This window comes from Vidua macroura, chromosome Z, assembly GCF_024509145.1.
Source record: "Vidua macroura isolate BioBank_ID:100142 chromosome Z, ASM2450914v1, whole genome shotgun sequence".
Taxonomy (NCBI): domain Eukaryota; kingdom Metazoa; phylum Chordata; class Aves; order Passeriformes; family Viduidae; genus Vidua; species Vidua macroura.
This window is the reverse complement of record NC_071611.1, coordinates 54,770,619-54,908,696: the sequence shown is the minus strand read 5'-3', so window position 1 is coordinate 54,908,696 and position 138,078 is coordinate 54,770,619. Positions and strand designations below refer to the sequence as shown.

The following is a 138,078-nucleotide window of genomic DNA, read 5'->3' as shown; positions in this document are numbered from 1 at the left end:
GTGTTTCTTCATATATTTCTGAGGCATAAAACTTCCGGAGGAGGGAAATTTGCAGGTAGAGTAATAAAGGAGGAAAAGACATCCTGTAATTCCGCCAATTCCATTGAATTTAAAAGCAGGGTAGAAATCTAGGATAATAAAGCTCCTAGAACTTGTGTGAAAATTGGCAGCTGGGTAGAGGACAGAAATACTCCCAGTGCCCGTGCAGAAGAAGGGGAAGAGTGGCCGTACTCAGCTACCTGACTCAGCTACCTGACTCAGCTGCCTGACAGCAGCTGCCTGCCCAGCAGCGCACGAGCTGCTCCAGAGCAGACTTGCTCCCCTTGCAATGGGGTCAGCAGAAGGGTAGAGAGGCAGCACGGACTCTGTGGATGGCACTGTGCAGGATAAAGCATGCTGGTCTGTAGAAAAATGGGTTTCATCAGCTCTCCTATTCAGCAAAACCTATTTTTTGTGAATAGTGGTAGCAAATCACCACTAAGCTCATGGAACTAGCAATAATCTGGTACTTGATTATTCTATTTGTTTAAACACCTTCTCCTTCTCTTCTTTGCCTGCCAGTTTAGACTGATGTGTTTAGGGGCAGAGCTTGTCAGGCTGCAGGATCTTCACAATTATTAAGAACATTTTCCTTGACAACTGTTCTTAATAATCATGAAAGTCCCATGTCATGACTCAAAATATATATACTGTTCAGTAGAGTTAACTGATTTGGAGCCCAAAATAACCCAGATGAGTAGGTGAACTGATCTGAAGCTGTCAAAACTGGCTCAGCACCACAGATGTGTCAAACAACAAACTGAATAAGCTATGTCAGGAGAAACCAATAAGATATTAACAACATAGGGGCTGACAGCAGGTGTTGGACCTCACAATTACCTACCTACAAATAAAATCTATGTAATGCTTGGAGCTACAATAAGCTAAAACAATTTAGAGATCCATCCAGTGGTTTACTTTTGGTTTGGGGTTTTTGTGGCAGAGAGGACATAGCTCACACCAAGCTCTGGAAAAAGCTGGAGACTGTAGTTCTTTGTTTGGTTATGCAGACCTGCACCAAATGCCAAAGCTCATTTTCCAAGTAATCTCTAGACTGTTTTCATCTGGTCCTTCTAAAATTCAAGCATAATTTCCTCCTGAGCACTTCGAGAGCATTTCTCCCTTTCCTTGCTCCCTGACCTGGCTTTGGAAAAATCTTCCCATGGCACACACAATGGAGATATCACACCATGCTTGTTTGGCTTGCTGACAACACTGAAACAGACACTCTTGTTTTACTGATCAATGGTACTCTCCTCCAAGCAAGCTGTATTGCACTGTGGGCTGGTCTCTGCCATAAAAATGCACACATGATGTGCGCACACATACATTCATTTATATTCCCAGCACAGCAGATGGAATAATTCTGCACCATGTATATTTTTGTGCTGTTAAGGTGCGCTGTTGCTTTGCAAGCAAAACAGTAGATCTTTCATTTGCCAGTGACATTGCACAAAGTGCTTATAATTCAGTGTTAGCTTATCAACCGTCCAATCTCCCACTCCAGGGAATGTGTCAACCATCAAAAGGAGTGGAGGAGGTGTGCTGAATCTTAATGGCTTCTATTTCATCAGACTCACTTTCTTAAGGGCATTTAATCAATGAGGACAAGTAGTAGGCAGATTTTTAAATAAATGTGTCACTTTAGGTTAATCCACAGTTGAATGTATTTGTTTATGTGATTCCCCAAATATGTTCCTCTGCTGCTCAGCTGAATTGATAATCTGTAAATCAAAACATGTTACAAGTAGTTTTAAACAAGCCCTTGAGCAATGACTTCATTTGACCTACTGGTATCTAAACCATTCAGAAGTTTCAGATCCAAGGGTGTTCAATGTCAGTTTTGCGTTCAGCACAGTTACAAATAAGCTTGTGGTTCAGTGAATCTAAATTGGATTTTTGTCATTGCAGGTTTATAGGAATATTTTTGTATAGGGTTTTTCTTTTTTAATGTGGCAGGTTTTTTCTCTTTCTATTTCTTTTGTTTTTTCTTTTCCTTTTGTAAAGCAGTCTTTGGGGAAAAGGAAGATCACAACATTTGCAATATTTAAGCATTGCCTCATTATTACTTATCAGTCTCGTACAGCAGTTAATGCAACTGTACAATAGGATAGAATAGATAATTTTTAGAAGCATGTTTACTTTTTTTTTAAAAGTAGTGAAAATAGAAAACCTAATAAAATTGATCAGATGGGTATGTAGATAAATTTATTTGTACTCATGCAGGTGATAAGCAGCTACCCATGAATTCTGACTTATGATGTTAACTCCCTGCTAATTAAAGCACTGAAACCATTTATCCTTCTCACTTGCATTTGAGACAAAGATTAGCAAAAAATTCATGGAGAAAAAAAAGAATCATGCATTAGCGTACATTAATAATGTTTAGTCTATTGTAAAACAGATCTAAAATACAATTATACCAATATATATCTGAGAGATGTAAACTGGCAAACTAGTGGGAAAAAAAGCTAGCCCATCTGTACTTCAGACTTTCACTGATGCGAAACATTGGCAAGGCTGCTTTGATTTACACTGATATGAACAAGATTATAATCAAGCCTAACAGCTAGACTGTATGCTATTTGTGCTACTCAGCTGTGATAACATTTAAGGCTTGAATGTGTAGTCAAAATCCCCTTGGAGACCAATGCAAACTTCACCCACACATTGACCACACGGCTGTACTGTAATAGTGTAGAAATTATTCTGTGCTTTAACAGAAAACTTTTTCCTACAGACATTTATAGAGGTCTTTTTCAGAAATACTGTGTAGATCAAAGTGCCTGACATTGCAAAAGACAACTGTGATTATGAGAGGCTGCTTGTGTTATGTAATATAAATCATTTGAGCATGGGCATCCAACCAGAAGAATATGACTTTCCAGTTCATATGAGGAGTAATTAGATCTGTGAGAACACACTGTGTGCAGAGTAGTGAAATGAAATAAAATAAAATGCATCAAGGGATCTCACAGACAAAACAGGAAATAGGGCTGAGGAGGTGTTACAGGTACTCTCAGCAATGTTCTTATGATTTTAAGGGTGATTTTTACATGACCTTAACCTTCACAAATTCTCTGTTTCAAAACTATGCAGCACTCGCTTATAAACATATATCCATAATGAGTACTTTCATATGTGTATTTATCTACCAATTTGAATCCCAATTTCCCTTTTTTCCATTCAAGCTAAATTAAATTAATTCCTGTGCATTCTACTAGCAATATACATTTAGCTTCCTGAGGCTGCAGTCTATTTTACTTTCCTACCTTGCGGAAAGGTTTGAAGACCCTGGGTAAAAAAAACTGCATCACTTAGGGGAGGATTTTTAATATGGATCTGAATGCCATATAAATCAAACCATTCTGTAAACTGTGCTTCAACCTCTTTAAACACATCTCCATATTAGCTTTAACATCATTATGTCCCATTGTGATGAAAATGGACTTTCTGTATCCTGTGATAATGAAAATAGCCACTTTATGCAGTTTCTGTCTGCAATTATCCAGGCTTTTCTCAGACTCTAGAGGAATCTAAGCTAATTGCTTTAGGACTTTTGCTACATTTCCATAAATTCTTTGTTAATTTTTCATGAGAAACTGTTATTGCAGTTGGCCTTAAAGTTCCCATTGTATTCAATAATGTAAAGAAGTCATTATGAAAACATAACCAATTCACTAGTGCCTCCATCAAAGCTACACTCTTTTATCTACATGTATTCTCAGGTGAAACTGAATGACTCATCTAAACCCTTCAATGGTGCTTTTTTTTTTTTTTAATATTTTGATACACACTTTTCTTCATTTGAGTTTACTCAAAGCAAATTTAAAAGTGGCTCTATATGGTGCATTATCTTGTTGTTATGGGACATGAATTGAGTTTGCTTTACCTCAAGGCAAGCTTCTCAGTGCAAAAAGCAGCAGATTTGCATTTATTTTGGTGGCATCATGCCAGTTTACACTCCCTAGAGCACCAGCCTGAATGAGATTTGTGCTATAACAAAAACAGCAGTGCAGGCCACTGAGATGCCATTTTAAAAGTCCCTGAATGATATGAAACCTGCTTGCCCCCCTCAGAACCCTGAAAAACACTAATAGCAATGAAAGCACCTATGCATTTTAAGAGCTTATTGGGTGTTACTGATTTTCACCTTTTAACTCTTTCTGTTGTGGTCATAAAATACTGCCATTTTTGTAATCAGGTAGATCACACTGCCAGCTCTGAAGCAGCTAAGGCAATCTGCAGTGCAAGACACACTTTCACAATGATTTTCTCTTGAATGCTGCAACAGAAGAATATGTAAGCTACTGAGAAACAAAAGAAAAGTACTAGTATGAACAAAAATCACTCTGAAAAATTATGATATGCCAGTATTTTTGTAGTTAAAGAACGCTGCTCAGAGATATGGTTTATGGAAAGCACAGGGTTTGCTGATATCAATAGATTATAGATTAGAACTGAATCATTTAATGACCTATCTTTCTCCAAGGTCCTCTAAGGTCTAATTGCTGAAAAAGGCAAGGGTTTGTAAGCAAACCTTAGAAATCTCTAAGGTTTGACTCAGAAACATGCTCAGAAATCCCATTGCTTTTCCTAAGCTTTTCTAAACCTCTTTTGTGTGATAATGAAGCAGATGATCATTACATGATTGGACCTCTTATTCTCTTTTAGGTAGGTGGTCTAAAAGGAAAGAAAACCAATACTACTTGTGATATTTATCTTAATATTAAATTAAAAATTCTTAAATAAGTAAACTGTTAGGGCACTTTTTGCTTTTTCACCAAAAAGATAAAGCTGGCTTCAATCTTGTCCACAGATTAAGTTTTTCACATTTGTTACTGATTTTCCAGTGCTGGAGACTACCAATTCAAGACCTGTGCCCTTCCCATACTTCCCAGGAGCTGTGGTGCTTTATTCTCCAAGGAAGTGACAGCTGTGAACAGAATATTGACAGCATATGGCACCACTCATGATGCCTGAAGTGGATGGTATGTTACACTGGAGGGAGATTTACTCTGTTGCAGCTCTTGTTGTTCGTGCTCCCAAGAAGGCACATTCCCAGCCTCTCTCCAATGGCAGTTTTACTACTGCTTCTTTTCAAGAATTTGCTGCCACTGATGCTAATAACGAGACAAGTAAAAGAAGCTGTACAGTAGCTACGAGGATAAGATTTTGCCTTATAAAGAGTCTCCACTACTGGGTTTTTCACCACTGTAGTAATATCAAAAATAATGAGTGGCATTAGGATGCTAAGCCTTCCATGGATATGATTTCAAAACACTTCACTACTTCACCATCTCTATTTTATCCAGAGCACTGGATATATAATTTTTTTTTTCCCCAATACGTACATCCACCCTCTCCACATTGGTTTTCTTGCATACAAAATTTGGTTTGCACTGAAAGAGATAAATGATTGAAAGGCCTGTCATCATCCAAATTCTTCACCTGTAAGAAGATTAATGGTCTCAACAGCTCATCTGCCTTTCTTTTCACCATCTTCCCCAGCATCTGCTCCATGCAGCAAATTTGCCCCCATGCATTCAGAGTGGATCAGGGAGGAAAAATGGATCCACTGGCAGGGGTGGTCTCCCAGTCCATAAGAGATGTGCAATCATGTGTTTCCCCATAGTTGCTGAGTGGACCAGAGGATACAGGATATTATTTGGGGTGGCTAAAGAAGATGTTAACTGAGAAAAGTGGAACAAAGATTATAGAAGTGAGGTGGGGCATGAAGTGCTGGAAACTGAGATACACATAAGAAAGGACATAAACACACTTGCTTGAATGAATATGTTTGCACATCTGTCTGCTCACAAGATTGAGTAGACAGATGTGCACACAGGTTGAAAGAAGCAAAGGGGAGTGGAAATGTGCAAATGCAGGAAGCACTTCCAAGATTTTTGCTCAAGAGTACAGCAATGGTCAATGTTTGTTGTACAAATAGCTGCAGCAGTGCATGTAAACAGACTTTGAACTTCTGGGGTATGTTTGGCTGAGCTTCCCTAAGCAAGTCATCCTGCTTTGTTTGCGCACAGCAATTGCAATAGGCTTTACAGACTGTAGCTTCTTTACTGGCAACAAAAATTTCACTTGAGTAAATTCAGTCCAGCAGATCAGGTTTATTGTACCCTGAATATATTCACAAGTTCATAACAGGGTAGGTTATTCCTTCTTTTGTAGCTGGGTTGTGTTGGAGGGGTTTTTACATGTCAGTTTCTTTCTAGCTTTGTTATTTTGTTGCTCTGATATTGCCTGAACCAAGAATGCAAATGAAGTGATTACATGAGCTAGTGAATGTGACTTGGATATTTTCCCTTTTCTTCACTTTGGTATCTGCTAAATTAGTGAGAGAAAGACAGGTGCCTGAAATATTTGTGGGGGGAAAAAAAAACATAAACAAGAGCAAACACATACATTTAATAGCCTTGTTTTTTTCAAAATCCTTGGTGTTTAGTTTCAATATTTCAGGCAATAAAGATTATTTATGGAAAATATACACAAGAAGAACATAACATTTTCCCTGAATTGTTAGCTAGCTGTAAGACTGATCAGCAAAAGTAACACAAAAAAAATGTAAAAGAGCCCTTTCATTCTTACAACAATCATTCTTTTTCTATTAGCTGAATGTATGGAAATAATCCCTTGAAATATATAGTTATATATAGTACCTGTTTTCATATAGGTGTGTAACTATCACATTCCAGCTAGCTACAGTTGCTCATTGAAAGCTGTTGGGAAGATAAAGTTCACATGCTTTCAAAAAAAAAGTCTCAAAACAAAACAAAAAATGCCCTGAAAACTTTCAACTGTTAGAGTCCATTATCTGTTATGTTGTTCTTTACTTCAGTGAAGGATCTCATAGAAATGCTGTTACACTAACAATGAAAAACACATTGCTTTACATGAAGCTTCATTTGCAAATTCCCTGTGGCTAGTGCATTTCTTTCCCAAACTGAAAGAAATGAAGTGTCATGTGTATCAGCTTGTTCTTCATTGCTCACATTCCTCTTTATGTTGATGAGAATTTTTCAGTACAAGCATTCAAGAATGGTACTTAAAGATATTGCCTCATGTCTAGTAGACAGTATTGTCATTGTTTAGCAGCTATGGTAGACTGTGGAGATGCAGTCCTGTTGATTTTATTAAAAAGAGGCTGTCGGAATCTATAATTCACACATCATTAACTGCTTCATTAAGACTACAGCAGCTCTGTGAGCCCTAAACTTGTAGCAGTTGCATGACAATACAGGTAAATGTTCACTGGTTGAGACATGCAAGTATCTCCAGTGACTTGTTCACTGTATAATTAAAAGCCAGTACTGTTTTTTAGGACACACTTTTTTCAAACTACAAACATAAATGCATAAAACATGTTCACTTAGAATTGATTTAAGTTAAAAGCATTACTTTGCAATGAGATGTGCAATCTCACATCGTCAATCAAAAAAAGGCAATAACATACCAAAATGTACAGTCATTTAAGTATTTTCATATGGTTAGGGTTTTCTTTACTGGACTATGAAGCAGCCTATGTGCTGAATCATTGTGAAACAGGACTGTTACAGACATGAGCAATGTGGATCATATTTATTTAAGAATTTAGAATTAATGGAGCATTAATTATACAGAGAAAAATTTTACTTTCCTATTATTTTTACTGAGTCCTGTCTTGGTTTGAGACAAGTTAGGAGGACATTTCCACTCTTGCTTTTCCCTCTTCTCTTTCAACAGATGTCTCCTTCCCTTTCTCCCTGATTATTTTGTTAAAGCTACCAACTCAGTTGTAAACACAGCATGGATTTTGAATTGGACTTTGGAGCCTGATAGACTTGAGTAGATTTGGAAACAAGCAAAAAGATTTACACTTCATGAATTTTGTGCCAGCCTTCTTGCTAGCTTGTATAAGCAGTCCTCACAGCAGCACTGAGCTTTTCCTCTCTCTTCTCCACGACCTTTTTGCCTTCTTCCATCCATGTTCACCACTATTTGTACACCCCTGGGTGGAAGAAGTAGGAGCTGGTCCAGCATCTCATGTTGCTGGTTTTGGTTCAGCCACCTCTGATGCCTTGTCCCTCAGAAGAGCTCTTTGACACTAGGACACTGCTCATGTTCTGCAAACACACGTTTGCTGGTGGGAAAGGTCTCCTTCTGTTGCTAGCCACCACAGATTTTCTTGAAAATATGCTTAATCTTATTCTTAAGAAGAGAATTTCTGACAAGGACATCTTGTTTTCCAACAGAACTTAAGAGACATAACAAGAAATGGAGCTAAGAAGCCCCTGGACTGACTCCAAGAGGCTGGCCCAAGGGTGGGTTATTGGGGCCACTGATCTCCTACTGGATGTACCTGCTAGATATACTAATTAATTAACCTTACAAAAATTGTAGAAATACTTTATCATGTGTGCACAGAGCCACATTTGTGCCCCTGAAAGCTTTCATTAAAGAGTTGTTTTTTACATTATCACTCTTAATACCATTTGGAAAATTTTTATTTCAGGCAACACTTGTTCCAAGTAATTACATAGAATGTGTTGTTGTAGTATTATTCTATGAATTTAAATATGAACTCACCTCCTAGTCTCAGCCAACAAGCTGCACTAACCTCGATTCCCATTTTCTTCACCATGCAAAGGTGGTGAAATTATTTCTGCACCATGGCACAAAAAAGAAAACCAACTAGTACAGTTTCTCATTTTGCTTTGGCAAAGAATCCCTTTTTTCACACTTTTATAGGCACAAAATAAAAATTCAGAGACTTTTTAAGCACCTTATGGCAAGCCAGAGGTTTCAAGCTAAAATTTCTATCATAGGCAGTTTACTCATCTCTGCTCTCACAGCATTTTTGGCACATAATTTCGGAACCATCATAACTTTCAAGCTCAAGGTTTGGAAAGAAAACAAAATCAGGAAGTGGTGATAAAAGAAACAGATAAAAGCTTATCAGCAACAAAATAAGAGTCCCCTGGCAGAAACACTTTCTCCCTTAAGGTCCTTGACCTTCTCACATTTCTTCTGATGTCAGGCTGAAAATTCTCACAGCTCCTCAGCAAAAAGTTAAAACACTTGATAAGTTTCAAGGTGGAATTAGACTGTGGCTTCAATTTCATAATAGCTTTAAATAGTGTTGTGATACTTCAGCAGATGCTGAAGCAAGTTAAACTATTACCAAAGCAGGTATCAAAATCTTTCATCAAAGCCATAGAACAACTCTACAGGTCATAAAATTCAATTGCTTACAGGGTCCTTTTAGCTGTATGGAAACTTGAATCCCAAAGTTTTGTTTTCATATTTATCATGCATTTCACTTTCATCATGTATTATGTGTTTATCAGGTGCTTAATATTTATGTTAGGTACATATCTTTAATCTTGGTAAAACATTACTTGAATCTAGATATAGGATAGCCTGAAGAAAAAGACAAAAGATTTGCATTAATTGCTCTGCCAGAGATGCTTTATAAAACGTCTGTCCAACATCACTGTGCTAATAGGAGTCTGAACAACTCATCAACATATCTCCAGTAATTTCTCAAAAAAAGAGCTTTCTCATTCTAACAGTATATTCACCATTAATACCTCCAAAAAACTGCTGTAGTCACACAAACATATAAAGATGGAGATCCTCAGAATGCTTCTGAAGGGTGGAATCAATGGCAATTGCTATAATGCTATTTATACATCTCCACCATCAGGTACCATGCATAGCTGGGTTTTTTTTGGGATCTGACCCAGAGATGTGACATATTTCTGGGGACCTGCAGTGTATACCAAATTTGTGTACATGGACAGAATGTATGTGATACACAGAACACACCAATCAAAGCACTTCTCATGTGGCACTGTGAAAATACAAACCCTAACACACACACATGAGCCTGATCAGTGTAATTAGCTCCTCTGGTAAGCAGATTGCCTTTATCCATCAAGTACTTGTTATTGTTTTTCAGTTTAACATTAATAGAACCAAGCAAAACTTCATTTACAGATAAGCATGTTTTAAAGAAATTCAGTGACAGTGGCTTTGGAAGTGCTTTTTCTATCATGGAAGTAATGTATTAGAAAAATTATTAGAAAAAATGTATTAGAAAATTATCATCTCACACTGATTAAGGATGCAACATTTTTATCCACCGAAATGTGCTTTATATCTGGGAGGCTGCAATGTGTCTTGGAAACGACTTCAGTATTTCATAGACAAATTATCTATTTCTCACTTCCATGTGTTCTGTCACTAAGAGAATGGAGATGCTAGAAACTTCAGCTCAAAAAAATGTTGACTGAATTTCTGTTCCAAAACAGTAGTTTCATTACAATCCAACCTTTTTTCAAGGGCTTTAATCCATTTTGAGATGTTTCTCTTCTAGTCCCATAGCAGGCTATGATACGGTTAGACATGAGGAAACTTCAATCCTGTGAACACGCTCAAGAGAGACATGTAATCCCTGGCAGTAGTGCTTAATCACATTCCTCAGTCAGGTGTCAAACAGAGCAAAAGCACAAACACACAAGCAAGTTTTGTTTAGAGGACCTAAAAAAACCAGCCAAGTGGCAAATTTGGACATCTGTGCTAGACTATGGCTGTCCTGTTTTTTCAGTCTAATCTGTCAAGATAACCATTTCCCCATTCTCTTAAACAAACACAGACTTCCTTGTTTAAACACTGCAACAGTTCTAAAAGAGAACAGGTTTTAATCATTCTCTGCTAAGTACACTAGCAAGAGGCTCAGAAAAGAAGCAAAACATCTTAAATGTAAGCTGCTGATTTTGCAGTGTTCAAAAGAACAGGGCATGTGACCCTCAGATTTCAGATGAACTGTAAACATTTGGCTTGTAAGAAAAAAAATGTGACTCAAAAGGAGACAAGCTTTTTTTTTTTGGCCCCTTAATTTAAAAAGGCCAAATTAAATTCAATTATACTCTGAAAAAACAATTATAATAATTAATCTGGGGGGAGGGTCACTTCTCCTATAGGATAACCTTTCTTACATATTCCTTTTATTACTCAGATTATATTAATGTAGCACTAGTACAAGTTATACCATGAGAATTATAATGACAAAATGTGATAAATGCAGCATATTATTCTATAGATGGTCACTGATTTTAATATCAAAATCTCAGAAGGATATGCCTCTGACAGAAAGACTGTTAGATATAGACAAGCAAATTAATACAATTAAAATCCATCACTTATTTTTTCCCAAATATTGACTCATTTTTATTCTCTTCAGTCTTTTCTCTTCCTTTTCTCTTTTATTAGTTATGATTCATTTCATTCACATCTGTATTCTTTATCTTAGATTTTTATTGTTCTGCATGTTGTTCTCTTGCCTCTCTTCAGTAACTATTTGTTCTTTTTCTCCCTGAAAGAAGTGTTTCTTTTTCATTCATTCTTTAACGCTTTTATGCCTAACACCCTTTACTGACTCACACACTTCCTCTCCTTTTACTGTGATCTTTCATTTTTTCTTTTGTCTGATTCTTTTCATTGCATTCTACTCTTCTTTTCTTGTTTTTTTTTTCCCTACCACATTAATTTTTCTTTATCCCTGAAGTCTCTTTTTTCTTGATATTGAATCCCTTCCTTTATCTCTTTCTCATCAGGGGATTTCCCTACATCCTAATCTTACATCTTTTCCTACCCAACATATGGTGTCTCCCACCCTCTCATTCCTGATGGCATCCTTTTTCCTGTAGTGCTTCAGAGGATACGTTTACATTGACAGAAATTCTATTGTCCCATCTTGCCCTTTCACCTCTTGCTTTATTTACACTACAGCACAGGCTGAGTCTTACCACATGCCTGGCAGTCAGTCTACCCAGGGTCTGGGTCTTGTGATTTCCCCACAAATGATCCCTCATATTTTCTACTTGTGAGCCACCTGCATGTAATGCTGGTGCTTGTGCTTTGTTGGGAGCCTCCTTTTCACTTGGGAATGGGGTCTTGAACAAGTCAGGGAAGAAGCCCTCCATCAGAGTTTCCTTGGTAGCTGATATAATCTTCTCATGAAACAGGTCCTCTTTCACAGCGCTCTTGTCAAAAGTGTTTCTCCTTAGAAACCATTGTTAAAGAAAAGAACAAGGAAGGAATTTTTAAAACACTTTATTCTTGGACAATAAAGGAACCACATCACAAACAAGAATACCTGTGTTTGTCTCTCACACAGAGTTTATCCCTCTCACAGTAACTCTGCAGGCTCAATATCTAATTCAGCAGCTGTACTCCTTTCTTCTTCTTTGTTACTCTCAAGTTTTCAAGATAATTTTATCAGTGAAGTAGGGAGAAAGAGCAGGTAGGCCTGGAGAAGATACACATCTCCTGCTAGACTTTTCCTCACCTGTCATGTTACTCACCACTTTGTTACTCTGGTCAAAATGTTCATACCTAATTCTCAGAGACAGACTGAGACAAATGGCTTCCATTAGGCAGTCTAACTGCTCTTGGCAAAGACAGGAAACAAAACATCTTCTTCCACTTCTTACATTCAGACTAAAAATAATTAGGCATCTGGTTTTACAGCACAAGCTGGATAAAACAGTCCAGAAGGAAAGTGTCATGGACAGTGAATCTGAAACACAGCCTGAAATGAGATACAGAGAAAACATCATGTTTTCTTGCACAATGATGTATAGACATTACTTCACAAGTGATGTACAGGCACTGCAAATAGCATGTCACATGTCTGAAAAATATTTCTCCTACCCAGAAGGTGATCTCCTCAGACTAATATTTCAGTTTGAATAAAATAGTAACTCTTAAGTGTTCGAGTGACACAGCTGCTCTTTTTGCTCATTGCTGAATAGTGCCAACTTCCAAACTACCTTTCAGAAAATAGTAGCAGCTGAGGATCATAGGCAGTTCAGATACAGAAATAAGTGGAAGGTGTGAATCAAAGTCCCAGCAGGCATAAATTCTCAAAACCCCCTGGAAACAAAAGACTGAAAATTCACCTAGAAAGTATCCCCATAGAAAGTATTAGTTATAGTCATGAGGCAAAAGTGAAAAAACAGCCCTGAACTGACCAATTGAGAGTGGGGGAAAAACCAAAACAAAACAAAAGAAGCAAAACCTGGCTAGGGCCTGTGACCCAGGCTCTGATTGTCTCCAGAGGTGAGTTCCCCTCACACCAATCTCATCAAACCCAAACTGCAGTTTGCTATAGTGGTTCTGAAAGTGCCAAATGCAGAACAGCTGGTTGTCCACACTCCCCTGAAAGCATCAATTTAAAGTTTTGCAAAGATTTCCAGCTGTACTTACACAGAAACCCTCCTGTTGCTGAAGAGTGTGAGCATACTTAGAAAATCATTGACCTTAGAATTTATTTACAACAAATTTTAAACATTTCTAAAATTGTACTGTAATCCTCTTACAAAGACATAGCCATCTTTGGATCCTCTTTAGATGCTACTATCTTGATATTGTGAAAAATTTCATGCTTCACAATTATAAGTCCTGTCTTAGATGATTTCTTTTGTCTACTGTGTTGAGTCATCCATCAAAACTACACATCACTGCTCTGTAGAGCCTCCCACTTAGTGTTGGAAAGTTCTGCTGAAGGCTTTTATGTTTAAGCAATATCATGATGCTTTCCATTAGTTGTGATAAGACGAATAAATTTGTCTCACAAACTAGAGACACAAGATTCAGATATCCTTCCATATATTACTTGCAATCCTGCCCTACAAGGGGTCAACTAAACAATTTCGTAATCCATCAAACACTCAGACATTCTGCAGTTATTAGTTACCTAGGGAAATGTACAGCTTGGGGGAAAGGGCATAGTTCCAACATGAATGCAAATATTAGTGAAGGCTGATGTTATGAAGTTAAAGGATTTACTCACAAAGGGAATATTGCCCTGGAGATTTAAATGTCAGAAGTATATGTGGGAAAATACCATCTCAGTGAAAAAAAATTGTTTTTTTTATAGAACTAGATGCAAAAAAAGCATGAAGTAAGGAATCCAGAGAAGACAGTAAAGTTGTGCAAGAGCCCAGAATTGGAATATAAACATCAGAAGCATCAGAATGGAAGAAGAAATTAAAAAGGAGAAATCTGAGAATGAAGAAATAGTGTCCTGTCAGACATGGTATAGGAGTCTGACTATGCATATTTCAAACTGATATGACAGCAAGCATAAAATTTGCCCTGATCTGTCCCAGGATTACCTTGCCTTGCTGCTGAAGCACACCCCTAGCTCATGCTCAGATTGGTTACCCACCAGGAACCAAAGGGCCCCTCCAGACAGATCTCAGCCTGTATTTTTGCTTTGGATTACTGCATCCCAGGAGCAGGAATTCACATTTCCCTATCATCTGGGCCAGTTATTAGGATGTTGAGCACTGCTGATCCCAGCATTCCCCCTGAGGAGCTCTGTTTATGAGTGGCAGACAGTTTGAGCCATTGACTACCACCAGCCAGTCAGACAGTTTTCCATACTCCTCATGTCCCTTATCATAATGGCTTGCCAGCCAAGACACAATGGCACAATTGCATCAAGCATCCTGCTAAAATCCTCAAAGTGGTAAGTGATATCCTCAGCTCTCTGCTCACCACCAAGCAAGTTGTTTCACCAGACATCAGGACAAGAGAGATAAGGCACCATTTATCATTGGTAAATCTGTATTGGTTTGCCCAGTCACATTTGTGCCCTCCACGTTACTGGATAAAACAGCTTGCAAGAAGACCTATCCCATAATTTTCTCAGGGACAGTAGCAAAGCCTGTGACATCCTCTATATGCATCTGCTTTGATCTAATTGTGATTTCATGTAATTGTTTTCAGTTTAACACACGTGTAGTGAAAGGACACAAAGGAAGGGCCTCCAAAATTTGTGTGTAGCACTTGGCAGGTCATGCAAATTAGCACAGCAAAATCAGTTGCTCCTATAACCCCTAGGAAACCCTTTAGACTAATTTGGGTCTTATAGCATTCTATAGGTGAGCTTGAGGAACAACTGGAGAGCTGTAGAAGGAAAAGGAAAAGGAAAGGGAAAGGGAAAAGGAAAAGGAAAGGGAAAAGGAAAAGGAGGAGGAGGAGGAGGAGGAGGAGGAGGAGGAGGAGAAGGAAAAAAGAAAGAAAAAGAAAAAGAAAAAGAAAGAAAAGAAAAAGAAAAAGAAAAAGAAAAAGAAAAAGAAAAAGAAAAAGAAAAAGAAAAAGAAAAAGAAAAAGAAAAAGAAAAAGAAAAAGAAAAAGAAAAAGAAAAAGAAAAAGAAAAAGAAAAAGAAAAAGAAAAAGAAAAAGAAAAAGAAAAAGAAAAAGAAAAACCCTGCCTGAGCTGTGAAAAATGTCTTCAGCCCGTGTGTCAGGACAAGGACCAGTGATTGTGCCTCTCCCCTTTTCCCAGGAATTCCATACACATGCAACACTGTGCTGCCCACTGTGAAGCCCTGCATGGCTGTGAAGTCAGCACCTTCACTACCCTGCCCTCCATGAGAACATAATACTCACATCTCTTGGGGTTTGGCTGCCTGGGAGGATTTATTTATGCAGGCAGGGGGTATTGGCTTACGTCTTAGGGTGTCTCTGTTCAGGAGCTGAATCTCTTGTCTGAGCACCTTAAAGACCCAGGGGAAATCTTGTTTGATAAATTTAATAGTACAGATACCTGGGTGCATTTTCTATAGGACAAGACAAAAGAGGTCTTACAAAATAACAAAGCCATATTTTGAATATATGCTAAAAGAAGAAATAGATTTGGTAGGATAATAGTAAAGGAATTAAGTTGTGGCTAATATATTTCTACTGTGGTAGAAATACTGCCTTTACTTTTAGGCAAGGTTATTTCACCTTTTACACTGTACAATTAGCTCATAAAGTCACAGCAAGGCTACATTCTTTTCCAGAGGAATGTAAATATTAGCTATTCAATAGTGAGATGGATTCAAGGCCTATGTTGGCACAGTTTATGAATACAGTTTATGAATACTTAGTTTATTAGTGTCATACATAATTAATTAGACTTCTTCAAAAAGCAATTTGCTAAGCTGTCCAACAATACAGCAAAAAAAAAAAAAAAAACAAAACCAAAAAACTTTGCTAAGAGGCCTAATTAAAAAAAATATTAGTTACTAGATTAAAACGATGAGAAATAATTTTCTTCTGAACCTGCAGTTCAACTGCAGCATTGTCTTCACAAAAATTCACAACTAGGTAAGGTGGAAAGACAAACAAAAAATATTATTTTAAATAATAAAGATTTTAAAAATGTAGCATAGTACAAGAGACATTTCCTATTTAATAGAGGTGGGAAATGAATACATTACTTAGTTCAGAATGATTTAAATATTGCTTAATAATTAATGTGCCACTGTGCTAACATGGCAGTATAGAGAAGAACTAATTCAAAGGCAATTAGTAGTATTAGATAAAAGTTTTGCTTTGGGGACTTTTATTATTTAGAAGCTATTTTTTACCATCAGTTGAAACTCAATAGCTTACAGTTAGGCTTAGGCAGAGATGCATGTACTCAAGCTGGTGAGTCCTTGCAGCTCAGAAAGGCAGTGCCAGAACAGCTCCCTGAATTCAAGCTGTCCCATGGCTGTGCGAACATTTTTAATCCTGCCATCCCATCGGCACTGTAGCTAAGATATAAGGGAAGAATGCAGCATCCTGGCATTGTCTTGCACTTCAATACTATGGAGAGGCAAAGGTTAAGAATGAGGAAAATTAGGCAGACAGCCCTGTGTGGCCCAGAGAAAGACAGGCTATTCTGTGGGGACCAACTCCCCTGACATAGATGGGAGAAAGCTCTATGAATGAGATCACTTTGACTTCCTTTGCTTACATGCTAATGTGGGCTTTCTTTCCTTGGAGCCGGAGCAGGTCAGCCGTGTGCGGGTCCAGCTCCCGCAGCCCCGGCGCCGCGCTGCTGCTCCGCGCCTGTGCCTCGGGCTCGGCCTGCCTGCAGCCAGTGCCAGGGCGTCCTGCACCCTGGAACCCACCACCCTGCTCCCTGCAAGATCCCTGAAGATCCCTGAACACAGGCCCACAGGATCTAGGGGAAGAGGGCTGGATTTCAGAGCACCTTTCAGGAGTTTATTAAAATCACATTTGTGTATGCATTTGCTTTGGACAAGGGGGCAGCACCCCAACATTTAGGGGTGCCAGGGATCATGTACTAGTCACTGTGACCATTCACCAGACAGACACTCTTTCTTCTGCTGCTTCTTTGGTGACTTTTTTTTACCCTTGAGTTACTTTCCAATCAAACTCTTTTATAGTTTGCTCACTGAATTATGTTCACTCCAGAGAAGTGAATCCAGTTCCTTCTGTTCCCACAGTAATCATCAATTCAAGCTGAAGTGAAAGGGTCAAATTTAAAGACAAGAAAACAGTAGTGTAAATTGCTCATTAGCAAATCAATGCAAATCTGTGAAATTCAGTGTCATTGAACCACAGTCAGCCCCGCTTTAAGCATAAACAAATTCCATTAATTTCTATGGGAATAGAAGAATATTTTTTACACTCCATTTTGTCCACTGGGCCAAGTTGCCTCTATACCTTTGACACTATTATGAATTTGAATTTATCGGGAAGGTCAGCATCTCCGGCACAGTGAATATAAATCTATACTATTTACCTGCTGAGAGTGAAGTGGAACTGAAGCAGCTAAAAGAAAAAGTCAGTATAAGAAAATAAACTCGGCCACCATAACATTTTCATCATCCCTTTGAACCTCGCTGGTGGTGGCAGCTTCTACTTCTCAAAATGTGCACTGCATTACCCTATCCAAACACTCAAGGAAATGATGAGCAGATACCTGGGAAATAGGACATAGATACCCAAAAGGAGGCTGCCCTACCCAGAAAATGCCATTTGTGCTGTCTCAAAGCCTGCCCTTGACTGGCACTGTCCCCCCAGACTGAGTGATGCTTCTGGGGGAAGAAAAGCAGCAGGACCTCTCTGGAGTATTGGCTAGCCATGTGCTGAAAGGCAGTATATACATGTATTAAAGTCCTCTAGAAAAATTAGAAATACTAATGAAGGAGGAGACCCCAACACAGCCCCCAAAACCTAAAAAATGTCCTCCAACCAAATAAAGACTCACCTCACAGCTGTCCACAAGCATGTGCTGTCTGATCCCCTTCCTAGAGGATCACTGTGTCTGGCGTGCCAGGGAGGGTGCAGGCAGAGTGCCACCCTCACTGCAGTGATGACAGTGGTGGCATCCACTGCTCCTGCAGCATGAAGGGAAACCTGCCACAGGTATCAGCCAGGGCTGGGATGTACTCTGGGCTAGTGGTCAACAGCAGCTCGCAACTTCTACATTGACATTCTTTCTCCGTTTAATTAAAAAACAACTGACATTTCAAAAACAGCCTTTAAAGCTTCTGCACTTAGGGGTAACTTAGTGAACTTTATTTCACTTATGCCTTTGAAAATATAACATGTATTTAAATGTCTGAAAATCAGTTAAAGTTTTACATATTTATGTACATGTATATATACGTAAATATCTTACACATAAAGTTTTAAAAGTAGACTTACATATAAAATGTATACATACCTAAAATATTAGAAATAAGAGAAAGAAATGCACTTGACTGTGAAATTTGGTCTAATTACAAGCTTTATAACGAGCCTTTTGTCATTTAAAGTTCGCATCAGAGTGCATTTTCTTGTCTTTTTGAAAAGATCTCACCAATGCTCTGTCATATTACAAACCCACTTGTAAGAGACTTAAATTCTTGGGTTGCATGGATGCATCATTCAGACTGGGTCACATTCAGCAGTAATATTGTCAAGGTCAGCCTTGGCTGCTCTTTTTTTTATTATTTGTTTTTCATGTTGTCCAGATTTGACTGATATTGTTTTGCATTTTTAGCACTGTTATCTCTGAAAACTAAGATGAAGAACCATTATATCAGATTCATCTTATTATCTCTGAAATAAATATGAACAAAGAAAAATGTGAAGCATAAGCAGTTTGGAAATAATGCCATATTTAACACTGGAAATCACATTCTTTTTGGCCCCTTTAGGCAGAGCTGTTTCTTCTTTGTGCACACACACACACACACACACACATACTAATACTAATATTCTAATTCTAATATTCTCTTAAAGGAGATTTTTGTGCCCAGGAGCCTCACAAAACTTCTATGAAGGCTAAAATGAATTTGAGAAGAAGCCAGAACAGGATGATAGTACCTAAAGGTGTCAAGGTCACCAAACTGTATGCCAAAAACACGGGCACTCGCCCACATTTCCTGCCATAGCAATCAATATATATTTAGGCAGATCATCTTGTCTGGAGCAAGCACCTAGCTGCTGTTGTGTATCTGACTGCCAAACAAATCTGGAACTGGAGCTTGGTTTGCAATCTGCAGCATTGTTCCTCTTTTGATACTCACTAAATGTTGCAGCGTATTTGGGGGGACCCTCCGGGGTGTCCCGGGGGGCCCCCTAAACTGCGAGTTCACTGGTAGCAGCTGGCAGGCAAGGAGACTCCACACGGGTTCTCAGGGTGCTCATTAGATGAGGGTTTATTGGGAGTCCTACCTCCGGGAGGCATCATGGCTTCTGAGGGGGGGCAGGGGGGAAGGGAAAGGGGAGGTGGAGAGAGGGGCCGAGAGAGCACCGGCCAGGAGAGCCGGCTAAGAGAGTGAGCCCCATCCCCCCGGCACACTTAACAGGGAAATTCAAAGTGGGTGCGGAATAAGATTGGGCCAATGGGATTACAGACACGTGATACTTCAGGGGAGGATTACAGGCTTGGAATAAACCGTACATTTTCGAGGCGTGAGACAGAGAATACCATTTAACTAAAATATAACACCACAACTAAATACACTTTTCTGGAAATGGTAAAGATTTGCAATAAATTTCAGAACTGCAGATGTAAGGACATACAGCTGGAATAAAATTATTGTCTTTGAATATTTTAAATTTCAGACCTAGATTCCAATCTAAGCAGACAGGTTTGGATTTGCTGTGGTCAGTGTCTTGTGAGTTGCCAATTGTATTTCCTATAAAAATAGCAGGAATTTTATGAAAACAGCTGTTCTGGAGAGATTTTTTTTGCTGTCCTCCAGATTGATTTCAGCTGATTTGCCTTTACCTACCCCATACCACACTCAGACTCTAGGAAATATACTTCTGTGTGCTCTGTGGAGCAACTGAGAGATGAATCTGTATCACCAGCAGACTGAAAAGACTCACCTTGCCATGGTAGGGTTGTAGATGTGAAATAATGTAATGGCAGACAACTGAGTGGGATAGTACCTAACACAAAAACTCCCAGCACTGTGGTGAAGGCTCTCTCTGCCACTCTGCTGTACAGTTCCATCCCTTCTGCTGGGAACCACAGGAATATCAAGAGCAACACACACAGCTGCTGGGTATTGTAAGACCCCAAGTATGCAAACTAGCAGTTAAGACCTCATCTGGTCTTTTCAGATCTGCTCTGATGGAAATCACTTTAGTCTAAGCTGGAGCATTCTGCATTGCTTTAATTTCTACTAGCTTTTGATGACCCCCTCTGGGATGATTATTCTATTAGGATTTAACTTTGTAGTGAACATGCTCTCTGCCCTCATACGTACTGTACATATTACTACATTCAGCCAATGCTTCAGGAATTAATTAATTGCTGACTTCTAGTGAAATTCTTTAGATCTAACCACCTGTTTTTGAGGAACCTAATTAAAAAACTTGTTAAGGATTTATTTCAGCTCTGTGTGGATAACATTTACATCCTGGTCCTGTCCCGTTCATTATTAGGAACAAGAACTGAAACATGCTGTTGCTGCTGGTGCTGTCAAACCAATGCATCAGGTCATAATGGCTAAAAAGATCTGAGTGTGTTCAGCCCTGAGAAAGGAAAGAGGAAAGGAGATTTGACTGCTGGCTACAACTACATGGTGAAAGGATAGGAGAAAGTGGAGCCAGACCCTTCCCAAAGCTTTCCCCCTTCCCAGGGGTGGGTGAAAAGACAAAAGATATGAGATAGAACATGGGGAATTTCAACTAAGTAATTTTCACTGTGAAGATAATGACATACTGGAACAGAAGCCTAGAGAGGAGTGGGATTTCCATCCTTTAAAATTAATTTCTTCAGCCCTGAACAACCTCTTCTAATAAAAATTTTTTGAGCTAGATGCTGGACAGCATACCTTCACAGGTGTCTTCCAAGATAAATTATTCTGTGATTCTAAGAGCAAAATAAGGAGGTAGATTTAATAAAATATGGCTGAGGGTACATGTTTCTCATTTTCCTAAGTTGTTTCCTAAAACAAATCTTAAGGACTGTGTGTCATCTGCTGTATTCCAAATGTGTCTAAAATCCCAAGATAATTCACAGCATTAGATTAAAATGTCAGAGTGCCTCTAGCTCTAAGTGACTACTTCTCTTTCATGCTGGAAACACTTTAAGCTAGGTTCCTGTATACCATTTCTGGCAAGGGAAGCCCTGCCTCACAAACCTGTTGACAGTCAGGGGACTTGTGTATATGAAAAGGGTGATTCAAGCAGACTGCTCCTATTTGGCTTTCCACAAAGCTTTTGACAGGCACCTTCACCATGCCTTTTAAAGTATAAAAACACACATAGGAAAGATTACCCAGCTAAAATTAGGAAGACAGGAATAAATAGGATGTTCTACAGCAGAAAGATAGATATGAATCCCTGCATCTACAGAGGATATATTATAAATAGAAAAGTTTCAAACAAGAATGGCAAGGATGTTCAATAAGTTCCATATAGGAAGAAGAAAAAAAAATAGGCTGGGAGTCCTTAGTGTGGAACAGAGATGATTTAAGGTAGAATATGTTGGAGATTATAAAATCATTATAGGTATAGAGGGATATCTAGGAAAGAAATTATTTTGCTTTTTCCTCCAGTACAAGAATCCTTGGTCATCAAAAAGAGGTAAGAAGAACTGTATCCAGGACACAGAGAGAGTCTTTGTGTGATTGGCAATGCATGTGAGAAAATCCTTGGCAAAAGAGGAACATCATGGATACAAAAAGCTCATACTGAGTTCAAGAGGAGATTGAAAAAGCCCTTTGCAGCAAAAAAAAAAAAAAAAAAAAGAAAAAATGTTTGTTAATTATTGCATAGAGAAACTATACTAGAAACCCCCTGACTAAAAATTGTCAGAAGATAGAGGAGCACTAGCACTGAAACATTCCCTACTCTTGCTCTTCTCCAGTCATTTAATCATGGCCAGTTCTGATGACTGGGCTACGTAGAAACTGGTTGAGTTTATATTCTCTTACCTTCCTTTGGCCAGGCAAGAGATCCATCAGAGATCCCCATGCCATCCTGAGTGCAGCTGACTCACCCACGGCTGTTGGCCTCCCTGTTTCCTGATGAGGTTCATACAGTGCTCTGGACTCCTGGGATAGCTGATGCACATGTGACCTCCTGAACAACATAGGCATGTCCAGGGGCTGCTGCAGGAGCCCCAGCCATAAGGACAAACATCAGCACAACTGAGATGATGAGACTGGGAACGTGAAACCACTGGTGGCCTCAATTACGTGTTCTGAACCTTCCTACAGCAGGAGAACCTAGATTTCCAAAAGAATTCAAGCTCTTTGCAGAAATCAAAACATGCTTTTCAAGATAGTTACCAGTTGCCTAGCTCCCCTTGACTGCAGAGTGATAGCACTTCTGAAAATACATGAGACACCTATCTACATCTTTAGGTGCTTCAATTTCTCCAGTGTGCTGACCCTGTGCCCTCCAGAACTTAAAAATAACTCTGCCTAATTGGGCTCCTACTTGACCCTGTGTGGTTTGAGGCCTGCTCCATCTGCATAGGCTGACACGTCAAATGAAAATATATTAATCTGAAGTGAAAAGCACTTATTGCAGATGGAGCAGGATCCCTTGAGGCACATACCTGATCCCAAAGTTATGGACAGGCACGGCAATTTTAATATTAATACTATGTTTTAAATAATAGAGAAGGTGCGACATTATCAATTTATGGCTTAACAAAATACAAATCATACTGTTTTACAGGAGGTTAAAGGATTGAAGTCTATAACTTTTCATGATTCTCTATTAGAAGAGTACTTGTAGTGGTAAATACTGTGAGACAGGAAATTTCCATATATGGGGCTTTTTTTCTTCAACAAAACAAAGAGAAAGAAAAGAATAATGAAATTGTTGGGGACAGGCCTCTCCCTGCAAGTGTATTTCTGCAGCACTAAGCTAAGCAGGTTGGAACCTTTGGTGGGCAGAATAAAACAATTTAAACTCCAAATAAAAGAGTTCAGAAAGACAAAAGCAGGAAGCATGCCAGAAAACAGTATTACACTAATTGTGTGTGCATGTGTGCCAAAGATGTACCTGATCACCAGATATCTCACATATATGCATACTTTTCTAAGCATCTCACTATTTTTTTTTTCCCATAGAATGCTTTTGTTATCAGACACTTGCATTCCCATGTTTAGCACACTCAGGACTAATTTCTATGCCTTTGCTAATTTTTTTCATTTCTTTTTTTCAATTTCAGTATAAGGCACTGTAAGCACAATTTTTTTGGCTGGTGAATAGGCAGAGAGATCTTGTACAACTCAAGGACACATTCCCTCACATTTTCAAAGCAGATGATTAGCTGTGCTAGGCTTTGCCAAGACAGTGGGTGTTTCATAGCTATATCCTTGTGCAGGTCTTTGAAATTATTCTCTCTTGATAACTAATTGCAGTAGCTGACCTTCCCAGTTTCACATCCATCCACAGTTTCCCAGCAACAGTGCAATGAGTCACCTACTACACCAGTTATCCACTGACCATTATTTGCAAAACTGCACAAAAAACGTTTACTTAGTACACTGCTTTAAATTCAAAAGCAGGTAAATGGGCAGTGTTGTGATCCTGGATCTGATCCCTCTCATCTGACGTCAGTGGTGACCCAGAGCTTTGGGATATTGCTACCACCAGCTACCCTCGTTACCTTTTTAAAACACAGAAGTCATGCCTGTGTGAGCAGCAGCCAGGCAGGTCGTGTGGGTGTGCCCAGCCTGCCCATGGGAGGGGCAGGTGCCACCTCTGTGCCGTGCTGCAGGATGTGCCCCCAGCACAGCAGGCAGGTTCAGCCATGAGGCAAGCAGAGTACGTGTGATGGGAAAACTCCTGTGTTCTCCCCCAGCCTCAGCAGAGGCAGGCTGCAGTGCACTTGAAAGGCTTCTCTGGAGCACAGTAATTATTAGTGGAGTGTTTACTGGGTCACTTCAAATGGAAACAGAATGTCTTCAGAAACACTACACAGGGCATTTGATTAGCAGTGGAGATGAACCTGTATCAGGAACTCGGATTCAGAGAATTCATGTTCAGCCTTTGTGGCTGTAACTGCTCATGTCAGGATGCCCTCTTTCCCTAGCTATTTATCTAGCTGAAACACATGATGTTCTTGTTAGTTCAGCTAAGGCTGGATATTTCTTTTTTCTCTGTTCCAAGAGAAGCATTGTTCTACAAAAGAACAGCTTGAGTCTAAAAGTAAATAGGTTAGAAAAATAACCCATGCCAATGGGCAACAGGAGCACTCTGGGTGGTTAAGGAAGAAAATAAGAGTTTGATTTTAGGTGCCCAGGTTTGAAAGTATTTGCCTATGCTCCTCACTTAGTTCTCTCACACCCTAATTCAATTCATATTACCCTTTCTGTACAGCAGAATGGTGAATCCTAAAACTGGATGCTTGTTGTAAACAAACTGGAAAAAAAAAAAAGAAATCACAGCTGCACCTTCAATGGTAGTTATCTGAGCTCATCACAGTAGTGGAAGTATATTCTTTGCATGTATATTCTTTGCATGGTGTTTCTTAACACTGAATGTACAAGTGCATGAAAGCGAAAAATGATCTCCAGCAGCCGCGCCAACCTCATTTGAACATTAGATTATTCACTTTCCCAACTAATCAATAATTGTTATAATTAAAATTGATAGTTGCAAATAACATGACAGAGTACTGCTGCCAGAATACTGATTGTGTATTTGGCTTGAAAAGATAGGCAGTAGCATGGAACACTTATTTTCCAATTTGCTTTTAGCTGTGTGCAAATTGCTTTAGCTGTATCCAGCTGATTTAGACCTTGCCTGGAGGTACACTAGATTAATTTGGAACCACACATTCATTGCTTACAGAATGGATTCTGTAATTGGTGAAATTTGTTAGTGCCAGTTATAAAATAACTATATAGTTCTGCTTTTAGTCATCTTTTCATTACTCTTTAGGAAAAGGAAAAAACAATTAGAATCTTTCAGACGTCCAAAATTGCTTTTAAGTCTTTATGTAAAACTACCAGTGTGACTACAGTCAATATTTTATGCAAGCCAACATTAGTGTGAATATAGTATTGATTTTTTTCAAAACTGAAAAGCTCTTCAGCATACATAAGAGGGATTTCTTTGTCCTTGTTGTGACTGAACTTTAGATAATGAAACCATTATATGCTTAATGCCCAGAGCTTTCAAAAATAACTTTGTTCTTTTTTTGTACCTTAACTAGCTTATTATTAACCTAGAAAATTCATTGTTGTTTGCTGGCACCCAAAAGCATTTAAAAGAGACTACAGCTTTTCTTAAATCCAGGCTCCTTTTTTGCCTGTGTGTATATTATAATGACACAAAAAGCCTATAGCTAAATACATAAATATAATGGACTACTTCCAAATTATATATTCTCATGATGATTGATGGATTTAAGACTCAATGCATTAACTGGGCTTTTTTCAGTTTCCCTTTTTCATAACTTTACCCTAAGACTAATTAAATTCTGAACAAGTTACTTTTGTTTACCACAGCTGTTAGGCCAGAGATGTTCTGCACTTTACTTGTGGTGCAGAGCATGGTGCAAGGCAGTGGAGTGGAGTTATTTCCAGAAAGGGTCCAGGCTTGGCCCTGAACACCTCTCATCTTTGTGAGGGGAAAAGATGCTCTCAAACACATTGCCGCCTTTCAGCTTTGTAACTGCTCAGGAGACACACACAATAGGGCCATGCAGAGAAGACCCTTGCAAAGCTCTCAGTTAAGTTCCTGTGACCACACCAAGTCTACAGCCTTTCCCTGGCACAAAACATTTGACCCCATTGACCAGTTGCAAATAAACTATATACCCCGAAGACAATCTCTACTTTGAAAAGTATTACTAAAAAGGCAAAGCAGAGATGGCCTGTTAGTGGTCTCATGTAGGAAAAATTAAGAAGATGACTATTTATTAAATATCTGAGGGTCTGAAAAGAGATCCACTGAAAAATGGTCTTTATTAGCCTCACTGGTCACAGAACTATTTGTTGTTGTCTCCTTTCCTTAGTGATTAGCTAGCAATTTGCTTTTGATGGTGTCAGAAGATATGGGTAATTCAGCTGTTGATTCAAGTAGAGCATCTGACCTTGATGTTATCACTAGAGACTAATGGATAGCAAATTTAAGCAGCGACCCAGGGGCAAAGCATAAACTAAAAGGAGTGTGGGGGTTGTGAAAGGAAGATGGTGGTCTGGTCTACATCCCTAACTGCTCTTAAACACTCTGATAAAGCTTCCTGAAAACTGTGTTTGCCTTGCAGATTCAAAATCGAGGTTTTCAATTCGCATCCTACTGACCACTGTATACTAGTCAAATGAGTTTTAGCATGAATCAGAGGGGTAATAATATTATTGATAAATGTTGTCTTCATTAAGTCAATGACTTGTTTTGAAATTTGTTTTCCCTGTCAGCTACCAAATTCTACCAAATCCTGAATGATTTGGGAATTAATTTTGTCCTTTTGAAAAAATGGGGGGGAAGGCCCCAAAATGTCAAAGCTGAATTCCTGCAAGCCTCTTTTCCTCTTTCAATTAACAAGGTTTAAAACAAACAAACAAACAAACAAACAAACAAAATCACAACAAGGAACAAAACCACAATACTGTAAAACATTACTAAATATATAGGGCACTTAATATGAAAGTATAGTACCAATTTTGAACTTAGGAACATATGACATACTGCATCCTGAATATTCAGCTGAGCTCATCTAAGCTGCACACTGAAGTGCTAATATTTAAAACTAGAGCAGTCAAAACGAAAGCAAGTACAAAAGCAAATACAACAACATATCCCATGATGGAAATATCCTTCTTACAGTGAAAAATACTCAAACTGGCTTCTTAAACACACATCAACTTATTAATGAGGAGACATGGCCCCTTTACACTGGTGACTAGTAATCCAATACTGCGATTTAACGGGGCCCAAAAGAATGCAAGAATTAATAATGGTAACAAACAATGAAAGAGAACCATACCAAAGGTTTCAGCTTACTACCATGAGAGGAAGTGTAACTGGAGACACACACCTCTGGTTTGTCACATACAGTCCCTTGACTGATAATTTTCTACTTTGCAATAAAGTTTTTTTCTCTATCATTTACTCCTCCCCTCAGATGTCAGACACAGAAGGTGTATTCTTGCTGTATAGCAGCCTGAAGCAGGAGAACTCATGTCCTTTGGGGCAAGTGAGTGGCATGTCACTAATAAGACAAGTGTAGTGCTCTTTAAAGACAACTTTTTGTCAAGGCCATGCTTGAACTTTAAGACTGACCCATGCTTTATCCCATCTTACTCTCTGTAAGTTGCTCAGATGTATTAGGGTAACTCGGGTCTCTTCAGACTGTAAACACCTTGTCCTTTAATGCTGCAGGCCTCTGCCACTGAGGAAAGCAGAGCACATGGAGAGGGCAGCTCATCAGCTCATAAGCTAGTGGCATGCAGCAAGCACTCAACAGCTTCATAACAGCCAGATCTGCCCCGAGGGCATTTGCTCCATGTTAACTCCACAGTGAAGGTCTGCCTGTCCAATGCCAAGCTTTCTTTACTAGGACTCACTGCAGTTTGTAGTGTCAGTGTCTGGGCACTCACCTGCTCCTGCTCAGTGACTTATGTGACACCACTGCTCCTTGTGCTGCTTGGGTGACCTTTCTGGACCCACAACTCTCCAAAACCCTGTTTGTCACTACAGAGCACAGCACTGAAGTCTTTAGAGCAGACTCAGAAGTTTTCTCCCAAGTCACTTTTATGTCAATTCCTCCTGTCCTCCCTACATATCAGGGCCAGATTTAATTGTTCCGTACCCTTTCTGGGTGTACATTGAATAACTTGCCAGGCCAATACACTGATGTACATATCCTGCTCTCTTTTAATACAAATGGATTTTAGTGTATGTTCACTAATCTTTTTAGAAGTAGGACAAGGTTTTAAAAGCTTGTGATCTAGTGTGAAGTGCAGATACAAAACTCCAAAGCTGAGCAGTCATTGCTATTGGAGAGCTATTTTATTGCCAGTAGGCTACAAAAGAGACCTCTAAGCAAACTGGCATCAAATTATGCATATGGCATATATATGTGACCCTGTAATAAAGGGGAGAGTGAGTACATGAGCATCTGAAAGAGCACATATGCTCAAGGAAGAAGGAAGGAGCTATACCAAATATCAATTACTTGCTATGCCTCAAGGAACCAAATCCTTATCCTTCTGAGTTGCAGAAGAGTCTGCCTAAGCCTAATGAAAGGTGTTCTAGCATAAAGAACTGGACCCTGTCTGGCTATTTTCAGTGTTTTCTTTCTCTAGCTGTTTCTTCTACAACTTCTTTGGGGAAATAAATTCAAACATGAGGACAGACTTCTGACAGATCAAAGGGAAAGTGGTCAACTGGTTTCAGGAAAGCCACAAGTCATTTAGAGTCTGAGGATTTGGTGATTTCTCTGTTCAAGTAAATCAGCTTCTTTTCAATCAGGAAGATAATTAATTAGGGCTGCAGATACTTGTGGCAAAGCTTGGTATTAAATTGTTATGTTCCAATGCAGGGCATGGAACATGTTGTCATTGACATTTTAATGACCTTTTCTGTCTGGAGCTCTACTTGAAAATCAGTGGCTTGATGAGGCTTATCACTGCAAACACTTAAGTTCACTTAGTGACAGAGTGGGGAAAGGTATGAACAAAAGGAAATTATAAAAAGCAAGCCTTGCTCTGGTTTTTACAAGCAAAGAAAGAGCAGAAATTTCTGCTCTTTTTGCAGTCCATGTAGCCCTTGATGTGGCTCCTTCCACTCTCTTCTGGGGAACAGAACCTCAAATGAAGAAGGTAGTCAGCTTGCTGAAGCAGGCAGCAGAGCTGACCACTGCTGAATAGGAAGCCCATTAATGAGAAACATGTTCTATATACAGAAGGTGCCTAGTTCGAGTACATGTATTAAGAGCCAGCTCCTTTCACAGCTAACTGTCCCTTTCAGTCACTCTCACTGGAAGGAGAGAAGGAAAAAATGCTCCTGTATCCTCATGTTACTTCTAGTGTCACATGGACTCTCAAATACAAGTTTATACTGTTGAGGAAAGATGGATTAAAAAATAAGGAAAAAAAAGACTGATTTTTCATGGTGGCTGTTAACTATGCAGGGGACTCTTCAATATGGGTTTTTTTATTCCACACCTCATTTCCACTGTTTGATTTGAAACATATAAAGAAAAAAAAATCCTCTTTAACCTTATATTTGTCCATTAAAAAAAATATTAGCAGGGGTCTTACCGAAGCCCTTTCCCTGCATAACATTCTGTAAGAAACAGCCTAAACACAAATCCCTTAAGAGCAGAAACTGCACATTCTTAGTCATTCTAAAGGTGCAGTCAGGGCTGGAGGTTCCTGGAGCCTGGCAGGTCCCACCCCACTAACCCTACCAAAAGGGAAGGACTGCTGGGCTACAGCTGTAGCCCAAGGCATCCCTGTCCCTGAGCCAGAGATGAATAGCCGGGACTGAAATGGGAGTCCTAGGCCACTGAGAAGGGGTAGGAAGAGAAAGCTCCGTGGGAGGCTGGGCAGAGAGAGCAAAGCTTGGTAATACCCTCAGGGCCTTGGGAACAATTAAAAGAACTGAAGTCATTTACTTGTCAAGATGGATGCTTTAAAATTAGTCTCCTGTATTAAGGGTTTAAACAGGCTTTCAGAGAGCCTTTGCCTACTGATCTAATTCCACTTTTTATCAGGCATTGCTGCACTCTTTCATGAGGAAGTCCTGTAGCATTATGCCCAAAGCAGTCAGCAAGCACTATTGTCTTGTCAGCTAACTGAAATGATAGATATTATATAATTAATTAGCATACATCTTTATACCATTCAAAATGGCCACGGAATACTGTGGAAACATCTGTGAGGCTACTGGAACTGAACTACAGGTACCAGCTGGATCTGCAGGAATTCACTTGTTTGTAACAAAATCTACATTTTCATAGCCCTAGAACATTTTTCTATTGTGTTAAGCTGGAGATTAAGTTTTCTTCATGACAAATATTTCTAGGCTGCAAATAATAATTACCTTTGCTAAACCTTTAAGTTTGCTAATTTATCAGTCCAGATGAGAAATTTTGGAGTTGCAACTGAATTTGAAAGTCCTATTTAGTGTATGTTGCACAGAAATTACTAACAGCTAGTGTAAGAATTTTACAGGGTGTCAATCTCCCCACCACTGGAACATGCACAGCTTCAGCTGATGTCTTCTCTCCTTAATGAAAACCTCTTGCATTTCTTGGTAACAGTGATATTTGACCCCTTCCAAAAGAAAAGAAACAAGAATGACGAAAGAAAGGAAAAAAAAAATAGACTGATAAAAAAAAAAAAAAAAAAAAAATAAAAACCCAACATTGACAAAAAGGCTGAAGCTATGAGAACTTAGGAAATACTGACCTAGAAAAAAGAAATCTTCCCGAGGGAGAACTGTAGTTCACTGTAATGCTAAAGGGTGTTTAGTGCAGAGAGCTACATAAAGTGCTAAAAGTGAAACCAGAACTCTCCTTCTAAAGCAGAACAAAGCTGGCATATTAAGTAATGACTTATGTTATTAACTGGAGACTGTTATGTCTCCAGTTCCCTCTGATGCAGGGAGATAAAGGCTCAGACCTCCTATGTGGGCTTCGTATCATTCACAATTTTGAGTCACTGAATGGTTTCAAAATAACTTTGAAAACTGTAACATTTTTTGTCAGTTACCTTAGGCTCCTTGTTAACCAGTGGTCTGTCATACCTACTCATGGCATCTTGCACTATCCTCTATGAGAGGCTGTTGCTATTATTAAGAGGTAGCTATAAATATGTACTACACTGTATGAATTTGAAGTGAAATATGTTCTCTGTCTAGGCTAAAGAGAGGCAAGCTACATTAACACAGACAAAGATAAAGGTGCAGGTCAGCAGATGAATTGTGATAAAAGGAAAGAGAGAGAACTAATCAAGGGTCAAACTCACAAATGTATGCAGAAAGCTTTTAGATGTGCAAATAGAGTTTTGATGGTATCAGATGGATGTAAGAGGGCTCCTTAAGCTGGCAAGTGGCACAGAGAGGGGAGACTACAAAAGAGGAGAGAGAGAGTAGCAAGCAAACACTAGAGTGAGATTCTGAGACAGAAACACGAGGACAGTACTTCTGTCAATTGTGACAGTGACAAGACTGATGCCAGGAATGAAATATGAATTAGACTGTCTGCCTGACTCTCACTGGTTCCCTGAGAAGAGCCAGGGTGGAGAGTTGCAGAAGGGGACTATACTGTCCTTTGTTTATGCCAATATCAACAATCCCTCGTGTGTGTTTTAGGATGGATTCAGGGATTCTCTAAATTCATGTCCTTTGGGGGTCCTTGTTCTGACAGCAGAGTGACAAGTGTAATTCAAGACCAAATGGTTAAGCCCAACCAGTGCACCTATCAGAAGCAAGGAGGGGATGTGTGCCACAAAATTAGCTTTGTGACCTCTCAGGTGTTCCTCAAGGCCACCAGGGAATTCTAAAATTACAAAACTGAAGTTATGTTTCTCTTAGCCCCCATTTTCACCAGCTCTAGGCTAGTCCTGGTAATCAGCCAGCTCAGCTGGTTAGACCTCTGTTCTATTTCAGCCCCTAGAGCTACATGATAGCTCAAAAAGCACCCCACCCTCCTCTGCTGTTCTATTTTTCTCCCCCGACAAGCATCACAAGCAGTAGCTCCCTGGCTGGGTTTTTGAGTCTGTGGGATGGGCTTGCACTGACAGACCTTTCATTTCTCTAGCTGCATTTACATGGACAGACTTAGAAACTCAAACGAGCGTACCGCATAAGCCCTGCTTCACCTTTGCAAGACATCCAGCAATGTCTGATGAAAGACAGAAGCAAGGTCACTGTTAGCTGCTGCTGGAAGGGCAGGGTGGTAGAGATCAGCTAGAGGTAGCAAAAAGTATAATCCCATCCTGTGGAAAACAGAGTGCAAATGTATCTGTATCATGATGCTTCTGCTGCCCCTTTTCAGGGACCGGCCTCTGCAGCTCTTAGTTCCCAGGTGTATAAATTGTCTTCCTTGTATTACTGCTTCAGTTTACTCTTCCTTTGGATGCTCACACAGTGGTGAAATGACCCTGCAATGAGCTGCACATCAGTGCTCAGAGGTGTGGTGAACACCCTTTGGCTTTGGGGAGTGCTGAACCAGAGAGTGACATTCACTGTGGCTCAGCCTTTAGGGAGGTCAGTATGGCCTCCCTAAGTATGAGTGTTAAAGCAAAAAGAAGGCTATGAAGCTAGATGGAAGACATAATATCTTAAGTGGAGGAAGGCAATAAATGGCAAGAGATGTTAGCTACTCCTGCAGACTTCAAGGGTACAGTAAAACTATAACATTAATTGTAATTTTAACTGTTGCTTACCTTGTATCAGAGTAATTAATTCCAGTTATGACACTCAAACCACACTAAAAATCACCAAGAGTGTGAATTTTTAAGACCTATTTTGCTGTGGTAGCATTAATGGTTTAGGCAGAAAAAAATAAACGTCAATGGTATGTTTCAACACAAAAGCCATCTGAGCCTTTACTATAGAAGTAATAAGGCATTTATTATTTCAAGAGCCCTGCATTCACAATATCCCCTTTTTCAAAGAAAACACCCCTTCCTTCCCATTTTTTATGAGGCTAACTTGTAGTATGTCACCACTGTGAGACTTCTGAATGTGTTCAGAACAAGACAATAATAGTAAGCCACAGATGAATGATGTGTAGTAAAAATCAATAAACCTTGTAACTATTCACTAAGGGAACTGATTTTATGCCTATAAAAATAAAACAATTATAGCAATATTAATGGCAGATTCATCATAGTAATATAAAAGTCCAAGTGTGCTTGTCTGTTGGGAATCTTTAATTCATCCTTCTGTATTAAGTATTCACAAGGTAGAAGAAATTGAACCAACTTCAAGAACAACCTTTAACTTGCAGTAATTCACCCTGTCAAAAAAAAAAAAGCCCAACAAACACAAAACAAAAACAACCAGTAAAACTTTAAAAACCAGTTTTGACAATCAATGTAACCAGGATATGCAGAAAAGGAAAAAAGTTAAAGCCTCAAAAACCTGACCAGTAAATTTGATTTTTTTTCACATCATGATTAGTGATTTCATGTTACTGTGTACTGTGTTAACTGCATTGTAACAAAACAGGTGGTATAGCCACATAAAATATTTATCTTGTGGTAATGCAGGTTAGACACAGCAAAGGATTTTTTTTTTAATTGACAGGTCTTCTGTTTTTAGGCATCTATTAATTTTTGGGTGGAAGGGCAATACAGATTTAATAGGAAAAAAGTTGCCTATAATTTATAGCATACAGAGCTGCTCTAAAGCAGGTATTAGAGACTTCAGTTCCACTAATACCATCCAAAGTGTTACCATGGGCCTTTTTTGAGCCTATCAGGGTCAACAGAAAAAGATCCATCCACCATCTGGCTTGGACCCTACATTGCCCACTGGGAGAGGACAATGGCAAAGGCCCAGCAGGAGCATGACTAGGAGCTGTGCCATTGCTGCACCCTCTGCTATCTACAGCTATGACACATCTTTCAAAGTGGCTCAAGAACACCCAGAAATTAAAAAAAAAAAATTTAAAAATTCAAAGTTTTTCATTATTCTGATTGCCAAATTATTTAAGGCAAGTAAAAAAATGAAAGCATTTGATATAGGTTTTACATAAAATAAACTAGGTTACAGCATAAAACAAGTAAACAGGTAATGGCATTAAAGTCTCTCCTCTAAATCTGGGTAATTGTAAACATTAAAAAAAAGACTGCAGGACTATTCAAGTAATAGAACAATCACAGATGTCTTCTCATATGCAGGCTATTAGGTTATCTGCCATTCAAGATTATAAAAAAAGACATTTCATTATTCACAGATGCTCATAATCTCCATTTAAAATCTATACATTATATACAACACAGTTTTTGTGGTACTAGAATCCCCATGCCTTCCAAAGGTATATTTTTCACAATACACAATTACAATGAAACAGTGAATACAGTAACATTTTACACTGATGCATCTTAATAGGAACCACCAAATAGACATCTACATTGTACCAAAGTGTCATCACAGTTAGCCTCTCTGAGAGCTTGTGGGAAATACCAGAAGGGTATGCAAGGTTCAGGCACACTGATACATAACATTATTTATTTACAATTGGAAAGGAAAAAAGAGAGAAGAAAAAGGAAAGGAAGAAGAAGAGAAAAGAAACAAACAGCCTTTTGCAGTTAACACCTTCTAAACATGACAAATACATATCTCCATTTAGTGTGTGGTTCGCAACTTAGCAGCAGACCCTGTGTGCGAGCCTTGGTACTGATACAAAAAAAGTAAAGAATATATATATTTTTATATATATATGTATATATATATACGCATATATATATATATATAAAAACAGAAGTCTAATTACAGCAACATTTGTTACTCTGTGATAAAATCTGCAATTTACAAAAATGAAATGACTGGTTTTTGCCTGCCATTAAGGCATTTCAAATTAACACCATGGAACTGATGTCTGTAATAAAGCGCTTCCTCATGTGATCCAGTCACATGACAATGTTCATCCCCAAATTCATCATTCTCTGAAAAGAGAAAGAAGAAGGTTTTTAGTGAGCAGCATCCTTTCCTCACACTTTTTTTTCCCTGTACCTTGAATGCATCATGAAATAAAATCTGTACACGTATTCTCAAACCCAAGAAGAAAAGACAGCAAGCCCTGTCCTCATCCCTCCCCTGCCAGGAACAACATCCTGAGAAGTCACCTGTGCCAGGATTTTTCTTCTGGGTTCTGATACCCTATCATCCATCTGCTCTTCCGGGGCTACAAACCTTTCTTACTCAAATAATTATAGCTAAAGGTTGCTTGTTACAGCATCAGCTTTCAGTCAGACACCTGAACATGGAACTTCATGGTTCTATTTGATACATTAAACTCTGAGCCTTAACATGGCAGCAGTGAACAAAACCCTAGTGTTAAAAGATGCTTTGGAATTTTCACTCGATATGGGACCATAATAATGCAGAAGTTTTCCTCTTGACAACCTAGTAAACAACTGAGAGGCTTTCAGGCATGTAATGACATGCCTGACATGGGTATGCAACTTAATGTATGACATTAAGTTGAATACCCATGTATGGCATGTATGACATGGGTGTGCAATTTAAATACAAGACCATCTCTCGTGGGCTTTCAAACAAACCTCTCTAAAAGCAAGATCAGCAAGCCAGGCAGACTTGCAGAATAGATAAAATCCTAAGTTCTTCTGGTCATGCATGGAGCCAACTGAACATTAATTTTAAACTCATTTTATTAAAAGTTTGGATCTCATAAATTATATTTAATAATCTCTTGTTTTATCTTAATACCAATCCTTAAAACACACTCTATGGAAAATCTCAGAAGAACTGTTCTTTCTTAATGATCTATGTTACAATTAAGGAACACAACTAAGGACAAAATATCATTCTAAGGAGAACAAAACTGCAAGCAACCCAGAGTACCATATTTTTCCTCAACCTTAAAAACTGTGTCATACAAGGAAATGCACACAAGCAGGCTAAAAAGAATCTGTGATTTGCTTTCTCCTCTGTATGTTACAATATATAATTTATTGGCTATTTACCTTCTTTGTGCAGGAAACATACCAGATGCAGATGCCTGTGCAGCCACCTGCTGAGTGGCAACAAGGGCAGCAGAGGTCAATCCTGTGAAAGAAGAAACAAAGGAATGTTGATGTACCTCTGGTTTTAATGCATTTTTGTGGTCAGAGAAATGGTAGGAAGGATCTCTAAGGCAAACAACCAGAAAATGCAGGGGGGTTATCACTACATAAATAACAAATATTACAGGCAAGATTGTTAAGACAGTCTGCCCAGTATGATCAATATACCTTTCTGTAATAAACTGAATTGTCTTTGATAGATATTCTACAAGAAATTACAGCATTTCTACTTACTGCATTATTTTCCAAATACTGCACTGCATGATGCTAAGTGGTTTGTATGAGAGTTCATGAATAGGAAGCTCAGTAGAAATAATAGGTATTAGGAAACAACAAGAATCAAAAGTCAAAGTGAATTACAGAAACGACATGCCAGCCGCTCAGGATACAATACTTCCATAATAACTTACAATTTTTACAGTTTTGCTGCTGAACATGCATAATGCATCCCAAAAAGCGTATGGAATCACTGAATCACACTGAGAAATGTCAAGACTTTTACACAGGAAAAATAAGTGCTGAGGCACCAAGTCAATGTAAAGAAGAAATGTCATTTAGCCACCAATTGTGGTAGCACATACTTTGCTGCATGGGAGAAAACCTCCTTTTAATTCAGCTAGAGTCCATGGTTAGAGAAAAAACATTCAAAGACCGGTATAAAACCTAGAGAGAATAAATTGTATTTCACTGTGCTGCTTTTTCCCTGACTGCAACTTTCTGCACGGCATTTGCCAAAATACAAAGAGTCCTCTTTCAAACAGTCAAATTATAACGAGCACAGACCCTTGTGACTGCAATGCCTTGTACATAAAATATGTTCAGTATAAAAAGCTTTTGTCTTTGCTACACTTTCTCCAATGCTTACACAACCCTAATTATACAAAAAGGAGGTTGTTTGGTTTGGATATTTTACTTCCTTTCAGCCAGTTAATGTCAGTTTGCACGAGGAATCAAAACATTCATGTGAATGACAGCCTACCTGGTACATCTTTAATAATGATCTGACACCCAGTTTGAGAAACAAAACTTGGTATTTCTCAGACATGAAACTATTAATTTATTGCTACTACATGCTGTGAATTTTCAAGCCTTCTTCCTAAATGTAAAGCACTTCTGTTCTAACAGCATGCTGTCTATTCAAAATGCTTCATGTAGGCACAATTTCCGGTGTCAATGCAACAGTTCCATAAGGCAAGCTAATCCCACCCATTGACAATTTTCTGCTCACCTTGAAATGGGTCATACTGTCCAGGTATAAGAGGGTAGCCCATTCCAACGTGTGTGTGGTGGTGTGTATGGAGATGCCGCTGGCTGAAAGGAGAATGGCGGTCTCGCTCCCTTTCTGCTTCCCGCTCACGCTCAGCTGGTGATTTTTCCACAGGCTAGTAACAGAAAGAAAACTGATGTGAGAACTTTAAAAGGGATGAAATCACAACAAAACCATGTGCCACTACCTGTCAAAAACTTTTTGAATACAAATTATGAAGATCACTTTTCCTGAAGAAGTGTCTCTACTGGAGTATTTGCACTTGATTCTAATTTTAAGCTAATCTTTCTGGATAATGGAAGATTTCCCAAATCACAAAGATTTTGAGGCAACACACTGCATCTTGAACACACCATGGTGACTTCTAGTTTTGGGCTTCCTGAAGCTTGTCTGGCTTGCCAATGCCTGAACAACCTAGGTGAGCTGCGGAAAATGCTCAACCATCTAAAGCTCTCTGGGAATCAAGTTTGACTGAATAGCAGAAAAACCTTTTAGAAAATAAAATGAGAGCCAGTGACTTGCTCACAGTTAAAGCCAGCAACAGCTTATCTGAAAGTGAAATAACAGTATTTGTTCCAACTTTGTAAATCTTGTTTATAAATCTTCAGAAATGGGGACTGGTAATCAGCTACTTGGAAGATGTGAATTCTTGGCAAATACAAGGAGGGGATATTATCAAATCCCATAGCCCAACTTCTCATTTCATTATGTTTCCAAACAGGAGGTTCCTGTTTAACTGCAGAAATCTGTGCACCAGGAGGTATCTCTGAATCTGTATTTCTGTATGAGTCTATTAAAGACAGGAAACCTCAGCACAGAACTGTATTAGATGTGTTACTTCCAGTTTATGCCACAGAAGAATTCTGACTATAAATTGCTTTTATTGAAAGCAGTACTATAAAGAAAAATCATGCACTCATAGCTTGATGCCAGATTGTGTGCTTCCCACAATTATGTTCCTTCTCTACCCCCTCCTGTATGTGACACTCTCCAGAAAGAACAGATGAAGCCTTACAACAGGTGACTTGCTGCGATACTGGTTGGCATGCTGCTGGAGCAAATCCAGTGCTTTGGACTCTGTGGTTGATTTTGCATTGATGCTCGGGCTGGTATTGACCTTCTCTGCCTCTTCTCTCCCTGACATCTTCCCATAGACTGGATAATGAAATCCTGGAGAGAGATAGGCCCCTGCGGATAAACAATAAATACCACATCAAGTTACTGTTTTTACATTTTGATTATATCAAGGTAGGAGAAGAGAATATCAGAACTGACAATTACGTCAAAAGTAGATCACATGACTACCAAATGGCACGACTACTCTTCAGTTTCATCACCTAATTTACCCTGATGAATGGACATTATAAAGAGGGTTGAGTTGATAACCATTTCATTTATGGGTCCTCTTAAGTAAAAGGAATAGTAACTATAATGGTTCTGACAGTGAGTACTTAGAATATTTTTATAGGCAATAAACTATTTGTCAGTCTAATAGCAACAGCAGACTGTCAAGTGTTGAGCAACTTGAGAATTCATAAAGGGAACATCTTGTATTAAACCAGTTTCATCTACAGAACGTTCCCCAGTGGAAGCACAAGCAACACAATGTCACCCATGAAGCTTCTAATTTAGCCTAGCTACTAACAGAAATATTAAAATGCAGGCTTTACTGAACCTGAGGATGCAAATCTTAACTAGCACGCAAGGCGGGTTTTGGAATACATACCAGGATAGCTGTGCATTAGGACAGGAGAGACTGCGCGATAGGCTGGATGGTTGGGATCGTACATCTGCGGATACGGATAAGCATGCAAGTACTGAATGTATGACTGATGCTGACTCATTGGTGAGGAAACTGCTACTCTAGCACCTCGAGAGTCCTTCCAATTTACAGGAGTCTTTTGATCATCGTTTTTTATCTTGCTCTCATCCACTGATTGAGAATCAGAACGTTTGACCTCTTTGGGCTCCTCTTTAATGCTTGCTAATGAGACAGGAAGGTTAGGCAGAGAACTTTCCTTGTTAGGTGTTTTTCTAGGGCTGTCTTCTTTTAACTTTTTCTCATGATCAAGTTCTTCTGATTTTTGCTGATCAAGGTATTTGGGCTGATAGACATAATGATGCCACGTTCGTGAATCTGGATCCTAATAAAGAGGAGAAAAAAATTGTTCTGAACTTAGACATAGAACTAAGTTTGTTATTGATATTTCCCACGTTTCAGTTAATGTATTTTTAATAGCTGTTTTAATACCATATCCTCATTACATAGAGGAAAGCTTTGCTTGCCACAGAGTGCCTCGAGCTCAAAGTCAAACCAATATTCCCATGAAGGAGCAAGAGTCTATTATCAAAATTTAATTCAATAGCTTCATCTTATATCCTTCTTCATGCTTTTAACTAGTTTAATCATGAAATACGTGTGCAATGTAATGAAGTTCTGAGACCATGTATTCATAAAACATTTTAATTAAAGCCCACAGAGACACTTTTCCCACTAGAGAGCAAAAAGTATCTGTGAACCACAAAATTAGAGCTGGCTAATGATATGCCAGAGTACTTACAATACCTGGAACAATGCACATGAAAGGTAATTTAGCTGGCAAGATTCTAATGTAGTATTACAAACATCCAGGAATCAGTGGAAGTAAAACATTAAAGCAAACTTTTTCAGCTGACAAACTTATTTTAAGTTTGTAAAGTTAAACGAGGGCAAGTATTTATTGGATCAGGATCTCATGGTTTAAAGAACATGTACTGGGCACTGTAAATGCTTTTTTAAATAATGTATTACACAGACCAGTTTATAAACATGTTTCAGAACTAGAGAGGGGAGTTCTTCACAACACCACAACAAATCAGGATGGAGAAGTAACAGGAAGACTTCTTTTTCTAATACAGGATATGCAAGAGCTAATTGTCAACATTTTCTTCAACTGACAGACATTTATGGCACACGCCACAGAAATATAAGCACACAACTAAACGCTTGGACAGTCTGGTTCAAATACTCACTTGAATCAGCAGAAATTTTCTCCTTCTTAGGGCTGTACCATCCCTCTTCCTTTAGAGCTCTCTACTCCCATTCCCCTGATCCCACTGTACCTTGAAAGACAGTCTGTAAGGGTGAAGTCTGGGATGTACCAAACACCAGAACATGAAAGCATCAAGCATTGAGGCTCTAGTTCAGAGCACAGAGACAGTTGTGTTGCCTCACATGAAGGCAATGTGACATCTACGAGGGTCAGCATGAAGCCACTGGATAAAATTCTGGTCTCACTGAAGTCAATAGCAGAACTATCACTGACTTCAATGGAGAGAGGATTTTATCCATTGTGTAGGTCTGTAGGGGCTTGAGGCTGGTTGAGGAGAGAAGGGGAACTTAACTGCTTCAGAAAGGTCACCTTGGGTTAAGATAAAGAGCTGTGCTTTAAGCCAACTCTTCAAAGAAGCAGCTCACCCATCTTTAGTAAATGCCAACTGTCATTTAACAAAAAAAGAAACACTTCAAACTATGTTTCAAATGTACTTTAAATCCTCTCTCAATGAAAGCTGCTTGTTTTGCTTGAAACTTTTCATTTCTGAACTAAACAAACTTCTTAGAATTTACATCTAAAAGAGAAATCTAAGTCTATTTTATTAATGCATATAATTTAAAATAGTCTGTTCAGATCTTAAGCCTGTGCTCTGTCACCACCTACTAGACTTTTTAATTTTTTTTTTTTTATCTTTTCAAACAGCTCAACTGGAAGGTTTATTGGTCTATTCACAGATTACAATACAATCCAGCATGAAAAAATGACGATGGAGCTTGTTTGGCTGCAGAGGTAGAAGAACGTAGCAGAATCAGAAAGAAAATCTCACAACCTAAAAGATAAACCAAGACACTCTTGTTCCATTTCCTGTGATCTCACCTGTTTAAATCTTGTGGTTGGATCTACTCCTGTTTGCTTCATTGAGTCCATAACAGATTTCATCTCCACAGCCTCCTTTATAAGCTGGTGGTTTTCCATTTGTTTGGCTTTCAAAGTGTCAGACTGAAGCTGCTGCTGGTGATTGGAAAGGATCTGTGATTTGCTTGTCTCCTCACCTTTGTTAGGAACTGATGACCCTATTTTAGTGTTATTTTTGCTGGACTCCAGAGTTGAAGGGGGCTTTGAAATAGTGGCAGATGGAATATTCTTCTGCTTGTTGTCATCCTTCCCAATCTCTTTTAAGGGGGGGTCATTCTTCCTTTCACAGTCCCTCCCACTTTGTGCCATTTTCTGTTCTGCTAGTCTCTGGTCCTCATAGTATTTTTCATACTGCTGCCTGTAAGCAGGGTTGGAGGCCATTAAGGACTTTTGGTCCATATAGAGCCCGTAGGCATACTGTCCATAATAAAGTGACTGAGCAAGTGCAGGGTGTCTTTGAGTTATTACTGACTGATGTTGCGGCTGCAAATTAGAGGAAGTGCTTTCGCTTTTCTTGGCATCTGAAGATTCTGCCTTCTCTTTCTTTTCAGCCTCTTCCTCAGCCTCTTTTTTAACCTTCAGACCCTGTGGGGTACTGCTGTTCCCAGCTGCTGGGGCACTGACTTGTCCAGAGTGCAAGTAACTTGGGGAATAGTAAGGATCGTAGCCATGGTAATAGGGAGAATGAGAATCTTTTGCTTGAGCTGATTGTGCTGTGGTTGAAGAATGTCCTTTTACAACACCATCTTTATTAGAAATAATATCTGATGGAGAGCTGGCCTTTGACCTCATGCCCTCTGACCTGCTGTCAGAGCCACCATCATCAGCTGCATCAGAAATATCTGAGTAAGCAGGGCTGTTGGTTTTAGTGGCCATGCTGTCTGCACCATTCTGTGTCAACACATGCAGTGGGGCCATGGCAGATTGTCCATTCACCAAAGTGCTACATTCCATCCTGGAGGCACTCCCTATGGAAGGGCTGGGAGCATTGTCTGTGAATGTGTAAACTTTATCAGCTTCAGCCTTAATACTTGCCATCCTGCTCTCTTGAGATTCTGACAGTCCATTAGCTAGCACTTCATTCTTGTTTAGATGGTCCTTTAAAAAATGTCCAGATAAGTCTTTTCCAGACCCTTTTGAATCCTCCAGCTTCCCCAGCTTAGAATCCATCTTAGGGCTGCCAGTCTCTTTGCTTTCTTTGTCCTTCAGCTTGCGCTTCTCCTTTTTCTTTTTGTCTTTGAGTGATGTGAGAGCTGGGTTTACAGTGCTTGGCTCTCCCATAATTGTGGGCTTTGGTTGAATAGGTTTCAGTGGAGGGCTCTTTGGTGTAGCCTGAACAATAGTAGTTGTTAGAGAGGGCAGTCCTGGTATTGTCCCTGTAGTGGTGGTTGTAAAGGCTGTAGTAGGTATAGCTATTAAATGGGGAGGAGTTGGTGCTGGTGCTGGGGCAATGGGTCTGGCTGTTTTCATCTTGGAAAGGTTTTTATCCACTTTGCAATTGTTCGATTTTTTGCCTTTATCACCCAAACTCTTCTTGTCAATTAACCCTTCAGCCTCCAATTTTGGCATTTCGGTTTGCAAATTGCCATCTGCTACTAAGCAATTATCCAGTGTGGCTGCCATGTTAGAAATTACTGGAAGGCTGTTCAATTCACTGTTCAGACCCTTCTTTTTGCCAGAATTCTTGCCAGTTTTGGAACTGATAACTGAACCAGGGCCATTGCTGGTCAGTTCCCTCTTTCCCTTGGGAGTCCCTGGGGTAGCAATGGAGGAAGGAGAGGTCGGTGCTTTTAGTGGATCAAAACCTGGCAAATTTGTGCTTTGCTCACTGCATTCAAGTGCCACATTACTCAGTGCTTCCTCACAGTCTGAAATTTTGTCTTCACTGTCAGGCTCAAACTCCAGTTTGTTTTCTGGGTCTAAGTGTGCATGAGCCTGATGGTAACGTAATCCATTAATGTGCTTGTACTTCTTGTTGCAGTTGGGGTGAGGACAGTCAATCAGCACTGGGGAAGAGCAGCCTTGGTCCAAAAAAGTAGTCTCGGGTTTCCCCTGTGGGGTGGTGGGAGTGCTTCTAGAGTTAGTACGAATGCGTTTTCCAGACTTATTGTCCTCTGAACTGGAGTTCAAATCCAGCTCCATAGGAGGCTTTGTTTTCCTCTTGTTTGTGGACGAGGGGCTGGCTTTGACTTCATCCATGGCACAGTTTGGGGGTGTTCTGCGCCCACTTGAGTTAAGGCTGCCCCTTCTCCCCTTCCCATTGGCACCGCCTCGATTTTTATTCTGAAGTCCTCTGGACTCTGCAAAACTCGCATCATTCCCAGGTACAGCTGCAGCTGCAGCGGATCTTGCCCGCTTTCCCCTGCCCCGTCCTCCACGCATTTCCAGGTCACTTGTTGGTGATTCACAAAACCTGTACAAACAATAGATTTCATCAGCAGGAGCCTGAATTGAAAAAATAAAAGCCACCACCGTGTCCTGTAAGAGAGCCTTCACACATGTTAAAGCAAAGATGTCCTTCTGACAAATGAGAATGTTACAATGTCAAAGGCAAAGTCCTTAAAAAAGGACAAAAATGGTAAGGATGTATCCACCTGGTTAGAACAATGGAGCGAAAAATTTTCCTAACTTAAAAGAAATTAATTTTGAAATTAACTGCTCTCTGACTGAATCCCATGTATTTCCCCTTCCCTCTCAAAAATACAGAAGTAAAATAAAGAAGAGCTTCCACCCCACATTTCACTCTGGAAGAGAGAACTACTCGTTTCACTTGTGCATGTTTTCAATTATAACCAGCTGTGCTTTATTAATCTCTGTACAGTCTCTTGCCTGAGACCAGGGGTTAAAATACAGCAGAGAAAAAACAGACTCAGAATGTTTGCCTACCTAGGAGGGGCCCAGTCATGCTTTGTGCAGTCCAACAGTGTTCCCACGTAAGTCTTGTTCCTCCACGTAACATTTACCACCAGGACACCTGTCAGTGAGCGAAAAACAAAGTATTATCACATGTTAGAACAATAATTGGGATAGGCTTTTTGTTTTGCTCTTTTATTTTTTTTCGTATTTTTCTTTTTTTTTTTCCTGTCCTTCCCTCACAAAGTAAGAGGTTTACTCTCATTTGCTTTCAAACATTCTGGTCTATATTCTTCCTCTTTTCTGGTTTCAGTGACCTCAACTTAAAACCCACAGGAAAGACTGCAAACGACAAAGAGCAAGAATGGGTGCATGCATGTGTGTGTGTGTAAGACAGCTTGCCTGTGTGACAGTGTGTGTAATCAAGATACAGCTGACAGAAGGAAATGGGTTTTGCCATGTCCTGCTGTAAAACAGCAACACTCACCTCTTAATTTTGCTATTATTGCACATAATTGCTTTCACTTGGCAGCCAGCCAGCATAAACTAAGCACCAGTTACAGTGTTTAAATCAGAAGGTGACTGAGAAGAATAATCTGCTTTGCTTTGAACAATATGATAATGATGCTTCTATTTACTTGAAATTACTCATATCCAAACACAAACATATACATGTATGTACTACAAGTTTTGTTCAGCAGATATAGCTTGAAAAAAATGTATTCTTTGCCTTGCTTTTGGCTCTGTGGAAAGTGAGGGGCTAGATATGAAACTTCAACCATACCACAGTGAAGGTAGGAGTAATTACAATATATATTTATATAGGAAGAGGAATCCTTCAAAAAATCTACTGTAATTTAATTGCTTTTCCATTTACGACCTGTATTAAATGCAAATTTGCCCGCCTAAAGCAGAATTCTAATTTTGTTTTATTTGAATTATCCTTGTAAAATTTGTGAATGATAAGGTTATTGTAAGTAACAAGGAAATAAATGTGGGGGATGTCATTCAAATTTTTTCAGGTTGCCTTTCACATAATTTATCATCATGTTTATGGACTAGCCAGCATAATGACCTCTTTAATTCATTAACTGCCGCAGATAAACAGAAGGTAGTATTATTGAACCAGACATCTCCTCTCATTAGAACACACACTGAAATAAGAAATACATTTTATCTAACAAAGGCACAATACAGAATGTTCCCAATTTATGAGAGGTGTGAAGACACCAGCTTGCAGCTGACAGCCTTGTTTTCCCTGTACACTTCCCTTGTTCTATCTGCAGTGTCTCTGTAATAGATATGATTATGGTATTGTGCCAGAATGTTTCCAGCCCATCTTTTTGCTTTGTCTTACAAATGCAATTTCTAATTTTGCACTAAAACCGTCCCTGTCTGCTGCATTGACGTGAAGTTAACACTCAAGCAGCAGCTTATTTCCTTAGGGGTCTTTTAGCAGCAGGGAAGTATTTTAAATGTTGTTAGCAGAGGTACCAGGGAAGAAGGGATTTCCTTGAAAATTCTCTGTAACAGATTTGAAATTTATCCCCCATAGGGGTTTTCACTGCAATTAGGCAACTGGAATTTTGCACACTGGAGTGAACTGGTCTGAAGCATGAAAGGCAAACTGCACTTCCAGCCAGTGTCAGTCAAGTCCTAGAGGGACCACGGTGAAGATGTTTAAGGAGAGACTTGATGTGGCACTTAGTCCCATGGTCTACTTGACAGGGTGGTGTTGGGTCATAGGTAGGACTCGATGATCTCAGATGTCCTTCCCAACCTAACTGATTCTGTGATTCTGTGATCAGGGTTAAAATGCCATGCTGTATTTTTATGACCTCTGTGAACTAGGCAGCCTGCAAAGACACCAAGGCTGTTTTATGCTGTCCCTTGCTTAGGCATGGATGCAGCCAGGAGGTGCTGGGGTCCAGGGAGGAGGAAGAGGAGAACAACCCAGTACATCCAAGAGGAAATAGCTGTTGGTGGAAATGGGGTTTCTTACAATGAGCAACTCTATGCTCCCACTTGCCATTCACAGCCTAGAGAAAAGAGATTGTAAAGGTGTTTCTCTGGCAGCCTTGATGCCTTTCTTCCACTATAACAGCTTGTCATCTGTGACTCTGTAAGGCTCTAAGTGAAAATAATGAGTATTTTCCACTGGTAAATTGTATTATGCCATGCAGCCCATCTATCTGCAAGCAGCACAGCCCACATACCAGCATTTGTCCAGTCTCCTAAAAGTACCAAGCAAAGAGAGCTCTCTGATATCCCATGGAATATTACTGAAGAACTATCTTTGTCATTTATTCTTTCCCAGCTAGTTCACTTTTATACTATTTTTAAAAAGTAATTGTTACTTTGTGTGAATTTCTTGAGTTTGGATATTTTTTTTGGGAGGGGGGTGGTTTGTTTGTTTTGGGTTTTTTGTGGGGACGTGTTAATAAAGCTTTATTCTCACTTATGTCTCCATCTTCCTTGATAATTGTAATCTTGCCTATCTATACGTGCACTTTATTCATTCATTTATGTACCAGACCTAGGTACATAGGTTTGTTAACATAAGTTACATAAGTAACATAATTTGTTACTTATTGACAGAAAAGAGGGCAAGCATAGAATAGTGAAAATAATAAAAGCCTCTGAAATCAATACGTATTTCAATAAATCCAAAAAGACATTTAAATGACCTTCCAGTGTAAGAAAGTCAGTATTTCAAAAGCAAACACAAGTAAGTTCCTCCCTTAAATCTGCTACATATAGAATCTCATTAAATTTGTTAAGCTTAGCAAAGGTCCTGTGCAAGTAGGAGAGAATATTCATCTCCATGCTGTGTTAGCTGTGTCAAGGAATACATTTCCTTTCCCTAATGGACAGCACATTGCTCAGCCACACGTAAGACTCCACAGAACTGGCAGGTAAGGTAACTCGTTTACTCTTTTAAGATTATCATAGAAATGGGTGAGGAGAATATAAGTAACATGGGAGGTAGGACTGATCTAGGGAAATGAGTGACTTGGAGAGGCTTATTAGGCCAAAGCACCAAAAAATGAAAATGGAGATGACTGAGTTGGTAATCCACACAATGTACTTGATGCTGAAGAGAATGGATTATTCTTCTAAATCAGGGTGTACTGTTTGTCCTGGCACAGCGTTCAAAGTCAAACCAAGAACCTCTGCTGAGCCTGCCAGAGGCAATGCTAGAACAGTGTCCAGCTCACTCCCAGTATCACCTCTGAGTACACTGCCATGCACTCAGGGATGCACTAGCCCTTCTCTGGGTCATTCCAGCTCCTCTCTGTGCACGTATGTGCCCACATACCGCCTCCATCTTGTGAAGGAACACATCACACACAGGATCAAACCTCTCAGAGGCTGTGTTAAATCATAAGAAGTTCCTGTAATGAGAGTTCTTATTACATCAGACTACATATAATGTAGCAATAACTTATTTAACATTGCCTGAACAAGAGAGAAAATGCAAAGACAGTCTGAGGAACCCACAGGTTTCATACTGTCTGAAACAAGAGATGCATTTTCAGCTTAAAAAAAAAAAGCCCAAGAGGCGAAACTTTTTAAAATACCCTTTACAGAAGAATGGGGAAAAAAAATCAGGTGCTTGTAATGAAATGTACCTGAGGGTATTTGGACTCTCTAAGATTCTGATTCAGGAGGAAACTTAGCCAAATATCCAATTCTGTTATTGTGAAGTTGGATCAAACAACAGTGAATATATACTAAACACAAATGCTTCTTTGAGCAACTAAGGGTGTCATCTTAAAGAGTTTGACCAATTACCAGAGCATAGTTCACAAGAATTGGATGTAGTAGAGAAAAACTTATCTCGCCAAAATGCAGATATAAATTTCTTGGTTTAATTTGGTTGATTATTCCATTTGCAAACTATATAACTATTCACAGTTACAGTATATCCTAAATTAGCAGTATTTTCTGCAGTCTTCAGTGTCATATATCCTACACTAAAGCAAAAAAAGAATATGAAAATTAAAAGTTCTGAAGTTACCACCCATGCTACTCTTTGTCACTGAAGAGTAGACACAGTAAGTAGACAATGTTTTATGTGTGGGAATTACAAAATGGTGTTATAATGTAAGAAAAATGGGTAATGTTACCCATAAGTTTTACAGTTCACCAACTGTAGGTCTTCTGCCAAAATCCATTATTAGCTAAGGCAGGATCCTATGCAAAAGCTTTAATGTATGACAGTGGTACACCCAGGATGTCATCTGGTGCCCATCTCTGTCAATAGAAGCTCCTCCTTTAACATCAAATATTGTCAGCCTTTTAGGAACAAGACAAGATTCTGTATTTTGCTGTTTTCCTTCACAGTTTGTGTACCATTATGAGCTCTTTTTTGCTACTCATCATAATAATAACCACAATGTTAAAGGCAAAAAATTTTCAGGCAGGAAAAACTTAACACATGCCAATGGGAGCACCAAATATAAGCACTACTGATAGGTAACGTACAAAAAAACTGTGACAATTTGTATTTGAACTTTATTATGGAATGAAAGGTCAAATATCACAAAAGTAGTATGTAAGAAAATAATTTCAGAAACCTACAGCAAAAAACTCACTTTTTATGAGTTCTCTGGATATGATGTATCTCTTCTTCCCCTGTCCCTTCTTCCTCCTTTTCAGTGAGTGCATATCAAAGGCCAGAACCAAAATTTGCTGTTTACTGTTAACGATTTCTCACAGAATGAAATATGTCATCACAAGCTGAAAATGAAGTAACTAAACCTGTTGCTAAGAAATGCAGATGTGCTATTTTGACATAAAAGCATCACAATCAAAGGCATTTTCAGTACCTAGTAAGGGTATTGTTCACATGGATTACTCTGGCACTGCACATTTAGCAGACACATCTACACTCTTGCAGACCTTCCTTCATTTAAAGACAAAAAATCCTTAAGTACCTAGTCTAAAACAAATACTAATTTCTTGGTTTTCTTGACTCTGTTTTCTGCAATGATCATAAGCCAAGAATGTTTATGTTTGTATTCAAAACTTTGAAAATGAGATCATGTGGTGAGGAATCAAATTATCACATCACTACCTTAAATGCAGGCCCCAACTTTTAAAAATACTGAATTTAGAAAACAAACACGTTCAAATTCCAATACAAGTAGATGCTATGAAATTAATCAGATTGGAAAGCCTGACTTAATTTTTACAGCATAGGCTGCTTTTGTGTTTAGATCACAGCAAATGCTACAAAATCCTGGTTTACTGCAAACTGATTATTTTACCAGGGAACTCAGCAGACCAGTTATCTGACAGGGTAAGCCTTCATTTTTGCAAAAGGAGCTGCTCCCTAGCTCTTAGTAGAGAATCTGGCCAAAAGTGTTTGTAAAATTCTAGAGAAACCAGATCTGCAAAAAGTCTTTCTGAACACTTCTGTAACTGATTTGTTGAAGAATATTTAAATGATCTTTCAAAACTAGGAATGATTTGTCTACTCTTCAGTCATCAGAAATCACGTATGTATGACAAGTCATGTATATTTTAAGAGTTACATAAGTCACTTAGCCTTAAACATAAGTGGAATCCTTTGTGGTCAAAATTACAAAATTAACAGTTCTGCCTATTACCATTACTATCCTGAGTATAATTTTAAAACTATTTTTCCTGATGCCAGAGGAAGATCTCTAAACTGTACTACACTTTCCAGATTTCTTTTAGTAAGATTACTTCTTTAAAAGGTTAATATGATAAATTCTTGTAGCAAAAATCTCTGTGGCATAGTAGCTCTTCAAGGCTGAGATGCAAACCTTGGTATATAGAGAAGTGTCACATCATTACTTTATTACTGTTATAAGTATTACTTGTAACACTACAGCATAATCAATTCCTTGTATCTTTATGATTAGTGAATCCACAAATATGTTTGCAAGTCAAATTTGATTTGCCTCTTGTCCTTGCCGTGCCAAGCACAAATAATACAGACATGCCTGGGACAGTCAAACCATAGCATATCTGTCATCAATGAGTATACCACCACCATCAATTAAACACGTTTTATTCCACATCTGGCACTGCAATTCTTTTTGGTCCCACATGTATCTATTTGACATCAATCTCTAACAATAGCTAAAATATATGAAATGCAAAAAGCTTCAAAATGAAAATCTATATTCTTAGGATTATCTCAAGCTCTTTTGTTGCCACTGGTTTAGTAAAACCAGTACAACTCATTTGCCTCACAACCACCATATCTGCCACATCATCATCAATCCTACATCCACATATACACCTGCAATTCATCCAGGCATAAAAAAATACAGAACAATTTTTATATTAGACTTGCAATGCAAATTGATTGATTCCATCCAGAAAGTAATCTAAAATTAACAGTAAACACTCTACCTATGAAGCCACATCTTATACACTGAATGCTGATCTGGGACACATACAGTTTATTTACTACTTTAATCACACTATCTAGCATGGCACAAGAACTTAACTACATCTACAGCAGGTGCACATGTAACAGGCATCAACATCAGCCAGCCTGAGAATGTAATGATTGTCAGGTGGCCTGAAATTGCAAGACTGGTGGTTTGCTTTTTCTGTTTTGGTTTGCTGGTGGGATTCTTGGGCTTTTTTTTTTTTTTTTTTTTTTTTTTTTTTTTTTTTTTTTCCTAACAGCCCTGTTGCAGCAGAGAATGTTTGAAAAGTCACTTTAACCACATCTGTAATCAGACCATCTGGAGCACAGATCTGCAATTAGTCATCTTGGGCACTGGACTTTATCTGAACAAATACTGTACAGCAGTGAAGATGAGAAGATTGGATAGCATCAAGGAAAAGAAGCATAATGAAATACTGCTGGTGTAGTCATAAACCACTGAGGTGCTTAGCTGTGGTGTTAATTCTGTATTCTGTACTTTATGAAAACATAGCAAGTTTAAAGGTTAGAGGCCTGAGAGGCTAAACCCTGCTATTTTAGTTAATGTTGCCCTGTTGGTGGCTAAAGCTGTGCTACAAACTACAATAGCTTCTGCAGCAGCCTAACAGAGTAAGATCACATCTATGTGATTTCCAGTAAGTTCTGAGTAGTGACAACCTACATTTCATGGATACTTTGAATGTCATACCCATTCTTTTCTTTTCATTATGAAGTCATTGGTAAAATAAAGGTAATATTGAAAATAGGAACTACCACCTTAGTTTAAAAATAGCTGTTTTATAGAACCTATTCCCTGGATTTGCATTACATACTCCCATTTTCATTCCAAAAAGAAGCAGCAATTATACAGTGAGGAGTAGCTCTTGGAAACATGGAGCTGGGCCATCAAGCAGACAACTTTTTAATCCCACCTAATAATTACTGTAATTTTCTTAATCTAGAAGTTTTTCCCAGTGCATAAAAAAGAATAAACACTGACATAACTGAAGAAATCCTGTTTCCCCATGAGCCCATGTGCTTAATACACAAAAGAACACAAGCTACTTCCATCACTGTCATGTCTCCCACATCCTTTGTTCTGAAAGCCTCATGGGCTGAATTGATTTGGGGAAATCATTGAACTTCTTGGAAAACTAGACTCTAGCTTATTCACCACCATCTATTTCTTTCTCATGAAGACAGCTGGTCAATATTCAGTTGAACGGTCAGCTAAAAGAAGCTCTGGTTTAATTTCTTTTTCCTGCCTCCCTAGCAATATTACCCTTTTCCAGCTTTAGTATAAAAAAACCCCAGCGTGTTAGGAAGACATGTAGCTGAGGTTAGCTGAAATGACAGTTTCTCCAGACAAAGCTATGACTGAAATGCAGGGGGGAGGTTGGTTCTGGAAGACAGGACAGCATCTAATCTAAGAGCTCATATCCCTGATTAGTAATAATGATGACTGTTACATTTTTTTTCAGTGCATATATTTTTTCTAAAGCTGGTCTGCCTAACAAATAACCAAGTGACCAAGATCTAAATACAAATTGCAAGCCAAAAGAAAAATGAATGGTCCTAATCAAATATAAGGCTAAATTTCACACTCATTAAAAGAACAATAAAAGTCTCAATGAAAACTGGGTAATACCCCAGAAATTACATCAGATTGGGTCCCAAATGGCTTGTTGATTTATCAACAACTAAACAGTTCTACTAAAATATGAGCTACTTAGAGTGGTGATTTTGAAAACTATGAAGCCACAGCAACCCACATAATTTTCTCCTGCCAGATTTTTATCAAAATTATTAGAATTTGGCAGGATTAGGAAAACTTTTGGACAAACTGCTGTTACACCTCTTGAATGTCAGAACCACATGACTGCAGCGCTTACAAGAAAATGTGCAATTAATGTTATTATAAACTAACCATAAGCTTCTGACCTCTGGAGTACAACTAAACAGCTAGTTTTTGTGCAGCCCTTACCTTTTCTTTGGCCAGAGTAACTGAACAACTTCACTGTTTCACTGCAGCTTGAGAATAAAACTGTAGTCTTACTTTATTTCTGCTGATACTAAAAATGCAATTTGAAAATCATTTAACATTTGTATGTTCTGAAGAAAACTGTATCTGTTTCTGAAATAAAGTATTCTGTTTCTAGCAATTTTTTTTTCTTTTTTACTTCAGTAATCATAACTGTGATTCACATAGCCTGACACTGAAAAGTGTCACAGTCTCAATTTTAGAAGAAGGAAATGCTGTTCTGTAATCCCCTGAGTTTCCCACTCACTTCTCAAGGAGTGTTATTTCAGCTCCTATGTTGCTGGGCTGTTGAACACATGGACACTCTTCTGACTTCCTGTAGAGCAAAAGAAAAAGAAGCCCCACAATCCACTGCCTTTGCTCTTACTCCAGGACCATATGTCACTTGAGATAAGCAACAGAATACAGGGCTTTTCAACTAATCTGTCACACTTGCTTCCTGCACTTTATATTAATTACAGGAATTCTTCAGCTACTTACTTCTCTCCCAAACTCTTTCTCCCTCAAGAGCAAGTAAGTAGCAAAGCAAAACAAGTTTGGAGCATGGGGGAAAAAGCTATTGTTTCAGTGCAAGAAGTAGGGCCAAAAAAAGGGAAAACCAAACCAATTTTTTCTCACCCAGACAAGCATTCAGAAGTTCCTTTTAAGAATTATCTGTCTCATTTGCATTCTTCTTCTCAGACACCAAACCACAGAAATACTGTTTTCATCAGCAGACTGTTGAGAAACAGCTGCAGAAATAGGGAAGCTGGTATAAATTTATGTGTGTATGCATGTGTGTATATCTATTAAAAAAAATCTGACAAAACCCCCAAAACCTCTTAAGGAGCTCAGACTTTTTTTTTTTTTCTTCTTCCTAAGGCAAATATTAGGGCATCTCAATAGAAGTTTGTCTTCCAGCTCTGAACTCTGCTACTGTAGGAACTTGATGAGCAAATCCCAAGCAAGTAACAGGTGCCAAAATGCACCTATAAACCTTCAGGTGTCTTTGGTGATTTGTTTCCCAAAGCTGTACATCATGATAAAGAGCTGCTAGGTGCAAACATTGGTACAATTATTTATCAAACAGTAGACTAGCCAAAGAAACATAAAGAAATGGAAGACAGAAGAGAGACAATTTATGGAAAAGAAACAGCATGAACAAAGAAACAATTCCAATCCCCAAACCATGAAAATTCTTCCACATCTGTAGGCTGCAGATACCAGAATTACAGTTAAGCCAGACAGACAATTCTACTCAACCTCAAAGAGCTGCTGCTGATCCATGTACCTCACTGGGACTGAGAAGCAGAGCTCCTTATAAATTATGATCCTTTATTTAAAGTCAACGCATTTATTTGCTTTTGTGCCAGCTTTGGATCCTTTTCATCTCTAGCTTCCAGGCCCAAGAGAGAACACACTCCTGTAGCTCTGCTGGCAGCCAGCTGTGGGCCTCAGTAAATCATAAAGCCTCCTAACAAGCCATTCTTTACAAAGGCCAACTACAGTTAGTAGACATGATACCTTCTCCATTATTCCACTCACTAGAATTTAAAACAGCAATTTAAAGCAGTAGCTGAAAACATTGAAATCTACTGAACTGCATTTTACATCTTTCTCTCTGTTTTAAGCTTCACTGATTTCATGAAGACTTCATTGCCTTCAGCCTGGGAAAAGGGTAAGTAAACACCTACAACAGACACATCCAAGACAAAGGGGAGGGAAATAAAAACATCTGGGATTTCATCTGGAGAACTCCCTCAGGTTTTCTTGCAACAGCTAACAGGAGACAAATACTTTCATTTAGTTTGTGGGACTCACAGGGACATAAACTCTGTTAAGATCTTAATATAGTAATATGCCACCAAGAAACCTCATGGCAAAATACATAAAGATGAAAGTGGTGTATAGTTAAGCATTGGGTGTACACAGGAGTTCTGTGAAAACTGCAAGTGTGAATTATGAATTCTCTTTCTTCTAACTCTTTCCCACTGATGCACCAAAAAGGTATCAGTTTGGTGTGGCCAGGCCCAGCACTCCTATTTTTCCTCTGTATAATAAAGAACAAATTAAAAAAAACCTTACAGATCTGGGGCTCTTCTTCCTACATAATTGCTACGGTTTAGGATTTGGTATAACCTAATTTTAAGGTCTTTTGTTACTATAGCTAACAGATTATAAACCAAATTATGCTTGAAACTTCACCTTCTAGATTTGAAAAGCTAAATTCTTAAAATTCTTGCAATTTTGTGGTGGAAAAGATGCCCCCAGCAGTCAGAAGTGTTTCAGTTATACACTTGAGATACCAGTTCAGTTTTGTAAACAAGCCTAATGAACTGTGACTAATAGTGTTCTCCTTGAGCAGAAGTAAGGTAAAAGGGCTTTTGTTAGCATCTACTGAAGTGAAGTAGTAATTTTGCTGGGACAGAACAAAAGTGAGCTACTTGTCAGCTAACCTACTTCAGTGGTGTCAAAATTCTGCAGAGAAGTTCACCATGATTTTCTTTCGTATGTTTTGAATTATCTTCCAAGTGGGTTAACTAGTAAAACATCTAGTTAACCAGATAGCTTACTCTAGGTGCTCGACAATACTGATGCAATGCAAAGGAAAGCTACCAGCAAAATGTGTACCCACTAGAAATGAGTATACTTTCTGTGAGACTTTCCTTCTCTTGTCAAAATGAAATGTCTCTTGTCTTGGTTCAACAATTTTTCTGTAAGTATCCTTTGTGCATGCTGTCCCAGTTTCTCCACTTATTAATAACAGCCTGGCTAGTTTACCCTGGCCTTCTGTGATGTATGCCTCTACTACAGCTTCTCTTGCCTTTTTCATGCACTGGAACTGACCAACCTTTGACTCTCATAGGTTTAGAAACAAAACTATTTAGACACTGAAGACAGACCAGTGTTGCATAAAATGTAGGCAAAAAATTAGGATGCTAGGAAACCTAATATAATCAGCTAAAAATCTCACTAAAGGGTAGGGGAGAGAGGGGGAAGGACTGGACTTTCAGACATGACTTAATTACTTCTTTGGTCAGACAGTTTCAAGATAAAGCTTGCTTTACTCCAGAACCTATACACAAATTTCTGTATAAATTATTGACTGTACTTTGGCTTCATCTGAAATGTTGGCCCCTGAGGATGATAAGCTCTGACCCCAGGTGACACATCCAGCCCTCTCACAAGAGGCAGGAACATTATTGCTTGCACTGAGGACTGCAGCCCAAGAGCCAATCAATCAAGCTCCCTGACAGCTTTTACAGCCTCCTCACATTAGGCCTAAGTCAAACTCCAGGGCTCCTATTGTTCACATTATTCTTTTCTTCCTCTGCCCTGATGAAGTTAGAGCAAGTCCAAGGCTTCAATGAGAAAGAAAAGCTATTATGAGCAGCTCAGATTTTATTGACTCTGAGCTGTACAACAATGGCCCCAAAGGCTTTTTCTTGAAAGCAACACATTCCTAATTGCTAATAATCATAGGTAACTAAGATCAGTCCTTAGACTCAAACTTATATGAAAGAAAGGTGGAACACTGAAACAGACAGAATTGTTATCTTTACATAATAAGAAAGATTTTGGAAGATAATTCTATGCACACCAATAAGAATAACCTTTCAGTCACACAGAATTGTCATACATATGTTGTCATGTACCATAATATAGTGTATTAACACTAATATTGTGTATTAACATTAATATTGTGTGTTAGAAAACCAGTGACCATAACAGATTTGATTAAAAATATCCCTAGTGGAGTTGTGCTATGCTAACTGTGGACAAATGGATATTTTCTTCTTTAGTCACCCTATAGTATTTCAAGATCAATATCACATTGTGCTCGAAATGGAAAAACACTTTCAGAACTAATTTAAATTAACTTAGCTGTAGCCTTAGATGATTCTGCCATTGTAACTTCAGCTTTTAGGAAAGGATCATCTCATTTTAAATTACAGACAAGAAATTGGTAGCCATAAGTGAAGAATTATTTACTTTCTTAAACCTGAACACCAATACTAAGGCAGTGAGACATATTTTCAATTAAACTGTTTCATCCACATATTTTTAGTGCTCCGACTTCACAAGTGCACTGAACTGGTATAAGACCCAGAGAGCTTTCTGGGAAGGTGCTAGCTGAAAGAACAGCAGTTTCCTTCTGCTAAATCCTCTGACACAGCAGCTTGCCTTTTCAGCTGTCATTCAGTCCAATGTGGCTTTTCATACAAAACCAGAGGAGATCAAGTACAGACTAAAAGATTGTTTCAAAGGAAGGATTCCACTCCCTCCCTGGCTTTCAGCTGAAAGCATATTTACGCCCTGAAGAATGAGAAGAACTCATAATTCACAGTTCATCAAGTAGCTTGTTTTCAGATTGTGGTGAAAATGAAGTTTCACAGTTATTTTGGTGGACATCTGAATACAGAACAGTAAGCACTGGTGGTGCTGGAATAGCATAATAAAAAGCAAAAATACAGCGGGCCTTTCAATTTATTTATGTAGACATGGTGGAACAGTCACAATATTAGTAACTCAAGTTTTTATCTTTACAAATGTTCTTTTATTTCCTTTCTTTTAAATAGTACTGACGTTAAATTTCTTGTCCCTACAGGGACATAAAACGTGACTAAAAAAAAACCAGCCAAGCAGTGTGAAAGGGTAAGCACTGCAGCACCTGGGACTGTACAGGTCTTGTAGTGTGCAATGATTCTTATTTACAGTGCTGTCAATTAGCTCTCACTCTAAGCACTGTGTTAGGCTTGATCATTTTTTTTTAAGGGAAATAAATGTAATGCTATTCTCGTCAACTTACAAAGCTGACAACTAATGCTGCTATATTTAAGCTAAATGCTGTTTTTCATGGGCACTCTGAATGATATCTAATTTGGAAAAATGACAGTGATTTTGCTGAGCTTTCCAAAATCAACACCCATTTTAGCTGAACAAAACAAAAGGCTGCTGAAGCACATTTATTTCCCTGATGATGTATATTCACTAAATATAGCCCATAACCCACCTACTCAGAGCAGCTTTAGACAGCTAGCCTCATCTACAGACCCTTACCATTTAATGAACAATCATAGCCAACAAATCTTTTACCAACAGCCTCATGGCCGTTCTTCATTCATACTCTGGGCCCAAAAGAGAAATTTGTCACAGCTTAAACAAATTTTACAGATGTAATAGGTAAATGCAATAAAGAAAACAGGGCTTTTATAAAACAAATCGACAGAGCAGAAAGCTGTTCCTCAAGACTGTGCGCAGGAGCATGGGGCTTCTGCTGAAGTGAAATAGACAATGAAGTTTAGGAAGCATGAAATGACAGCCGTCTTTGCTTTTCAGGGAACGTAAATTTTATTCACAGAACGTAAATCTCAAAGTCATGGTTTTCAATCTGCATGCATGAACACACAAGATTGATTTCAAGGAGATTTGGAAGTATTTAATTCATTGCTCAGAGATGCAAATCCCATCTTGTACAATCATTATTGTAAAAATAAGAGAAAAAAAATGGGTTACGTTTCAAGGGCTCTGCCTATACGTTTTCATTTTTCAGATAGTCACAGATCATTAAGCTTCCATTTCAAATATGGACATGTCTATATTGAAGGACACAAATAAAGCTGTGTAAGTTCTGCATGCATTAGGGCAGCTTAAAACTGTTAATGAATAATACAGCTTAAGTGAAAGACAATCCTGAATATGTTTGCCACAACATATGATTGAACAGTCCTCCCTAAATGAGCAGGAAAACATAGTTCAAATGCTTCAATAAACATAGCAGCAGATCTAATGAGGATGCTGAAAAATTTTTGGAAATGTGATAAATTTTTGGAAATGCTGATAAATATTTTTTGACATTGGCACATTTGTTGCCGCTCAGACTGGTTTTCTTATAATTCAGTACCTCTTTCATGATACTTCACTGCTTATCATAAAACCAACCAGGTAGAAAAAACTGTTGTTGCTAAATTAAAAATCCCAAACCACAGATTCTTAAACATGGTGCATCAAGTTAATACATTATATCGTTAAAAAGTTCTCTGAAGTGCAGCCTTTTCTAACAGAAAACAGATCTCTTCTCGAACACAGAGAACTTCATTCTGTTATGTAGATTTGTGCTGGAGAGCACACTATACACTGACCAAAAGCCCCAAGGGCCTAATTCTGATTTCCATGCCTCACCTGCTACTTCTTCATAAATTTTGGCAAAAAACAATTTCATTTCCTATCTTTGTGATGACAGTGCTTGTAAACTCGATCACCACTACTTTGTGAGTGCTTAGTAATGCAGTATAACTGATGGGGGGAGGGGAAATACCTCTATTTATGATACTGAAAATATCAACAAATTTGAATGTTTGCAACCCCTGCCTAGTAGCAAGAGGGAGGGGGAAATTAACTGAATGCCTTAAAATATAAGTCTGTAACAGCAGGAGCAGAAAAGACTGATAAAGACTTTATGTACAGCATTTAGTCAGATTAAGTACAACTCCTCACTCCATGCTTTATTGTCATTTATGTTCTTTCTGGCCACACGAAGAAAGCTGCTTCTGACAGGCCACAAAAACAAGGCTTCTGGGAATGTTTTATTCTTTCTCTTCAAATACTCTGATGCATTAGTTTTCTGATCTCTCTCCTAATATAAAACTACAGCTCACTTCTTACATGATTGTCTTTGTCAGAACAACTTCCACTCAGACAGCAGCTAATCCACTACAGCTAATGGTTTCTGTCAGGATGGAAGCAAGGGAAATGATGCCATCATTTACTACATGGAATAATCTGCATATCTCAAATGGACCTCCTCTTTCATAAAATGCCAGTGTGATGTGTCAAATCCTTATAAAATCTACCTCCCTCAGTCCTAACCTGTGAATGTGGTTTCATAAATACATTTAGTCAATGTTTTTTTTTTTTCTGTACCCCTAGAGATTGTGGGAGTTCACTGGGATAGAAATTCACCCTCCTACCGGCTGGGAGATAATTGCATGGTAAGACTGCTCTTCTGCTCTTGGCTATCCACACTATTTATATAGTTAGTATCTTTCAACTCACCTACCCACCTTATGAAGAGGATTCTTATATTTCAGGAGACAAGGTTGCCTGAAGAGATTGGTAATCACCCACCATAAAAAGTTTAACAAGGGAAAGTGCCGGATTCTGCATCTGAGACGGAACAACCCTGGATGTACAGACAGACTGGGGAATGAGAGGCTGGACAGAAGAAATAAGTGCAGGAAGGGCCCTGTGTCTGGGATTCCTGGTCAATGACAAGGTGAATATGAGTAAGCAGTGCTGTGGCAGCCAAGAGGGCCCCCATGTCCTGGGGTGCATCAGGCACAGCATCACCAGCCAGGCAAGGGACAGGATTGTCCTGCTCTGCTCTGCACTGGTGCAGCTTCACCTCGAGTGCTGGGGGCAGTTCTGGGTGCCACAACACCAAAAAGACATTGAGCTGTTAGAGAGTGTCCAGAGGAGGGCCATGAGGATGGTGAAGGGCCTTGGGGTGAAGCCGTGTGAGGAGGGGCTGAGGTCACTTGGTTTGTTCAGCCTGGAGAAGACTGAGGGGAGACCTCACTGAAGTTACAGCTTCCTCCTGAGGGGAAGAGGAGGGGCAGTCACTGATCTTTCCTCTCTGGTGAGCAGTGACAGAACATGATGGAGTGGCCTGAAGTTGTTTCAGGGGAGGTTTAAGTTCAGTACTAGAAAAAAGTTAATTCACCCACAGGGTGGTTGGGCACTGGAAGAGGCTCCCCAGGGAGGAGGTCAGAGCACCAAGCCTGACAGAGTTCAAGAAATATTTGGACAATGCTCTCCGGCATGTGGTGTTACTCTTGGGATGTCCTGCATAAGGCTAGGAGTTGGACTTGATGATCCTTGTGGGTCCCTTCCAACTCAGCATATTCTATAATTTTATGAAGATGACCATCTGAAACAACAAAAGTAATCAGCAAAAACTGATACTGTACTTGCTTTTTGTTCTCTTATGCTTCCTGTACAATATTCACCAGCAGATTAAGGCTCTTAAAAGAAAGGATAAAGTAAAATCTCTCAGATTCAGAGCATTTCATCAGGTAAAAAAAAAAAAAAAAAGCACTGACAAAGGAAGGGTGGCAATGGGGAAAAAAAAAGTCAGACCTCCATATGTCTCCACCCATGAGCTCCCTGTTGATGAACTGCATCTCTGAGCAGTAGACAACCAAATGCAGTAACAACAGATGCCACAACAAGAAGTTTGTAACACTTCAGGAAAGTGTGAAAGGAATGACAGTTGGCTGCCTTTTTCAAATCTCTAGCAGAAGCTTCTCTCCTCACCCAGAAGGCAGCCAAGGTTGTGGCACCTTTTCCTCACAGTTTCACTGTGTTCAGAGGTTCTCTCAATGATCTTTGAGTATTTTATTAAAATAATTGCTTAGAGGCTTCATTTCTTGTCACAGACTTTCACCTGTGACAGAGACAGAGAAGAGTACTAGAGATCAATGTAAGGTCACACATTTCAACTGTTCAGGGACACAAGAATATAGATGTCTTTTGCCTCTTTTGGGAGCTGAACAAAATAGGACTGGTGTCCACTGGTAAAGGGATGTTTTCTCCTGGAAGACTTTTCCAGTTCTGTTGAAAATAAATGTCATTTTGTGAAAGAAAATTACAATTATCTAAGAAAACTCTAAGGAAGGAAGAAACTTGCCTTTGAAACAAGGGACACCAGTGAAGATTTGAAGACTGCAGATTTAATAACAGAAACTGATATATTCTTGTTAACAAAGATCTGAAACTACATAAAATGGCTACCAGACTACTTTAAAAAAACCCAAACGCTAGAATTTTAATGTGTTCATGGAATACATTTGTAGAGGGTTTGTCTTTTTCCCTTCATCAATCATATTAGAAACAGCCCAAATCCACTTAGGATCTTACTTTTGAGAAGCCTTATTTCATTTTGCATAGGCCCATGCACAATCAGAAACATTTGCTTTTCAGTAGGAAACCTTTTGGGGACAGACAGATAAAAAGACTGCTTGGTGAACTGAATCAGATTCCAAGGAAGAAGGCTGGAGGACACACAAGAGCTACACCAAAAGAAATGCACATCAAGTTTTTGTGATCTTTTTCCAGCTGAGGATTAGTAGGCTGGTAGAAAGCTGTTACCTTTACCCTTCATTTTTAAATGTTTTTAAAACAGGAGAATTCCATTGAAAAACCTCTAGGGCAAAGCTTCTCTGTTGCCCAACAGATGCATTCTAACTTTCCTGTAAGATTTGCGAGGTTGTATTACTTTGAGCTTCTGTCCTCTGAAAAGGCCCTTTTTTTCCCCTTGATAAAATTGCCAAGTAACTAAGAATTATTTCTAAGAACATCAGAATCTGCATTTGTTCCATTAGAAATGTAAACTTGACCAAAGAGTTCATAAGGACTATATGTATGCTGTTTACTATGATAGGATCCTGAAGATATAACCATGCTCATGAAAAAATCTGTATTTCATAAATAACAATTTAAAAACTATTCCTTTCAAAAAGTTTCATGTACTCATTCTGAATTTTTTTACTATTTTTAATCACCTATAGATTGGTCCAAAGACTTGACTGTACTTCAGACAAAAAAAAGACAGAAGGCAAATCTGGTAAACTTGAAAAACTGGCAACTGGAAGCAAAACATCCTTAAACCAGAAGACTGTAAAATTATTATTTCAGTAGCTAGACTAAGGTAGTTCAGAAATTATTCCAAGTAAAATTATATCCACTGTGTTTATTTCAAGTACTTTTAAATTTCACAAGTCAACAGCCAGTGTTTTAGAAAAATTTAGACCTTTTTTTTTCTCTGATATGTCTTTCTTAAGGGGTTTAATATACCCATTCCCAGTATCTTTGGGAATTGCTGAAAATGAGACCATAGACCTCCAAGGATAGGAGGCTGTACTCTACAGAAGGCTGTCAGAAACACTCAGAGAGTAAAAAGATAATTTATTCTCTCCAATATTTAACCATCACATGACAGTCAAGGAAGAATACTTCTAGTAAGGTCTAAGCCAATTTCAGTCTTTGTGTTTGAAAGCAAAGGCATTTCATAAAGAATCTTCCAAATTTATCTGGATTTCAGAGGTTCACAATGATCATAAGGATCATAGACACACAAAGGATGAAACTGTGTCTCGATTCTAAACAACTTTAAACTTACTTTTCTGACTCTACATTTCACCTGTCCTGCCTAGAGAATGTAGCAGGCACAACCAAAAGGTATGTACTTATTTGTTAAAGATTTTTTTTCTTAAAGGTCTTTCCAATAGGAGATTAGTAAATTATCTGCCTACACGATTAGAAAAGTATGAAGCTTTCTCTTGATGTCTGTGAGATAACATCCTCTTTCGTTTAGAGACACTGGACAGAAAGAAACTTAAAACATTTGTAAGCTAGTTGCTTACTGCCAAGGAGATTCATGGTTAGATAATGAAATGGATAATGACTGCTCTTTGACAAAACTATATGACTGAGCAACTGAGAAATTAATATGATATATTTAGATTTCATAAAATTTCTGGAGTGTAAGGGAAGAGTTTGGAAAAAGACCAAATGAAGGATGAATCAAAGAGAACATTAGTGGTTGTCTAAGGCTGCAATGCAAGATGTGGCTGGGAGTGTGTATTCTATTACCATCAGTTAGAGATGGGGCAGGTATCCTCTGTTAATTGGGCAGTTTTCTTTATCTCTTCCACAACCAATCCTCCCTCCAGGAAATATCTTCTGTTAATGGGCCATTGAGTGTCACTGCATGACTGATAAAATTACAGCATCCCACTGTGAGATGCTCCGCCCAGAGGGAGAAGCCAAGCATTCCTACCTGGATATAATCTGAGCTCTGGAACACCACAGTCAGCCTTTTGCCACTGGATTCCCAGAGGAAGACCAGGCCCCTCTACACCACCACTGGATCTTCAAAGGAAGACTACACGCTTCTACAGGATCACTGCTCCAACAGAACCACACCTGCTACTCCAGGAGGACTGCAGCCACCATTTCAATTGGACTACTACCAACACCCTGATCCACAGGATGTCAGGTCGTTTTCTGACTTGGTCAATGTTGCTTTGCATTACTGCATTTTTATTTTTATTTTTATTTTTATTTTTATTTTTTTCTAATAACTGTTATTCCTACTCCCATATCTTTGTCTGAGAGTCCCTTAATTTCAAAATTATAATAATTTGGAGGGAGGGAGTTTACATTTTCCATTTCAAGAGAAGATCTGGCCCACTAATGCTCTTTCTCTGTCACAGGGAAATCAACTACAAGGAAAACAACACAAAACTAGGAAAACCTTAAATACTATTACCACTGAATGGCAGGAAGAAGGAGAAAAGTGGGAAGACTAAGAGTGAAACTCTGTCTCTTGAAGACTGTCTGCTAACTGTTTTATGGATGGCATAAATAAAATAGATCTGGCCATGTCTTTGAGACCTTGAAGAATTGGGTTTTTTGGTTCTCTCCAAGCAAAACTCAGCATACAACCAATACCCCTAGAAGAAACAAACAAAAATGCTAATGAAGATTTACTGCTAGAAAACATTCCATTGAAAATAGTTTGATAAACTGAAGAAGAGCAGTATATCCTCATTACTCTCCAAACTGAAACCAATAGCTGTCCTCACAGAAGGAAGATGAGTGTTATTTAGTGCCTCCCTCAGACTTGATGGCATTCTTGTATCTCAATATGCTGTACTATGTTTACAACACTGCCTTCCCTCACTCCTCCTAAGACACTTTTGAAAGATCGTGTTGCAAAACACAAAGGTTACTGGAGAAGCATTCTTCAAAATGATGAGGTATTTTCCAGCTAGATACTGGTATGAAAAATTAAAGCTGAAGACAAGCACAGGGTTAACTTCCTAGTAAAGAGTATCTGCACTCTTTCCTTATTCTTCCTCTAGCTGTATGGAGTGAACAGTTGGTCTCCATTAGACTGTCCATAAGAGACTTGTACTCTGTTTCATATTTGGTTCCCATGAGCCCTTGATTAATAGCTGTCTGCTATAATTTATATGTAGTCCTTGTTTAGGCAGAACAATTTCCTTTTATGTCCTTTTAAAAATATTCACTAATGTTCAACTAATTTTTAATCTAAGGGGAAAAAGAAAGGAGGAAGGTGACACATCATGTCCTAATTTCCTGGGAAATCTCCATGTGAGAAGCAAAAAAAACCCAAACCAAACCAATACAATAAAACAAAAACCCAAAACGAAAACTAGACCCAAAAGTATCTTGTTCTCAGAACTGGACTAAGAGCAAAGAGGAATTCAGGAGTTGACCAGTCCATGCTGCTCCTACTTCTGAAGCAGTATCAGCATATATCTTGAAAAAGGTTTTTATTTAATGGAAGACTCCACAAGCTGCCAGACAACCTAATCCACAGCCTCATTCTCTTTGGTGTTAGACATGCTTTTCTAATATTTCACTTGAATCTCCCTTGCCACAACTTAAGATCACTGTTTCCTGTCCTTTCTACTACCATAGTCACAAAGAACAGACCAACCTGTGATAAACAAGATCTCATCCAGCATTATATCCTCTCCAAACCAACTAAAAAACTCCCAAAACAACAGAAAACCCATACATGAAAAAAACCTAAAAAATCCTATGCCAATAAATACTGTGATATATTTTCCAGCCTCTGCAGTGAGATTGTTTTCGAGCCTTTTCCAGTCAAGACTTGAGTTTGAATAGAGCTGAGGGCAAAATGAAACTTATTAAATCCTGTGATTAGGAACATAATGATATTTACTAGTCTATTTCCATCAAATGATAAATGCACTGTGGCTGACCCAGGCATTCTGCCATAAACTTCATACTACAGCAGCAGTTAAGTATTACATATTTACCAAAAAGTATTTAAAGGAATATGTGTGGAGGATAGGGGTGTTTTTAAGGACCAACTAGGAAAGACTGTTTTGCATTGCTTATAATAGAAACTCTTGTGAGGTCTTCTAAAACAACAATTCAGCAAAAAGTGAATGTGAAGCCACTGAGTCAGCTCCTATAAGCTTTTTTTTTTTTTTTTTAAGGCAGCTTTCAATGAATCCATTTTAAATGTTTCTCATTCCCCTTCCCCAGTTATTCTTATATAAAAACTCTGCCTCCCAACCCTTTCTCTTTGGAAATTTGGTAACCATAGTTTCTGTGTCCTGCTGAGTCTCGCTATGTAGAGCTGTATTATACCTGCTATTTAGCTGCTGATAGCAGTGTTTCTGTTGCAATTTATGAGAAATGTCAGTTGAAGGCAGAAAGTATTGTACACACTATATTTTCCCAGCTGGATATCTCCGTGAGCAGAAAGCAAAAAACATGAATACACATGCATCATACATTTGGGGGAGGGTAGGAAAGAGACTGCAGGGCTGCAAGTTCGATGTCATGCTGGGTGGTCTAAAGAAAATGAGCTTGTCAATGGGAAGGTACATCTAATATTATTAGAGAACACCAGAGGTTTTTAACGCAGTCCTTGGTGCTATAGCACCAATACAAAGACCCCTCTGTTGACTCTGCAGATGCCTCTTTCCTTTACACATGGAAATTGTACTGTGGCATTTTGAAAGCTGTCACATTCAGCTATCTGTTTCTCTGACTCAGGTTTGTAGGTTCTTGTGTAATGTTTAGCACAAGGACATTTTAATCCTGAATACAGTTTAGTCACTTTAACAGTATTTATACCTGAGGGTATTTTGGGTTTTCCCCAGAGAAAAATGAAAACCAAATCACCAAGTACAGGAAATACAGTTGTGTCTCATCATGTTCTTCAGTAGTACTTTACTCACTATGATGACAGTGATATCATATTGCAATATGTTCCCTTGGGAAAGTGTCTTTCCTGGATAACAATGATAGCAATTTTCATGCTGCTTCATCGCACTGACAGCTGAAGGTGGTAAGACTTCACAAGAGAGGAACTGAAGTCCAGTTCAGTGAAGAGTAGGGATTAAAGCAAAATACTGGCTCTGTCTCCCAAAGACGTGATGTAAAAATAATTTTTTCTTCACCAGAAAGTACTGAAGATTACAGTAGAAGGTATACACCAAAGCTTGCTAGTCTTCAGGCACTACCCTTTTGAAGCTAAGCACTTCATGGCCATGACATTTTCTTGAAAGTGTGCTGTATTAAACCAAAGGTTTGCTTGCAAATAGTTTAAAAAATCCCATAATTTATGTATACTTCACTGTCCACTCTGTACAGAAATATGAATATGTCAGTAAGGAGCTACTCTAGATGCAAAAGTCACCAGTAAAGAAGGGAAAAATTATTAGAGCAGCAAAATCATTCATTATGGAGCACATATTGCTCAATAGTCTATGTGACTTCCTAAACTCTTGTCACTAGCAACTAGCTTCCAAATATGCAATTAATCTTTGTCATTGCCCAAATCACCTCCTCCATTAGAAGCACAGAACTGAAAATAATGAAAATCCTAAGTCTACCGTAGTTAAAATACTCACAGTTGAACTGAGTTTAGATCCAATTACCATTTAAAAAACAACGTGAAACTCTTTGAAGGAAAGGCCTTTTGATCTCAAGGATCCAAATGCCGAGTGAGCAGTAAAGAACTCAGTTAAAATTTCCAGAGGAAAAGCAACAAAAAAATAAAGACTATGACCCAGGCTGTCTGACATGTGCTTAAATTTCTAGCAGTTTTTACTGTTAAATGTAGCCCTCTTAGTGTGTAATTAGTGGATACATCATCATCAATACCACAGTTAATAAAAGCTTTAATAACTTTTGCTTGCAGATTCTTCTGGTGAGGAGGTGCCAAAAATAGCATGAAGTGGTGAGGGACAGACCAAAGGTGAAACATTTCTTCTTTCTCCCTTGCAACTTTTAAATTTAGGATATCCAAGTTTTGATCAATTCACACTTGGTTATTACTACATATTTTGAAAATATGAATGTCTTGTTAATTTCAAATACAAAACAGTGCAAGGTCAAATGGTATTAAAATTCTCATTTGGGCAGAATTACAAGCCCTGTGCCTTTTGAATGCCAAAGAAAAACAATAAAATTGTACTGAACTGCAGTTCAAATTTCTGTCATTTTTTAATTCTTTCTCTGGAGAGCTGTGAATGAACGATGCTTTGAAAAGTGCTTTAGCCTTTAACAGTCTATGGAGTTTGCTGATGTCACATTTCCTAATTGACACAACACAGGGTCTGCATGGCACACTGCTACAACATTTTACAAGTGCACATTTCACAGGAAGCCAGTGATTAATTTCTCAAAGACTTACAGGCATACATTTTCTAAAAAGGGGAAAATAAAACTGTTACATATCCATACAAATCAAAATTTACAGAACTGTGGCAGCCAGCCAGCAAAACCACTCCAGGTCTGCTTCCCCATCTGTTTGGCCTGTTAGCTGAAAGAAAATAAAATCAAACTGCTCCTTCTGTAACTAATTCTCAGAACTCCCAAAAAAACCCCAACTTCCATGACACAATTTTAATAACTCAGAACGCCTTACAACAATCAGTAAACCCTGTAAGCACTGTGTAATGTAGACACCATAGTTCAGAAAGGGGTACTGAGACAAGGAGATTTCAGTCCTCCCCAGCATTGAAAAGGTGCCATGCCAAGTCACTACTGCTGGTCACAAAAGTGACCTCTTGACCCTTCCAGCAAATGGTGCCCTCCAGCAGACCAATGTGGCCAAATCTTGGCGTAAGGAATCTTGGCTACACCCTCCTGTACATCAGTGCCTGCCCTCTTCTTGAGGCTATGGACCTTGAAACAGGGAAGATAGAAATAAATGTGTGTCAGCTCCTTGGTCACCTGCAACCACAGCATTAATGTAAATTAAACTAGCACTGGCTTACGCAGGTCTGTGAACTTGCTGGCACTGGGAGCATGCACAATCCCCACTGCTGCCTCTGCTAAACAGGAGGCAACTTACACAGATCAACTGGCTGAGCAGCTGGGGTCAAGAATGCCTTCAGCTATTTGTCTGCTGGAGCCCTGACAAGTGATTTTCATTTTATGGCAATGTACCATGTCAAAATCATTACTTTTTCCTTTTAATCTTTAATTTATAAATTAAAAACTCATAGTAAAAACTTGAACAGTTTTTTTCTGTCTACCACTGGAATGGTATACAGTAATTAATATACTACAGGTTTCTACTTCACAGATTAAAAAATAATTTGACTAGGAGCACTTTCAACAGCTGCCCATACATCAGCCCACTCTCAAGAGTTCAACTCAAGAGTTATTGTGTCTATTGTGCATCTTAAGGTTCAAAGACAGATTATTCATGCATTCATTCATAGCCAAGAATGTATCCCAGCAATGAAATTTACCCTTTAAAGCTGACCCAAGCTTAACCACTGGATTGACTAAATAATTTAATTGCTCAATGATGTGCTACATGCCTTTACTGAAGATTGTAGTTTTGGTGAATTGAGCTAGGTTTAAACCAGTGGTATATTAATGGCACATATTCCAAAAGCATAAGCAGCTGCTGCCCATCAACAATGCCAAGCTGAATAATAGGAATGCAAACAAATCTCCTGGTGCACAGTTAGCTTTTTTTGCAGTACTTAAAAATTGTAGTGTTACAAAATTACTTCTGTGAAAGAAAGAGGCAGAAAATAGACTACAAAGTCAAGAGTGCTGGAATAACTTCTCCTCACCTGTTAGGGTAAGCTATCTCGTGCAGCTAATTCAGTCAACATTCCAGCCCTCTCCTAACCACATTAAGCCAATGCATCTAGAATGAAGATTAAGGGGCAAGGAGACAATTACATTGTGTGTCACTGCCAAAGATGCAAAGACTCTAAATCTCCTTGAAGCTGAAAACAAATTAGAAGCTTTGCCTGTATCAAGCTGTCCGTTCAAATGGAGGTTTCTTTTCACAACAGCATTACTAACTGTGCTTCTCAAAGATAATGCTTTGGGGATACAAAAACATTTTCTCTAAGTTATCTCCTGTCACTTGCTTGAAGTAAAACCAGCTACAGATTTACTCCTGCCCCTCAAGAGTCCCTCTTCCCCCTGATTTATACTAATTTCATGTGCCACTTGCATGGGCAGAATCAAAGTAAAAAGAAATGGCATTAGCCTATCCACTTATATTTCATATCAAATGCTTCAGTTACTAAATCTGGACCTCTGTGCTGCCTTTAATCTTTATCCAACAGAGAAACTGATTGTCAGCTCTTGCAGAACCACCTTCAGTGAGTATCATCAAATAAATGATATACTAACGTTATACTACTTCATCCCCATTGACATCAGGAAGGTGGTTGCAGGGGAGGTGCAGTCATTCAAAACCCATCTCAAGTCAGCTGGCACCTACAGCGTCCCCGTTCAGCAAGTGGCAGCACCTTGGCACACCAGCTCCGTGGCTGAGGCTCACAGTCTAAGTGCTGGAATAAGGAAAATTCAAGGAATTTGGGATACATACGTCCTCCCCAAAAAAAACCCCAAAAAATCAAACAAAACAAAACAAACCGCAACAACAACAGAAGTATCTATATCTATCTATATCTATCTATATCTATATCTATCTCCAGCAACATTTCCACCACCAATACTGCTGCTGCCTTTTCTCCCACCCCTGAAGTATGTTTGGACATTTTCCTGGACAAATCTTTTTTTAACCAACCTTGACTATGCAGTTTAATGAAAAATAAACATCTATGTAATTATGTTTCAGACCCCAGAACTTTCACTCCTATCTTAAGTAACACACACCCTGAAAGAAAAGGGCCCATGTGGGGTTTGCAAAAAATTCATGAAGTTGAAAAGTCTCAGAAATTAGATATTGTCAAAGCACTAAATTATTTTTCCACTGAAGAGTCACATGTGCTTAAAAATGCTGAATTTTAAATTTTTATAAGAATATCAAGGAATTTTTTTTCTTTTACACAATAACAGAAAAATGAAAGACTTTTTCAAGTGTGTGCAACTATATGGGGATGCCATTCTCTCCAGCATTCAGCAAAAACGAATCTGATCTTCATTAAAAGAATGAACATTAGTAGCATCTATTGGCCTTCTGTCTGCTTATATCACTTCTAACTTTTAACGTTTTTTAATTGCTCAGTCTTATAACCAGTGATTCTTTCTAGTGTGAAGCTATATGAAGTCTACCAACAGCTAGTGATTCTTCTGGATGAAACTGGCCTGGATGCAGACAAACTTGTACTGCCTTCACTGTCAAAGGTGAGAGTGACATTTGAACAAAATCTCTCAATATTAATTTATTGCAAAACTTTCTCCACAGAACCAACAGTCAACTTTTAGGACTTTCAGAAAATTGTAGAGAATAACCTATAAAGTAAGCTTCTTTTTAAAATCTGTAACACACTATAAGTCATACTCTGCTAAAAAGTGACATCAGCTTCTCTCTTCCCTAAGGAAAACAGCTCTTTAGTGAAACCTGAGACTCTTCTTACTGTTTCTAAATCCCAGCTAGAGCGGGTCATATAGCTTTAGGGCTTTCAAAGATCCACAAAAGCCAGCTCAATATGAATGCAAGGTTAAGAAGTACAGGTTTGGTCACTGCAGGGGAAAGTAAACAGGCAGTAAAACATAATCACTTGATTCAACCGACTTAAATTAAGAAGTTTTAAGTGATAGGGAAAAAAGAAAAACCCACCTCTAGATTAATTGAAAATTAATTTGGAACTACCCCTGCTTGAAACTGATTTTCCATGACACTTATCCTCAGTGTTAGGGGCTGGTGACAGAATTGCCATCTCCTGACAACTAATGTCAGTTGCATTTTATTAACAGAGATCGTTATACTGTTAACTAAATTACTACAGTAATAGCAAATAGCCTGATCTTCCTCTAACACTCAAACAGAAATAACAATAAAACTCAAACAAAGCAAAATCATTTAAATACATGAAGTGCTGACCCAAGTGAAGGCCTAGTAAATATCCCAGATAAACTTAACTAACATCTTAAAACAGAGGGGGGAAAAAAAGTAGGGGAAAAGAGGGTGTTTAATGCTTTTCTTAAATATTCTTCTTTGCTCTGATTAAATCTTTAATTTGGATGGTAAAAAAAATCTGCCCTTAAAGATTAATTCTGCAGTCTTTTATTTCCACAGCTATATCCCCTTTAAGTTCTATTAAGATTTAAATTTACAGCTAGTATACTCAAATCAGTGCTAATTTTGATCGACGTGTGTTTTGCTTTAGTTGATACTCCTTAAAAAAAAAAAAAAAAAAAAAAAAAAAAAAAAAAACACAAAAAAAAAACAAAAAAAAAAACCCAAACCAACCAAAAAACCCAAATTAAAGCAAAATGCTCTAATACTGGTCTTTTGTTTTTCATCCCAGATGTTTCTAGGGGATTTTATTACCCTAAATTTCATAGCACTTGGGGATATAAAATTAATAAACTTCAATTGTGCTTTCTATGGCAACACTAGCTTTTGTAAATCCAGACTTACTTTTTCAGACTAAATCAAGAAAGCTATTTCCCTTAAGCTTTTCTTTTTTAAGTATACTCTTTTTCTTCTTCCTCAAGCTTTACATTTTCATTCTCTGTGTTTCCTGCCTCCCTCTTCTAGAACAAAAACATAAGCAGCAATTTTTATTAACCCTGAAGGTCAAAGGGCTCTTCACTGTTCAAAATTTTTAATTGAGTTTTTCCTCCTGCTTTTTGGATTGCTACTTCCCACCAAATATTCCAGATTAGTTGCTAGTTACTACTACATCAGTAGCAACTAGAAAGAATTACAAATATGCCTCAGGATACCAAAATATAAGTGCCTACTATTTCTTTAAAAAATGAAAAGCTGCTTGTTAGGCCAGCCACTGATCTGGTACTGCAAAATTAATCCCAATACCAAAAGCAGCTTTTCATGACGTAGCCTCAAACAGTGGAGAAAAAGGATTCTTTTTAAAATTGATATTAATCTGTATTAGTAAAAAACATGCAGTCTTATCAACCGAGAGAACCTCTCATTCACTAATGCACAAGACTGGTGCCGATTAGGAGTATAGCAAAACTGGAATACAACAGTTTGTCCCAACTATTTAAACTACGCACAAAATTAATACTGACCAAGATAACATCTTTAAATAAGTGGATTAATCCCTGAAGTACACCAACTAAAGATGCCATTACAGTTGTGATTTCATTCCCTACTCCAATGGTATTTATTTAGTAAGGAAACACTTGGATGCACACACACTTCATTAGCAGTCATCTCTCCCCCTGCTATCTATAAATCCAAACATCACGTGTTGCAAGTATTTCGTACTGGAACAGTCTCAATTCTAAGCAATCTGCTGCTACTGAGATTTTGCTTTTGAGCAAAAAATGCTCAAAACTGTTGCTTTTCTTGAAGCAGCTCCTTCAGTGTTCATAACCTCACTGCTTGATCAGGCTCAGTTTCACATTCAAATAGCTCCAAGCAAATGTTTCCAATCTCAATTATCCTCTTTCCTTTTTCCAGGCACCCTCCCTGCCCCCATATGCTTGTTTGTAAAGGGGATAATTTTCTATGTATGTACAAGCAGTGCAGGGAGCCTTCCTCTGTAGGAGTCTGGCGATATGCAGAGTTTTATGTAAGCACTGTCTGGAATTTGTTAAGTTTTTTCATTCTCTGCTTTGGGTTATACCAAGAGAATTACACCCAGATTCTCATTCAGTTGGAAAATGTGGCATTTGCCAGATCCCTTTCAATAAGCTGCCTGTTAGTACCCGGGGTAAATAAGATGCTTCTGATGTTTTTGGTCAGTTATTGGGACTGCATTGTAGGTACACTCTGCTTAGCATTACATCAGTATATTAAGAGTGGACCAACAAGAGAAGCACTAGTCAGTACAGAAATCAAACATTCCTCCATGCAACAGAGGCGTACAGCCTCTCTAAACAAATTTGTAGGACTAGCACTGGCTAGACCCTGTGGTGTGTTTATGTTCAAGGAGGAATGCTGACATTTAAATACCAAATTTAACATTTAACAGCATAAATTTCCTAAGTGCTTTTCTTCCAGTGTTGGTCTGCAGTCTTCAAAAATCTGAAGCAATGGTATTGGGAAGAAATGGAAGGGGTGATGAGCTAGCTTAATTTCTCTGCTGCACTTAGAAAACCTGGAAATTAACAAAGGTTCTGTTTTCAACTTTTTTTTTTTTCTTTTTACAGCTCTTTACTAATCTGTGGTGCTTTACATCACCTAATTGAACAGCTTCAAACTTAAATTTATGTTTATATGAATGACTAATTGAAATTTTTGGGAAAAGGAGCTCTTTGCAACAGAATCAAAATTAAAACTCAAGAAAGTCAAAATATCTCCCATCTCACTTCCTCTGCCAGCAGGGACCATCCATAACCTATTTTGAATTTCTGCTTCACTGATGTTTATACTGACATGATTTATGTCAGTGATTTGCTGAGAACAAAGAGCCTGCAAAGGTTATTGGTTATTGTGACCCAGCTGATTCAAGGCAACTTACTGAAGCTACATCACAACTATGTGCACCTGGTTCATAAAGTCAGTCCCAATGGTTTAAAACCAATTGAGGGGCTTCTGGGGATACTCTAAAATTACTAATTGCTTCATTTATTTAAGATGAAAATGGTATAAAATAGGCTACAAGTAGTAGGCATTCCTTGGCTCTAACACTGGCCAGCACACTATGTTTTAAGGAAATTCACAAGAAACAATGTAGAAGCCAGTTAGAGGACAATGCCAAAATTTATGTCCCTAAACAAATGCATACTCTGATAAGGTAAGACAAACAGCTGAGATGGTCAAAATGGCCCCTTCAGACATGACAAATCTTGGTTTAACTACAGCTAAATCCATCTTGTAGTATGAATCCTACAACTCTTAAAACTTGTTTCAGACAGTCGGTGCACATCCCAGATTCCTTCTGTAAAGTAGGTAGAGCTCCCACAAACCACAAACATTTTTTATGCAAGACTGTGGCTTTCCATTGTGAGATGCAGAGCATATCTCTTCTGCTACAAGTTTCTGTGTAACACATAATACATGTCAGACTCCAAGTGCCTGAGATAATACAATGGGACAGCTGGAAGTCTATAGAAAAATCCCATATTTAAGGCTTCCTCAAATCCACTGATTTACTGGATCTGGCATCACATACAGTAGAAAGAGCAAAAATTAAACATAGTATGTAAAAATATAAATACATATAAAGGCTTTTTCTTGACAGATGGCATTTTGATAGTGGGTGATGTTCATACTCGGTCAGCAGACAACCCATGAAGCAGGAGAAAACAGCTGGATTTTAGGTGTTCTGTTAATGTAGCTAGCCAAAAACCCTGCTTATCTCCACAGACCACTTCTCTGTAACGTTGACATAACAAAGCCTGATTTTTGAGCAGTAGTTTTCTTTATGCTTCTGTCATATAAATACACAATTCTGAATTAAATATGGTGGTTAACAATACCCAACCCCTGTACTCAGCAAATCAATGGTCTACATCACACAGAAATATAAATGCACCCAGTCTAAAAGCAAACCTGTTCTTTACAACTGTATCACTTAGTTTAATAAAGCATATTGCCTCTCTCAATAAACCTTGCTTGAGTTCAAGACAAAAGTGTGATTTAACATGTTTCTCGAAATTTCTACAAATTGTTGTAATGTTCTTTAATAAAAATCTCTAATTTCTACATTTGTTTCCTTACATATTTGACATGGTTTTCACTATTACAAGTTTCATTGTTTGATCACCCCTCTGTATTTGTGAAAGTAAGTTGTTAAACCACAAAAATTGTTAACAGCACTAAAGAAAGCCAGACTACTCATTCTTCTAATTCTATTTCTGTTGACACATACACACATGCACAAACACGTATCTAAACAAAGATATTTAAAACAGACTGTTGTTTTAAAGTAATCTTTGCAAAACTAAGACCACATAGAAAGGCAGAGAGGAATCCCCATCAGCTCTGTGCAACAGATAACATTTTCAAAACAAACTATGCATATTAGTTGCAAAAGTGGCAGGCTGGAAAACATATACACAACAAATACCAGCATGTCTTTTGTCATCTAAGCCTTCTCCTTTCTACTAAATTTCTCTAAAAATTCTGCAAAATAGTGTCAGAACTGATGCTATGACAAATTTGGAATACCCTAGAAATTATCCCATCAGGCTTCTGAGATCCAGCAGGTTCCTGTTTCTTCTATTTGGCAACCAGTCTCAGGTTATAAAGACCAACAAGCAAACACTGATTAAAAAACACAACTCATTTCCCCATTATTTGTTACTGTACAGCAGCAGCTTGCACCTGTTCTGCACAAAGAGGAAGAATGTCACCACATGTAGACAGCTTGTTCTGCACACAAAGGCATCAAGTGCTGTCTCCTGCACAGTTTTCAGGAAAAGAAGACATCAGAACTACCGGTCCCCACCTAAAGGCAGACTCTACTACTAGATGCAGAACCAAAACCAGGACGTGACCCAGGGCAACTGCGTGTGAGAAGCTGAACAAAAACACGAGCTCTAAGCAATTTAGAAGGTTGGTTGGTGGTTTCCCTTTTTTTCTGGTCATTTTTATTTCCTCCAGGCAGTAAGAAGCAATTATTGCTCACTTAGAAATTGTTTTCCCAGAAGAAAATCACACAATTTAGCAAGTATGTGATTCAAGATAAACTTTTTTCTCAGTATAGCAATAGAGACTTTTAGCAGCTGTTTCCCAGAACATCAGAATAACCAACCAAACGAAAACACATATTCCAGTTAATGCTACCAAGCTGCTCTCTGTGAAGGACTTTTACTGCAGATAGCTTCTGGTCTCAAATATCCACATCAGCTGCCAGTTTCAGGTTGACTTGTCCACATAATAATTGCTCTTTCCTCTCCCACAGGATAGCCTCAGACAGGCCCTTCAGTGCTCTGTTTCACAGCCATTACCACCACTTTGGACCCACTACCAAGTCATATCCAAACAATGTTGGTATACAGATGACAATGCCTATGGCATACATACTAGCAATTAAACACTACAAAGCTTAGTGGAGCAACTGAGAAATGCCCATGTGAAAACCATGTAAGAGTAACCACCGATGGTTAGTTACCACCCCCTGTAATTAAATATCACAGACTTCAGATGCCAGCTGCCCTCTATCTACACCTCTAAAGATTAAAACACTCTGGGAAAAATGATCTGTCTGATTTATTAAATCAATTCAACTAAAAAAAGTGGTGAGGAAGTGATGAGAAGAGCTGTAACAATGCCCTTTCTGATCTTTCAGAATTTTGTCTGAAATCCATGTTGCTTTCTTCCCCTGCCCCCCACCCTTGAAGTGATTATCTTAAAAATATTACTCATAAGCCTGAAAATAAGCCTTTTTCTGACCTCAAAGAACAAACGCAACAGAATGTGTCAACTTGCTTAACATACATAAGAGAAAACTGGGTATTTCAGATAGCTTCATAAAGGAATTCTCAGCATATACCTTTTCTTTTATGAAGTATGTTTTACATTTATGCTAATAATGAGTTCAGCATAAACTATTTGATTTTATCTTTCTCCACTCAGGCTACTATTGTTGTAACAACTGTGATTCACCATATCCTTTCTGTATTTGCATTCCCACAACTAGTTGCTGCAGCACATGAAGTCTGCTCAGCGGCACATTTGGTTCCTATGATTATGCAGCCAGCCTACAAGCCTATCCTTATCACATCACAACTCATTTTACAGAGTGGCTAAACTAGATACAAAATAATTCCAATATCTCAAAACACAATCCAGGATTAAAAATGTTCATACGTTCCTTAGCTTCTTCAAATTGTTTTCTGTTAAGAAGCTATGGGATATATAGACAGCCAGAGAAGTGTCAGTTTGCATGGGTTGTTTTTATTTACTTTTGAAAAGCAGTAAAGGGAGTGAAAACTAAAGAAACACATGAAAATCACAAAAAAAAATTGTGTTTCATCATGAACGTCAAGATGGTTTTTGATATGCCTAGTTACAAAGACTTTGGTTAAAGTAAGGTGGATTTACACCAGTTCAGAAAAGGTTGTGTTCTGCCCTAAAGTCAAAATCAGAACTTAAGAAAATGAGTATCTGATAATTTTTTTTTTTTTCTGTTAAAGGTAAAAAGAAGACCCATCTGTATGCTGTTTCCTAGAATTTGGCAGAAATGGCCCCATGCAAGCTTCTATATAGCTGCTTTCATGAACATGTCATAAAGTTTGAAAACATGTAAATATATACTTATATGTGTGCTCCAAACATCAAAAGTTAATTAAAATGCAAAAAATCATCATTAGGAACTAATTTTTCTTAATACAGTGTTGATTGTGGACTCTGGGATAAAACAGTCAAATTTGTATTATTTTCTTCAGTCAGCAGGGTCTGAAACACTCAAACAGCATGGTACAAACCACACAATATGGTATCATATCAACTGTCTTCAGTTTCTTAATCTACACTCTAGCTATATTTCTAGAGTATTGTAGAATCCTATTTTATCTACATTTGTAGTCACTCGTAGTGTTCTCAAAGAGTGTTTTTAAGGCTGTGAAAACAGGCACACTCATAAAGTTTCACTCAAACATGCCATCACTGAATTGAGTTGTTTCAGAAAATTGTTTTAGACAAAACTAAGAAAAGGCTAAGGGAGTTCATTTCCATTAACTAACAAGAAGTTTTTAAACCATTACAGTGCTGAGATACTGGTAAATGGAATGTCACCCTAACCAGAATACACTTTTTTAAATACTTCATTTCTGGTGCCAAACCTTTCGCAAGGAAGGCCTCTTAAATTCAGTGGGGGTCAGGAGTTTAGTTTATTCACAGCAAGAATAACACTATTAACAGCTACTGCTCTTTCATGTCAACACAGTTAACACCCACACATTCCAACTCTGGTTAATACAGGCTAGTCAAGACAGATTGGAGCTGCTGAGGGCACTCATCTCTGCAGGGATATTTTAAAACAGAATTTATACTGTGCTTTAAAAACAATCTAAAAGGATCAATCTACTTATGAATCTGCTGTAGACATACACAGAGAGAAAGATGGATGGATGAAAGCATATAAAAGCAAGTAAATCTGACTCTCTATTGATTTTTGAGAGGACAGCGTAGAGCACTTTGGTGAGGTCTTATATATCACTGCAAAGGATGAAATGCCATTGTGCATATGGTCTGAAGCATGTCAGGATTTATCATGAAGTAATACATTGCTGTATTCTGTCATTATATCATTTTGTAAATAATCTTGTTGAGGAAGGTAGATCACTAAAAATTAAATAATCCTCAAAAGAAATGTAAGAACTATCACAGGAAGATTTTCACACAGCTATAAATGAAAACATCTGCTATTATTAAATGAAAAATTATAGAAGTTTAGCATACACATGCAGTATTTTTAGCAGGAGAAGCTGATATTTTAATAATGAGCTTTTGAAATCCAAAATGGAAAAATCTGCATATCACAGCATAATCCTCTTCCTACTTACTTTGTTCTAAATCATAGCAAATCAACGTTTAGTGTTCCCCAAGCACTCCTACTTGGACAAATGTCTTCAAAGGATATTAAAGAAATCAATCTGGTTTTGATAGCACTTCTTCACCACATGAAATGGTTTTCTACAAGGCTGAAAGCTTTCCTCTTAAAGCATATTTTAGATAACCAAAAAGCAAAAATAATCACATCAAATTGAATTTTTGCAGGGTCTCTGGGGCCTCTATTGTTATGTAATTGTGGCATTTCTTATCAGCTGAAATATTCAGCTTTCTAAGTTTTCATCTAAACTATTCATATATCCACTCCGATCACACAAACACCCCCCCATGATGTACATTTAAATAGCACATTTATGCTATTCTATTAGCAATTTCTTCATATATTTTTCTTAATATAGCAAGAGGAAACAATTCAATTATTAGCTGCGGTTACATGGTGGGTTATTTGGAAAACACAGTTGCTTTAAATAATAAAAAGACCTGTCATTTGTTTTCAAAATAAAAGCTCACTAGCTGAACTGTAAAGCTGTGAATGTCATAGCATACAATGATGTCCCAACAGACTAGCAAGCCTTTAGCTAGCACCCAGGGAGATACAGCATATACCCTCTTGTCAACATATCTCAGAGACATACCTAATGGAAAAAATAATTTACCTTCTTCAGTTTCATGCCACACAATTCCTTCCAAGTTCACGCTGGTCCCAGGCTCACAGGGTCCAAGGCATTCGGGTTCTGTTACTACTCCAATCTCGCAAGTATTTACACCCACTGAACGTGTCCGTACCAAAAGCTGCTCGACTGGTGCTGCAATATTGGATGAAGATGGGGAAAAGTAGGAAGGCAGAATCTGAGGTGTGATACTGCTGGAAATCGGAGGTGGAGGTGCAGGCACTGTAAACAGGGGATCAACCTGAAAACAACAGACAAACTTACTATAATGGTGCTGTGAGAGTTAAAAAACTAAAAATAAAAGAAAATAATATAAAATAAAATACATAAATATTTTTTTAAAGTTATAGAAAGTCCAGTTTGCCATGTCAGCATTTCTTTATGTAGGGATTTGGTGTATCACAGGTAATTTCAGTCTTATGAGTTCAATTTTTTTGGCATTAGCACAAATGTTGCACATGAAAAATTAAGTACAAAAATATCTATCATACATGCTAAACAAGGCAACTTGCTATGTTTCTACTAGATTATTCCCTGTTGTCATAGACTGTTAGTATGAAATAATAATAAATTTTTACAACAAAGATTAAGTTTACTTTTTTCTTGGCACTGACAGAGACTGATTTGTGGATGGAAATTAATTTTGTTAACTGGGAGCTTCATTTTCTGTTTACAGAAAAACATTTATAAAGACAGGTACAAAGACACAAATGCTATTCTTTCATGTGTATCATAGAGAAATGAGTAGCTGGAACAATTCTAATATCCATATGGCAGCAAGTACAATCTCTTGTCATCCAATCATTTAAAATACATTAGGATGATCCATCTAATACCTTACAGATAGCATTTAGATCTTTCTATTTGGAATAACAGAGAGGACTTTTATAAGAATTGAGCCAAACCATCTAATTTCTCAGGGTTTCCAAAATGTATATTTAGAAGAATGCATCTTGCCTGACAATCAGTCTGAACACAATACAATTCACAGAGACAATATGTTGATACATATCAACTGAAGAAGTTATCTCTCCTGTATGACTTCCAGTTTACTCAGGAACAGATTTTCTGTACTTTCTATATTTTATTTGGCTGAGGGTTTTCAATACTGTACTCTGGCTCTAAGGTCCCTTGTCCCATGAAAGACAGCTAGATAAGGATATGAGTGTGTCAAGTCAACTAGCTACACCACCTGGAACTCACGTTCATTTGGCCCATTGGATCACACATACCACTCTCAGAGAAATCACTCTTCAACCTAATGATTTTTTACAAATAGCTGCTTTTTAGCTGCACTGAAATAGATGATCAAATGTCTTCATGACTATGCTGCTTTTAATTTTGCACCTCATAAGAAGACTCAACAGAAAAGATGTAATGACTAGGTTTTTGCTCAAATGTATCTTAACACAGATCAAAGTTAATTTTCGTTTTTGTAAAGCAAAAGGGGGATACAAAGAAAAGGACAGACTAAAAGGTATTATACATGTATCATAGATCAGCTCACTTCATCAGATGGACACTTTGTTATGAGAACATAAAATTACAAATTAAGAAGAACTTTTTAAAAATTGTAACAATTGTTACCATTGGCCTTTGTAACAATTATGTTGTTTTTAGCATTATTTTTAGATGCAAACTGAGCGCCAAGACTTTTAATCATATGTGCAAGCCTTATGTGTGCTAAATAATTCTCAATAACTTTGTAAAAATGTTTTGCATGATCTTGGTACAACCAGCCTAGAGTCTGATGTCAATTATGTTAGAACTAAGCAGGAGCGGGGAAGGACCTATAACCACAGTCTTCTCTAAAGTATTCCTTGTTTAGAGGGAATGAAATCTTCAGGTTAGAGGTAAAAAACAAGTAAAAAAACAAACAAAAAAACCCAATAAACCAAGCAAAAAAACAGAACAAACAAACAAAAACCCCAACAAAAATAAACAAACAGAACTCACAAACATACACTCAAACAAACAACCACAAAATCCACAACACCAAAACCAAAGCAAAACATAAATACTGAAAGCATCCCTAAGGAGTATAAACCTGCTAATACCATCAAAGCAGTTCCTGTGGCATAGAACAATGCACTCAAGCAATGATGTCTTTATTCTTCTCTTTATGCCAAGAGAGTTGCGGAGTTACAGAACAGACAGAAAGCTTTGCAAAGCAGACTTGAATGCACACAGGAAAGTCAAATATCAACTGACCCTCAGCAGCAGCTGTTACTTGCAGTATCTAATAGCACACATCACACAAAACCACAACTGTGGATGCTGCGCATGGGAAGACACTGATCCTGCGCTCTGCAGCTCCTGCTGCCTGATGCCAAGTGAAGGCACACGGTTGGATGGCACAGAGCCCTACTCCCTGGCACTGGCTGTGTAATAGTGCTCTGTCAGTGAAACCAGGTCAATGAGTACCTCCACATCATTTAGGTGTTCTTAACATATGTTACTTCAAACCAAAAGAGAACCTGGGTCAATAACCAGCAGGTAAATGGAGCCTAGCACTTAGGAAAAGCTAAACCACATCCCATTATAAACCCAAGAAATGCTGATGAATAGCCTGTTTGATAGTTTACATGGTGTTCTGTAAATCTGTGCAAAACCTCCTACCACGCATACATCATTCTTCCATAAAATAGAGTTATCACAAAACCAGAGGAAGAAAAATTCTAAGTGTTTTCTGTGGTCATACTAAACTAGCCAATGTTTTAAACGACCTAAATTGACAGATGTGTTTTCTGTTTTTGACTATTATAAACAGTAAGGGAGAGCTAGCAAAAGCATGGATCTGACAGTGTATCCTATTAAGTTCTCTGTTACAAATATTTGTGCTTAGTTCTGGTTTATTTAGACCTGCTAATAAATGTTCATGTTTTCCACTAGAAACATTCATTCAGGACAAGGCCAAATAGGGGTGCTTGCACTAAATGGGGCTGCTTCTCTGTAAATTAAAGCACTAAAACTTTGGCTGAGAAATAAGTGGACACTTACTGTCTCTGAGACACATGTTCATTGCACAAGTATGACCTTAGCCACAGGAAAAAAAACAATAGGCTTAAACATTGCTCCAAATTTCCATGTTTTAAAATTATCCCGTCTTGTTTGATAATCATAACAGCACTGCAAACTGATGGTTCTTAGAGATCATCGTGGTGACACAATTGTTTTTGTGAATTCTCCAAAGGGCACTGATATAAGCTATTAGAGGCAAAGAGAGGCAGGAAGGCCGCCATCTCCAGTGGAAAAAAGGCACATAAAACTAACATCTGGTGGTGGCAGTCTGTCAAACTGAGGAAAGTTAATGTCAAGAACAGATGCTCTGCAGTTTCTCGCTGTTATTTTTTCGTTATTATTCCCAGGTGTTGGCGCATACTGAGCAGTAGCCTTGCTGTTTATCACACAAGAGATTCCAATATGAGATTGAAAATCTGAATCTGAAGAAGGCTATTTACATAGACACTCTCTTTAGACACACAATCAAAGGAGTACAAAAAGACAGAAATATTCAAGCAATATTTTCTTCACCTAATTCCAAGAGCTTTTGACAACTGATTGGTGAAAAAGGCTACAAATCTGCAGTGTTATTCATGGCAGTTTTCCACTGACAAGTGTTGGATTGTATCAGGGAGCTATGATGCTTAGTAGCAGAAAGTTCACAGAAAATGAAGACTGCCTGCCAAGCAATGTAATCACTGCTCCTTGGAGCAATCATTTATCTGAATAGTTACCAAAAAAAAAAAAAAATCCCAGTGGGAATGTCTGCCCTAATAGAAAGAATGTGAAAAGACGATGTGAATCCTATTATAGGATCTAACTAAAAAACCAAGCCTGGCCCTTTGCAAACCTAAATCCTCCATCTAGAGGACGGCAACATAAAGGTAGAAAGGACTAAGAATCTTCCAGCCTTGAAAATTACATTGACAAGTTCTTTAGAGTTATGAATTAACACATCACAGAATCAGTATGTCTGGAAAGGAGAACAGGAAATAAAGGAATTCAGCCCTATCTGGAAGTTTTGAATCTTACAAATTGCTTCCTTTAGATTTAATGGTGAAAAGGACACTAGCTTGTTTATACATAAAGTATACTTGCCTCCAACTTAATTTTCTAAAGCAACAGTGACTCCAGAAGACCTCATGCACAGCATCACAAATTACCCTAACTGCTTTGGAAGAGAACAAATATGGGAGAATGTGACATGAGAAAAATGTCTGTGTGCTCAGAAGCATGTCTGCACTTCCAGATAATTCTCCTCATGCTACAGACCTTGCCCCACAGAGAATTTACATATTCAAAACCTAAAGCTATTCCTTCATATTCTACCATGTAACAGGAATTACTACTGTGAATAATCTCCATTTTGTCTGAAAGATCTCATTTGCATCTCAGTTCAGTATTTCATGCCTGTAAATCATATCAGAGGCCAACTCAGAAGCATTATGACATCATGCTTGAAAGAAATGGTATTTTGTTTTCTTCAAATATTCTGCATCAAATTGTTGGGGAAGGAAAAAGGCCAGTGCCATAAACGACAGCACAGAAAAAAAGAAATACTGTAAAACATGTATGTAGAAAGGAATTTCTGCCATAGGACAGACATATCTATTACATAATTTACATTCAAAGCTCAGCGGTACTAAGAAAATGACTTATTTTTGTGAACTTAGTTGCAAATCACAAGAGCTTAAATATAAAAGAATGACAAAGGTGATTAAAACTGCCTAAATATCATCCAAATATTACACTTTGAAACCTTTGTTTGAGAATATTTTTCTTAAAAAATATATTTGTGCTTTACAAATATTGTACTATAAACCTGATGCATAATTGCGTTGAACTGAGTAACACAAGTAGCAACTTCTTGCAGTTTCCAAGTATTTCCCACTCTTAAAATTAACTTCTCCACTTCAATCCGCCGAGTAGCTGGAGAGTGCAAAAAGACATTATCAGAACTGTCAGGTTTTTTTCCCAGTAAAGCAGCAAATCACTCACATCTGGAATGATTTCAATATTCTGAACAATTGCTATTAAGAAAAAAAAAAAAAACCAAAAAAACACCCGCTAAAAATGTACTCTGCTACTAAGCTTTCAATACAGAGAACAAGGAAGAAAAGTCTCCCTTGTACCAAAGATATTCTTTGTCATTTGCATCAGCCACATTAACCAGCACAAACTCTGAAAACTCATCTTTTGACAGTTGCATGTTCTTTTTATGTGGTGACCTCCAGACCTCCTCAGACTTTATGTGACTATGTGACATTATGGATTTGCAACACCTCCACAGACATGATAATGCTAGTATTTTATTTTTAGAACAGTATTAATGAAGACTATGATGAAAAGTCAAAGTTCTGAGCAGTGTCTGGTCTAATGCCGCACAACAGTGCTGAACAACAGGCAAGGAAACTTCCTTGTCCTCTCTTGGATCTCATATTCCAGCTCAGATGAGTGGGATTTCCCAACCTATTCACCCATTTTACTGTGAGAGAGATTAGCATTTGACAGCTGCCAGTGACAGCCTTTTGCCAAGGCTGAGTCTGTGAAAAATTGTATGTCAACTCTAATGCTTGGCAGAGTTCTGGGAGGATGCCCAGATCATCACCTGCAAATTTCTTGTAGAGACATTTCTCCTCATTCAGTCTATGTAAATCACATTTGTTGAGATAACTGTCTCTAGAACACCTTACTGCATTGAATCTTAATTTCCCCTGGTCAGTCTGCACTTCCAAACTTTTCTTCAGTCAGCCACTAAGCTTTGCTAAGCTTTAATATGAAAAGAACAATTACTAAAATTCACTCAAGATACCTATCCTGTGTAGAGAGGTACACTATTCCACAATCAAGAAAGGAATTTATTCTGAACAGTAAATGAAGAAATTTCTCTGGGGCTAGATAGAAACTGTGTAATGATGTCCAGTATCTGTCAGTATCATGCAACTGAATATGGTAAAAAACAAGGCATATCCACTTGATGGTGAAGGTTAGATACTGCTTTATGAAGTTATATGAGCCTTTACAAGCTTTTAATTTTAACAATGGCAATCACTTATTTTTATTCCAAAGTTTCTGCTACACTCAACCTTTCGGGGTTCTGATCCTGAAAATAGATATGGTATTTGCTTACATAGGTCTCACAGCATTATAAATAAATATTTTCCTCAGTCTTCCTATGTTTATTTCTAATACATGTGAGACTTCAACCTGAGAAAATAAGTATGGCTGCTCTAGGACAGATCACGACTACAAGAGACCAAGGAAAATTTTCTCATTCTCAATTGTACATAGGAAGATAATGTTTAACTTGATGGTATCATCGTTTAACTGCTCCACTGTGAATTTTCCTTCTTAATGTCCAAACAAATAATGACCTATGACTCCAAAGCAGAAGTTCTCCACTTCCAAAAGATGGTTTCAGTTACTTGATGATGCAACCACAGTTTGGTGGAAGAGCTGCCATTTCAGCCATTCTGGAGTACAGAGGACATTTAATAAAACATTGTGAGTTTTTCCAGGACTCCAGTACAATATATAATAAAGTGGCAACAAAACTCAGAAGAGAAATGGCTTCTATGTACTTTTATGACTTTCTGCACGTCAATACCCCACTGCTGCCTTTTACCCATTTGCTGACCACTCACTTTGCGAGTGCAAAGTTGCAGACATTATGACTGAGGTTGTCGCTTCCTGAATTCAATAATTTTTTATTAAGAAAAATTGTCTAAATTAATCATTCCTCTTCCAAAAGGCTGTGACGGACCTTCTGTAATCCTCCAGAACAGAACTGAAGTTCCTTGATGACCTGTGTATATCAAAAGCTTTAACAGGCCTGACTACATTCTTATGGATGGCATTTTTAGCATGTTCTGAAAATTGAGCATTTGACTTAATGGCTCCATATTTATTGGTGTCTACAGACCCTAAATTTCTTAATTTAAAAAGCCCTTAGGCTTTTTAGGCAAGACATGTGGGTCTTTGACAAATATATTCCTGTAATATTGCCTCAGAGGTCTCCTTCTTGTGCTTTTTGATATGGTGTAGAAGCCCATATCAATTAGAATTTTTTCTGTATTCCTTAGACCTTAAATATTCACAGTATTAGCTACAAACACTACCAAGTGTAGGATATTGCGCCCTAATTTTATTTAAAGAAGAGAACAGTATTATTACTTTCAGGAATGGGACATACACATTCATGATTATTTAGCAAATCATTAAAGGAAAAGCTTCTAAAATGACCTTTGACCTTTCCTTTTCACTTTGACAGTTCAAAAAGCAAAAAACCTTGAAGTGTTATTGTTTAGCTCTCCTTGAAATTACCCACTGTTGGATATGTAGTTAAAATCTTTATTCTCAAATGCAGTTTGAGCTATTTACAGTGTCTTCAGGAAAGACAATTTATGGCAAATCTTTTTTATTTCTCCCAACTGGTGGACACTTTCACTGGTATAAATCCAGAGTAAGTCTACTGAAGCATAACTGTGGGCAGCACCTGGACTGTAGTGGTTGTTTTAGCAGGGAGAAAAGTGGATAGCATTTCAAATAAGAGCTCTAAAAACAATCTGAAAATAAAACATGTAAAGACTTTTTTAAAAGGAAAATAATCCTTGAGGGAAGGAAGCCACTGATACCTGTTCCCTCCAAATTACTGTGCCAATTATGGTGCCAGTTTCTGACACAAAGTGTTCAATAACCCTTAGCAATGAGACTCAAGGATTAATTTTACAGTGTGAGGGCAAATACAAGAACCAGAGTCAGCAAGAAAAATCTTTCAAAATTTGCTTACCTACTTGCCTCAACTCTAAGGCCATTCAGTTTGGGCAGAGAAGAGAAACTGAGATTTAGTGTTATCTTAGTTCTTTTTCATGAGAGCATCTACACTATCAGCACCCAAGTTATCTGATTAGAGGCTATCTAACAGACAGACAAATCTTATCCTTTCAGTGGCTCAGAATTCAGGTCACCTTGAGATCTCTGTTTTCATGTCCCTATCTCAATAACATTTTTACCTGTTGATTTTGCCTTAGTTTTCAGATTTACCTTAAGATCCTCGTTAGCATGCTTTCTAGGAACCCAAACACAGACAGAAGTTTGTATTTTAAGACTTTTAGTAAGGATTTTTCATTCTTGTTCTGCTGGAAAGCAGGGAGGCATGCTGAAAGGAACTGGTTTCATCCAGAAAATCCCAGATGCCATTGTTGAAATGCCTTGTGTTTGCCTATGTCTTTTCTTATACTCTCATAGACTATTTTTATAGTGTACCAGCATGATCAACACATACTACAAACAAAGCTCCCTTTCTGTTCAACTAAAGAAATTGACAGTCCAAGTATTCCACTTTTCATGTGTTATTTTCTCCAATTATTTGCACCTTCTAGGATGATCTGCCCTAACTGTGCATATCCTTTCTATTCTACCCACTGCACAATAAGTTTAAAACAAAGACAAACAGAAAGAAACATTTTTGAGTGCTTGGTAGAAATTCAAATATCTTGCTCATAAAAATAAACCTAATCTAAGCTGTCATGAAATCATGAAATGGCTCTGGTAGTTGTATCAAACTATATAGACATGTATAGACCCTTTGAAGAAATGAAACTGCACTTTATCAAGTGTGATTTATAAGCAACACCGATTTAGCTGGGAGATAACACTGCTGTCTAATCATTAGTAGTCAGACAACGGCCATGTGAACACATCAATTATGGGCCACTGCCAAAAGCCCTTGAGATCCCAGAGATTAACAGCCAATCTTCTGTTTTACAAGCTCACATCAAAAAGAATATTAATAAGAGGAGGGGTGATGTGGAAGCTTGTCAGAGTAATATGTGCACTAAAACAAGGCATTTTTCCCTTTGCTCTGCCTCGAACTGGTCTATGAAAAATGCTGGCATTAGCTACAAAGCATGAAGCTGCCAATTTCTCAGAGAATGTTTTTGATTAACATATGTGAAGTTGTGAAAGGCTGGAAAAGCTCTATTCGGTGGACAAAGGCAACAACTTCTGTGCATTCCTTTCCTGAATGTATCAATCCTGCAACTATTATTCAGATATTTGGAAATGAACATACACAGAAGTGTTTGATGACTTTTCTCATCCTCAAAACCAGATCTATTTACCATTATATACAAATTAGCCAGACTTCAAGGTATGCATTACTCTGTACTGCTAATGATTTTGAAAAACTGAAGCAGAAATACTACCAACACATTTTCAGGTTTATGTGTGTCTTCAAACATGTGGAGGGAAAAAAAATCCACAATTATGCCTTTCTTACTGACTTCTATGGAGTGTGGTTGACTAGAGGTTTACTCTTCTTGCATATAAATGAATGGAAACAAGCCAAGAATGTGACTCCAAAGGGAACAGTTGCTCCTCTGTACAAAAGTAAACATACCTATAAAGATGGACCTCAAACAACTTGTTGCTGACATTTTAAATGTAGCACTTTTAGGTGGATGGTTTAGTCCCTTCACTGTCCTCCCTCTCTGGACTCTACTCAAGGGTCTAAAAATAGAGAAGTTTCACAGCATGGCTGCAAACAACCTGAATCCGATCCTGCCAATACTGTGTATTTAAGGGAAGAGAGAATTTATTTATGGGGATTTTCCAGAGATAGCTTTTATAAAAGCTATCTCAGTTACTGCCAGTAATTAACCTCTGAGCAAAGAGGAAGCAAGAAGCAGGAACCTTTTAGACTCTTCACTGTCCTAGAGGCAGTAGCTTTAGGGACAGCACCAGAATACATATTCTGTTCTGATATGAACCAGTTTTAAAAGTTCCCACTTTGCTGTGGTCTTCCAGACAATCATTCCCTCCACATTTCTTACATGGAGTACCACACATCTCATATCCTACTTCAGGATGGCATACTGTGAGTCAAATTGACACAGTTAAGAGAGTTTTTACTACTCAAGGAAGCACATAAAGGTACCAAGTATGTCAAGCAACAGATTAATATTGTGGAACTCCTCCTTTGGTATACAGCTGGCCTAAGGAGGTATCAGTCCCAGACTGTTTGCTCAGGCAGCCATGGCAATGATAGCTTCCACAGCTTTACTGCTCCAGGGACAACTGTAGTGACAATTTTAGCTAAGGATACAGTCTTACATCTTTAGGTTCTGACCTAAATCCCACAACTCATCTCATACTTCTGGTGGCATTCATCTTGAAATGTCAGTTCATTGTACAAGGCCCAGGAGAAAGTGTGGCAGTGAAGTGACAGCTCAGTCTGAAATCAGCTTCTGCAGAGGTGGAACCACAGCCTCCGTGTGAGCCTTGCACCAAAGGAGACAGAACTCTCTCCCACAATCATTCTGTCAGCACATGCAGATGGCAACTGCTGCTAGAGAAATATAACATCCTAAACTCACTCGATTAAGCATCAGTGAGCTTAATCACATAGCTTAATACTGTGTGTGTCCCCTTGTTCACTCAGTTTTATACTTATTTTCCCATAGCAAAAGCAATGTCTCGAACACGACAGACCCTTAAGTACAGATCACCTGTAGCTTAATGGCTGACACAATTTTAGAAATATATTTTATCCTGTCCTGATATGTTTTTGGAATAGATCTGTTTTTAAAATTATCTCTGAAATACACCCAAAAAAGAACACCATGCTATGAGCTTCACCCTAAAACATCTCAAGATTTTAATTTCAATATGTTCCCTCTTTCTGTCATTCTATGTGATCTTACAATTCAATTGCTTAAAAGCTAACCTGGGGAAATACTCATCAGGCAGACCTCTTCCAAAGCAGTAACTTTATAAGCACAGCATTAAAACAAGAAAGTGATTCAACCATTATATGTATAACTGATAATGACCAAAAAAAAATCTGATTCAAAGAAGTTAAATTTATTAAGAGGCCATGTTTTTGTTAAGCTGGCTGAGGCAAAATTTGTTTTCCAGGCATTCTCTAATATTGTCTTCAAATTTGAACGATGAACTAATACAAACTAACACCAAATGTTGAAGTCAATGCACCAAGTGGCATGAGTTTAGTTTCATGGGAGTGGCCTCCCAGTATCTAGCAAATTAAAGAGACACTGTTTATATATTTTTAGACTCTTACAAAAGGGGCCAAGACATTCTAAATGTCCAGCTAAAATACATCATTTCCAGAAAGAACTCCATGATCAGTCTTTGTACAAAAATATGGGAGTATTCAGATTAGATCTCTTAAATCATCACTGAAAATGTCAAGAGCATAAACAACTAACACAGCATCTGGATCAATAGGATTCTACCAGAAAAGCAGACTTTAGGTGACCACAATGACTCTTACGTTGGCTCTTATTATGCCTCCTAAGTCACTACTAATAAACGCTGAACAAAAGAGTAAGTGAAAAGAAACCCTTTTATAAAGTGGAGGGCAGTACTTAAATCAATTAAGTTATTTTTGTGGCAGTCCTGTACAAAGTGCTCTGCAGGTTCTACACAACACCACTCTCAAGGAAGTGTCAAAACAGTACAGACAAGAGTGCTGTAAAACAGGGAATGGATTAGAATGGAATAACTGGATGACAGCCCTAATACAGAGCTCCCGACGATGCACAGCAGCATAATCTTTATTCCAAGCAACACTGGTTACTTTTCAAATTTACCATTAGAAAGGTTTTCAGCACTAAGTGTGTCAAGCTCTAAACACTTACTTGCTTTAAGATAGTGTTAATGAGTTGGCTAATCACACAATTTTATAGTTCTATAATGTTCTGTGCTGTAAAAATTAAATCAGTGTTTATTTACACCTCTGCTGCCTTTCCTTTCATTCTCATTGGACTGACTATTGGATGGATTAAATGGATTAAAGCAGGAGTATAAAATGTGTGCTGGCTGACAACACTTCTCAGTATGTATGTAAACAGTATTTTAGTTCAAAGCCTACCTATGAACAAAGTAATTCAAATACCATTTTCAGATACTGAAATTGAGGACATGTTTATTTTTCAATTTGGAGGGAGCTGCTTTGTTTTTTATTTGCTTCTGGAATTTCTCTCCTCTTGGATATTAAAACCAACCTGCTCAGTTTTCCTTTCCCTATCTCAAATACAAAAGACAACATATAACTGAGTTTGTATTTTTGCAAAATTACACGTTTTTGTGAATTCTTTGATGTCAACAGTGTTTCTGTGACAGACCTTGATGCTGAACTGTTAAAACTGCATTGAGAACAAAGCTTCCTTTATCACTGGAGAATCAATATGACTAATGGCCAACCAGAAAAGACTGGATCAAAGATACCTGAAGATGCATTGCTTGTTTGAGGGTAGAGAAAGAAGGCAGACACATACAGACATTGGAAAAATCATACACCCAAGATACAGAGGTAGAATTAGTGGATCATTGAATACAAACAAAGAACTTAATACACATTCTTATATTTCAACCTAACTTTTCTACAGAGGAAAAAAATAGCAAAAAGAATTTGATAAACACAACCTTCTCTGATTTCAATAGGTATGATATAGAAAGTTCTCCTCTCTTACATAGCAAAGAAATACATATTTAAGCTACCCTAGATTGGATTGAGTTCTTCCTGAAGACTGACCACTTGCTTTCGATATTTTTTATAATTAGAAGAGAATTATCATGCATTTTATTAAAATTTGTGTCACAGCACTTGAATTCTGATGAGTATTTGTTTACTGCTCTATAGAACAAAGTATCTGTTGTTCTGCCCTCAAACAACTAAAATGTATTTTGCATTCTCAAATCACAGTAAACAGTCTGATGATAATCCAGGAATGGATATAATCATGTATTACACTATGGCATTGCATGGCTAATTTTCATGCCATAATGTCAGAACTTGCTTTGTGGTCTTAAAACCTAAGAATTCTGAGATCACAGACACATTTGTTTTGGTCTGTATGTAGGCACTAAAAGCCCCTTCTGAAGGACATATTTAGTACCAAAATATATTGACCATTTTCAATAACTCTATGGTGTCACCATAGAGTGACACCATCTCAATTCCACTGACTATAAAATAAACATAGCTTTTTTCTCCCTTCTTCCTTTCCTCAGTGTATTGCAAAGCTTATGGCCAGATGGTGTACTTTATTTAATTAGAACTTAAACCCCAGAACTGATGCCAGATTTTCAAGATAGCTCACAAATTAAAACAAGGTGCCAGATGTTTGAAAGGACAAAGCACATTGGGTACATGAGCTTTCCCTCAGATCCTCATAATGACAAAAGGAGATGCTAGCCTATTAAAAAAAAAAATCTTGCCTAAGTTGTAGGTGTTAACCTCATAAAAAACCCGCCCTTCATAAATGAAGTCATAATGCTTCCTAGTGCAATTCGGTTCTTGGAAGACGAGTGAAATCACCATGCATTGAAATATTTAGACCAAATTCCACTGTTCATAAAAAAAAAAATTACTGTGTTTAATTTTCCCTCTGTTTGAGGGCAATTTTGGAGGCAAGGAATAGACTGTTTCTTGACTTGTTTTTTTCCTGAGTATCACGCAGAAAATTTTCAGGTGTTTTTTGTTTGGTTTGGGTTTTTTGCACGTGTCTGTTCTGAACGAAATAAAGAAAAGACAGCTAAAACTGAAATAGGATAGGATACCAGTGGATAACTGATAAATTATGCTGTGTGTCCTTTTGCCTCACACAAGTCTTCAGCTTAGTCCAATACATCACACAAGCACAAGAGAGAAGGATGTATTGGATTTTTCTGCTACACTCACATTTGCATGAAAAGGAGCAGTCAAACGAAAATTAAGCACTTAAAAAGCTTAAAAAAAGCACTGCTTCAGAATACTGTACTTCAATAAAACATTCATTGTTATTCAATGCTTGGCAAATGACATTGCCATCACATACTAGAAGAAGAACCGTGAAGAATAAATGCTGTCTGAAAAAGAGGCTTGTACTCATGCAGCGCTAATGACCATCTAAAAGAGCGATTCTGCATGGTTACATTCTCTTTGAGATTCACAGCTGCAGCTTCACAAGAGCAATCATACATCATAATCTGCAGCCATTTTAGGCTACCCCTGTGCTTTGGAGAGCAATATGGGAACTAAGGAACTGCTAATCTGTAAAGTTACAATCAAAACCAACTTTATTCAGCGGTGATGAGTGAATGTGATGACCCACCTTCCCCTTAAGGGTGGGTCATCACACTGAGGAGGAGGTGGTATTTAAATTTTAACACTGACAACACCCTTGACTGTAACAGCAGTGACACACAGGGAAAAGATCTCCGTATTTAGTTTCTCTCGAGAGAAAACATACTCATTATTAGATTCAATATAACAGTGGCACAGAGTAGCACACAAGCCGTTCTTTCTAAAGGTCAGATAACTGCATTTTAAGATTATAACACTCACATTTTAATTAATGTGAAGGATTTGCTTATTGCACAACATGCTGATCCTATAAACATCATTAATTAACTGAAATGCAGTGACTTTTCAGAAAGTTAACAGCTTAGGAACAAACAGTATGTCACCGTACTTTGAAACTGATAATCAAAGGCTATATTATTATCTCCTAGATTAACCACAGATTTTGCAGGCAAACCAGAGACAGCATCCCTTTCTCTATGCTCAAAATTGCAGACACACCCATCCCATGAAAATCTTTCCTGCAATTACGCACACTTCTTTAAACTTAGTTTTATGGAAGTAACTATGGCTCTCAGCACAATACACGACGTATAAAATAACTCTGGATCTTTAATTACGGTAGACAAAGGAGAACCGTCTGGAACCGTCTGTCATTACTAGGCTTGTTTGCCTCACACATTAAATATCTTTGTCTCTAGAACTACTTAAAGCTCATTTCTCACATCAGGTCAATCAAGCTAGCCCTCCACTGCCCTGTAAATGGCATCTGTCATCATCCTAGTAACTCCCACATATCTGAATGTACAAATTTGGATGAGGACGCTCTGGAAGAAATGGGGCTGGTGCCAGTTTGAGTAGTTAAGAGTTCAACTAGAGGTTAACTGTAACCAGGAAAGAAAGATAATGTTTTGATTTCAGCCCTCAGTACTTACACAATCAATATACATCTCTTGTGTTTCTTAGGCTTCTCTTGATGAAAGTAGCTTGAAATCCAAGTAACTACACACATAAGCATCTATATAGAAATGCTGGCATACTGAAGAAAAAACTAACTCTTCAGCAATTAGTGCCATAGCCTTTTCTGCACTGTGAAAACACATGTAACAGGAAGGAAATTACAAATGTTTGTTGATTTATAATGGTTACTAGAAGTTACATTTCAGCATTAAACACAGCACCATCAATAGTATGTGGCCTAGGCCACAGAGAGAAATAAGGCAAGAGTCATTTTTGTGCCACAAGATGGGCAACACAGTCAGTGAAGAGACTCTCTTTCCCTTGCCAAAGGCTTACACTCACTTGCTTCCTATTCCTTTACAAAGAGGTGATTTTTAATTTCCTCACCACTGAATATCTTATGGAAAGCTGCCTAACATGTATTAAACGCAGAGGAAAAGAATGTCATACCTGGAGCCTGCAGTTCCTTGCACTAGTAACTGTATGCTTACCTATTTCTATTGGTTATCATAAATTAATTCATTGGGTACACAAGACAATCGACAGACCAATGAAGGAGCAACAGACTGTTAAACATAAAGATGAGGCTGTTCCTATCTCAAACCAGCTACAGCAGATGTTTTCCAGAGTCTGGTAGTATGAAAACGGTGGCCAGAAAACAAAAATAAAACAAAACCACAAAAAACAAACAACCAAACAACCACAACAACAAAATCCCAAATTCCTCATGACCAGGTAACAGATGTTAAATCTCCACCCCTGCCAAAAAAACAAACAAACCAACAAAAAACCTCCCCCTGAGGAACTTAAGTGTAAATTTTAAGTGAGCTTCATTTATATCAAGTGACTCAGTTCCAACTCCAACCACTATGCTCAAAAAATCTCTCCTTCTCACCATCTGTGATATTCTTCCTAGTTATATCTAGAGCACCTAGCCATCAGACAGCCAGATAAGAATTTAAAAATGTTGCTAAAGAGATGATGCCACAAAGATGGAGAGTTTCAAAGCAGGACAGCAAACAGAGACTGGGATTTCAGCAATTAGGTTTCTACAAGCACTGTCCCTGCAGGTTAATGAAAGCTTTTTAAAAAAGAAAGCCCTGACAAAGTGTTACAGATACACAGCTGACCCTCGAGACTTCTGTAAATTTTTGCGGTTTCACAAGACACTTTCCTATTAATTTGGAAATACTTCTCTCAGTAACAAGCTGATAAGTTCACAGAAACAACAGGGGAGACAGACAGTACACCACGGAACCAGAGACTTGATTTCATATACAACCTGTCAAATGAACAGGGGAGTCTTGAGGAAACTTTTCTTCTTACATTCCACCTCTTCTACTAACACTGAATGTAGAATAAGATGGGAAAAATATTACAAATCACTACAATGTGCAAGGAACAAAAGTATCTCACAAATTCAAGAAAAAATTTGAATAATTGTTCATCTTGTGGGAAAGAGGAGAAAGAATTATACATAAAGTAGTGATGGCCTTCATGAAGAAAACATGCAATGCAGTGCTTACTTTTTTAATAAATTGAGGTTTATCCAGGAGATGCCAAACCTCAGCCTAGATTCCCAAATAAATTCAATTGATTTAGGTTGCAGTCGTATATCCTTTTACAGCTGAGTTAAATAGAAGTGAGGGTATCAAAGCTAGGTACTCATCACCAGCCCATCACACCTGTTCTGGAGATCACTGCCTTTCCATTCACATTGTCTGTGTACCCTCCCCTTTCACCCCAGTCAACTTGGACACTAGGTTAGAAAAAGCATACTCTTGTGGATCACCTGGACCTTTTCTTGAAGCAGGCTTGGGAACGCGCCTCAGTGATATGTATTGATAGTATTCTGGGAAGATGCCGTTAGAACCACACGTGGGATTACAGCTCAAGTTTCATTTTCAGAAACCTAACAAAACTTCCACTGATACCTGCAGGCTGAGTCATGCTCTGGTCATCAGCTTCCAATTTTGTCCTGTCACTGCTCCATTCCTCCACTTGCCACAGATACAGCTTACTGCTTAGCCAGATGCAAAGACTAAGGTACAGCCAAGACCTGTGCAGACACAATTGCATAAGCACTGTGCAAAACCTTTTGTGGGAGAACTAAGCAAAAACATGACTTTTGTGTCCAGAACTGAAGAAAACAAGATTTACCATAGCCCACTTCCACAGAGGAAAAGCCAGACTGAAGAACTTCTATAGTGCTGTAAGAGGAGTTAGTCTTGGATATACTGGCTCCTCTAAGTGCAGCTTAACTTAGACCAAACCAAAGTGAATATGTTTTCCTACTCTGAAGATATGTAATGATGCTTTCCTCTTACCCCAAACCAACAAATGCAGTAATTCAACTCTAAAGTGGGCTACAAGTTTGGTTTTAAATAAAGCCGCAATTTAAAAGGAGATTAATTTGACACAGTCATTTCAGAGCCTAGGGAGAATCCAAAGGGGTGTAAACATGTTTACAATTAATATATTGCACATAAAAGACACAATTCTTACATAACCTCCACAGCAGCATTCTTCTTGCAGAGATGTCTGTGCTCATGCTGCTGCTCATTTGGAGGCAATCGGCTTCTATGCCTAAAAATGGAATGGGTGAAGTGGCCTGTTACTAGGGAATGCAGCTAGGAGCGCTTTTCCGTGCACTATCTCTCATTCTTGTGATCCGGAAACGCAGCAGAAACTAAATTTGAAGCAAGCAACGCTATTAAGAATACTTTCCTGGAGGTTGCTACTTAGTAGACTCTAGTTTGAGGGAGATATATTCTTAACAGCACAACTACTGGCAACACACTCTGGATTTGTTTATACATAAGCAGAGTGCAACATTTTGTATCACATCACATCAGTGAATTTCAATAAAGCAATATGTAAAGAAACAAGGCACAGCAACAACTGAAAAGATATTTTTTTTTTAATTTATGCATCTTTTGATTTTTATTTACATGAACTTAGCCAAAGGGGAAAAAATGTCCATTTTTTATGTTTTTTTTTTTTTATTATAAGTCAAACTAAAAATGTATTTTATTACTAGAAATGACCAGACACAACTTACCAAACTCAGCTATATCAACTCTTTTTCCCATGCAAATTACTACAGCCACTGAAGACAGAAAATTGAATAGCTGTTTTACATAGGCCAAACATATTCTTCAGATGATTTATAATCTGATCAAATCAAAGCCTATTTCCACACAAATAATCATGACTTGTTTTCTCAGAAGGCTTTGCCAACCAAGATACAGCAGGGATGTTCTGTAAAATAAAATGGTTTATTTTCTATGACCTGTGGACCTATTTCCTTATTCTGACTTTGTAAATTCATTTTCACAGCAGTGATGAAGAGAAGAAGTCATAGAAAATTCAGCTCGGAAGGTAAGAATTTTGAAAGGCTATAAATTACTGAAAAAGTGAGTTTTAACTGAAGTAGTTTAAACAACATTTACTGCAGAGGTTACTCCATTTCTGCTATAATGCTTTTTTGGCTTTGATCTTTAAACCAATGATTCATGAAAATGATATCTTCAAATTTAGAGGCCACCAGTAAGTGGGTCTTTAAAAAAATGTTGTACAACAATAAAACAGGAACTACAAGCACTTCTTAACCATTTGAACTGTCAACTAATCAATTATGATACTGAAACAAAGGCCTATTTAAAAAATTTGCTCTTAAACAGGAGAGAAGAAAAAAGCAAGACAGAAAAAAAGCGGGGTAGGCAGTTCTAGTGAACAAACTACACGGCATATTGGGCAGACAGGTTCAAGAAAATGTATTATGTTTGCTCAAATTAACAGAAGCATTTCTCCCCCACCCCATTCAAAATGAAAACAAAATAGGGCAGCTCTCTTGCCACAGACTGGTGCCCCTTAGCTGGAAGCAGCTCCAGTTGTCAGGTTCCTGTCAGCACGTAAGTGCACCAACACTTCCCTTCTCCCACTCTTTTGTTCCTACTTAATATGTGTGCTTTGTTCAGCAGTCTTTGCTGTTAAACAATTAATTTTTTTTCCTTGCCTCCTCTGCTTTGGGAGGAGGCAAAAATAGCAGGACTTAGGCACAAAATATAAAGCTCATTTCCTGTACCTTAGTGCCTCATTCTTTCACCTTCTTGTCCACAGGATTTAGCTACCAAATAGGTCTTAATCCGTAAACAAATGATTTGCTCTACAATTAAGTCATTCACTTCTTTTTTTTTTTTTCCTCCCTCTCTTTCTTTGGCTGCTTGGCTGCTGTCCAATGTGGAGGCTCATAGGTTCTTCTATTATTTAGTGCTGGTTAAAAGGCAATAAGCTCATTCAGAGTTTATAAAACTATAAGCTATCAACAAAAGCATTTAATGCTTCTCTGAAGCACTGTGATTTCTGCCTGAAAAATTAATCATGTGTGGTTGCATGTTTATGTGTGTGTACACATACATGTGGATGATGTGTGGGGGTGTTTTTTTTTCATGTACTGGCCTGGTTATTCACTCGGCATGTCTTTAAGAAGTCAGTTATTGTAAGCTACAAATACATATATTTCACTCGAATTTTAATTGACTATGTACTTTTTTATCAAAAACTGACAATCACAGGAACTGTGATTCACCATGGCTACAAAGCTGAACCTCAAGTACTTTGATGTTGTATGAGGGAAAAAAAAAATGCCATGCTACTGCAGCATTTCACAATGTTTGCAAATATTGTTTCTTCATAGAACAATGTTGTGAATCACAGGAGTCTACTGGAGTAAGAGAAACCTTCAGAGAAGTAAATAACATGTTAGCTTTTTCATCTCTGCAGTTAAAAGTCACTGATGACTCAAAAGAAAATAACACTGAGATAATTTTCCTTTACCTCTATTTTTAACTTTTTGTTCTTTCTGGAAAATACATTCTCAGGGATTAAAACCAGAACACAACATGCATGTATTTGCCTTCATGGAGATATTTCTATATACAACACAGGATTAGCAGGCTACCACCTCAACGTGCGACAGTAAAGACAATTAAAAAAAAAAAAAAAAAAAGTCTGTATGTTTTTAATACTTAATACTTTAAATAAGTAAAGTACTGTAAGTGGATAGATAAATTTACAGGTGTAAATCTCATTTAGAAATGACATGTACTTAGCCACTTCAATTTCAGCAATATACTTCCAATGTAATTCTGCAAGCCTATTTGAAGTCTGTTATGGCTGCTGACATCAATCTGCCAGGCTTTAGAGTGCTAATCTCCACTAAAGATTTTCATCTACAGGTTTAGCTACTGGTATATTTGAATTAAATACTCAGTGCTTCTCTGCATAGGCAGCTACAGAGATAAGGTATTAGAGGTGGGTGGACAATAGGCAGAATTGACACACAGCACCTAATGCTAGTTTTGCCTGTATAAAGAATGAAGTTCCAGCTCCCCTTAGATTCCAGTCCTCTCCTCAGGGAGAGGACTGATTTCCACACTTCCCACTCAAAATCTCACTTTTTCCCCACTGAATAAAACATATTCCTACTGTAGCTATTCATAGGAGAATGAACACTACAGGAAAACCCTCTTAATTTAAGGTATCCTATTTTAAATATACACCCATGTACTCATGCATATGGATGCATACACAAGCACAGGTCCATACAAAAGGACACACAAAAAGATTTTAATGAGCTGTACCTATTAAGACTCACCAGAGATCAAATTAGTCTCCTTGCCTCCCCCCAGCCAAATGACAACTTCTGAAGTTGCAGATAAGAGGTGGCAGCCAGACAGGTGTCAGGTATGCATGTTCATCCTGAAAAACTACTTAAAGGTTCCAAAAAAAATTGTGCTGATCCTGCAGAAAAGAAATGCCTCTTATCCTGAACTGACACAGCAATCACATCCATATTTAAATGTTAATTATGTGTATTGTTAACGTGTTTCATTTATCGCAATACAATGTACCCGCAATAATTACCAACCAGTTGAAAAGGGTTTGTGAAAATTAAGCAGTAAGAGGCATTTGAAATCTATAAGAAATATTTCACTTTAAGAAAAAATATAAATCTTGGATGTAGTTTAAATGTAGTTGGCAACTTTTCCACCTAAAGTAAATCTGAAGGCCCAAAAATAAATATTCAAGAGCATTCATTTGTTTGTAGATGTGTGCGTGCAAGTAAAACAGCAGCCATAATGTGGAAATTTGAGTCACATTTTGCAACTAATTGGAAGCAGATTAGAATTCTGCCTCAGGGGAACATTGTCAAACTAGAAGCTGGAGCAAATGAAGAAAGAGGTGAAAGCATCGTGAAGAACTGACAGATTTACAGTGCTCAAGGCAATAAACGGGTACTAGATGAAAATGAATGTGCTTCACTGTACTGCATGCAGTTTTCAGTCATATCTCAGCAATAAGAGCATACAGCCATGAAACAATTATTTTCAAAGAGATGGTGAAGGAAAGAGCAAGAATGAACAAAACACTATTCAGGTGGAGTGCAAAAAAACCTATAAATCATACAGTGGCTCAAGTTGTTACAAGAATAATATAATTGGTCATAGTAGGTCCTATTCTGCAACCTGGACTTATCTCAAGTAAGGGATTACAGAAACATAACACAAGTAACTACTTACTTGAGTTGAAAAAGGATGGTAAGCCCTTGCTCAGTGTGAGTAAGAGTCAAAGCATTAAGCTCTTAGGGAAAAAAAAAAAAAAAAAAACCCACACACACACAGATTTTACATTTTTAAAGCTAAGAAAAACACAGAACCCTGCAGACAGATAAATCAAAGGCAGAAGGGGAAAAGCCTTTTTAGGGGGTGATTAGGAAAGATTGGAGGAGATCATAAAATGAAAATAAAGTGCAGAAGCTAATGTACCAATGCTGTAATGGAAACAGCTGCTAGCTTTCTCCTTCAGTGCTTGGCATCCGTTGCAGCGTCACAGGAAAGACTGTTAAAAGATCTGGACATGAAATGTAAACAAAACTATTAGCCAAAACTCAGTTGCTGTATTTATAAAACAGTAGCAGCTCTTTTTTCTATTTTTGTACATACATGTATGTGTGTGCATGTGTGTGTATATGTGTGTATATATATACACACACACCTCCAGCATATATGTGAATATCTATATTGATATATGTACACACATGTGTTCGCATAACCCTCTCCTTAAACAGCAACTAGTAACACTATTACATAATATTGCACCTTAGTATTGGCTGATGTGGACAAAAACATCAATTTATGTTTCCAGTAAAACTGGGTGTGGAACAACCACCTTCATTGTTCTCAAAATGCAGCAGTATTTTTCTTTCAAATTCCAGAACTCTAGTGCAATACAACATATAGTGCCTAACATTAAACCCAGAGCAAATATTAACTATCAAAACTTTATGTCAAATATGTTTATTATATCCATAAATACTCTTGGAATATTAGATCCTTGTAGTCAGGGCAAGATAACTAAACAAATGCCTCAACATTTACTAAATCAGATTTAAAACTCCTACCAGCAAAACAAAGTTCAACAAAGTACCAAGGTCCATTTCTAATTGTGTTTGCTTCTAACTATTACCTTTTTTTGAAGAGATACAGACCTAGTTTCATTTCCCTCCTTCAAAAAGAAAGAATTGGCAAGAACATGAAACCCTGAAACATGCAAATACTGCCATTACTTCACTGCTACAAGCATATAATAAAGCACAGATTTGATAGTACTATCCATGTAGTGTGGCGAACCACACTCAAATAAACAGTTCTCCATGAAGAATGAAAACCCGAAGACCAAACACTTCCAGTTCAAACATTATTGTTGCTTTTAACATAAGCCATCCACAGAAATCAGCCAAGGAGGTGACAGGAAATCCAAAAATAATTTGGTTTGGCCCTGTGCACTATGAGAAAGATTAGTTTGCTTTTCACTCTTCTTACTGGTTGAGGCAAGTGGTGAAAACTATGAAGGCTACGCTTATTTAACAAGCAGCCATAGTACCCACAGACCTATTTCTACCAGAGTTCAGCACAGCATCACTGAAATTCATCAATAAAGGTGGCATTTGAATAGCATGAACTTGTGTTGCAGGGGGGATGGGCTTAACAAAACTGCTGAATTAATTCAATGGATAATGCAAATGACTAAATGTGTGCAAAATCAAACTGTCCAGCGAACACAGTTAAAGAGGCCAGATGTGCCTCAAAATTTCCTGGGAAACACAGCCTAAACTTGGCGCTTTCTTTTATCAGAATGAAGAAAGCAAGCTCTCAGAGTTTACCAAAGTGTGACCAATTGGAGCTTAGTCTTCTGTTGCTAATTGAAACAAAATGCCAGTTTCTGACAGCAAACTACAAACATATATTTTTATATTCCAGTACCATATGATAAAAAACAGAATAAAAAAAAAAACCAAAAAAACCCCAACCAACCAAAAAAAAAAAAAACAAAAACAAACCAAAAAAACAAAACAAAACAAAACCCCAAAAAAAAACCAAAAACAAACAAAAAAAAAAAAAAAACCAGAAAAAAAAAACCACAAACCAAAAAAAAGCACAAGCTGACTGGTAGAAATTTGACTGGCAACCAAAGACCAGCCTATTATTTCAAACTGTTATGGGAAAGCAATAAAATTACTACCAGGTCTCCTCATGTTACTCTTCAATAAAAAGAAGCCATCGGGGAAATAAGAGGAAAAGAAAACACATCAAAACCTCTAAAGTTTCTTTAAGTAAAAGTACACTTCTGTGGTGTTATGCCATCTGCTTCTTGGTTAACATGACAAGACAACTCAACAATTAGAATGCTAGTGTTTTGAAAACACCAAGTAACCACAATCAATAGATTTTAGTTTGCTCTTTTGACTGCAAAAACTGCATTCACATGCCACTATTGGCATATGCTTCAAACATCCATTCAAACTGGAAGGTTATTTCCCTTCCAGTCTTATTTGGTGGAGTTTCTCTGGAGACAAACACCTCAAACTCTGTGCACAAAAGTGAGATTTAGGCCAGGAAGAATTGGAAGCTGTGAGAAGATAAAGGAACCAAATGTTTGGTATTTTTTTCTGAAGATGGGCAGACAAAGATTTATCATAAAGGACATACAACTGAATGTAGCATAATTTCACTTCAAAATTAGTGAAACAAAGAGCTTCACATTTAATTCCTAAGAGGTATTACAGGCAGATGCTAGAGAAGTTGATCCTTTCACCTTAAGATTTAGCAGTATTTGTCAGCTTACCATAAAAGCAGACATATTATAAATCTCTGTCACTAAATGCAACTTTCTTCCTTGCAGAGTTGGCTTAAGACTTCAGAAAATTTAATCAATGCCATTGTGGCCCTAGAGCTGGAAAACCTATCTATACAGACATAATTCCTACTTCATTGTATGCAACTTGACCTGAATGCTCACTTGAACTGTTTAATCAAGTAGTGTTACACATATATAAGCATATATATTATGGAAGCATACATGGGGCGTCAGAGCAAACTACCTATTCCTATTCCAGTCCTTGATGTTTCTCTCAGCTTTTTCAAAAAAGAAAAAGAAATTACAAAGAACTTGCTTGTCAGTCAAGTCGTTCTGAATAGTTTTACAACCTTTCATTCAAATGTAAAGGCTTTGTTCCAATTGCCAACACCATTTTCTAAAAGTTAAAAGAGAAAGTGCAACAGAGAGTGCTTATTGAAATCCTACAGCACAACCAAAAGTCATTCTCTGACCTTCTTCTTTGTCCAAATGGCTACTCACTGCCTTCAGTACATTGTGCTATTAAATCAATAATGTAATAATAACTTTTTTAAATTGTGATTTAAAATCTCATTTAAGAAAACCCCTCAAATCCTGCTATAACAATTGGTAATTATATTTATTAAAATTATCACATCTCAAACATATTTTTAAGCAAATTAAAAAATTATAGATTGTGTTACTGTTCACTCTGGTGAAAGGCTGCACTGAAAAAAGCTGCACTGGACAGAAATAGTGCTACAAAAAAAGAAAAAGGAAGAGGTTTATAAAACAGAATTTTTTGATAGATAGATAGATTAACTTTTCTGATTTTTTAGAAAGGTATTTACTTTTTGCAATTATGACATCATCAGAAATTTTCATGAAAGACTGTTTTGCTGTCTTTCACCCAACAAGAAATGTTATGTACAGATCACATTTTTTTTTTAAAAATCCACATATATTCTGTGATTGTTAAGAAATAAAAATAAGTCCTTGACATGTAAACACACTAAAACAAATGCTAGTTTTTATCAAAAAATATGGCCAGCCCTTGAGTTGAAGCCAATCCACAGATCCACAGGTGTGAGCCTATATGAGGACTGAGGGCAAGATGTATTTCTGTTGTAAGAAATGAAGCACAGTTAAGAAGTCAGACAACCTCCAGCCATTCAGGGCACATAGCAATATATCACCATGTGAATTTAGAACATCATATAAGTACAATAAAAGCTGGTACAAAGTTAAGAATACTATAAAAATAATAACCTGGTCGTTGGATCATTTGTACAAAGTATAGTTCAGACCACAGTAGACTCTAAAACCTGGTTATATTCAGCAATTCCAACTATATATCATGCAACAAATCTGGAACATGCCATTCAAAAAGCGAATTCTGTATTTGAGAAATACGGACCATGTGGCAGTAACACAAAACAGCCTGAACTGCTGCAGAAGAAACCCAACCTTTTTCAAGGGTGGGTGACAGAAATCCAAAATATAAATATGTCCTTATCCAAAATGGAAGTAAAGTATAGCTGAAATGTTAGTACTTCTGCAACGATACTCCTGATGATGCTTGTGAAACATGCTCAATATCACGTGTATCAATAAAGAGTCTAAGACGTGAAGAAACACAGGGTTTTTTTAAATTCTTTTAGAAATGCAAATAGCATGGATAACACAGGGCACATAAAGGGGAACCTGCATTCAACGTGCAAAGGATGTGTCCATTTAACAGAAAGCAGAACCCAGGCCCTCCCACTAATGTCAGTACTATGGAGATAACCCATTTCTTACACGGTGGAGAAAAAAAAGGGACTAGTTTGAGCACGCAAAAAACCCCTACAGATTTCAGATTTATGATTTACGTTGTTGTCAATAAAATGGCTTTCTAGTTATGACGGAATGCATTCTGTGTTAATGATCACAACCAGGGGTCCAAGCTTTTCTCTTTTGTCAGAACTACAGCAGATCCTCCCCGCAGCTTCACCATTAACATGTCTGTTTCCTGTCAGACCACTCAGAGATAATGTCATTTATCTCAGGGCGGCACAAGACCAGTCATTAGCTTCAGTAAAAGACCTCAAACAAAGGCCGGATGGCGTTTTATCCAGGGCTTATAGGCTACAGCCAAGAATCTCATTGCCTAACAGTTTAGAACAAGTTATCTTTAAAAGAGTCATTTTCTCCCTATCAAGAATTCTAGAACACTTCTCTGAACAGCAGTAAAGTCTGCATGGAAAATTTTAGTCAATGTTTTTATCATATGCAATTAGGTGCCTGATAAGAGCTTGCTAAAGTTATCCTTTGAGAGGTGGGGGTGGGTTTTTTGGTTGTTGTTGTTGGGGTGATTGTGGGGTTTTTTCCCCCCTTCGTTTTTACTTCGTAAGGAAAGACAGAGTAAATCAGGTTCTACCTCAATAGCAAAACCTTTGAAGGACTGACCCTTATTGTGTTTGCCTGCAGGCGGTGATTCACTATTATAAATTCTTCAATGACTGAGCTTCTGGAAATCTCTTTAAATTAAAGTGGAACTGGTTAACTGTATGTATGAACATGTGTTTTCACAGTCTCTCCTGTATTATTGCATTTCAGAAAGCTTCTATAAAGTGCCAGGTGAACTTTTTAAAATAATGATAATAATAATTTAAAAAAGAAAGAGTCGGAAAAATACGAGTAAATCTCAGCTTTTCAATTCCTGGGCTTATGCTGAAAACTAGAAACAGATGGTACTTTCCATGTTACTTGAATCTGGTTATTGAACACCTCTATGGTTATGGGAGATTTTGCTTAGCACTTTTAACATACATTTCATTTATTGGACTATAAAATGCTACTTTGGAAAAACAAGTCTTTATATGGCTATAATTAAAAGAGTCTTGCAGGAAAGCCCTTTAACATGGAGAACACGGTTAACCTTATGACATCTGGACAATCAATTCTTTCCTCTTTACTGGGTATTAATGAAGTTATTAAAATTGTAAAATTACTAATGCCCAAATTGAAATATTTTTCCCGTAGTCCCGAATATGGTTATCAGCTTCCCTACTTTCTTTGTAAGATGCTCTAGACCAGCCTCCATTGTGCTACTCTAACTCTTGCTTTGCACAGGAATTCAATAGAAGATCTGGTCATACATATTGGCAGAGGTCAGCAGGTTCACACGGAAAGCTTTCCTCGGCCAAAGGGCAACACCTCTTCACCCAGCTCAAAAAGCACTGTCACACTACTAGACAGCACTACAGAACTTTAAGAACCTTGAGCTGTGCTTATTGTTAGACGCCCATACTTATCAATGTTTTTAACAGCTAAATCCCTTATGTAGCTTTCAAAACAGTTTGCTGTCAAACAACAATAGAGTTTGTTCTTTAATTACAGCAAGTGACCTCCCTGCCCTTTTATTTCACAGTGAATAAACTACACACAAGGCCAGCAAGGAAAGTACATGAAGAGCATATCTCCATACCATCATTAATCAAAGCATGTACTTATATGATTTACATCAATAGGTAAAATTCACTCAGAGATTCCTGATAGCATACAAAACACTAAATCATAACACTAAAACACAAGAAGGAAAGTGAAGATAAAATAAATAATACTCGCCAACATGCTAATTTACTAAAGACAACTTTCAAATGTGAATGCAGTCTTAATGAGAAGCACTAAACTAAAAAAAGAGAAAGATTCCATCCTGGAATATCACTAGACTGATACCTTTAGAAGGTCTAAAGAAGGTTTAAAACCTTCTGATTACAGCTTTATATCTTCTGCATTAATTTCATGTAAACATACTGTTTTTCACATACCAACTGAAGTCTTCCCATATCTCAGAGTAAATTATGACTGAATGAATTCCAAAATCTCCTCACAATGCATACAAAGCAAATTTTGTAGCTATTCTGAACACTTTTAAATGTAACAGCTGTTAAAAAACAAAAAAAACTTAGCTGGAACAGATGATGAGTTCATGCTGACAGTCAGTAACTGTGCTAAAACAGTATGGATAAGAAATGGAAAATGGAGACAGGTTTTAACACCAAAAATCTTAGGAGGGGTTAGCCTACCTGTCAAAGCTACTTATTCAGACATGTCAGTGTTGGCTTAGCCACAAAATGGACTGCACAAATATAGCTCAAACATCTTAGAATTACAGCACACTTTGACTTTATCCACATATTAGGGGAGTGGCAACTTTTACAACATACTTGCGGTTTCTGCATAAAAGAGCCAGCAGAACACAGTCATTGATTTAATTAGGCTTCGTAAGATCCAATTTATCATGTTTTACATGACTTTCTGCAGCAAGGAAACATAATAAATAGACTAAAAATAGAATTGAAGCATGCTGTGAAAGCTAAACAGTGACTACAACTCCTGGGAATCTGCTCCAAGCTTTTCACAAATAGTAAATAAATGCAGTATTATATTCCACGCCACATATAAAAACATGTAGATTTTTAATCAGCAGTCATGAACTCATCTGATTCTAAAAGGAAACTTCCAAATTCATGAGGCATGTCTTGCACAACTGTAAAAATAACTGAACATTGATTTCAACATGCAGGCTGAAAATTAGGTATTCATCTACAGACACAAGTTGCTTTCTGCAAGTATGGCACATATGTTCCAGCATATAAACAGTCAAAGCAATAACACTTCAACAATCTAAAACCTTTAAAGAATTCTTTCCAAAGACAATCATTTGAGAAAACAAAAAAAAAAAAAAAAGGCAGATCAACAAACATAAAACACTCGAATGTTACTAATGTTGCCACTGGCTGGACTTATAATATCAAACATTATCACCAACGAGCTACATTATTATTATTATAAAAGGGAACATTCTTGGCTAAGAAAAACGCTAAGGGACTTCAGATAGCAAGCAAGCACACCATTGTGCCAGACAATGGCCAAGGCTGCACGATTCTGGTGTGCAAAGCCTGTATTAAAGTCGGTGTGTGCCAACAGCAGCGGCTGTTGCTGGAAATGCAAGCTCCAGACCTCCTCCTGGAGCGACATCTACAACACACAGAGTGTGTCACTGACGCTGAACTCCTCCATACGTGTTTGCTCTGAATTTGCATGCCATCCCATTTATACTGCACATAAGATTACTCGCACGTATATAGATTCTTCGTACAATTTCCTGTGTGACTAGAGAGCTGAAAGAATACAAAAACGGGAGAAACCACACCACCCTCTAATCTCCGTTGCCATGGCAGCAGCCTTTGAGATACTGAAATGTTCAGATTGCCAGCTAAACAAAATTGTTGAATGTGAACATTTGGCTGAGAGATTAAAAGGCTAAGGGGGTTGCAAAAGGGCAGTACCTCCCACATTCCAGGCAGCCACTGAATCCAATCAAATGGCTCTGACTCTTTAACCACAGCCATTGTGAAGACCGGATTAGGGCAATTTATCTAGATAGTTAAAACAGATTAGAGAACTGCAATTTGAAGACTATTGGCAACAGAAGTAAATGCCTACTGTACTAAGATAATAAAGAGACCATGAGATTTTTGGACAGCTTTCTGCCGTGAACAGCACTTTTGATAAATCAAAATGCAAACATATACACATGAATTACACAGCAATCTCGTTTTCTCATCTGCATTTAGACAAGGTCATAAGGCTCATTCAAATTCATCCATAGATATGCTATCTTAAAAGCAATAATATGCATACAATTTGAGATTTAATTGGTTCCTTGGCTTGAACAGAAAATCCCTTGGAATTATCTACCAGTACTAACAAGTATCTGCTATCACAAACACCCAAATCTAATCCTCCAGTCGACTTAGTATTACAAAAACTTCATTACTGAAATACAAAAAGCTGGTAACCAGTCATAAGAAGACATAACTCCCCACTCCTTGAGACCTTCAGCCTTTCAAGACACTTGCAGACCATACAGTTAACACCGACCTGAAAGTTTCCCCATTGCTGAATGTTCACTGGGGAAGTTGTAAAAGCAGGTAATTTAGGACAAACAGCTGTCACAATCTTAACACCCTGAGATTGTTCATCTGGAGGGTGTTGGTTTGCTTTATTTTTCAGGCAGACCAGGTTCTCTTTGTTTAACAACCTGTAGAATTTACTGTACTTGTAATCATGGGCCAACACTCGCCCTCTGGACCCCAGGAAATAGCTTCTGCCCTAGGGACTGAACTCCCACTAACACCAGAACATCCTTGAATCAGCAGTTGACAAAAGACAACAAGATCTCACTCCACCTTTCCCAAATAATAGAGTAGCAGCCATCTATTCATACAGAAAGCATCTGAAATAGAAAGTAATAAAACCGCACACTCCCATCTGATTTCTGTCACACATTTCAACTGGTAAACAAACAAGCAGTTCAAATCCAAGGGCCAGCATGGCTCAGAGAGGAAAACTCCTCCAGACAGGAGACAAACGGCTCCACTCTGTTCCAAAAGCTGTTTTGCACACACCGTTCTCAGCACAAGGTGCGTTTCCCTGCTCCCAGCATCCTCCTTCGAGGAAGACAAGAGGCACTGCCTGTCTGCTGGCTCCTTCCTCCCAGTCGCTACATCAGCTTCTGGGGCCTCTGGGCTACAGTGAACGGAAGACCCCAACACAATAAGTAAGCATCCTGTGTCTCCTTGAAGCGCAATGGCAGAGCCCCATCTCTGCTGACAGCTCCTGTTTCCTCCCCAAGCACAATCTCAGCTCTAGGCAGAGGGTCAGAGAAAGGGAGAGGGGTTCCTTTAGCCTTTGGGAGAGGAATGGCCGCGAATGCCTGCTGATGCCGTGGTAGAGTCAGCAGCATATTCAAGACCTGCTGTGCCTGGAGCCTGAGCTATGCAGCCCCAGCCTGCAAACACATGCCATCCCATTGGTACTGCTGCTCTCTGCTAAAACTGGGGACCGCTTAGTCAGGGTCATCTCTGTGTTTCTCCTTCTGGATAAACGCAATTAAAATGAACAGACAAAACAGAAATGTTCTCTAGATCTGAAGACAGGAGAGAAAATCACAAGGAAGAGCAGCACACTGGAAAAATGGTATCTTCCATGTAGTGAAGAGGTCTCTGGGGTGGTTTTGGTAGGTTTTTTCTGGGGTTTTTTTTGTTTGTTTGTTTGTTTTTTTTTTTTAAGGAAAGGAGGAAGGACATATGCATGTTACAAATACACAGCAGAGAAGACAGAGGAGCCAGACATACAGTCATGGGACAGTCATGGGACACTTATTATAGACATGGAAAAACACAGAAGAGGTGGAGAGGAGCTTTGTCCTACCTTTTCTGTTTTCAATTTCTTGATTCGCCTGTGGCTCTCCTCCTCCTCCTCTTCCTTCTTTACCAAAACAGAGTTCCCCATTAACCCTGAATCCGGGGTACTTTTGCTCACCTCCCCCACAGCAGAGGAGGTGCAGTGGAAGGGGCTGCTGCTTCCACCATTGCTTCCCTTGGCCCCGAAGCCATAGAGGTGCCCAGAGGGAATTTGGCTATTGCCACCCCCACTGCCATTGGGGTGGCCCTGCTGCAGGTCATGCTGCTTGTCCTTCCTGGATTTTCCTGCATCCTTATCCCGCTTGGAGCCTCTGCTGCCTGGGGCTTTACCTGGTTTCTCCTCTTTGTTTTTCCCACAAGAAGCAACGGTGGTGGTGTTGCTGGTGTTGTTATTATTGCCGTTTGGGTTACTGCTCACACTTTGACCCAGTGCTGAATTCATGCCAGTTGCCTCTCCAGGGCGCCCTTGGACTTCCTGCCTTTTGCCAGCACCGCTGATCTCAGGAATCCCATACAAGGCAGCAGAAGGCAGAGATTTATTAGCATCCTTAGAAGTTTTACTCCTTTTCACTTTTGATTTGCTAGTCTCTTTGTGAGAGGAATTCCCCTGGGGAGCAGAGGGCTGAACAGAAGCAAATTTTAGGCCATCAGCTAAGGCTGAGGTAGCATTAACCCCACTGGAAGCCAGACCCCCACAATCCTTGGAGCTGGTATTGCTGCTGCTGGTGGTATTAGAGTTATTCATCTCAAATTTCTGTCTGTCCTTCTCTAAGTCAGCGTCCAAATCAATTATTAAATTCCCAACACCGATTTCCCAATCATCGCCACTGTCATAAGTGTCAACTGCGTTTGGATCCACACCTTTTCCTGCAGTGGAAGTGTTCAATGACATCCTGAAGATAAGATCTCTAGAGTAAAAATCCGATGAACTTTTCTTTGGAGATGTGGGGACATTCGTTTATCTCCGTTGGGCTCTCTCTTAAGTTCAACTCTTCTTGTCTTCCTCCCCTAGGTGTGTCTAGGCTCAAAACCTGCAGTCCACATCCACGTTGTCCTGTGAGGAGGGAAACAGTCAAGTATGTCTTGTCTGGGTGTTACCACAATATAACGTCACTCAATAAAGAGGGGGCAAGGTAGGGGGGAGCAAAAACATTCAGCATTGCCACGTTCTTAAGTTTGTTAAACCAGAGACGGTGGCTGTGATGTTTTTATAATGAGCACTTTTATTCTAGTTGTATACCAACATCCACAACCTCTCTTTAAGAGCCATGTCCATAAAAAAGAAGGAAAAAAAAAAAAAAAGGAAGAAAAAAAAAAGGAAGAAAAAATTATCTACATTATTTAAATCCACAAAGTTCAGGAAATACAGTCAAAGAAGTGGTGCCTAGCTGTTGGAGCACATGTTGTAATCTAACCCCTTGGACCACCACCTAGGCACGAAAAGGAAAAAAGGAAGGACACAGATTCACTCTTCAGTGCATTCCATGGATTTTGTGGCTTTAAACCAGACCCTTGAAGTTTTGTGACTCTCCTGTATTATCTTTTAACCCCCCTTTCCACTTAATCTCTTGGGGGGGGGGGGGGGGAGGAGAGTGCTAAGGGAAGTGGGAAACCTCATTTTCCCTGCCACAATACACCTTCTGTTAAAAACAACAACCTACAAACTCTAATGTTTACTGGAAAATATTAAAATCCGTAGGTTAAAATTTAAAAAAATGTGAGAATAAATAAAAATTCTCATTTCTTTAAAAAAAAATATCCTTAAGGTAACAGTCCTAAAAGCAGCTCTAATGTATTCCTAGGTCACACAATTGTTAGGTCTGTTAAATATAGTATTACTGACTGTACAGGAAACTGATTAAGACATACACTCTTTAAGTGATCTGCACCAAGGTGGCCTCAGTGACCGCAAATGAGTGTGTGTTTGACAAAGCTTAGTTAAAACGATTTTTAAAGGGATCTCTCCCTTTTACAGTCGACTGCCGAAATATTTATACATATATATGCATAATGCTTACCTTTAATCCTTTATCATTTTTAATTAAACCAGCAAATCAAAATGCTGTTCCCACTCGTCTCAGCAACAACTCTGTGCCTCATTTTACTTAAAGAGCAAGTGATCAAGAAGTAGAAAGCAAGTATCATCTCAGCCAGTATAAATCGGTCAATAACATATCTCCCCCTACTTTGGCACACGGATCAGAAGTCCTTTTTTTTTTTTGTTTGTTTGTTTGTCTAGTTTTTTTTTCGTCCTTGCTTAAAGAAAAAAAAAAAAAGCAAAAAAGGCAAAAAAAAAAAAAAAATTCTGTGCCTCACAACTTTACGAGCTGGGAGGTAATATTTCACATTCAAAAGTGAAGCATCAAGGACCAGATTTTTGTTTGTTTGCTTTTCCTGAATAAGCACCGAGAGGTAATAATCACCACAATAATATTTAAAAAAAAAAAAAAAAAAAAGAGAGAGAAAGGAAAAAAAAAAATGTTTCCCCAACTTCACACTCCGTCTTCAGCCCCAGACCTGGGAGCCATCCCGATCACTAAGTAATGATCCCACGAAACAAACCTACAGGCGCCCGGGTGTTACAAGGCAGAATGTGCTAACATCGGGATAAATTAGTGAAAGGGAGGAAGGAAAAAAAGAAGAAAGGACTGAAAATCTGGGCTGGATTCCGTCTGTTAGTTGGGAAGTGGCATTTTTTTCGCCCGTCCTGACAGATCTGATTTCTTGAAGTAACTTGAGGGGAAACGGGCGGGGGAGGCGGGGGGGAGGGGGAAGAGGGGGGGGCGAGGAAGAGGAGGAGGAGCGGGAGGGGGGGAATCACTGATCTGATAAACCGGTTATCAAAACATTTTGTGGGAGTGGAGGAAGGACTGCGTGCTCTCAAACGAACTAAATTTTCCCAGGGGTAAGATTTCGGGGGGGGGGGGCGGTGCCTGTCCCCGTCCGTTCTTCTGTCCGCCCCTCCCCCACCAGCGTTAGATCAGCGCTTTTTAAAAACAGGAATTAGAAAAAAAAAAAAAATAGGCACGTATCAGTTTCGAATGGCTGTCTCGGGGCGGGAGAGGGGGGGAATAATAACAACGAAAAACCCCTGAGCTTGGGCTAGTCAGTCATGCGGAAAGTAATTCAGTAATTAGAGTCCGAGGAGATAAAGCAGACGACCTTTTTGTCAGGACAGATCGCTCCCACCTTATTGTCTCAGCAAACCTCGCAGTCTACCGTTATCACCCCCTCCCCCTTCCCTATGCCTCCCTCCCCAAGTCAGACGGTCTCGGAGCATTAGCTTAGTATTTTTAATTAGCCAGCGATGGGAAGCTAAAAGCCGTAATGAATTGCCGGTGGCGGGAGGGCGGGGGAGGTGCGGCGGGTCCCGCTGCCCGCGTCACGTGACGCCGCCGGGCTCCATTGGCCGCCGCCGAGCGGAGCCGGAGCGCGGCCGGGGCCGCCCCTCACACACCCAGCGGGGCGGGCCGCGCCCGGCCCCGGCCCTGCGCCGCCCCGCCGCCTCTGCTGGAGTCTGGGGGTGCCCCCCAGAAACGCCTCGCCGAGCCGCCCGCCACCTCCCCGGGGTGGCCCATTTACCTCAGGGCTTTCCCTTTCCTGCGCCTCAGGGCCGGCAGAACGAGACGGCGATGGAAACGGGCAGCCGCCGAGGGACCATCCCACCCCCACCCCTTAGCTCCAGCCTCGCGTTTGGTGTCTCGGTGTGACATGCGGCGTGCCTCCCGGTCTGTCGGTGGCCCATCGCTCCTGCTAACGAGCGCAGTGCTCTGGAAGCCCGGGGGGTGGGGGGGGAAGCAATGCAGACTTGGCTGTAATGGTGTCACTTTTGTTTCCCCCCCCCTCCCCCACCCTGGGTTAGTTAAAACCCAAAAAAGGCACTGCGCTTTAACGCCCCCCAAGTGCATCGTCAAGTATGATTTGTGTGGCTACAGTGCTTGCACCCTCTTACTTCCCTCAAATAACTCACCCTGTTTGTGGGATTGGTTTGGGGTTTTCTTCCTCCTTTAAAAATCCCCAAGAATCCTAGTTATTTCAAGTCCCAAAACTCTAACACTCCCGTTTGCAGAAAAAAAAAAAAAAAAAATCCCCTCTAAGTGCTATAGACACACCACGCAACCGTACTTACGGTCTGTATTGGATCGAGTTGACCTTTTCCTTCTAACTGCATTGAGTGTGTTTTTGTTGCAGCCGCTTTTTATTTTAGAAAAAAAAAAATCTAATGTCTTCAACAGATTTATTGTGTTTGGAGGAAGAGCACCAGATACTATGAACCTTCCTTTCTTTCTAGAAACAAAATTAAAACAACGACCAAAAAAAAAAAAACCAAAAAAACAAAATAAAATAAAAATAAAAACTGGGCAGAGAAGGCAAACGCGGCATGTGTGTCTGTCCCCTCACAGGCTGACACAGAAGCATAGGGAACAGGGGCGCTGCCCCCACGGCAGCGGCCGAGGCGGGGGAGTGGGAGCCTCGCTCCGCGCGGTACCTGAGAGGGACTTTTCTTTGTTCGCGATGCCCTTTCCCTGCCGGCCAATCAGCACCCAGCTTTTATGAAACCGGGCCCTGCCATTGGCCCGCCGCTCCTCCTGCCTGCCGGCGAGGGCGAAAGACAAACACGCACCCGCTCACACCCCCGGCACCCGCTCGCACTCGCGCCTTGTAGCCCCGCACGTACTGCACCCCCGATCACACGCCCGCTACCCTCACCCCGCACACACTGCTCCCCCGAACACATGCCCACTATCCTCACCCCGCACACACTGCACACCCGCCCGGTACCCTCACACCACCCCACCCCCCACGCATTGTACACTCACACTTCTGCACTCACACGCACACTACGCACACGCACGCAGCCTCGCGCTCTGCAGTCCGCAGCCTACACCGAGCCTCCGTGCTGCAGCCAGATACAAAATCGTGTTTCCCATTTCAATTATCCTACATAACATTTAAAGCTGAGGGAGAGGGAAAGAAATGACGGGAGAAAAAAAAAAAAAAAAAAAAAAAAAAAAAAAAAAAAAAAAAGAGAGAGAGGGGGAGGAGGGGAAAAAAATAGAAAACCAAGGTGGAGTGTAGCTCTGCCAAGACTCACACGTCGGGAGGAAGACTCCCTCATTTCGTTTTAATTTCAGGGCAGTTTTCGAAGCCATGATGAATGATTTTTCTGTGCCGGTTTCAAAGAGGCAATTTAGAATCTCAGTCATAATTTTTAAATGCCCCTTCATTCAAAATTCTAACAGCTTGAAGCCAGCGAGAGAGGGTTGCTGATACACATGTGCGATTATTTTCGTGCTTAGTGAAGGAGAAAAGCAAACAGTGTCTGGAGGAAGGGGCTGAGGGGAGGTTTAGGGTAGGGCAGGACCCCCACCTCTGCTTGGGGGTCACCGAGGCGCTGCTCCGCTCTCCGATCAGTCCTCTTTCTTGCGTTCACTTTTTCAGCTCCTCATGTATTTTATTACATGTTCATTTTTACGATATGGCTTAAGTTAGACAGGTCGGGTTTTATTCTTTCTTCCTTTATTTTTTTCTTCCTCTTTTTCGGAAGGAAGGGGAGCAGAAAATAACCCTTTTGTTTCCAGACTGCTGATTTACTGCCGCACGCACTGAAGTGTGAATGCCAGCGACCCTATAACTACCACGTGAACATCCTTTCACAGGAATTAGTAACAAAAATCTTCCCTATCGGGCTTTGTGTAGTTCGAAAATATCCCCCTTAATAATTCCTTTTGTTTACGTTGGGAGCCATTATGCTACACCACTGCGTTAAATTGCGTTTAACCCTTCGCGGACGGCGGGGATGGAATGGAATGGGGGCGGCGGCGGCCGCCGCCCGCGGGCACAGGAGGGTCATGAGGTGGGGGGCACTAGCCCCGCAGACACCCTGTTCCTTTTAACACCCTTAAGCACGATCTACTATTTTTTTTCTTCTTCTTTTTTTTTTTTTTTCCTTTCCCCTCTCTTTGACTTCCCCCCCCCCCTCTTCCTTTTCCCCTTGATCTTGCTGGGACTGATCTCCCTGTGAAAATCGATACGGGATGTTTTTCTTGCCAAACGTACGCATCGCCCAAGTCAAAATTTCCGGCAAGAAGTCAAAGCGTGGCATTTACGATGTCCTGCACACCCAAGACAGGGTGATAAAATACCTCTTTGGATTTCGTCCAGCTGAGCAAATCACGCGCGTCAGCGTCCCCGCGTTGCAGGCTTCCCAATCAAAGGGGCGATTAGTGGAGAACTACCAGAGAAGCAAACCCCCCTCACACCTGGCTTTGCTGCAGGGGCTTTGCATAAGGTGAAACAAGACTAGTGGGGAAAAAAACCGTCCGTGGCGTGGCACCCGACCGCGCTATGGCCACCAGGTCACCGTGACCAGGGGCCCCGGAGAAGAGGCTGCCCTCCAGGTCCTTTGAGCCCTTCAGGCCGCGGGCACTGCGGTCACCAACATACGCAGCCTTGAGAGGCCTTGATGCTGCCTGGTCTGAGACTGCTCCGTTTTTCCTGTGTAAAAATAGTTCCCCTTCAGGGGCTGATAATGAAAGGTTTATTAGCAGGGATATGTTCATTGTCAAGGAGGCCCTTGATCACATGAAATGTTTAAGCCATTACAAAGGGGGAGAAGGAAGCTAAAAAAAAAAAAAAAAAACCCTTCGTGGCAAACAAGAAATGCTGAGGTGTGAACAGTGAACACATCCTTGCCCTCCCTCCCGGGCGCTGGGACGACGCACAAATAATTGCACGGAGGACCTGTGAGCGGCCGCTTCCCAGCCGGTGTAGTAGCGGAGACGGCTGGAGACCCTACCACCCTCCCCCCAGAGAGGGGACACTTGTGCCCAGCATGTGCAATTTGTGGAGCAGTGGGCGTGCATAATGTTACAAGGCACCGAAAATCACTGTTTCCCCGGGATAGCTCTTGAGTGATGTCACTCGCTGGTTAGCAAAAATTTAAAATCAGCATCACCAAGCTTTTGGTCTACTTAGTCGTGGATCACTATTCCTGTTTCCTTACAGTATGTATTTTTCAGATTTAGGTAATGACCCTGATTTTTCAGTATCGACCTCTGTTTAGACACGTTTCACTTTGGGCTGCTTCTCGTCTGCAAAATTACAGTAATTTTCACATTATTATACAGTGAGTAGGAGACGGTTTGTATTTAGCATTGGGTGGGGGAAGGGGTATTATGGGAAGTGATCTGCTATGGTCAGCACATAATTTCAGCCCAAAGAAAATTGCTTCTGAATAGATGGTCTGTTAACTAGCCAAGGAACAGTCACTGGGAGAGATTACAAAAATGCCTCTGCTTTATCTGTCTTACACCATCATTTTAATTTTTGGAAGCAACGGTCAGTGGAAGAGCCAACCACAGAAGGTTACTAATCACAGAGGCCAACTGATGAGTAAAATATCCTTAAAAACCTCCTTATATTACAAATTTCGGAAGGGAGCCCCCTCTCTCGCCCCATTCCCTCCCAGTTTTTTGTGCATGATTCTACAGGGAAGGAGCCTGTCCAGCGTACTGCATGGTTGCCGAAGCAGGGTTTTATTTATCCATTTCTGTGGCAGAAATTACAGCAAGACTGCTCGCCAGCCCATGGGTGCATCTGCAGCAGCCGATTCCCACGAGTGGATGCAAAAAGATCACTGAACTCACATTGTCTTGTCAGGCTGAGAATGTCGGTATTTCAAAAAGCAGCCAGGGCCTGCTGTGTGATTTAGTGGCTTTTCCGCCTTAATTTCTACCTGCTTACCAAATTAGATTACAATTTTGTATTTCTGTGCATTTTACAAGACAGACAAAAGGCCAATAAATTAGTGATGTTTGTCTAAAATAGGGCATCCATACTTAACTGGTGCAGCTGCAGACCGCTAACAATACCAAGAGATCACCATTCACCCGCCCTGGTCCCTGTGCGATTTCTGTTTTGTTTTGTTTTGTTGGGAGCGTTGTTTGGTTTTTGTCGGTTTTGGTTTTGTTGGTGTTTTTTTTTTAGCCTTGCCAGACATATACACCGCACACGTAACGAAGAATCACCGTCGAAGGTCTCTTTCTTTGGCGGAGGCCCGCGACGCCGGCCTCGCTGCCCCGGGCCGGCCGCAGCCCGCGAACGCCGTGAGGAGAAGCACCTTCCCGCCCCTCCCGCGGCCGCGGGCCCCGCGCGCTGCCCGCTCCCCCGGCCGCTGAGCGGGCAGCGCCCAATCAGCGCGCCACAAATCGCTTTCGCGGTCCGCCATTGGTCGGCGGAGCGCGGGGCGGGGCAGGGGCCCCGCGCGCGGGCCCCGGGGGAGCGGCGGCACTGAGCTTGTGAGGAGCGGGGCGGGCCCTGTGGCCCGGCCCACCCCCGCTGGCAGCACTGGGGTTAGACTTGCCGGGCTGAACCGGAGTAGTGCCACCTAGGCCTATCGTCATTTGTAGCAAAGCCTTAATTGCCTTCTCTCATTCAGTCTCTCTCCACTTCTCCCTTTGTTCCCGCGTTCCATGTTGCAGGACCACGGATACGGGTCCGTACCTCCGATCTCGTCATTATAGACAGCATGTCTGCAAAGATAAACCCATCGTTCTCTTCAACTTGTGCCAAAGAAAGGGCATAAATCCATTTCCCGCCAAGACTGACTTGTCAGACTAATTACGTAAACAATGAGTGGCGTTTCTCTCCTGTACAACGTTTTGCACGTAAAAGTTTTCTCATAACAAGATTTGAAAGTAGTGCACTGGAAATTGTACTGATCCGAAAATTTTGGGTTAGTGCATCCTTAGAACCCTCAGAATATCCCATAGTATTATGGACAAACTTTGAATTAATGTGCACAAACTACTGGCTCTGCAGATTAGTTGTGGATAATTTATTGTAGCATTGGTGACTGCCAGTGATCCATAGACCCGAGTGTGGGAACTGATGATACAAACTACAGAGGAGTCATTATACACTTGGCAGATAGTTCTGTTAGATACCACTTTTTTTTTTTTTTTTTTTTTTCCAGAGGCAATGTTGACAATGTTTCCTTCTTCTTTAGAACAGTCCATAGACTCTTCTGCATTTATCTGCATATTCACAAGGAGTCTCAGTTTGATACCTAATCTAGAGGTCAGTGTTTCTGATGTTTCAGCATACAAATACAGTTTCTATATGGAAGCAAAGTGCTGCTATGTTGTTTATTGAAGAGCAACAAAGATGACCTGACAACTAGATGGAATGATTTATGAAAGAGCATCTATGTGCATATGTGTATTTATTTGGGAGTAGAGAGAGAGTGTAAAAGGTAAACAGGATAAAAACTATCCTTCTGAGAGTGTAGAGAAAGAAAAGAAAACAAACAAAAAAAAAAAAGATGAAGAAAACAAAAGAGAACAAAACAAAATAAAAGTGGGGGGAAATGTAGAAGAGGAGAAAAAAAAAGGGAAAGGAAAATAAAAAAATAGAAGAGGAAAAGAGAAAAGCAACAGCTGAAAATAAATAAATAAAAATCCTACCAGTGAAATGTGCTAATCAGTGAAATAAATACAGAAGGAATAAATAAGAAGGAAATTCCAAAGTCTCATGGCATAGAACTGGAAAATTAGGCTGGAAAAAACACTAAAAAATATATATATTATGGGTAATTACTCCATTTTGGCATTGGAGTGGACTGAATGATCCAGTAAATATTTTGAATTTTGTAAATTAACAGCTCTCCAGAGTTCTGCTGTAGAATTTGAATTACAAACCTTTTACCTTGACATGAGTATAGCCTTCAGTTCACTGTATAGATAGTCAAATTTTCAAGTAATTTAAACAGCATATTTATTTATGTAGTGCTTTGTAGAAACATTCAGATAATGTTAAAAACATTTTTTTTTCTTTCATAATAGAGAGTGTGTTCTGGGAAACAAGCAATACATGTTGAAATCTGTTACAGTCTTGTCATAGCCTAAGCTTAATGTTTCACAGTCCATTATAATTTGTAATAGAAATGATAGATGCAGTTTCAGTATTTTAGTAGGGGAGCGTGTCCATGTTGTAGTCTTGCTAAGGTGAAAAATGTACAAAAGGCCAGTGTCTGGGTACAGTACTTCACATTTTCAGAGAGAACAAATGAGCATGGGGAAATGAAATTGAGGCTTAGTGAATAGGATTGGATTGCTTTATTAGAGGAAAGGTTAGGAGTCATAGGCCAGGGAGAGGAAAGATGAGTCTTGAAATGGAATTGGCAGAGGAGTAGCCAGTTAGGCATAAGGAGTCTGCAGCAGAAGCGGGTTTGAGAGGGACTTTCCCAATGTGAAAGGAGAGCAAGAAGCATGATGTTGAATAAGCAGAAGGAATAGGCCAGATATAAGATCAGATAGCATATACCAGGAATAAGATAAAGCTGACAGTCAGAAAGTGTAGTGTCTGGTAAAGTGAGGAATAACTCCTAAAGTTTTCAGAGCCAAGGTTAGATACATCATCCTTGTGGGAAAAGTGAGGAAAACATGCTGATACATTTTTGACAGAAAGGAGCTCAAAGACTAATGACCTTTGAAAATCCTCCAGAGAAGAATAAGAGTCTGTTTTGCTGTAGGTTTGAACTGCAGAGGTGTGGAAGGAGAAATCCTATGCTCTGGGACAACACAAATACCAAAGATTTTGATAATCAGGATGAGAAGTATTTAAACAAACTAAATATGTTAGCTACTGGAGCTGCAAGTGAAGAAAACAACCCTCTCTATGTGTACCAGAATATCTCTATGTGTACCAGAGCAAACAACTGTGACCTCTTGCTTTCCTGACTGTCCTTGTTGCTCTTTTGTTGTTTTCTTTGCTGTACTGGGGCAGGAGAGAAACACAAAGAAAGCTTTGTACCCTCAACTACACAAGAAGTGACCTGCTCTAAAAGCAGCATGAGGAAACAGGATTGAGACAGTAGGAGAGAAGGAGAGGGGATGATGAGACCAAGAGAGGGAGACAGTAAAGACGACAATGTAAATACAAAAAAGGAAGATTAGTACAGAAGATGGGGAACTGCAGCAGTCTGGTCTCAGCTGTCTCACAATCGTTATGTGACAACTTCTGTGATTTGGCCATCTTGCCTTGAAATAATAACTAAAGCAACAAGTGAATGTAAAAACATCAATGATTCCTTTAGCCAAAAGTAACACAGCTATGTTTTTTTGTTGATGATGAAACACAATCAGGTGAGACATTACTCATTTCAAGGCTTTCATTCTCCATGGAGCTACCTGAAACACTGCAGAACTGCACTATAGACATTTGAGGAGAAAACCCATCCAGCTTTTAGAGATTTTCTTCAGAGGTATGATTGCAAACATTTAATTTAGAAAGAAGCCTGGTAAATAAAAGACAAAATGAAAAAAAACAAAACAACAACAGCAAACTACAAAACAAACCAAACAAAACCAAAAACAAACCCCCAAAACTGAAAAAAACCCCCCCAAAGAACAAACTAACAACAAACCAAACCAAAGCTCCAGGGAATGCACCAAGACAGAAGTAAGAAATATCAAGTTTAAAAAAAAATAAACTTGCAATGGGAATTTCCCACTAAAGGCAGTAAAACACTTGGGAATCTAGAATATATTATACAACATGCAAAGTTATTTCAGTGAGTTCTTGCTCTGTTAATATGTGGTATGTGTATAACTTGTTATGCACCTTTTTATATACAACTTCCAGGAGTTGTACCACAGCAGGGGCCATGAAACATAGCTGGTGTTGCACACCACAGCTGTAGTACAAGAAAGTAACATAATCATATCTGCTTGATCATTCTTCGTATTAATGGAAGCAAGTTGTGATTGTAGCTAAACTGAACATCTCACATCTGTCTGTTTTAGAGCAGTGGTGTGTGCTCAGACCTAGCACTGTTTGTGTCAGGCAAGAGGGCAGAGGTGGTCTGTTTAGTTGGTGAGCCTCTGCACAATCTGGACTTTGAAACCTGCAGGTATTCTCATCACAAAGTTTCTGCTTCCTCACTTGTAATTTCGTGTAACAGTGATTACTTACCTTACAGGGTAATCACTCAGGGTGCCCTGAGGACTGTATTTGTTAAGCATATTGAGATCAAATGTAATGTGATTAAGAACATCTGCATTCGATTTAGACTTGTACTGCAAATAGCTGCTATTAAAGCAGACTTTCCAGTGACTGCAACTGCTCTCTTCTTTGGGACCAGAGAAAAGAATGACAAGTCCCAAGAATCACACAGGGGTCTCAGTTTTATCTGCCTTATGTAAAGATCCTCTGTGATTTCAAGCCCTTAAGCTGGCATGGAAGCAGACTTTTTGTCCTGTTCTCTGAACTTCCACTGGGGATGTGGGAAAAAGAAAAACATGGTGCACTTTTTGTAATTCTTGTGAAAGAAGTCTTGAGTCCTTAGGAGATGTTTAGGAATTGTTCTGCAGCCTACGCCTGTGATGTCCTGGAGCCAGAAGTGCTGTTTCAACCATCTTCCCACAGATGTACGACTGAAAAAAATCCTGTGAGGATCACTGCTTCTACAGAGTGTATTCTAGCAGATATTCATCAACAATGCCTAGAAGATTTCTTGTATTTAAATTACAAGAATACTTATTAATTATTCCATGCTCTGGCCTATGGAATATTGTTTTGCAGACTACATACCTCTCCTTCCTTTTGTCTCCAGATTTGAAATTTAGGAATAAATTATATGTTTATTATTATAAAATTTTACTTTTTCATTTTAAACTTCTATAATTTTAAGGGCACAAATGTAATGCTCTCAAAAAAAAAGTATTAATATTTTGTCCGAATCAAAGTTTTACATTATTTAAACAGATTTGTTTGGTTTTAATTTTAATGGTAATATAAAAATATATCTGCAAGTATATCAATATTAATCAGGTGTATTAAAGTGCAGTGGTTTTTTATTTGGAGAAATGAGTTTATGTGAACGGTTTCTGGCTCTAAATAATTTTATCTAGCACTTTGTATTTTGCTGGTTAAAAGCATTCCTCTGAGATCAAATAAAAATTTGTAATCAAATGCAGGCCAACGCTCTCATACTGCTGTTCAAAATGTGAACTAGTTCTGAAATATAATCTGTTAACATATTGTTAATGAAAACACTTAGCACCAAGGTCAAGTCTTTTTGGGGGAAGGAAAAAAAAGGAAAATACACTTCTTTTTTTTTTTTTTTTTTTTTTTTCCCAGAGAATATTCATTGTCTAGCCTTCTTCATTATTCTTTGTAAACATACATAGATTATGGTTTAGGCAAAATATTGTTGAGAGGAATGCATGGCAAATGCACAAAATAAGTGGGTAATTGCTTTTACATGATTACTTGCAAGGAATAAGTATGAGAACTGTCCTGGTGTTGAGCACTACATTTATTGCATCCTTAGGCTTTAGGATGATGAAGAATGCCAGTGTGACTTTAAGCAGAAAATATGCAACCCTAAGTCATAGTGCCTAAAATTTGAATATGTTCACATACTTCATAATGATCAGAAACTTTCATGAATAGTTTGCTATATTCACACTGTCCCAACAACTCAGAATACAGATAATTGTTCCTAAGTTCAGTTATCCAGAAGGCATTTATAGAAAGAGCTTTGAGGAAAATGTGATTGTGTTCCTTTTACTTCTTTCTATTTTTGCCTTATTAAAAGGAAAAATGATGCATTTGAAAAGAAAAACATGAAGAAGAGACCCCGTTGCCATTACTTTGGAGAGCTGAGATGTGGAGAATGAAGAAGCCATTGGTCTCAGTTTTACTACCACAATGGTCTTTTATGAGAGGGATTAGATACGCCTAGAGCTGGTGCAGCATTCAGTGCTGCCCAGGACAACAATCTGGAAAGAAAGAAGATAAAAATCGTTTGTCATAAGGTTAAATCACTACAGACTAGCTAGATTGGCTTTTCAAATTGTTTTTCATTTGGGGAAACAAGGAAAAAAAAACAGAAAGAAAGAGAGAAATATGGCTTTAAAACTGCTTGGGTTGTCTTTTTATTTTTTTTTCCTTCTCTCTCTTTTTTTTTTTTTTCTTTCCTGCAAGATGTAGCATTCAGAAAACATGTTGAGCGAGTTGAGGCATTAAAAAGATCAGTCTTTCACTGAATGAAAGACTGTGTGCGTGTGACTCACATACTAAACAGAAATCTGCCTTCAAAGCCTATTTTACTGCCTAATTATATATACACAAAATGTAGCTGTCTGCTTCAATCAAATCCTAGGAAAAAGAATAAAACTCCTCTTAAGATGCAATTTTCATATTTTTTCATAACCTTAGAACACACACTGCTAATGCAAAAGGGGGAAGTACAGCTGGAAGGTCCAGATAAGGCACCAGTCATTATTTTGTATTTTTTTAAAATTATTACTTTATAAAGACATTATACCTCCTACTCAGAATGAGGAAAATTAGTGTCCTCTCATTATTTTTTCTCTTTACAGGTAGAGTTTTTTTCCTTGAAGTCTTGTTATGCATTTCAGGAGCAGCCAGTAGCTATGGAAAAGTTTTCTTTTTTCAAGCAATCTCTGTTAATAGTAGCAAGCTTTGAAGAGAAATCTAGGAATTCCAAGACTATACAAACCTTTGTATTGCACTGAGTATTCCATATGAGCAAAACGAAATACAGAGTGAAAGAATGCATCATAAAACAAAATAATTGCTGGCAATCAGCTCTCTTGGAAACTTTCAAACCAGACAACATGTGTGAACCATTTCTTTTGTGAGAAACAAAAAAATAGTTGGTTTTAGCTCTTTCTGTAGTAATATAAGTGTGAGACTATATGTGTATACATATATATGCACATATCTCTTTATATACATATACATATCTATATACATACATATACATATATATATATATATATATATGGGTTTTTTAAAAACCTAAAATTCAGAAGTCTTTTTAAATAACCTGAACTGTAAAGTTTGATAAGCCATTACTAATTTATGTCCTCTTGCAGATACAAATCATTAAAATGAAATAATGTTTTAATGGCTTATTTGATATATGTCTAAAATTTCTTACTCTGAAGATATCCCTGGCTTTCTCCCTGGGAGACTGCAGCAGTAGAGATAAACAGTGTACTCTGCAAATAGCTGTGCCAGTGAAGACATACAGCTCATCATCTGCGTGGGGACAGTACATCATATTCCCTCCACCTGAGCACTGTCTAGATAATTTCAAACAAAATGAGGCAAATTAGCAAAACTATTTTCCCCACTGCTTAAGGAGTCGAACCCATTTCACCAGAAGTGATTTAGAGGGGGTCTTCCTGGAAGAGATGCTATTTAGTTACTGCTGGGAAGAGACATGGGAGTGCCGTAATAAGCAAGTCACAACAGACTTAGAAAATAACTCTATTTCATCTGCAATGGTTGTTTACAGCCCAATAGTAATATCCTGGAGCTGCCTCTATTGTTGTTAAGCCATTGATTCTTGTAGAATATTCTTGCAAATTACTGAAGGGAATAGGTCAAAACTGGTCAATGAAAACTTAATTCAAACCCACATTTTCTGTCCCAGTCCCTGGCATTACTTGCGCTCACAAAAAGGCTGATCTCTCCAAAACAGGGCAATGTCTGTTAATTACAGAATTAATTAGATGAGAGGCCCGACATGTTCTGCTGTGCAATGTATGTGCATCCAGCCAGAAAAGTTTTCTGGCAAACCTTTCTCTCACCTAATCAGTGTCTAGTAATTTGAACTCTGACATAATGCAGCGATGGGGTGAACGGGTAAGATTTAGGATTTCTGGTTGGCGTGGTGAGCTTGCAGGTTTTCTGTATTTCTGAATGCCCTGGCAAATGGGTATCCAAGTCACGTGGATTGTGTCTTCTGTCTCCCAGATTCGTTACAATGGAGGCTTGTTGAACATAATGACTGTACTTTAGACAGACAATAGGTATGCTAAGGGGATTAGCTGAAGCTACTTCCCTTACCTGCCTGCAGGGAGGGAATTTGGAGAACAAACAGAGAACAAAAGAGTTATGGCTCAAGTGAAGTTACTGCAAAGTATGCAGGGGTGTGACTTTACAGCACACTACTGCACTCTTTCTCGTATGGGCATCCTTTGTGCACGGTGAGGGTGCAGTTCAGACACTTCAGCTGCTCTAACAGCTTGCTGCTGCCAAGAGAGGAAATTCCTTCCTCTAAGGCCCGGGTTTCCCACTTTTTTTGCAGCCCTTCAAGTTGTGTGGTCTCATTCTCTCCATTGCACAGATCTGGCAGTCATTTGACCCCTAAGTGAGTCGGTGAAGTTTGTTAAGCCAACAAAAACTGTTGACTGTTTTGTGGGGTTAGTTTGCTGCTGGCTCAGTGAACTGAATGAGTGCACTCTGCAGTCAGAGAGGACCAGATGTGTTATCTCTTAAGGGGCTCAGTGGTAGCATACAGTTTAGGTGGGAGTGAGGATGAGGAAACTGAGGCCTGAACAGCACAAGACAACCCCTTTTAATTGCAGTAAACAGTGAAATTATGTTATACAATTTCATACAACTGTACCAGAAGAACAGAGACCTACCATCACCAGATCTGTGGGTTAAATTGCAAAAAAAAAAAAAAAAAAAAAAAAAAAGCCCCAAAACAACCACATTTTACACATAACCCGCTCCCATTCATTTTTCCAAGAGCAGGCTAAGACATACTTATGAAAGCACCTCATTCAGAGGAATAACTAAAAAGTTTTGCTACCTAGTGATAGAAATCCCTTCCTTTGGCACAGGTGCAGTAAAATGAAATTATCTGCCTCTATCCTTAGAGCATCAGCATTGTGAAGGATTTAGTGCAGAAGAATGACTGTGTTATAAATTCACAAGAGTATACTTTGAAGTAACTTTCTCAGTGAAAAGAATATATCAAAGAAATCAAGGTGGAACTCACAGAGACACATGGGAAATCCTAAAAAAATGAAGGGAAGAAATAAACCTGCTTTCATAGCAAACTAAGGAGATTTGGCTGTGAGATCAATGTATGCAATAGATGATGAGCTGAGCTGAAGGCAGTAAATGGTTTGGGTGGAAAATTATTTGGAAAAGTCAGAGAGACTATTCAGGTTGTTGACTACAAAATATTCTTCCAAATTTGTAAGAAACCTTAGAAATTCATAGTAAATCTTGTGTGACTTCTTTCAGGTACATGGGCTCAATGCAAAGTGACCTGATTTCTTGCTCTGTTATACCCATTGGCTTTTTCCAGGTCTTTTGGGCAGGCTGTTAATTTACCTGTTAATCAGACTTACCCATGAGGAATATTTTGTGTGGTAGCTCCCTTGGCATTCAGTGCATCAGTCTGGGAAGCATTTACTACAAACACTTGAAGCCACAGTTCCATTTTTTTTTTTTTCATGGAAGATTTCAACAGTCTTATCTTTGCTGTGATTAATTTTACTAACCTAGGACCATTTAGTGGCATTGTTGAAACATTCATTTTGTCTCTTTAGCTCTAAAGCTGAGATGGATAGATGGATAATTATCTTGAAGAGGCATCCCTACTTTTAGGACTGGCATAGATTTACTATTCATTCCAAATCTGTAATAGGGTATCAGGAATTCATTCAATCTGTCAGTCAATCAATCAATCAATCAATCAACAAACAAACAAAACCAACCAACCAAACCACAAAAAAAAAGCAACAGAAACAACAGCAGCAGCAGCCAGAGAAGCCAAAAACAACAACAAAAAAACTAAACAACCTCCCTCCCACAAAATAGCAACCAAAAAAAAAAAAAAAAAAAAAACCAAAAACAAAAACATGAAACAAAACAGATCAAAAAAGACTCAGAAAAATATTGTCAAGTTGTTACAGTGATGAAACTTTAACTGTGTGATTTTTTTTTACTCTAGCATAATATTATGACATCACCTAAAGCCAATGGCAAAGGTACAAATGGGGGTCCTGGTTGATGACAAGGTGAAAATGAGACCACAGTGCTGTGGCAGCCAGGAGGGCCCCCATGTCCTGGGGTGCATCAGGCACAGCATCACCAGCCAGGCAAGGGACAGGATTGTCCTGCTCTGCTCTGCACTGGTGCAGCTTCACCTCGAGTGCTGGGGGCAGTTCTGGGTGCCACAACACCAAAAAGACATTGAGCTGTTAGAGAGTGTCCAGAGGAGGGCCATGAGGATGGTGAAGGGCCTTGGGGTGAAGCCGTGTGAGGAGGGGCTGAGGTCACTTGGTCTGTTCAACCTGGAGAAGACTGAGGGGAGACCTCACTGCAGTTACAACTTCCTCCTGAGGGGAAGAAGAGGGGCAGGCGCTGATCTCTTCTCTGTGGTGACAGTGACAGGACCCAGGGGAATGGCCTGAATTTGTTTCAGGAGAGATTTAGGCTGGATGTCAGGAAAATTCTTCACCCAGAGGGTGATTGGGCACTGGAACAGGCTTGCCAGGAAAGTGGTCACAGCACCAAGCCTGACAGAGCTCAAGAAGTGTTTGGACAATGATCTCAGGCTCATGATGTGACTCTTGTGATGTCTTGCATAAGACCGGAAGCTAAATGCAATGATCCTTGTGGCTTCCTTCTAACTCAGCATATTCTGTGAGTCTACGAATTTGGTCTTGAATGAAGCCAGTGGTAAACTGATTTCCAAGTCATGTTTATCAAACATATGCAGTTTGATAAACTGCAGGCATGCAAAATCCTTCCAGTTGACTTTTAACTTGCAGTAATAAAGTTTTTGGGAGCAAAAGGCAAAAAAAGAGAGACCAGTACTCCTTTTTTATATTGTCTTTTGGATTTTTTTGGTAAGTTTTCTTTACTTTTATTTTCTACAAAGAGTTTAAAAAAACTGAGCAGGTGTGTTTATTTCTCATAAATACTCTTTTAGACTATGAAGCAGAAGCCAAAATATTACAGACACCTGGTAGACAAACTGCTAAATAGACAGGTAGTATATGGAGAAGAACAAGATCAAATGTCATGCATGACTTCTGTGGCAAAACAGTCAAAATCACTGAATCCCTGGAGTATGGGTTTGGAGAGGACACTGTGTAAGAAACCCCAATCCCTGCCATTGCAGCAAATCTTGCAATAAGTATTTTAGGAGGTTCATAGAATATACATTCTACATACTACTGGAACATCAAAGGCCACAGAATTCATAACCAAGTCCTACAGCAAATATGAGACTGATAAAAAAAATGTGAAAATTCACAGCTATAGTATGTCTAAGGAGGGCAGCAGACTTTTTATCCTATGTTGTAAGCCTCTGGAGCAGAGAGGAACCTCACACACAACCACAAGGAAAAGATTAATTCTATGGAAGAACATCAAGAATATATGCCAATTAGATCTGAAGATTTTTTCCAGACATCAGTTTAGCATAAAATTGTGGCAAACACACATGACACAGATGTCTCATAAATGTCATTGCTACTAGAAGCATCTCCTGCCTTCAGCTGTGACCATTGCCTCTGATGATTCACAAGAGGAAGGCTGTTCTCTAAGTGCAGGGAAACATTAAACTTCCTCACTTCTTTCTGTGCTGGTCTACTACAAAAAGCCCACTCTTGCTGAGTGAAGGTTCATAAAGAAGGAGATAAGAAAATGTTATCATGTCTGAACCTTTGCAGAAAGGTGCTAGGCATCCATTTCCAGAGAGATTTTGTCATGATGAAATGCCACTTACCTTTCCTGTAGAATACAGCCTTTCTCTTGAGGACCCTGAGGTGAGGATATTGCTCCTGCTGGTCACAGAAGTCAGGCAGGCTGTGGAGAACTTTCCAAGCAGAGAAGGATTGCCTTCAATGCATGGTCCATCCATCCTCAGCTTGGAGTGTTTTGTGTGTTTGGATGAGTCGGTGGTGTGAGATCATGTTTTATATACTTCTGTGACCCTGTACTGCTGTATAAGGACACAACCGTACATAGTTAGTTATGGCAAGCCCAGGTTTTGGATGTTGCTGTATGAAAAAACTTCTGTTATCTTTGGGAAAAAAAAGCATTTGGTATTGAAGGCCATCACTAAGCCATTGCAGAATGGCAAAATAATGTTAATCTGCTTCGTTTAATTTTATAGTTCAGCAGTTTAGTTCCCATTTATGTTGCTGAATTGTTGAGTTTCCTAATTTTTTTTAAAACATGAATCTAGTCTTTTTGACATGTCAGTATATTCTCAAGACAGAAATAACTGACTGTAAACTTCATGTCACAACGGGGTTTTCTCCTTGGGGTTTTGAGTGGAAATTATTTTGTCCTTCAATTATCCTTTTATGACCGTGTGACATAAAAAACCAAACAAATGTTTAATGGAAGTTTACAAGAATGGACAAACGAATTCTAACTGTTTACCATGTAGAACATAAAGGCATAGTGTAAAATGCATCTTCCAGCAACATCAGCACAAAATGTGAAGCTTTATGGCACTGATGTATGTGCACATTCAAAAATAAGTGAAAGTATAAAAGACAATTGATATGAAATACTATTTGATTATTAACTTTTCTATCTGAAAATATCTCAGGATTTTACCACCTGTTCATTAAGAATCTCAGAAGCCAAATTTCAGTAATAAAAAAATACATTAATGCATTTTTAAATATATGAATTAATAAAAAATTCCTACAATCTAGAAAGGATTGTAGTGGTTTTATTTAGAACTTCTTAAAAATGGGCTAAATGAAGGAAACAGCAACAAGGCCTTAAATATAGATGAGCTGACAAGAGCACGGGAGGTAAAAATCTTCTAAAAGCTTGCTACAATAATGCTAACATATTTTGTTACAGTGCTTTCTTAGCCCTTCACCAAATGTTTAATTTCAGATCTGCTGCACATGCTTTCCTTGCAGGGTTTAATGTACGTGATTAATCTTGACTTGGCTTAATACTGCTAGGAATGTGGCAATGACCTCAGTTGAACACTGGCAAAGTGATTAATGTTACATGAACTGGGATATTTTTTACTCACCATCCTGAATAAACATAGACATGCTGTATTCTGTTACAGACCTTTGCTCAATTGAAAATGTACTGTGGTTTCAAAGAGTAATGTTTCAGATGAAATAAACAACGTTAGAGGAAACATGGCTCTTGTTAAAGAAAATGCTGTTTCAGGCTAAAGTCCCAGTGATCATAAAAGATATATGATGCAATAAACAAAATGAACCACAGGCAAGACAGGTTCATTTGATGACTAACCTCTGATTGAATTTTCCAACACTCTTTGGCATTCTGTGAGATAAACTATTCAGAAAAGGTCTCTATTAAATATAAGGTTACAATTTCTTTTTTTTCTTCTTTTTTTTATTTTTATGGTGATGTCTAAGAACTGTGTGAATGTCTCCTATAGGTTGTTTGTGTTTTTGAATATTTTATGATATGGGAAGACAGGCAAACAGTTGCTATGATTGTCAAATGTTTTAAATCAAGCAGAGAAAATGCAATAAAACACAGTTTCCATGGCAACACATTGTAACCCAGTACCTCTGGATTATGAACCAGCTCACATCTATGATCATTATTTGTTGACAAGCATAAATTGAGCCTAAAAGCATAAATTTCCGAGATAAAACTGAAAGCTCGAGCTCAGTAATAATAATATGTAAATATTTCCAAGGTAGTGGCAGCAAATCAAGACTAGTTATGTTGTCATTTGCATAATGTTAATAAGCTAAATGGAAATGCTTTTATTTTCAGGCCTTTCAGGAAAGATGTAACAAATATATACATTTCCAAACGTGCAAATAGTAACTGATGTCTGTTGTGCCCTGCTGAAGGAATACAATAGGACCAGTAATACAGAATGATACACAAGACTTTGCAATCAAATATTTAATCCTGAGTTGCAGTTGTTTGACAAAAAACAGGAGAAAAAAAAGAACAAATATTTGAACACCTGATTGCTAACACCATCTCCTCTTCTTTGCAGTGTTTTCCCTGTTGCCCATTGGAGGTTTTTGTGGGTCACCATGACACACTAAAGCAGAAAAAGGGAAATTAACTTTGCTGGCAGAATTTATGTATGTCTTTCATCACCACATACATTTCAAAAGCAGAAAGGTGATCACTTTGTTTTTCACAACTGAGTAAGAACTGACCAAAACAAAAGGGTAATGAATCTTGTTTCTGAGTGCTCCTCACTCTTTACTGTTCCTATGCATGATCACCGATCACCGAACATGGAGTTGCAGGTCTCCATTCTTAGAGGCTCCAACAGACAGTGCACAAGGCTCAACCCCAGGAATGCTGGACCTATTGTACAATCTCTACAATCACTACAGCCCTGCAGGTTCCTGAAGCTGCCTGGGCAGCAATGGTCAGATACAAAGCAATAGAGGGTTGCCCACTTACTGGAAGTCTGATCTTTCCACCTCACTGTGCGGTCACAGAAACCATAGCCCAATTATTTGAGATTATCCTGTTTCCACAGAGGATCCAGTTTGTTAGTCTGTGGTTTTTCTACAAGCAAGTTCACTGTTTCAGAAACCTTCTGGTGGCTTATGAATAGGCAGGAATGGATGTTCATCCTCCTTGCTGAATCAAAATCCTTTTTTGAAGACTGTATTTTGTTGCCTTTATGTCATTGATAGAGTTTAGGGAAGAGACTTGATAATATAGATCCTAAACACAGATCTTTGCTTGCATGAACTTGGAACCTTAGTGGTTTGTGTAAATAAAATTGTTCTGCTTTGCACTAAAAACTAGGCAGGTCTGACCAGCATTAAAAACTGTAATGGGCCAATTCAATAAGTACATGCAGCAGCTTTGAGACCAGTGGAAGCATACAGCCACTTACCGCTGTGAAGTCTAGTTATGTGAATGAATAAATCCTTCTTAAAATGCAGATTTATTTTTTTCTGGCTACCTGACAACAACTTTGTAGACATTCCTACAAGGCTTTGTAACAACCTCTTGCCAGTTCCAGAAAGAAGTGACTCACAGAGGTTTTCCTAGCACAACATACCTAGTGGGTCTTCACAGGCATTGTTTTGTAAATATCCACTTGAAGACCTTTAAAATTACAAGTTACTTGGGCTTCTTTATGTACAACAATTGCTGTGACATATCTTAATGTGTATAAATAATACAGCATGTCATTATGCATTACAGCTTTTGACATTTTCTATGGCTTAGGGAAAAATACAGAATTGACTTTCATACAAGTATGGTGGAGTTGGAATTTTATATTCTAAAGATCACAGACATTCCCAGATATTGTCTGGGTACCTGAAGGGCAACACCAGTCCCTTAGGTGATTGAGGGAAGGTTGAAGTACTAAAGATAGTTTCACCTGTTTTTGGAAAATTTTGTGTGGACCCGAGGTTCTTATAAGTTTACTGATTCACTAAATGGTGTATTATGCTTGATAAGAATCTTCAGTACAAAGGGAACAAAATGATATTTAAAAATTAGAGGCATGTAGTTCCTGTCACTTTATCAGTTGCCTACCATAAATAAACTCCGTGAGGAAATGAAAAATTACCAATTAATCATTGTCATACTAATGTGAGCACAGACAGAATGCCTTTTTTTTTTTTTTTTTAATGAAATTCAGTGGAACCAGTAGAAGCCAGTGGAAAAGTAAAGTATGTTCACAGCACGCTGTACTTGAAGCAGAACCTTTTCCTCCTGATGTCCCTGTGATCTGAACACATTGTCCATATCTTGGTCAATGACTTTTATTGTAAAGTTTTTGCCTTTAGAATAAGGATCCTGCTTGGATTGTTCATCCGGTATGAGTATCTACCTTAGAGGCTAGATGTCCTTAGCTTAGCACTTCTGCATTTAATAATGTCTGAGATGAGCCCTCTTGCTTTGTGTTCTGTATTGTATCTCAGACCTTCACATGTCTTGCATATTGCATCTTCTCTGTGGTTTGTTAATGATAAAGTGACTTTGAAATCAGTCAAAAAACTAGAGTTTTTTAATATAATCTGAATTCTGAGTGTGATTTCTGAAGCATATTTCTATATGAATGAATAACCCCATAACTCTCTATGCTATATTTCTCAAGATAGTGCTAAATGGTCAAGCCCTACAGTGATGGGCAAAGTGTAAAAAAACTCATTCAGCTGAGGTAGCTATAAACATTTCTCAATCAAGCTACTAAAAAAAGAGTTCATAAGAAAAGTAACTAGAAACACTGAACTTGGTAGCATCAAGTGTAGCCTTTCTTCAGAAGGGACTATAGTATTGTAATTTTAAGGTGATTCTTGGGTTATATTGGTTGAGGGAGATGCTTGTGATTTCAGTGACAGGATCAAGCATTCTTCAATACTCAATAGGGTTTGCAATCGCAAAGTTTACTTTTAGTGTCAGTGGCTGAAACATATCTCAGTGATTGGTGCTGCTTTTGGGGAGGCTGTTTCAGCAGACACCATAATTACTTACCTTGTTTTACATCTGGATTTGCTTCTTCTGTGGTGGTGTACATCCTCCTCTTTTTTTCCAGCAGCAACATTTTCATGGGCCTGTTGCTCTGCCTTTTTATTTTTTTAAATTGTTCTAAATGTAACTTCCTCAAAGTCAGTAGAGTTATCTGGAAGTAAAAGCAGAACATAATTGTGAATTGGAAAAGCACAGGAACATGTATTTAATCATTAAATTCCCAATTAAACACATCATTGGTCCAAATAATTTGCAAAGGCCAGAGCAAGGTCATGTAGTTTATGTCACTTAGGCAGAATAGTTCATAGCTGGCTTATCTGTCCTGCTGAGCAGATGATATTCAAATAGGAAATGTCTAAGAATTTTAAGGGGCCCAAGCAAAATCCACAGGAATGCTTTAGGCTGAAGAAACTGTTTAAAGTTTGGCACATAATACATGTTTAGAGACTGTTTCCTTTGCCTTGCTTTGCCTTCCCTTCCATTCCTTTCCATCCCTCCTTTACCCCTGCACTTTTTTTTTTCCATTTTCTTTTTCTCCCCCTTCCTCCCTTTTCTTTCAAACTGCTTATATGCTTCTATGGATATTCATGACACTTATTAATATATCATGGTTTATATACTCACAGTTTTACGCTAAAATCACAATGAAATTTGTAAAGCAGAATTGGTGAATATATGACATATCCACTTTCTGCATTAGCTCTTGTGTTTAAATGGTGTAGCTCAATAAATTCACTGAGAATTTCCACAGAAAACCAAATTAGGACTTGAGTTAATCCAAATGAAATTACATCATATATGAGTTTAAAATTGGGCTTCCTGCATCTTGGCCATTAACGCCTGTCTCTCTTCGATTCAAAAGTAGCTTCATCCACATTACAAAGTATTTCAGCTGGACGGGATAATCTATGTGGAGTTACAGAAGCTTAGAAGTAATAATGCAACATAAAACTCAAGGGTGTTTATACTGCTGTTTGTCCAGAGACACCCCTAGGGATGAATTTACTAGCGGTAAATTCGTGGGGTTTTGCGGGGTGTTATAATATAGTGCAGCTTCACGTTGCAGCCTTCTGCTGGTCACTGTGCCCCTTTCCAAAGGGTACAGGAGGGCCCACAAGTGCATTGCTAAACAGCCTGGAGGATTGTCCTTGGCTGCAACACAAACCCCTGCAGTGCAGCCGTGACCTCCCGGCTGAGGTTAAGGCACCACCTCTTGAGCACCGATGAGTCTGGCAGGGCAGCTCAGGCACTGCTGCTCACAGCGTAGCTGCTGAGCCCCAGGGGCACAATAGCAGCTGACAAAGCTGTTTGGAAGTCCTTCGTCCTTCACTGTGCAGGCTGCCCCATGAATGGCACATTACATTTGCATTTACTCTAATGCAAGTATGGCTATTGACTTGCATATATTAAGATTATGTTGCACTGGGATCAGCATTTTTCTGGGTATTTTTTGATTTTCACTTCATGCTTCACAGAGAGTATTTTTTACTCTGCTTTAATTACTTTGCTCTTCTCTTTGGTTTAGGAGGTGAATGATGTATTTTTCTAGCTGCAAGTATAAGTTCTGTGTTCTCCAGCTTCACAGAATGAAGTAGTAGCTGTCATAGCAAATTCACAGCATTTAATTTTCTAAAATCACCTTTGAGAGGGAAAAAACCCATAAAAACAAGCATCAAACAACCAACCTTCGTACCTTGGGAAAAGAAATAAGACCAACCTAAACTTGAGATAGTTGAAATTATGACCTACTGTGATTAAGTGGGTGAAGGAAAGGCTGCTCTACTGGCATGCCCTTATTCCACCTCCTCTTATTGTTAGTAATTCTATTCCATTCTTATCTGATTATGCAGGGACATATTAACTCACTGGCAAATGAATACACTATGGAAAAAGCTCCCTCAAATGCAAATTAAACAGGAATTGCTGATACTGAACACAAGGAATCTTCTTGTACTCCTACCTGTCTCCTGACAAGGAGCTGTCAGCCACTCTTCCTACAAGAATAAAAGCCATAATCTAGCAAATATTGCAGAAATTATGTCTTTCTCATCTCCTTGGATGAAATCTGATATTCAGTAAACCTTTAACATTCACCCTTTTTTCTTATCTGACATTATGTTTTTGAAATGCCACATTCCAACCTTTAAAATAAAGCAAAGAGCAAGAATTAGATTGCATGTTTGCATCAAGCTCAGTTGTTGAACCCATAGACACACTTGGGCCTCAGTGGTGTATAGTTTTTCCAGGGGTTTATCATCTCTCTCCCAGATCAGATCAATGTCAACAGTAAAACTCTAGCATCTTCCTGGGTCTGACAGACAGGACAAGAACCCACATTTTAATGTATTTTTCAGGGATTTCACTCTGGTCATCTTTATGAAGTTCACTAACACCCCTTCTTTTGAGTTTTAGGCGTAGAAAGCGTCATACATATAAGAAAAATGGCAATCAAAACAAAAAGAAAAAACCTCCCAAAAAGTTTAAAGATAATTCCAAAGAGACTATAGACCAAAATGCACACACACACACTGGAAAATTACTTGTATCTTTTCAATTAAACTATTATTCAATTTTTATTCTTGGACCAAGAGAATGTCTTGCTTAAGTTGTTTTTAGAGCTATACTAG

General features: G+C 38.7%; 1 protein-coding gene across 1 annotated transcript; it reads right to left on the bottom strand.

Annotated features, from left to right (window-relative positions):
- Positions 1-35,962: 35,962 nt before the first annotated feature.
- Positions 35,963-112,070, bottom strand: ZNF608 (zinc finger protein 608). Its single transcript, XM_054003290.1, has 8 exons — positions 111,186-112,070; positions 79,679-79,934; positions 44,169-44,256; positions 41,244-43,695; positions 39,059-39,476; positions 38,348-38,520; positions 37,294-37,447; positions 35,963-36,048 (listed from the first exon to the last, which is right to left on the bottom strand). The coding sequence occupies exons 1-8, from the start codon at positions 112,068-112,070 to the stop codon at positions 35,963-35,965; spliced, it is 4,512 nt and encodes a 1,503-aa protein (XP_053859265.1).
- Between the last annotated feature and the right edge of the window lie 26,008 nt (positions 112,071-138,078).

Excerpts from the sequence above, each read along its gene's own strand:
- ZNF608 (XM_054003290.1), bottom strand. The coding sequence starts at position 112,070 with ATGTCATTGAACACTTCCACTGCAGGAAAAGGTGTGGATCCAAACGCA. Across the intron at positions 43,696-44,168 it reads CATGACTGGGCCCCTCCTAG|GTTTTGTGAATCACCAACAA; the intron begins GTAGGCAAACAT and ends TTGTTTGTACAG. Across the intron at positions 38,521-39,058 it reads CCTAATGCACAGCTATCCTG|GGGCCTATCTCTCTCCAGGA; the intron begins GTATGTATTCCA and ends GTTTATCCGCAG.